This window comes from Ostrinia furnacalis, unplaced genomic scaffold, assembly GCF_004193835.3.
Source record: "Ostrinia furnacalis isolate ACB-3 unplaced genomic scaffold, ASM419383v2 OfSCF7368, whole genome shotgun sequence".
Classification (NCBI taxonomy): domain Eukaryota; kingdom Metazoa; phylum Arthropoda; class Insecta; order Lepidoptera; family Crambidae; genus Ostrinia; species Ostrinia furnacalis.
In genome coordinates this window covers 1-144179 of record NW_021137607.1, presented here as the reverse complement: position 1 = coordinate 144179, position 144179 = coordinate 1, and the positions used below count along the sequence as shown (strand labels likewise).

General features: G+C 35.9%; 5 protein-coding genes across 6 annotated transcripts in view; 1 reads left to right on the top strand and 4 right to left on the bottom strand.

Moving 5' to 3' along the window:
- Nucleotides 1-136, top strand: part of LOC114364285 (uncharacterized) — a 1630-nt gene extending 1494 nt beyond the window's left edge. Inside the window, exon 1 of the mRNA XM_028320384.1 lies at nt 1-136. This exon is cut by the window's left edge and continues 1494 nt beyond it. The gene's annotated coding sequence lies outside the window, so the exon portion shown is untranslated.
- A 1201-nt stretch (nt 137-1337) lies between these two features.
- Nucleotides 1338-6417, bottom strand: CaMKII (Calcium/calmodulin-dependent protein kinase II). The gene is given in 3 exon segments (XM_028320383.1): nt 1338-3578; nt 3581-5194; nt 6285-6417. Coding segments are annotated over 2 exon segments (1584 nt in total). The 5' UTR covers nt 5109-5194; nt 6285-6417; the 3' UTR covers nt 1338-3522.
- A 43255-nt stretch (nt 6418-49672) lies between these two features.
- Nucleotides 49673-81412, bottom strand: Tgi (Tondu-domain-containing Growth Inhibitor). 2 transcript variants are annotated; one of them, XM_028320403.1, is made up of 6 exons: nt 81035-81412; nt 77200-77301; nt 56038-56182; nt 55073-55218; nt 52347-52466; nt 49673-51536 (listed from the first exon to the last, which is right to left on the bottom strand). In XM_028320403.1, the coding sequence occupies exons 2-6, from the start codon at nt 77294-77296 to the stop codon at nt 51085-51087; spliced, it is 960 nt and encodes a 319-aa protein (XP_028176204.1). In that variant the 5' UTR covers nt 77297-77301; nt 81035-81412; the 3' UTR covers nt 49673-51084. The 2 variants fall into 2 exon arrangements, with proteins under 2 accessions (XP_028176204.1, XP_028176203.1); XM_028320402.1 differs by lacking the exons at nt 77200-77301; nt 81035-81412 and adding an exon at nt 57944-58289.
- A 2906-nt stretch (nt 81413-84318) lies between these two features.
- Nucleotides 84319-139753, bottom strand: Stacl (SH3 and cysteine-rich domain-containing protein; the record flags this gene model as incomplete). The annotated part of the gene is made up of 14 exons (XM_028320387.1): nt 84319-87988; nt 88822-88998; nt 89405-89635; nt 90374-90516; nt 92145-92273; nt 95827-95994; nt 97361-97476; nt 103822-103976; nt 124594-124662; nt 128699-128776; nt 131377-131502; nt 131890-132075; nt 134335-134415; nt 139574-139753. Coding segments are annotated over 13 exons (1806 nt in total), but the record flags the coding sequence as incomplete, so codon positions are not given.
- On the bottom strand, nt 114374-117799 carry LOC114364294 (uncharacterized). Its single transcript, XM_028320395.1, has 3 exons — nt 117631-117799; nt 115506-117150; nt 114374-115240 (listed from the first exon to the last, which is right to left on the bottom strand). Exon 2 carries the CDS (start codon nt 117077-117079, stop codon nt 116279-116281), a length of 801 nt encoding a protein of 266 aa, XP_028176196.1. The 5' UTR covers nt 117080-117150; nt 117631-117799; the 3' UTR covers nt 114374-115240; nt 115506-116278.
- Nucleotides 139754-144179: the final 4426 nt, after the last annotated feature.

The following is a 144179-nucleotide window of genomic DNA, read 5'->3' as shown; positions in this document are numbered from 1 at the left end:
AAATACTAAATGATATTTGTAGTGCATTGAAGTATGAATCTATAAAACATACAAAATAACATCAACGGCTTACTCAAGCAAGGGTGCAATATTGATTAATAAATTTTACTAAAAACATTGCATTCTCCCAATACAATAGCCTAATAATAACTTCAATAATAATGCTGTTAATAGATTTACAAACAATACCCTTGCTTATATTATTTAATTTATTATGTAAAATATTAATAATAACACAACTTTATCTAGCTGAATGGTCAAAATTTTACACTATGAAGAATTTTACCAGCAAGATACTACATGAGGAATATATTTAAAATATACAACAGAAATTTCTCATCCTAATTAGTTATGTAATTTATATTTACTTTGAATTATTTTGTTTCCACATTGCACTGCACCCACATTACATGCTTACTTAACACCAGGAAACCATTTGTATCACACACGGTTTATATTTAGCCGCATCGTGCCATTGTCCGACACAATGCTGGACTAAGAACATACCATGTATATTCTAATGGTAACCCAGACTATAAAATATGTAAGTACAATAATTTTCAATGTAAAATAATAATTAAAATTTATAGCATAGTATATTATTTTTTAAGTTAGTAATAAAAAAAGCAGCCAATAGAAAAAGTTGGAATATTTAAAAAGCTCTCCTATATATTATGTAAAAGCCAGTGAGATAAATGCATGCAAACAGGTAAAAGTGCACTATTAACAATTTGCGGAGAGCTATCAGAATTTCAAAGTATGTAACTATTAAAGGTAATTTGAAGCTGGTAAGTTTCCTTTCACAATTATTGATGTTTATTTGGAAAACTGTAAAGGGAAGACAATACACAATACATTAAATTATTTTTATAATGGAGAACTTTAGTGAAAATCTGGAAGGTAGGTAGGTACATGATACATTTTGTGCATCCTGTATTTATCTTTGGGTTAATATTTGGAAATTGGTACCTATCAGTTAAATTTATGATACTGGGTATTCATAAATCGGTATGAACTTTCAACAACAATTTATTTACTAGGAAAAAAAAAATCATAATTACATTATTTAGTTAATAACTGCTCGTAAATATGAAATTTTTGATATTAAGTTAGTTGTGACCATACTGAGATGATTTTTTTTAGATCAATAAAATATTTTAGATGGTTGGTAAGTAAGTAGTTATTAATTAACCATCATAATATTTTTATTAACTATTAATTTTACCATTCAGTTAGGCTCCAATAAAAATTTGAGTTTAGTGGAATAATGGTCCTGTATTGAGATTCTGTATCAGGAATAGGTGTTCTCCTATCAAACACTAGTTTCTATCTATTCCTGTATGATGGCAACAGATAATAAGTAGGAACTAATGAGTTAAATAGGTATGTTATTGGGTTTTTCGTACAAAGCTGGGTATTATGCTTGGTAGTGCTATACAATCTAGAAATATAATTTGTGGACTAGAATTCGTACCTATATCGTGTAGGGACATAAGTTCCTACGTAATACTTAGGTAGATAGGTAGATATTTTCAGGCACTTTCTACCTTTTTACATATATTTCTAGACCAGATTTAGCTCCTTGTATTTTCCCCTAAAATAACGAACTTATCTCTTAGGTAAATACTATTGGCCAATGATAAATTATTCACAGCACATGCGCCTATTTTCAGAGTGTGACAAACAACAATATTTAAATACATGTGTGACATTTAAGTATATAGGTATTTATTATTATTTTATATAATTTAACATTAATCAAGATCCAGTAACAAAAATATTGATAAATAAATAAATTTAAGGGAACTAGATAACGCACGTAAATAAGTTATTTCAAGAAAAAATATTAATATTAGCTCTATAATAGTAGGTATTGAAAGACGACACTTTTAAACATGCAATGTGCAAATCAATATCTATCTATATACACAATGTAAGTTACTATTTATGTATATGTTCAAAATTAATTTAAAAACGTCGATTAAATACTAAATATGCGTAACAATAAAGACTAGAATACATTTTTAGTTTTACAGTTATTGGCACTAAATTCAATGATAATGGCACAACTATGTACTCTGGATACAGTGAAACTATCACTTCAACAATTTACTAATTATGCGATCCATTTTATTAATTACAATTCCAACTCCCTTGATGTTTATTAACGTAAGTTTTGCTAACTATACTAAAATATTTTACAAAATTGTAAAAAACATGGTTAAATGTCATTTATATCTAATTTTACTTCTAGGAAATACTGAAATTACTGCAGACTTACAGTTACAGATCCAATAGAGCACATTTCGTAAGTGAAACTGTGCAAAAAACGCACCTCTTTATACATTAATATCACGGTTGACAAAGCTCCTCATAATGATTAAGTACATTTAATTTGTAGAAAAACGACCTATCAGACCTTTCTCTTGCACAGTTATCACTTAAAACAATTAGCTATATTCTCAACTTTAATGGCATTGATCATGATAATCAGGTACAAAATCAGTAACGTAACTTATCAATTCAAATTGTAAATCAATGCAACTCGACTAACGGACACTAACATATTAGTTAGAATCACGCTAGTCAATTTCAATTAACACTGTTACGGTTATCTCGTAGGATACCTTTGATAAGTTACTTGTGTAAGTAAGAAAGCTAAAAGCGGAACAATCATAACAACATTAAAATCTAAAAATTGACAAAATTGATATCAATCCACTTAAAATGTAATAAAGTTAGGACTCCGCACTAGTTAAAGTTGCTACTAGTGGAAAACAAATCTAACTCAGTTATGTATGATAGTCTAAAGTAGATAAAATGTTAAAATTTAATAATCTACTAGAAAGTTAACTCACCGCAAGATAGACTCATAGTGCCAATAACTGCATGATTTATTAGTTACTTAAACCTTACTAACTAGGTATTTGATAACAAATAGAACACCATTTTTAAGCACGACAAAACATTCATAGTTAAAAATGTAGAGAGACTTACTGAGAAATGTGCTAAGTAATAATTCTAAACCTTGAATTTTTTTTGTTGATTTTATTTACTTATAAAGTAGATTCATTTCTATCAGATCCAATATTGATTGAGATTTCTTATACTGTTGATCAGCAACTTGTCTCGTTATTCGTTGACATCTTCGATCGTGGCCGAGATCAGGATTTTGTACACTAATATAACTAGCACAAAGCATTGGATATTTTTTAATTGTATCACATTTTAGCCACATGGATAAACTTTACTTTGGGAATCAATCTAGAAAACGAACTGTGGTTATATGATGTTGTTCATAATCATGTGGTTATAATAATTTTAGACTTTTTAAGGTATTAACTTAATTTTCAGGGATTATAAAGACGTTCTAATAAAATTCGTGAAATTTTCATAGAATTGGTTAATAAGTATTTTTTTATACCTTTGCCGAAGGATACATTTAAAATGGTCTCCAAATGTGTCTAATGCTTTAAGTCGCGTACATTTGTTGCATTGATGTCGCCATTGCACAAATTTTTCTTAGTGAGACCTTTCTCCTTTGGCTTCAGGGATTTTAAAGGGAGAGGGGCTAGTTAGGAGCGATGGAAATGTATCGCTGTCCACTTGTTGTGGCGTTTGTGCCAAATACGAGTCTCTTGAGACTGATGGGTAGCTCGTCGGCCTTCAGCATCCACACTTTGTGTCACGCATACATACGCTATTACTGCTACGTCTTCGCCGAGAAGATGCACTCTCGGATTTAAAATTGTTGTATTGGTTTTGACGTGAGTCGGAGTGTTGTCAATAAAGAATTTGTGGAACTCTACACCTTCCACTAGATTTCCTAGTGCATCAGGATCAAACGCAGTAACATTAGGATCACACAACTTGGAATATGTATCATAGTCGCCATTATTAATGGCATCAATGAGTACTTCAGTCATTTTAATGACTTCTGCCCGTCGCAGTGAAGCATTGCTGTCGCCGCGAGCTTTTCCGAAAGAATCAGCCTTTGATAAAGCTTCTTCATCGTGTTCCTTAGAAATCACGGTGCACGCTCTATCTACGCCCTTCTTGTCCTTGTCCAAGTCATCATCCTCCAACGTAGTACTGCTATCAGTCGATTCCTTAACCTGCGATCCATCGCCTTTTTTGTTTACCATAGATTTTCCTGAGAAGTTTCGAGTAGCTAACATGGTAGTTAGGATGGCGCCCTTCAGCTTGCGACGAGCATTGAACTTCTTCAAGCAATCCACAGTTTCTTGTCTGTGCATGACGGACGCGACACGCTCGCGGTGGCAGATCCATGGGTGCTTCAATGCTTCCGAAGCCGTAATTCTCTTGCTGGGATTGACAGTCAGCATCTGGTTAATCAGACTTTTTGCTTCAGGCGTTACAGTATCCCATTCAGGCGATGGGTAATCATAAGCTCCAGCTTTAATTTGTCCATAAAGTCGGTGCTGATCTTCATCCCAAAAAGGTGGGTACCCAACCAATAATATATATAAAATCACGCCGCATGCCCAAATGTCTACTGGTTTGCCGTAAGGTTCTTTTTTGAGAACTTCGGGTGAGAGATAACCCGGAGTACCGGCAAAACCAAACCATGCCTGCTGATCACCTTGCACTTCAATAGCTAAGCCGAAATCCGCTAATTTGACAGCAGCACCTTTGGCTTTACTAGCCAGTAAGAGATTCTCAGGCTTTAAATCTCTGTGTACAACTCCATTATGATGGCAGTGATGTACAGACTCCAAAATTTGTTGTATACAGTGAGATGCGTCAGCTTCAGAGTAAAATTCGCGTGCTACAATGTCTTCAAACAATTCACCGCCAGTAACCAAATCGAAGACGAGGTAATGGAAATGTTCTTCTTGGATGGAGTCGTGAAGTCGCACGATGTTGGGGTGCTGCAGTTTTCGACAAATTCTTGCTTCACGTTCCAACTTTTGGAAGTCTCTAGCTGAGAGCTTTTTAGTATTAATTATTTTGGCAGCAAATTCGTAACCAGTCGATTTTTGTACAGCACGTCTTACGATTGAAAACGCTCCCTTTCCTAATTCTTCCTTCAGATCGTAGTTATCCGAGAAACGAGTGCTAACACTTTCACGATTTGGGTTGGCCATGTTGAAACAATTTACTTATGTTATCAGTTCAAATAAGCAACTTACTGTGTTTAAATTTGAGCACAATTTTCCTTTTCTGCCGATATCTGAAACAAAAAAGAAATGCAAAATTAATATAAATTAAAGCTTGAACATAATACTTAATAGCAACGTTCTGCAATATTAAAACTTTTAATAATATACCTAATGTATTAAAAAAAGTAAAAGAATTTATGGTTTCTTTTAAGAAACGGTAGGTAATTAATTATAACGATTTGAATATACATATTCTGTGATGACTTAATTATAAATGACCTTAAAGAAGCCTCACATTTAAGGAAGTTTACAAATAAAAACACATTTATTGGTTAGGTGCCAAATGTTATCGAAATTGTAGGTATCTTTTAAAACGTCCTAAATTAAAACAAATATCGTAATTTATACTACTAATAATTTCATTAAATGATTTTTTAGCTCATATTTTAATTGTAACACATTAATTAAATCACTCGAAAGTGTATTCGCTTTTAATAATATATTAACTGACCAAACAAGAATCCAAAATCAATAATGTGGATTGACTTTGCCCTAGACTACGCTTAGTAAGGGGCATATTATTTGATTGGGGAATTATATAGGTCATGTTTTTACATCGTAGCAAACTACTTTTATTCCCTGACGATATGTTCAAAAAATAGATATTGTCAAGGAGCGCACGAAATTTATCCGAATGGGAATCGTCTGCACTATTTTGGTCACTCACTCTAAATTCAAGTTCTGCATGCTCAATATAAAACGCGTAGATGCCTAGACAATAGTAATAGTGGTCACAAACATAGACTTCTAATATTAACACTACGGCACCGGGATGACATTTCGTTAGCGCAAAATAATCGATACACCATTGTCTCAACACATTCACCAAAATCACGAGAACATTGTAATACACTTCATACAATGACGTATATTCCGAAAAAACACCTTTTATTTTGTATCAATCACAAGAATTTCAATATGTGTAACACTTGTATTTAATTTTATAGATTCGAAATGATCAGTGCGCGACATTTGACGATATTCTTAGCTGTAGAACTCGTACGAACTGCTAGCGACGTATTTTTGCGGAATACTTCTAAACTCATTTTATTGATTTATCAACGGAGGCGATTGCGTGTATTGTAAAAAAATACTATTTACCTATTATGTGCCCATTTTACACAATTTTCAACGAGATGAAAATTAAAAACGAAGGGCTAGGCCCTACACCACACTCTCCTTCTGCTCGGGACACGAGCTTCGGGGTCAAATTCATAGACATTTGTGTGTTGCCATCGCCGCACAGACTCGATACTTTATCTCGACTTCATAAAAATAGCTCCGTTTCACGTTTTTATGTTAACATCCGATGTAAACGACAACGCGGAGATTATTAGTCACGCAATGTCACCACTTAATCGCGTATTTGTTTTAATAAAAGCAAAACATTTCAATTGTATTTTTAGTTGTGTAAATACTGAGCGGTCTGCGTAAAATCGATACGCTAGCGCAGCGCTAAACCAAAGAGAACGTATGTCTTAAATCACGTGTAGCGCCATCTATCTATTGAGAGGAAAAACATTATTTTTACTTGGTGCAAATAAACTTACTGTAAAGTACATGATGAGTTGTAGATAACTCATTATTTGAGAATGATTGAAGGATTCGGTAACGTTATTGTTTTAGTACAAGTAAAAAATAAACTTAAGTTGTTTTTTTATTTAGTTGAATGATGAACAGTTTGTGTCTACTAACTTTTAAACCTTAAATAAGATTAAATATTAGAGAAGTAGTTATTTGCATAAATAATTAGAAGGATGACAAAAAATATGCATTATTTTTTTCTTAAATTGAAGGGGTTTATTGTAATTTAAAAAAAAATTGCTTTCAGGTGATAATTTTGCCAGTGCGAAATTAATTAATAATAATTAAATTACATTTCTGATTATGATTAATAAAATTATACCTCGCAAATATTTTCCTTTCACCTTATTTAAAATAAAATTAGGGTGTTTGCATAAGGAATCAACAAGGTCATGCGTGTAATAGCGAACTGTTGTTTATTTATTTCAAAGGTAGAAAGGAAGGGTTCTTTCTTTTGAAAAAATAATATTGTTATGATGAAACTAGGCCCGCTTTGAACGCCATATTTCCGCAAACAGAAAAGTCTTTAGCAAGTATCAAAAATTTTCGGCGACAAATAAATAAGAAGATTTTTTGTAACTCTTAAACCTTTTGTAGTTACGGGAAATATTGAAGAATGGTTTTGTTCACCAAGAAGGTTTAATTTAATTGCTGTTTCTGAAGATAGATACATTCTAGTTAATTTGCTCGTTTTGACATTAAGACACATATTTGCTGTAACACCGAACGATGACTGGCACAAAATACCCCAAGTCTCTTGGACTGAAATGTACTGTGAAAGGAGTTACATATTCTGGAAACTTGTGTTTTGCCAAGAGGAAAATAATAATAATTTTCTTTTGCTTAAATTACCAGTGTTTTAGTCCTTCATGTAATTCTATTTTACTCTAAGAACATTTTTTGTTGGGACGATATTCACGTTTGGAACCTTTAAAAATACCGCTTTTAATTTCATTTTAGTCAATTTATTGCAGACCACCTCTAAGTTCTTATTAATTTAAAAATAATTTGATAAATAACTTGAGTATTAATAATATTAATATTAGTAGTACGTACCTAGTAATTATAAGTAAGGTTGTGTATTTCAATTCAATGCACAATGCACATAGCAGAAGGCAGATTAATTGAAATGTTGATACAATATCATAAGGCGCAAAATTTTAGGGCACTGAATCACAGTAAACATTTCGTTTCGTTTATTTTTTTATACATTTTCTTCATCATCTTCTTTCTATCATTTACTTGTAATTAAATTGTCCCATTGCAGGGTCATGCCTAACCCAAGCTAAGGAGTGGTTCGCGCAAATTGCGCCATACCATACCTACTTCATGTACTTGTACTGATTTGTGAGGGCTGGGTGAACTAGCCCACCCAGTCCTCACAAATCAGTACAAGTAAAGGGTTTTAGGTTTCAGATTCAGCATGCCACTAAAAAGTGACTCTTAATCTCAAGTAACAAATTAATAAGATTGGACAGATTGCATTGTCCAATTTGTCCATTCATTTCTATTAACCACCCCTGTTTATGATTACGATTTATCACCAAGTAATGTAAATAATGAAAAATTTAAATTAGGTTCCAGATTTTTTGTTAAATTTTTCTGCTAAAATCACCTTATATATAGACTTTCATAAAATTTGCTTGCCAGGGTTTGAAAAGACTTCATAAAAGTTAAATTGTGATTCTCAACAGAAAAAAAAAACGTATCAGCGAGTAAAATCTTAATTAATTTTAAAGTTCGAGTTTATTATTTGTACTATCGTGAGCGGGGCTGTGACAATAGCCCCTGGTACATCTAACGGGCAACGGCCCGGTGAGATGAAAGACCCCTTGTGAACGGCCTAACTCCATGGTTGATTCACAAAAATCAAAACTGGTTCGCATCTTGCGCAAGTGCAGGGGGAACAAACAAGGGCTTTCGGTTCGGGCCCTTCCCAAATTCGCCGGTGCACAATGCACCCTCCGTACCATCCCCACGCGTGTACTCTTATTATTACGCGACTCCGGTTCCTGTCCCCATATTGTTCGTATTATTTTGGTATTCGCTTGACGCGTTGTGAAGTTCGTTCCTGTGTTCAGTTACTTTTCAAAATTTTCCTTACGAAATCCAGGTTAACAAAGTTATTTGTATCGTCCCACGGTAAAGTTGTTGATTGCAAAATTGTGCAAATTATCCGTTGGAAGGTATTCGATTGGCTCCATCGCTGATTCTGTCACCTAATATTGTCAGCGAAGGGAAGTATTAAGGTTTCGAACGCTGCGGTCGTCTCAAGTTGCTTTTCTCATGAGTGGACGTGCGTGTAAAATTATAACTTGAGAATAATATGTGCGGTAGAAGCGTTGGGTGCACAGCGAGCCGCGCGTAGCGCCCGCTCGGCTTTGCAGTGAGCGTGTATATCGATCGCAGACTACCACGTTATCCCTGAAATGCGTTCTGTGTATTCGGTGATCGTTTCAATTTGGCGGGAGTTGGATTTGGGCGACGCCACTTCGTAAGTCGGTTTTCGTATTCGGTAAGTCAATGAACTTTGATGGATTCTCAGCACGATAATGTATTATGTAGTTTTCAATAATCTTGTGTTTGAGTACCCTACTTTTAGCTTCCCTGATATTTTCAACACCATGTAGAGTTAAGAGTCTAACATTATGCGCGTGCGATTTCAATACCTAGTTATAACATATACCGACGTAAGACTTGAGTAAGACCACTGATCCTGGTTGTGTGCATTCGTTTTTTGACGATAGTCAAAAATTAAATACGGAGCTTAAAGCTTCGCTAATACGCTCTTCCGTTGCCTACGACGCCGAGGATCGTAGCGTCGTTAGCGTCGTAGATATCAATTGTAATAATTTTAGCTGCTCTGTTGGGATATACCTTAACAATAACAGTTTCAACAAACGTAGCTTTTTTTTAAACTAAATCAGGCAAGAATTTGTTTTTAAAGCAGATTCCGCATTATTCCTTTAACTCTTATAAATATTAACTTAATCCAACAGTCGAAATGTGCCTTGACTTCTAAATATTTATAACGTAATGTAGAGTCGATTTTATTAAATAATCATTGGGTTTTATTTCAAGTAAAAATCAAAGAACAAGGGTTTTTATTATATTGAAACTTTCTAAATATGTAAAAGCAAATTCAACAATTGATTATAAAAATGATGACCAATCACTTACGGCCACTATCAATCTTGTGAGCTGGTAGAAAAACTATTAGTATCTCGCTTGGCTAATAAAGCGTGAAATAATCGTTAGGCTCCCACTTCCGTCAAAAAAGGTAGGTTATACATACAATACATCAATAAATATTTTATGAATTGGGGTAGGTAATTTCACTAAAAGTTTATATTGACTGAAAATATGACAAACGATATGTACAGAGGGTAGAATAATGTCCATCATCCATCATTTTATATTTACCCAATAGCTATATGAACTTCAACGATGCAAATTGTAGGACAAAACAGTATAAGTAATACGATGTGAATTAGGATTCTTGTTTGTATACCACCTTGCAAATAATTTTTGATAAAAGCTTTTTAAAAGTTCAAATAAAAACTGCTATATATTGTGAATTTCCGGGAGATAGTATACCATTTTTTAACAATGGCATATTTTGTACTTTTTAACAATAACGTATTTTGTATTTTTTTAAAACTTTTAATTAATAAAAAGTAAATCACTTCTGATATTAATAAAGAATTCAGTGCTCAAACACTGTTTATTCATTAAATCATGGAAACTTTCTGTTACATGACGTATATGACTGAAAAAGGGACAAAACAATGTGTCGTTATGGAACAAGGTGATTCGTAGATAATGATAGTGGAACAGTGATTGTGTAAGCCAACCACTAACACCACAAACAAAACGGAAGCTATGCGGCCCCATACGTATGGCAAGCGTGCGGAAGCCACGTGATCGCACGTAACGTAGGACCCGTAGTGACGTCAGTCGAGTCGCCATTTTCTCTTTTTGTACGGATATGGATTATTGTCCGTATTGTCGATTTTGTGACAATCTTAAAAAATGTTTACTGTCGATTTAAGGGCTATAAATGATAAGTTTCATGGTTTCTTATCGACCGTATGGATTACTTATTTACTTATAATTTATCATTTGAACATAACTGGTGTTTATGTTACGCTGACTTATGCTTCTTACTACTATAAAACACTATAAATAATAGATTTTAATTAAACACACCAGTCATAATTAATTCATGAAGTTGTTCGCAACTAAACTTACCATGGCTTTAAAATGAAAATTTAATTTTGCTGTATTTTAAATTACCTTTTGCTTGTGTTGCTACCGTACCGTTTTTTGTCCTTAATTTATCAGACATAATCATATTTATTTCTTCTCGGGGAATATAATACCCATACTGAAATTAAGTACTAGTGGTACTAGTAGGTTTTATTAGCCAAGCACAAGCTGTTTTCCTCCGCGCACTCTATATTGCTCGACTTCGTACGCGTGAAAATCGTTTTGCAGAGTGGGTGGGTGGGTCTGAGTATTCATTCCCGATAACATTGTCCAATCCACTAAGCAATCAAGACCATGGGACTGCATACCTACAATACCTACTACTATACCTACCTACAATATCAAGAACTAGATACTATTATTAAATACATTTTACCCTAAATTTCTCTGTAGGTAATAGGGGTTTTTCCGGGGTAAAAAAATCATAGTTTGCATAAGTCCCCCAGTTAACTTACAAAATAGCCAACATGTATTTTTCACATTATAAAAGAAATGAAAATTGACAGACATAACGCGCGTCAAAGCTCAAAAGTGGCAGCTTGTGACGTGTAGTACATTGCAAAAAGTGTAGCACGACGTGACGTCACGCGGAACTTCAACGCACTATAACTTCGTGATTACTTGTTTGATTGACAAAATAAAAATATACGTGTCCAATATTTTTTGATAATATTATAATTGCCGGCTGAAATATGTTTTAGGAAAGTAACCTAATAGAATAGCGTCTACAAAACACTAATAAGGTTCTATTATGCAATAATAACGTAGCGTATGTATCTACATATTAGGGCAGTAGTAGTTTGGGAAATGATAGCTCCCTACTATTTTGGCATAAGTATAAGAAAAACGTAATTGTTCACTTTGAAGTTCTGGTTGCCGTCACGTTCCGTTTTAGATTAAATTTTGTCGTGAACATTACTCATTATGAAATCTTTTAGATCATAATAGAATCTTGTTAGACTCTTTATTTTATCCAATATTTATTTAAGGCTTCGGTAAATGCAGCGTAATTTACATCAACAAAGGGTGTTTCCGTTGCCAGTTTTTTCATTGAACGGGTTCAAAAAGTTATTATTGTGGTAACAGCAGCATGATTAAAAATGTGTCAAAAATAATTGATAAATGTATTCAATGTTCATGGAATGTTAAAATATAGAATATTTAATGTTGAACTGCTGGCTGACCAGTAGGTAGGTAGGATAGAATGGATATTAGGTTTCATACATTTCTCAATTTCATGAAATTGATATGTGAATAATCCTAACGCCAGGGCTGAATGCTATAGTTATTATTTAAAATGCAGTTGCAAGTAGGTAGGTGCTTGCAAGCGGTAGGAGGCTGGTTGACATCGGACACTAGTTCTCTGGTTACACACAATCCCTGACGAAGGCATGCTACGCAACAACTGATTAAAATTACCTCCTTATTTTATGAACAAGATTTGATTTATCTCTCCCAATAAACCCTTAGATTTGACCACAATATCTCGTTTGTAAAAGAATGTCAGTAAGGATGGGACTAAAATTGAAACTTTTCGTATACGTGATCAAAATCCGAACGCTTTTTATCCAATGAATACGTGACGAAAAAATGTGTTCGCGTATCGTGCGATTCAACGAAGCTGTGGCGGACCGTGCGAACAGATTTGTGTTTGAATTATTCATTTCTTGTTACTGGATGCTGCTTTAGTGGCGTGCTTGTTACGTTTTTCGGACCCACTAGCAATATCTCTGACCATATTCTGTGTCGATATTCATCTTTGATGTGGTAATTAAACACTTTCCATAATATGCATTAAAGAGGTTCAGCTTAGAGCGCTTCATATTTTGAGATGAACGACAAAGGCAAATCGAGATCAAAGCACTGATGTCCTTGATTTCAAGTAGAAGCAAATTCATCTTACCCAGCTTATTATAATGTACGTGACGTAGGTACGAAGCCAGAGATAGGACTGATGTTGCTATAACTAATTCTACCTCATGATTATTAGAAGCTATTCGCGGTGGCGGTTTCCGATTTCCTAAATAAACCCATTAAGTAAACACGAAAATCCGCTTAAATATTATAAACATTAAAAGATATTCGATTTTGAGTTATTCCAGCCATCCGCTGTAAATAATATTCTGCTCTATCATAAAATGTTTTGATGTAAGAGCAGTCGTGAATAATTAGCTTGACGCGCGTTTGTATTAACATACCCTATTAAGTAACTGTTCAAGATAAAGATACCTCTAAGCTTTTTGTATTAATATTTAAGTACAAGTGGGTAATCTTAGTTTAAGTTTAAGNAGTAACTGTTCAAGATAAAGATACCTCTAAGCTTTTTGTATTAATATTTAAGTACAAGTGGGTAATCTTAGTTTCTTGGAAGCTTTTATACCCTAAAGCGTTCTGGCTGTTAATGTTTTACGAGTGCCGAGACTTGTCTCGCTGAGCTCCACGTGAACAACAGAGGTAAAAGTCGAGCCTTCAAAGACTATCTCAAAGACATAAGAAATTAATGTCAATCCTGGCTCAATGAGATTAGATTCCGACGGGGGCCTGCGGGGGGAGAGATCCTGCGGAAAGACTGTTAATACGTTCGCGACTCCCACGCAAACTTTGTCCTGGTCACATCCACATTCACGATGTAATACCAATCGACCTTTAATTAACGTGTTTGCGTCCTCCGCTCACATATGATTTGTTATTATAAAAATTGCTTCGTTTTTTGAGACGAAACTTTGTAAAATTTCAAATCATACAACTTTCCCATCACATATTATACATACGTAGGCACGTAACACGTTGAACATCGTTCCATAGAATACGTAATATACTCGAATTGATCGCTGGTAAAAATAGCTATTCTAACAAAAGAATCTCTACGAATATTACATGAATAGTTTCTATTAAGACCTTTTAGCTACTATTTGCCGAAAAACGATTGTCCTCGGCCTGTCTGTTTTCTGACAACGAAAATATTGTATGAATATGCTTGGAGGCTAACGTAGCTTTTATTTTTTCCGGCAAAGTAAATAAAGACGCATAACAGTGAGGGTCGTGATGAAATTCGCAGTAGCGGCCGTGCGTGCCTTATCTCCCAATGTGGAGGCTTACCTCTTATACCCTTTGTAGTGGCTTCTTGGTTAGAAAATATTGCTGCAATAACCGTGGCAGTTAACGAAAAAAATGCTTATGTATTCATAATTAATGTAAAATGCGCAAACTATTTTAAAATTATTTTAATCGGTATGGTAGATTTTGTGCACGAAAGGCTCAAGTTGACTCACATTACAATTTCACTATTGGGGTAGGTATTTTGGTCTTGTTATCTAATTATAACCATTTTATTGATAGATACCACTCACTACTTATTTAGGTACTAGTAAACTAATGGAGCTTTTCATGGCTCAGAAAAGGTTTTTAATTTAATCAACTAATGTTATGTGATGCTAATGGCAACTCCGTTATCAGATCAACTGTGAAATATGATTACATCGATCCATAATATGAAATGTTACGTCGAGTTTAAATGAATGAAATAAAACATAACCATGCGCGTAATATGATTTTCAAGTGGCAAAGCACTTACCACAACTGGAGAGAAAGGATTACTTAGAGAGAATTGAATCAAGTCTCTTTATACAATATTCCTCGAAGCTTTCGCTTTGCTACGAGATCGTCGTAGCAGCTTTGATTGAAAACGTGTTGTGTTATTATTTGAAGCGGATTATCTTCCAAGGGTTTAATTAATCAAAGGTTTAATTGTTTTCGCTGATTCTAAATAACTACAATCAAAGTAGTAATAGAATTTTTGATAAAGTTGTCATTTGTGTTTGGATGGATGATGTTAAGGCGATTAGAGTCCTCAATGACCTTGGGCATTTGACCTTCAAGCCGCTCGAAACACCCGCGCACCCCGCACGAAAAGTCCGATTTGACACCGATCAAAATTACACGGGCATAGGTAGATACAGAATAGAAGCTCTTTTTTCATGTCATTACTGCCTATTATTTTAAACTTGAATTGATGAACCTTGATGTCGGTGTCATTTAACTCAGGAGTAAAGGTATTTAATAAAAATAACACAATCCATGAACATTTTGTACGGGATATATAATATTTTATTTTTTCGTAAATATTCTAACGTTTTTGTCGGNTTTTCGCCATTTTCTCTGTTACCCGGCCTTAAAGAATTCCTAATCTATTCGTGCAAAAATCTTTTAAATTAACATAGCGGTTTTGGAGGAGTAGGGAATTTAAGTAAAAAATCGATGTCCCGTATTTATTTTTTAAATCCAAAACAAAGAGACGTAGCGAAAATTCAAACGTCACAAATGTAGTCCTTGAACTGTTGTATAACATATATTTTTTTCAACTATTTCTGTCCAGCAGTAAAAAAGAAGTAGGCTTTACAAAATGCCCATTTGACGCGGATTGAGGACTCTAATCGCCTTAAATAAAACACCAGCGCAAAATGAGATTCTAAGTATTTCTCGTCCCGTCACAACGGACTAACTCTATTAATAGCAGATAATAAAGTGATCACAATACTGTTATCAACCTGAATAGGCTTCATTACGTGCGCGTTTCTCCGCACTTCTCTTGTTTAGACTTCATTATAACTGGCAGTTTCTCGCTAGTTGGTTATTTAACATGGAATGTTATTACTGTCTAAAGCCATAAATTATTGAATATAAGTCTCGCGATGGATGGAAGTGGCGCAGACCGCGTGACGCCAGCTCTACCCCCTCTCGCCGTGTCGTCTGCCGCATATTGATGACTACTAAAATATAAGTTACGGCCTTCCCGCGAACGATTCTACTAAATTACCCTTTGCATAATTTGATCCACGTAACCCATTGTTCATTACTTCTTTTATTTACGGATCGATAACGCTCTTTACGACTGGTCAGGTGCAGTAGCCTTAACCATTTATAATTTACAGCGAGCACTTAGCTGTAAAAGTTGAAAGCCATTTTTCAGTTTGCAACGAAACAAAACAATAAAATTTTCAACGTTACCATTGCCAGTTGCCTGCCTTATAAATAGTAAATGAAAACAACAAAATTATTGTAGATAACGTCATTCTGTTTCCACGAGAGCGAGCTTTCAATGTTATCAGCAAAATTATGTTCAGCATGGAAATGTAGGTATATGTTATGAAATCGATAACAATGATTGTAGGTAGGTACTTAACTAAGTTTGTTAGTTTGTGTAGGTGTATACGAATTTCTTCATTGTGTAATATAACGAAAACAGGTAATGTTATTGTAATAATAGAACTGAAACGGCTTCCGAGAAAGGTATGATATACCGTCAGCGCACACTTGAAAGTGGGGTTTAAATTGCGGGAATATATTTTCCTTGTCGGAGTTATATGAGCTATAAATTCATAAGACAGCCACTAGGATAAGTAGCTATCTGCACCCAGCGAAACCTATACACCGCGATAGCAGTACCACCTACCCCCTGGAGGTAATAAAAGTCAAGCAAAAACATCTGACTGTGGGCATATATTTTATACCCATCCACTCATGCCACGTATCAGGCTTTAGAAAAAAATATTTTCGCATTGTGAGTTCACATACAAATAAACCTCCTTTATACACGATTCGAGTTCACTGAACCGAAGTAAATGTTCGCCGTCTTATTACTTTATTCAGTCGTATTTTTCTTTGCTGACGCCTTGTATTGAAAGAGAATATTACCCACCTATCAACGAAATAATTATTGTGTTAGATAGGTAGTTGAAGAATAGTTTTAAGTAAACCTTTTCATGAAAATTTAAATTATAAATATTTTGTACACTTCTAATAATATTATATCAAAGTAAAATAATGTTTTATTTAGTTTTTCTAAGAAAAGTTTCGCCATTTCTGTAACGAACTCTAACATTTGCGGTTTGGTGAAAACTAAGCGGAGCTTTTGCAAGTGGCGGTCTTTAATATTTTTGATTAAATAAACTGTAGTGTATACTTTTTATATTTCTTACCGTGACTTCAGACTTGTTACAAGTTCCACAGAACTGTTTACAAGTAGAGGTCGCTACGCGAGTCGGGTGTTGGTCGATAAAAGTTATATTTAATAATATGAAACAATGCGCCTTTGGCTACGTACCACAATGGAGAAAAAACTAGTAGTCTGATTATTATCACTGTTATCAGTTAGGTACTTACTTAGGTGCTACAAGCTCGCGGCAAATAACACTCCCAGAGTCGTACTTTTCATTTAGTCCTACCCAATTTCAGTAGGTAGTGCGAGTTTAAGCGCATGCACAATATTCACTCTTGGCGGTTGTCCTCTTAATATTTTTTACTATGCAAAAACTAATACAACACCATATCAAGGAAAATCTGAACTGATGGTAGCCGTTTTAGATTTAGATTCTTATTTAATCGGCATCTCTATGGGAGGCTGTGAATCCTCTGCTACTCACTTCCTTCATTGTGTATACTGCTCCGGTTGCGTGAGCAGACTTGATATTACATCCGTAGTGTAGGCAAACATCAAGCGTCCGCAGAGTTCGCGGTTTTAATACCGCGCAGAAGAGACAACATGCTTAATTTTCAGTAATCCAAGTCACTGGCTGGTAGAACGCATGAGAAATACTTTATATTCTAGTAACCCTTATAAATGTAGGGTGTAGATAGGATTGTTACTGTTCTTAACAGCTATCAGTTTGAACTAGGAATTTTCCGATTTTCAGACGCGAATTATTAATGAAAACTGAAGTATCTGTATACTACGGAAGATATGGAACTCACAACAACATTAAATTACTTTACAAAGTAATCCTCCATATAAGCAAACTAATACCTTTTGTAAAGAATTATAATTAGGTATCTGCCTGTCTTGTCAATTATGTATTGTGATTAAGTTATTTAACTCGCTCAATTAGCATTATGATGGGTCCACGAACGTTAATTGAATGTCCACCAATAATTACGTGCTCGTAGTACTTACGTTGCTCATTTAGTTACGTAAATATAGGCTTTTGGTATGTAATTTAAATACATTTATGCTCGAGTGTGCGTCGCTGCGGCATATAATAACGGCAAATACCCGATCCCTTTGCCGATAACTCTCATACCCTACTCCGAAAAAGCTTTCATTGATCGAAAGGAGTTTTGGCTGTAGGTATTTGCAAAAGGCTGTTTACAAACACTTATTTTTTATTATTATGTTATTATATACTTGCGTGTATATTCTATAGTATGCCTTCGAGGCGAGCTAAAAATGTTGTAGACATAAGCACCTTGTGAAAGATAAATTCTTGTGAATCTAGTTCAGCGAAAATTCAAATTTTCCGTAACAGTAAACTGTAATGATATTGGGAATATTCACGATGGTGGGCCTTGTAAAGTTTTTATTTGNAACACTTATTTTTTTATTATTATGTTATACTTGCGTGTATATTCTATAGTATGGCTTCGAGATGAGCTAAAAATGTTGGTAGACATAAGCAAAGCACCTTGTGAAAGATAAATTCCAGTGAATCGAGTTCAGCGAAAATTAAAATTTTCCGTAACAGTAAACTGTAATGATATTGGAAATAGGCACGATGGTGGGCCTTGTAAAGTTTTTATTTGCTATAAACTTAGATTAATAAAGCCTAGATGGATAGTCTTCATACAAACGCTTCGTCAAAAGTGAGGCAAAAATCTTATGTCATTAGTGTCAATTTTGTTGGGGAGTATAGACAGTGAAGGCGATTTTCCGAAAGTAGGGAAATTTTTATTACGTTTTTAATTATTTTATAATTAACAAAAACAAAACGCATCATGTACTTATAGCCTGACCAGGAACATAAAAACCCTGGCATAGAGGCGCGTCAATTGCATTTGATAGTGCAACACTGAGTACAGTCGTACATGTGTTAAATTAATAGGCTAAATTTATGTATCAGGATTCAGGATTACGGGCTAATTTGATATTTTCATAAATTAACGAAAAAAATATTATTAAAGGTAACCTGGTTTAGATAAATTAAATGAAACCATCAATCGAGCTAGTAGGATTTATTTTATTATTCACTAATAATCAAATTCAAAACTTGAATATTCAACTGCAATGTCTGCTCATTAACGCTTCAAACTCGGTACTTCTTTCCCAATTCCATAAAATTCAAAACTTAGAAAGTGCTAAAGCTAATTTTCATAGTGGACTGTACTATACGATAAACATGTCAGTCAATTTGAAAACCTTTGTCGGAAACATTATTCAATGAAAATATTGTCCGAACCGTTAGTATTTCTCTTCGACAAATACATTAACACATTGTGAACCACTTTTCTTTCACGACTATAAAAATATTTTAGCAATTTAATTCACAAAATCAATTGCACACATCCCAACTAATATTATAAATGCGAAAGTAACTCTGTCTGTCTGTCTGTCTGTCTGTCTGTCTGTCNTACCGAACTCTCCCCTACATATTTCTTTGCTAGCTGTTGCTGTACGTATTTAAATTTTGGAAATACACCTTCTTCTCTTCTTCAAACATGTTGTTTCACCATTTATAAGTACAGAANTCTAAGGCTATAAATAATTTCGGTAATACGATAGCAACAAAGTGAAGAACGATACACCTGGCGTAAAACAATAGTTTTCCTACGCAGTTTTGCCCTCATAACTAGTTTTGCAAATCGTAGATTTTTGTGATGGGCCCTTCGAACGAGCCCTGAGGCTGTCAATCTGCGATCTGTAGGTGGACAGTGAATGAGCTCGGCGAATTGAATTCGACGTGATATTGGATTGGGTAATTCGACATCGCTCTGCCCTGGCCACGATCAGTATGGACCCCCGAATTTCGGATAAGAGCCGATAAAACTTTTACTGACTGGCGAAAGTTTTATAGCGAACGAAAAGGGAATTTGCAAATTGAGATCTAGGGATTGGACAATGTCTGAGCAAATGTAGTAGCCTCCAGGGGAAGTTTTTTTCGAAAGTTTGCTTTAAACTCTTTTGAAGCATGGCAATAAGAAGTTACATCGTGGCAACAGAATTATTTATTGCTCACTTTGATTGGTTGGTCTATTGTGAACCAATCAATCAGTAGAGTAGCAATTTAAATCGCGTTAAGGGCCATTCAAAGTCTCGTGCGTATGCGTTTTTCATCGAATGTTCGATATTAAATTTTAATTCTCTTACTGTAATTTTATGCTAGGTCGAGCAACGAGGGTTAATTTGTAAAAGCAATCAATAAGAAATGCAACAGTCGCTAGTGCTAACAAGCTTTTTCATTATAGCTTAAATCCGTATTCCACGCTAGCCCGTATAATAAATATCAGCCTGCTAATAATCATCTCATTATTCTTATTTCATGTAGCTCTACTTGTCTCGTCTGCCACATTAAATTATTCCACAACTTGATTAAAACTGTACGTGGATACAGGCTTTGTGAGCTGGAAGCAAGTTTGATTATAAATTTTACTTGTAAAAGCGAAATATATTAAAGCCACTATTATTAATGTACATTTTCCTTATATGATGCATTGTGTGAAATATGATGAAGTTTTGCGATTGGCGTAGATCTAGGTAAGTACACGGATGAAGACTGTTACTATCTCCCTTTTTCTTTTTCAACTATTTCTACCTGGAATTTAATTAATGTGAGGACAAACTAAAGGATAATAATTAAGGCTATGAGAGCCACATAGACCCAACGCAATTAAACCGTTAGACTAACATCACCTTTATTTACTGATTTTATGTTACTCAAAACTAAAGCTTTCTTAGAATAAACGTGACCCGACTCTATTCCAAGTAATAATTACTTCGTTATGTAGTTATTAATAGTACTTAGTTACCTTACTTTTTATCCTTTAACGGCGAAAAAGCAACTTTGTGACATCATTAAGTTTATTACTTGCGAAATAAGTTGTTTGTTTATCATAATATGATATTATTACTACTCAGAAGAAAATGTAATAAGTAACACTAAATAATATTACACCTAAATAAAAGTAAGTAAAGTATTAGACAAGAAAATACGACAGGCGATTGATTACACTTGTTATTCGTAGCACAAGTTACTAATCAAGTAATTTATGTGAGCGAGCAGTCGAGTCGATTCAATATTTTTCTCATTATCGATAGGTAGCAAACTACGAAGTGAAACTACCAAAGAGTAAATAATGCTACGGTTTATAATAGAAACGTAATTTTCTTCTGCTTGCAAAGAACCAGACTGCAATTTCACTTTTTATTGGGACAAATTTATTCAGTCTAAGGAATGTTTGCCGTGAAACGCTCGGTCAGGGATTTGCTTAAGCTCGATTCCATTTTATACAAAATAGGAGTTACTATATTGCCTTATAAATAAAGTAACATGTTTATTTTGCTAAGATGTAAATTTGGAGTCTGTAGCTAGATATTACTGTTATGGCTTATGAAAACTAGCTTTATTAGACGAGCTGAAATTCCAAGATAATACATATTTCTTTGCTAGCTGTTGCTGTACGTATTTAAATTTTGGAAATACACCTTCTTCTCTTCTTCAAACATGTTGTTTCACCATTTATAAGTACAGAATGTAGAGTCATGCTCTAGCTAGATAGAGTCTAGCTAGTCAGTTTAATGAAAGCTGTAGAATAATCCGGTATAATGTTGCAAAATGCACTAGCTCTACGGTGTGAAATCGAAGCTCTTGCAATTAAAACTAGTCGTTAATAAAACTTTCCTGCAACGCGATAACAAACTGTAACTGGAGAACATTGGCTCTGTTAGTCTGGGGGTAGACTACGAAAACCGATTTGGATATGCGTGTACTATCGGTCTCTTTTGCCCATGCAATTGTTCTAGGCTGAGTAAAGGAGTCGGATATATCGGAATAGTTTTGCAGGGTAGAGAGGTTTTGGCTCTGAGGCGCCTCACCGGCTGGCACCGCGTCTGTATTAAGCCATTTACCTTTATTAGTATTAAATTAGGAGAATAGAAGCGAAGTGCAGCACACCGATAAACTGGGTCAATGGCAAACAGCCGAGAATAGAACCATCGCTTTAGGGATGAGCGCCTTTGTTACCTATTGCCCTTTAGGCTTAAAATGAGGTTGTTAGTTCATCTAGAATGCTGATGTATTAAACTGAAATTTGCATGTTTATGTTCGGAAAATATCTTATTTGCTGCTGAAAAATAAGGTTTGGTCTCAAAAACAATTTGAAATTAACAACAGGTAGTGTCAAAAAACCTAAAAGGTTAACCTAACCTAAATGTATAAAATATAAAAATAAATGTTCTATCTCTAAAGCCTCTCGCGGCCCCGTCCGTATACTATATTTTTAAATCTGGCTTCAATGACGTCATGTGAAGCCTAGACCTAGATACGATAAAAGCCGGGAGGTCCGTACTCATATTTAAATTTAAAATACTTCTTGATCAGCAAACATAAGTTATGAATCCGTTGTATTTCCCTTTCCTTCATTACTTTATTCAGAAATCCTTGTCAAACATAGGCCGATCTTAGTAAATGCTTTGCCTAAATATCGCTAGCACTACGGTCGGGGAGTGCCTAAGTGTAGGTGTTCAAATTAAAGGGGTGTGACGGCGTAGCTGCGTAGCATACTACTCGTACTTTCGGGCTGCGCCGCGTTCTGTCTGGGCCACTTTAAGGCTGGATTGCACCATCTTACTTTAACTTTAACAAACGTCAAAAGTCTGTCAAACTCCATACAAAAAGCACCGGTTATCGTCATAGTTACCATAAAGTTAGGTGGTGCAACTCAGCCTAAGAGCTCCCGAAACAGTGTAATTAAATATAAATTGTTATGTAAATGAAGAGCAAGACCGTTATTAGGTTTAGGGCTCCGCAACAATGAGAAAATTGGACGGGCTCTTGCTTGTTTTTGGTCCCGTATCTTTGCAACCATCTCACGCTTTGTTTCGTCCCGTCTACCGAGCTCTTTTGTGAAATTGCGCTAATTCCATAGACGTCCAGTTTATTGTTATTTATTCCGAGTAACGTAAGACTAGTTTAAACTTTAACCAGCGATGTTTAGTTATTTGAATTTATCGTCTAACGAGACAATGTAATAATCTTTATAGATTTGTTATAATTACTTACATTGTCTAGAATCTAGACAACTCTAGATGCTCCTAAACAGTGCTAAGGGATTATTATAAAACCTTACTTTTACAAAAATATGCAGATTCGATCGAAAATAAGGTCAAACGTAAAACTCGTAAATTTTCCTACTTCGCTACCACATGTGGTAGGTATTAAAACACCCAATTAGCCTATAACAATATATGTTTAGTTTATTATTATAGCAGTTATGTATATGCAATGATTATGTAGGTTCAGTTGGTCAAACTGATACCAAATGTAGATCGGGAAAATTGTGCTAAAAATATAATTACATATTTTTAGCACAATTTTCCCGATCGCAAAAACAACAGAAATAGAAAATTTTAATCGCACAGTGGCTGTTGATAACGTATATTTATGGAAAAAAGTTGAGAATATAAATAACTTTTATTTATATTAACTCGCGGAAAGTTTGCTAGCTCGCGTTGTATGAAAAGACGTGCCTGCTAAATGCGTTAACAGCAATACGGCATTGCTGCTTGGTAACATTCAAGGACACCCCAAGGATCTTTGTGACACTTACCTTATTCTATCAAGGCTAAGTAAAACGATTTGTTAACAATGGATCACGTTTCAAGACACGTCATTTGTTACGGTTACGATTAATTAATTTCTGACTAAACTGATTTTCTGAAACCACTTGTTTTAGTTTTAATTCCATAACTATTCGTATAAGGCTGAACTATCTGACACAATACCCAGCCCATACATATCCGTAAACGGCCAGTGGTTTGGTCAAATTGAAATGAACAACAGCAATTATAAAACTTTAACTAGCAAAGTTGAGAATAACGTCGCTAACAACGGATACTTAGGTGAAATAGCTTTGATAGTTTATATTGTATAAGCAATTAAAAGTTCCAGTAGAGTATTTATAGGAATTTCTCCATTTTTAAACCGTTACTTGGAGGAGATTAAAAAAAATGCTTTTATTTTTTATTCTTCTAAATAATATTATTTACAACAGCAAAATAATATTTTCTACCGACTAAATTTCAAGAAGTAAACAACATACGATTTGATTGTCTACCAATGTGTGTAAATCAATTCGACCGTGATTCTCAATGTTAGAGGAATTTAAAACAATCATAACAATAATCATGCGCACGGAGCAAGCAGAACTAATCAATTCGACGATAACCATAATGTTGATAACAGACGCATACCTACGCATTAAAGATTTTTTTTTAGATCAAGTAGGTACCTAGTTAGTAGGCAGTACGATTATCAATCTAATGGAGTACATTGGATGTCACAAGGATCGAAATAATCATTTAGTAAAATATCATCTTGCTATTCTACAAAATCTTTGCATCTCTCAAAATAAGAGTAGTATGATGTACCTACTTCTTCTGCTAACAATTGAGGTCACAACCCTGGTGCCAGACTTTATGAACCGCCAAAGGAACATCCATTTATTTTCTCAAACAAAATACCCTTTTTTTGAAATATTGGCAATCTCACTCATGTCAGTGTGGTTAGTTGAGTGAGAGAAATGTATGGAGTTAATAATATAGGGTTTTCTTTAGTAGACGTAGTCTGTAGTTTAAGATAAGCCCTATTTACTGAAACAAGGGAAACAAAAACGCTATTGATCCAGAAAATATGAAGGAAGAAAAAATTAGAAGCTGGTTAAGTCAAATCAAACATCAAGGCACTTGTTTTCCTGCTTGATTGCTTGTACCACACTACACGTTCCGTGTCTCAAGATGTCCCATGTCCACTTCAAATCTGTCCTACACAGATGTAATCTCGAGAGATGAGTAGGTATACGGTGTACGACGAGATGTGAGTACGTAATCTAAATATTGATGCGTAGGTGTAATATATTATTGATAAACATATTTTTTAATCAAAAACATGTTCACGAAAAGATCCCTGTAAAATCTAAATTCAGTTTTTGTAGCTTAAAATAACTAACCTAAAATAAAGTCAGCGAGCAATGTGATTCACAATTGCAAATAAAATTAAGTGTCAGTTTTATTTTTATTTGCATTTATATGCGATGTTTGATGTGGAAAGTTCCGAATAGTCGTAAAGCACGAACGCGGTCGAGGTGTGAAAGTTTAACTACATTAAATATTTACAAATTTCCGTCCGGGACTTCAGAGCTTTCGCTCCAATCCGAGTTTGATTTATGCTTCCATTTCAAATACACAGATACCTAATGTCGTCAGGAGAAAATACGATATTGCCCATCGTAAATCGTTCCGTGAATGGAGAATCCTCAGCTAAAAGTTTGAGTAAGTAGCTTAAAAAGTTTTAGGGAAAGAAAAAAATATTTTCAACTTAACGAGAGGGATGCGGTGGAATTTCGATATATCTGGAAGCCAAAGCAGTTTGAGTTACGACAAGAAATGCGATTCCGTTCGTCGTTCACTTTGTGTGAATCGAGATTCTCTTGTCCATTGACTCTCAAATCGGGTCTTATAAAGTCGTGCGCTTTCCTGGCGAGAGTCCTCGATCCCTGTTTTACTACGGTATTATTCGAAGAACGATTGTTCGTTACCGTGTCAGCCTCAAGCAGAGAAATCGTTCCTATTCATGAAAATATAGGGTGACCTATCACATTTCGAAAATTTACAGAAAACATTTCGCCAATTAGCTCCGTATCTCCTTTCAGGACTTTTCTCACTCACTGAATAAATCCTACACACTAACTTAATCTCTTCGTAATTTAAAAAGTGAATGTGGGTTTTATTATAAAAGAGCCTTTTGCGGTTTTCCACGAAAACGCGCTTAACTAACAACGCTCGGTGGCAGAGAGAAGTTATCTATTCAGGCTAATTTAATAGTCTAGTTTTCAAACTACAACCCCGGCTTAAATTACTGCGGGTTGGCTAATTTAGTATTGTGATTGCCTTGAAATAAAGTTTTAGTTATTGTACTAAAGCTGTCTGATAATGATTAACATAACACAGTAAAAATATTTATCTACTAGAATTATTACCAGTCAATTTCAACAATAAAACATGTCCTAGATTAGCCTAGCTTATCAATCAAGTATTTTTTTCATAGGCATGATTTTATTCCTATTATGCTTTATACTCTCCTATTAATCACACAAGTTTTCCGGCCCGTTACCGCTTTTGAAAATAGCAATTTAACTGGCACTAATTAAAATTAACATGTTACGCAAGAGGCAAAACATTTTTGTGATAAAAGCGTCACGCAACTTCATGGGGATCGGCAACCGCGTCATGGCGTAGACACGGTTGTTAACTCATTGCCAACTCAAAGAAAGCAGCCAGTTTTGGAGTTGACTCTGATTTATGACATAGCCAATAAGAGTAACAAATTCAGTCTTATTTAACGATTAGCGTTACCGCTGACTTGTTCAAATCTAAATCAAGTACTTATTATACTTGAGAATCAAACTAAATGCGTTTTCTTGAACTTATCAAATACGAGTATATACGCCCAAGTATACCTACTCCACTACTCCTTTGAAGTAAGGTGACAAGATATAATACCTAGGTAAGGTAGTTGAGCTGTCGCTTTGAAGGTAAAATCCGGCTGTACATTTTTTTGTACTTTTTCACTATAGATTATACTATGTATAGGTAACAATAGGAAAATTTCACGTCATTAGCTCGCCAACTGAATTAGCTAACTGTTGATTGATTTCAAAGTCACTCTACTAATGGCCGATTTGGTTTTCACAGCTAAAATGTGAGTTTGCAGTTGCCTATTGGACAAATGGTGTGAACTATCCAATTCTCTCAAGTGACACGTTTGACCTTTCATAAAGTTGTTAGCTGTCCTCTTCAGCCTACGAGCCAGATTAGAGAACAAGCAAGCTTGTTACACGCCTATTCACCATGCCCGACTAATGCGTGTTATACTCGGGGAATTAGGCAACAAGCACACGCATTACCTACCAACAAAATATGAGCCGCGGATGGAATATTGCTGAAGGTAGAGGTGTTAGAAGTTATTTCCTTGCCTACTTTAGGTGCGAAAAGCTGGATTAGCAGAAAAGTCGCTTACTTACTTTTTCTTTGAATAGTGGCAGACGTAGGAAACGGTATTTTTACAAGCTTTATATTGACTTCACTTGTTAGTATGTGTGGGACAAATCTTGCAACTGAATTTAAGACCAGTTCTCCTCAACCAATTGAGCTGAAATTTGGTATACTTATGTAAGTACGATGACAATGCAATATTATGGTACCATTGAGCTGGTCTGATGATGGAGTCGGGAGGTGGCCATAGGAACTCCTAAACAAAACGGCGGAAACTCATCGAGTTTGGGTTCGTTGGATTTGTCTTTTCGAGCACTTTAGTGTAAGATAATGTCCAGGGTCCTGAGATTAAGATATAACTAAAAAGTGTAAAATAAAATTATAATAAAAATAAACTTTTTTAAAAACAAGCTTTTATTCTGAATTTCGAAAGCTTGTAGCGCAAACAGAGAAAAAGAGGAATAAATTCCATGCGCGATACAAATTTTCGAAATTCAGAATAAAAGCTTGTTTTTAAAAATTTGACAACAATAGACTGACATGCAAGGTGACATGTCAATGAAGTTTTCAGTTACTGTTGCCATTAAAAGAAATTAGTACCATTAGTTTTCCGCAACATGGCGAGGGTTTTTATGTTCCTGGTCAGGCTATACTTATTTATTGAATTAAAAGTACCTACATAATTTCAATAAGATAAATCGACTTAAAAGTCTCGATTTCATAAAAAAGGAAGTTTATTTGTATGGCTAACAATATTGGGAAATAAATTTTCTTGTTACTGGTATCATTCCCGTATTTAATTTTTGAAAGCAAAATACGCGTCGAATTGTAGTACTTAAATGTAACACTGGTCAGTTTCTTTCGTTTTTCTGATGTATTTAGACACCCTTTCACAGCACAAACCGTCATAATTAATAAAAATTCGTCGGACGTGTTTACCAATTTTTCACTTTGACAGTTCATGTGACGTTTACGGGTGAGCCGTTCCAGCTCACTAAAAGCTGTCTCACCTTTCGTGCACTGACTATCTATCTAGGCTTTATTAATCTAAGGCNCAGGGTCCTGAGATTAAGATATAACTAAAAAGTGTAAAATAAAATTATAATAAAAATAAACTTTTTTAAAAACAAGCTTTTATTCTGAATTTCGAAAGCTTGTAGCGCAAACAGAGAAAAAGAGGAATAAATTCCATGCGCGATACAAATTTTCGAAATTCAGAATAAAAGCTTGTTTTTAAAAAAGTTTATTTTTATTATAATTTTTGTATGATTCCTTTGTAAATCATTTTAGATTTAGATAAGATAAGATAAGATAATCATTTATTGTCTTTTCTGTGTAAGTACATTGGTTACATGATTTACATTTAGGTCCCTTTATTTAGAGTTCTGATTTAAAATTAGTTGGCAAACATTTTTGGCTTCTGGGAAGGCATAAGTAGCCTCTACGTTGAGCACACAAAAAAGTACGCAATATTGAAAAAAATATAAAAAATATAATCCTGACCGTTAGCTATTCTACTTATAAAATATAAATGAAGCAAATCACAAAAGCGGGAGGCTCTATTGTTAATACGTGCAGGTACGTGAGTAAATTGAACGTAGTTAGGTACAATTTAAATCATTCACATTATAATACTGTTGACATTTCGAATCATGTGCGTGCGATACTAGGCTTCTAAGCTGTTTTGATAGGCGTGGTGTCGTATCTGCATTAGTCTTACCAACTGTAGGTTTATTTTCAAGTCTGTGTCAGGTGATACTTCTTTAAATTGTTAATTATACCAAAGTCTCTACGCTAAAAACAGGGCAAGCATAACACAACCCTACCACGCTTACAGCTCAATGTGTTGAAATAACAAGTTTGTTGGGAGGCAGTGGAACGTGGGAAGGCTTACCTACATTTGCGGTCTGTCAAAGGCGAAGTTTCTGAAGCCCTTTACATAACTCGGCCACTTGACTCGCCAACTGCTCCAGACGTAATGGGCCTTGTAAATCACCTAAATATTTATTTCCCCGTAATGAGAGGCGGTAAGGATATTTTTGTGTCAAAACACGTGGATGAATTTCATAGGGTATGTCGTCGCCAATGTCGTGTGACGTCACTTACCAAACCTCAACTGTCACAACCACTGTCGTTTCGTGTCGCACGAGGTCTGAGGTTTGTGTGACGTTGCGTGATTAACGATTTGTACTAAAGTATTATGATGTGACAAGTCGTTTAGTAAAATGGTTGCTTACGAGTAGACAATGTGACGTTTTATTTGATTGGAATTAGCGATCGCTTCGCTTCAGCTTAAGTTACATAAAAATGTAGAGTTTGATAGCGTTACTAAAATGTTTTATTACAGTAATTTAATTCTTGCGTTTAACTTTATAGAAACAATTTAGTTCATCAAATTTGTAGTCTATCAAATTCGAGTAAATATTCTTAATTAATCCGCTGTAATTGAAACGATAATCAGGCAATTAACTAATATCAAACACAATGTTTCAAAATTGCTGCTTTTGACTGGTTGATTGCGGTGAATAGTCATTACGTTAGTAATTTAGTTTGGTTTGGGCTGTACCTATATATTCTGAGGTCACACTAACTAAACCGTGGCCAGTTCATTCACTATTTGGCTGGTCAAAAGGACAAAAAACATTTATCAAGGTGTGATATTCAGGAAGTTCAAATATCTTAGTGTCGCGTTGTCGGCGGAAAACGACATGATTGATTATTATGATTAAACAATGTTGCCTTGCCACTTCGGTAATAAAAATAAATAAGAATTAGACGATCCGTTTACTTAGGTTTCTTTAGTCGTGTGACGTGACAAAACGAAGTTGAGGTGATTCGAAAGCCTTTGACGTTTTATGAAAAAGCAATCGTTGGAAAACAGCGGAAATTTTGTGTTTATGTGAATTTATTTAGACACAGCGAATTATCTTTGCATTCGTTGGTCTTCTTTTTCGGTTAGGTCCTACAAAGCTTTGGCAACTGTCGCATAACCACATTTAAAACGTTCAACGGGAGTTGAACTAGTCAGCCGCTGCCTTGCCGCTTGTTTTATCTACCGAATGCCCTAATTTGCTTTTGTTAGCGTTTCTCCTTTCAAGCAACTTGGATACGTAATTGAGAGCTGAATTACTTTCTTTCCCTTGAAAAAAAAAATCGCAATTCCTTTTACAGAGCCGCGTAGCCGGGACGGGCGCGACGATTCAATTTATTATTTCTTCAACCCCATTACGTGCTTTTCCTTTTGAATTTAAAAATAATTCCGTTTACGCTGTTAAATGGCATTTTTTGCATCAAACGTGTCTGATCATAGCGCTACCAATTGATTATAAATACCGACAAACGGAAATATTTATTTACAATGAGATTGAGTAAAGAAAATGGTATTTACGGTATTTATCGTACAAAAATTGATATTGTCAGTCTTTTACTAATTGTTAATTAGGTTTGAATTCGTATTATCCACTGTGATTGCGTATAGATTTACCTATTCCTAGTAGGAATAGGTAAATCTATACGCAATACCATGTCACATTTTACTGTAGGAATTTCCTACAGTAAAATGTGACATGGTACGGATTCGCCAAGTGGAAATAATTACAGAGCACCGTCCAACTGTTTTAATTACCGCTTGCCAGCCGTAGTTATATCGTTGTTGCACGTAGTGCTAACGATAAAATGGCTACTATTAAATGCTCCAATGTTTGTCCGGTAAATGCTGCAGGTTATACACGTAGTACGTGGGTTGGACAGCCGGATTTTGAGCAAAAACGCTCGGAGACCTGTTGTAGCGGCTAAAGCGAACGATCCTAAATAAATAACGTTCCGAGCGAGCTCAGTACGGCGCAATGGACCGGACAAAATATAGCCCTCGGGTGCCGCCTGATTTCCTATCTTGGCTTCGCGATCAATGTTATTCCGGGTACGACCGCGTAATTCCCTAAATATTTACAATCAATCGGAAATGGAGCGCAAATATTCATTATCAGAAATTGTTGTCTACAGACAGCACTGTCGAATATTATTTATCACAAACCATACCGATGTATAAGTACCTCCCATTTGAAAGTTATGTTAACGAATTTAACCCTCATGAAAAAGGTGATTACACATTTTAACCTTCACCACCTAAAAGGATAAAATGTATGTTCATTAGGCTTTTACAGAGCCATAAAGAGAGATATATGTATGTGAAATCACGAAATTACCAAGTTCCTAGCTTATAAAGGGCCTTCATTATAATTTAATACTTGATGTTACAGCAGCTCTGCTTCGATTTTTCTTTCCTCAATTTATCAAGCGATGCTATTGTCGCTTGTACTCAGTTTTTAATCTATACCCTATTCCTGTGTCTATGTGTGTATTTCCGGTCTAAAGAAGAACGNTTTACTAAGTAATGTAGGTATCTACCTCGGAAATATTGTTAGTTGTTTATTGGTTTGAAATTTCCCTAAAGGTACTCTTCCTTTCTTTATCTCTTCAATTTCTTATTTTATCCCTCTACCTAAAGATGTATCAAAAGACTGCTTTGTCACAAACAGGTATATTGTTCGTGTGTTAAAGCAGCCATATTCTCTACTTGAAATGAAATTGCTTTGAAAGGAATAGAGAATTTTTCTCTGAGTTAAGGAAACCAGATTTAAATAAAGAGGGAATGAAATGAAAACAATACTACTTATCTCAACTTTCGCCTGTGGCTCTGCCAGTGTTTGCTTTAGGATATCCAGCAAAATGATCTTATCTTTGTTTTTTCCCCAATGTAATCCAAAATAAACTATTTGTTTGAGTCACCAGGGTTAGGCAATCAGATTGTATCAGCTATTTACAATCAGTTTAGACGATTGTCACAGCACCTATCGTGATCCGAGGGTCTTATCCAATCGGTTTCGATCAGGCCCGAATAGAAGGTCGCTTGCAAACCACCTATCAAATCTGGGACCTTTATGTCAAATAATTTCAGCTCAATAGATGGGCGTGCTACGAAGGGTAATATTGAACGAAACCCAAATGATTCCATTATAATGGCTGAAATTGTACGCGAAAGTGAACCGTGAATTGAAAAGTTTTAGTTTAAACATAACAATAGCTCGCGATGCGACTATACGAAGTTATTCTGTACAAATAATTTGCTTGCATGTGCAAAGGAATCCAACCCTTTCTTTATATGTTTCAGTGGAATATTTACTGGGTCAAACGGTGACCAGCGCGTGTGCCACTCGATAAGGGTGGGCGTACTTCACACGTTTGCACCGGCCATTATACCTCTCGTGTTATGTTTATTTTGTTTACATTGTCCCATTATTCGAGCTTATGTTCCGCTCGTTTGTTCCGAAACTTCCGCGTCGAAAATAGCCATTATTATTCAATGTGTGTCACGTTAAAATCCTCGTCGGGTAGATTAAAGAGGACGACGTTCAATGTATATGATCGAGTCCGCTGCAAAAATTCCGAAGCCAGAAAAATGTCTAGTTCATATGTGCTTGTTCAAGCGGATAATCCGTGAACAAGAGGTCGTCGGACAAATTAGGTATTGCCACGTTTACTTTAGCATTGACTTAGTAGTGCGCACTCGCTAAAATAATATTTTGTATATCTAAAAAGGATTTAGGACGCTATTTGGATCAAATATGTAATTGCTCAATAATGAATAATAAATAAATAAATAAAAAAATAACGGTGTAGTGTTCCACCCATACCTTCTACTTAGTAGATAATAGGTATATTACGTATTTATAGGCAGGTCGATAGCGAGCAGGTGATTTCCATTTTTATGCTTTTGAGTTCAAGGGCTGAGCACGGCGTCTGTCCTTGGGTCTGTCATTCAAGTTTGACCCCGACACCGACCTATCTGTGAAGCCATCATCGTGAAGTTGGAAATGTTACGACGTTCAAGTAATAGGCTCGCTTGGGGAAAAATGTGAAAATGTCAACTAAGATTTAGATCTTGAAGCGAATGTTCCGGAATAATAATATTATTATGATAATGTTTTTCCCTGAATCGTATTAGGTACTACTCATGGACCCCGATGCTGAGGTTAGTTCGAAATTAATTATACGTTTTTTACTTTTTCATGACAAAATATAGTTGTAAATAAATAAGTAATATCCAAGATAAGAAATAATCTTCAACATCACTAGTGTTTGATGTAAGCCGATTATCGGCTGGGGTGACGCTCTATGGTATTAATAAACCAATAGGGAAAATGCATACATTTGTATGATAAAAGGATTTTATAGCGCGGTTAGCCCGATTATTTTGGCACGTATTCATGAACGTTTGTTTTAAAGCAAAAGTCGCATTGCGGAATGTTTTTTAGTTAACGCGTATCATCCTACTGCTAAGCCAAGGTTTGTCCTCAATTTGTCCGCCCATTTCTTTTACTTGAATTTGGCGGTTCATTATACCCACATTTTGATACTTGTGTGTAACTATTTTATGCCTTACATTTTTTCCTACTTCTTTTTACAAAATTGTTTTTGTTTTTGTTGGACGAAACATCGTCATAAACACTATCCGAGTCTACTTCAGTAAACTCCTGAAATTGAATCTTGTTAACGTTATTGACTTATCGGCATATTAAAACGTTTTCAATTTCAGCCGTCTAATTTGCCCTCATTAATTCCCAATCTCTCGTAATATTATCCAATCCTAGCTTATTAAGGTACTTAATTGTTTACGTTGTTTTCCACCACAGTGGTTTTAACTGAATGTTTAACAATTATTACCCTCTAATTTATCATTATATCAATAAAGTAACGTGAATATTGACTTCTATGTTTGCATAGCTTTTCAAAACAATGAATGATTAAGTATATTAAACATAAATATTGTTTTACAGCTCATGGTTTCTGAAAAAGATTGTCAGGGCACATAATTTCAATTTAATTGCTATTTGAAATCCTGTGCCTCTATCTACCACAAATATATTTAAAAAAAAATTTCCAGCCATCTTTCCCGCTCACTCTGAACACTCAAGTGTAATAGGATTTATTAATTTTATGATAATTAGGTATAAGTTAATATAAAGAGTTGCCGCCTACTCTCTCTGTTCAACTCTGACTAAACTTTTCCTGGAAGATTGGCCAAGTTTTTTAAATAAAAACAAATAATGAAAAAGAGATAGCTTGCCTGTTTGCACTGACGAGTCGTCCGGTGGTCGGGTCCAGGTGGCAATTGTCCCCTGTCAACAAGACAGCGTTTAGAGCCATTAATTCGTGATCAGCAAACATCAGCGCCCGACCGCTGCGAACTTTGCTTGGGGCTGCAATTTGTACATTCGGTAGGAAATATTTTGGGGATCCGGTTCAATTCCAGTAGTCAGTCAGTCCTTTTTAACTGAAACTGCTGTTTAAGGCACGTTTTCCACCAAGGAAGAGCAGAGAGGAGAAATCTTTTGAACAACCAATCAGATGTCATTCAGATTTAATGCAATTGACAATAAAATCTGATTGGTTACTCAAAACATCGCAAGGCGGAGTCTGGGCCTTAGTTTCAAATATAAAAACGAAAATAACACACAATAACTGCTAAAGTATCAAAGAGCTTATAAAGAAAGCTCCAGTAAATAACATTATATTAAACGACTTCTATTAGAACGAACGTCAACATGTTTAGCCTGTCAGGAAACTAAGTAGGTACAAGGATTGCGTCTTCAAAGATGAAAGGAAATTCTGATATTAAATTTTCTTGTACCTACTTTATCTCCTTATCAGTCCTATACTTACAGGAAAAGCTATTTGCAATTTTGCATTAGGTTTATTATATCATGGATATAATGCCTATGGTCAATATGGTCATATGCTATGAAAGCGTGACGCGAAACATTGATAGAAACAAAAGTAACTTTAAGAAAAAGCGGAGTAAAAGTTAAATTCTTCAACTGTCAAATTTTAAGTTCAATAGGTAAGGAGGAGTATCTGTGTTAGGCAAGGTTCAAAATTAATAATAAGGATTATTATTATAAAGCGCTTCGCTTTATGTCTTAACGGAATATAGTTTTGATTGCTAATAAAAACTTGTGACATAAACACCGTAGGTCACTAAGTTTTATTGTGAAACTTGTGATAGTTAATTTGGAATTAATTATGCGTAACGATACCAACGTCCAAAGTTTCCCTAATCTAGGATAATCCTAAATCTAGATTCAAAATTCATTCTGTGTACAACTTTGAAACAGATTGTTAGAGCCAGGCTTGTCCTTATGCAATATTTACAAGTGTTCCAAATCCTACGAAGTAAGTTGTTACATTGTAAAATGTAGTGTAGAATGCTCAAAAAATCGTCTGAATCTATGATGTAAACCGTTTGTGTTTTGGCCAAGTAGAAGCCAATTTGTGGCACTGCAACTGCATCGAACTAAATTATATTTTGCTGGCTGGCACCGTGTATCTTTTATTATTGTTACCTACCTACTAGAATTCTGAATTTTTATATTTTTATATTACGAGTATAATGATGTAATTTGGGCTTTAATTTATTTAAATTAGTTTGACTCTACTAAAAAAATACCTAATCGTTTTGTAGCATCTGTGATATTTGCGTAAAACGATTGCTTCAACTTTTGCATGATATCTGGTAAAGTGCCTAATGTATGTATATCTGCTGTATCCCCAGATCTGAGTGTATCAGTTAACTTCTTAATGGTCAATATACTATAGCTACAAACGATGTTCCTTTGTCCTTTCATAACAAAGTTATCCTATTTTGCGAGGCGCTATAAGTGGATGAATGCGAATACAGTCGGGTCACGCAATACTGCGGCACGCTGTTTTTTTTGTTTCACCCACATACTGGACATTTTACTTATCTTTTTGAAATAAAATTTTCTAGATAGCCTTTTGAGAATAACTGGGTTTGGGTAAAACAGTCGTTTAAAAGATACGGCCTAATAGCAAAATTGATGCGGCAATCTTTAGTTTTAAAAATATAAACAGGACAACACCCATTCATATTCCATTTTCCTATGAAAGTAAAGTTAAACCACAGAATAAAGAAGAGGTTGACATTGGTTTATCAAAAATATTTCAATGCAATATCTTTATTGAAATGAAAATGTAAACTTAGAAATCGTAGTCAATTGCGAACGCAAAGTACCTATTTACGAGTCTACAGTCGTGGCTTTGCTACGAACGCTACGACCACAATATCGCTGTCTGTTACAATATTTCACTGTAAATAAAATTATCGTTGACTACGCTGTAACGTCAGAATGTTTGTAAGCCGACTTCGCAAATATTTTAGTACAAAATTTGAACTTTTACATTTAATTTTGTTGGCGGTACGAATAATGAAACAATATTGTGACTGAATTTACTGCGAATAGACAAACCGACATAAGCTGCAAATCCCGAAACTTGTATGTCACATCATGATGTTCAGATACTTAACTGAGAATTTTACTGGATCTTATTTAAATGAAACGATAAAATAAAAAGGTTTCTAAGAAAATTAAATTAAAACAAACAGACACATGACTGAACTTATAAGAAGTCCCTTATTTTCAATAAAACAGATTGACGGTGTCCTAAAGCTAAACAATGGAACGTGTAAGTAAGGATAAATCTTTTGAGATCGGAAATTGTTAATTAAGGGCTAAATTAAAAATTCCGCGCTAAAACAAAAGCAAAGGTGTTTAAAAGATCTTTGAGTTTAAGAGAATTTATTCGCTCTAAAGTTTTTTTTCCTTCGAGTGGGGTAATAATTTAGAAGTATTTTTGAGATATGAACATAGGAAACAAATTGTATCGCCCAGCTAATGTTTAAAATGTTTACACTGTATTTTTAAGCGATGTCTAGTTTATAAATTTGGCTCAGTGATGCAATGCTGAGAGGTTTTAACTTAGTAGTTGTTAAAGTTGTCAATATCATTGAATACCTACCATAACTAGCCAATGAAAGTACCCACAGAATGTTTAAAAACATTCTAAACACTGAATTTAGACGCTGAATATTCGAATTTAATTTGTTTATGACGCTCTTCAACTGATTTGACACTGAACATTTCAAGAGCAAGCCTCTCAACCGAAATAAACATCTCTCACATCTCAAATAATTTAACATCAGTCTGACGCGTGAATAAACGGCATTGACCCATGCTAATAACGAACCAATCTAGACCCGTGAACTAGGTCAACACAGTTTGGCTGGTTATTCAAAGTAGCAACCAATTTGTCAGATTGCCCGTCCTGCACTCCAAATTACCATACGTGACATCTAGCATAACTTATAATCCCTGGCATGAAGCCACAGTCTAAATTCTAATATCCTCATACGCATAATAATGGGAGATAAACGTTGTATCATTATTTATTTTCTACCTCAAAAGGCCTTAGAAGTGGGAAGATCAAAAATGAGGCAGTCCCAGGAATAGCGAATGGATGGCGCCCTTACCGGTTGCGGAGACTAGCTAGAGTACCCACCCAAGCCAGATAATAAAGGATATTTACGGAAGGCCCATTGTTCCCGTCTTGGTCCCCTCTCGACTACCGCTGTGCCGAGTGTCACCTGTTTCGAGTATTTACTCGATTCTTACGAGACACCTATGTCGAATGAAACATAAAATTTTAAAAAGTTACTCTCTAACATAAAGGTTTTTAATATAAGTAGGTACTCGCGGTTCCAATGAAATGGCTTTATTAAGTTATACACGGTTAACTCATTTGATATGAAACTGAGTGTTCCTTTTAGAAATAAAATCTGAGAAGCCGAGTGCTAGACAGTCTTCTTTGAAAACTAATATTCCTACTTGAATCGAGTTTTAAGTTTCTTCGCTGCTACGTGCGACTTTGCACTATATTTTATTCTAATGCTCAAGGGGAGTTATCAAATACAGGTACAGCGAGGCGGTTTGTCGTGAGTTTGTATGCAGAACATGCGAAAATAAAATGTATAAAGTAATATTTGTCATGTAGTTTTTGAACTAAAGGCGATAAGAATTTTCTGTAGTGAATGAAAATAGGCTGTCTCTATTATCTGTAAAATCTAAGTTAAGCGTTATTGAAAAAATCTGTGATTTGGAATTGTTTGAATATCGAATTTCATCGGATCTGCTCTAGGACATCACTACTCGTATTTTCTAAATTTACCGAATCTTCCAGAACACGAATTAAAATTTTAAGTTGCTTTGTCGCAAAGCTTGTACATGGGCATTAAATTGTTCAGCTGAAATGTAACAATTGTTGAGTTTAAATTGACGCCCGTAGGAATTAGACGAAACAATAAAGCCTTATTGACAATCGTTGATCAAGTTTCAGTCAGCCCTTCAAGAGTTTCGAACACGATATTCTATTGTCTTATACTGGATCTGGTAGATGTTAAAGTAATCAAATTATTAATTAAACAATGAAATTGGTAACTGTATTCAATGTTGGATATTACTGTCTCAAAGATCTGAAGGTGATTGGGTGTTTTTAGTCTCTTGGCAGTTTTCTTCGTCTAAACCTTCCTCGAGTATTCCCATCGACTGAAAATTGGGAACTCATTGTAAGTAGCTATTTAGTGACAGCAAATTAATCAAAGTTTTGCCAATGATCCATCTCGTCTTGATCAAACTCAAACGCGAATTGGATCAGATAAATACGAAAACGGAATTTCTCGATTAACGCAGTATATTTTATTTAGTGAGCTAGTGCTTCTAGCTTGTTAACTACGATTAGTTCACTTAGACCATTTAATTACAAAACCTTTAGATCCCTATTACTTTGTACGAAACCGATATTTTCCAGCAGCTACGTTGAGCTAAGTAAGTCTGCCTTCTTCAACCGACTTGACAGGATCTACTAACCTCTGATCATAGTGGCACTGGTAATAATGTTGAAGTGTTTATTCTCCTCTGGCCGTGGAACGGTTGAAATTTCCACCCCCTATATCCCTCTCTTCAGAAATCTTGTGTTCGAGTGAAACAATACACCCACTGTCCCTTCTCGTATACTTTATTAAATAGCTGAACCGTCGACGCGTTCTGTATTACAGCAAGTTTATTGTACTTACATTTCTCTTGCCTTCAATAAACGTCTACGACCACAATCATAACTTTGATTTTGTTATGATGTCTCTGACCTTGCATCATACGAAAGACAAACTGAAAACTTAGAAAACATTATTCTCCAACGCTGCGCAAATGTTTCATTCGAACTTCTTACGTAATAACCAGCAAAATATTATGTTACGTCATCAAACACTTAAAAGGAATCGAAATTGGTAAAACACTTAATAAATTTGCTTAGGCGAATAACTCCGTGCCTCCGAGAATTTAAATTAGTACCTATTTTTAGTCACTGGCGATAAAAAAGAGCGAGAAGTAAATTTAGCGAGGGGAAGGAGTACATTTTATGCCCCCATCTAGGGTTTGATTATTGAAGTGGTAGAGTTGGTCTAGGTAGGTACTTTGCTATAGAGTAGTCCTAATTATGGTGTGCACGATACCAGGTATTCATTAGATAGATTTTAACTTAAAAGGGATTAAGTGTGGCCACAGATATGTGGCAGTTTGACAGACTTTTTATTGAGTAAGGATTTCCTTTTGACTCTTGGCACTGTTTCTTACGCCCCTCAGAATACAAATGGTAATCAAATAGACGGGGTGTGGTAAAGTTCGTATATAGACACACAAGTTGCGTACATATTATTTTCGGGACACTTGACACCTATTTACACGATCCGTTTTATTGTTCGCGAATTCCTCCTTGCTTGCTCTCCCGACCCTCCAGGAAACTGCTGATGTAGAAGCGATTTTAAACTTTACTACTTTCTGTTTATACCAGAAAAAAATCTGCGGAATTTAGATTAAATAATAAATGGTTGGCTGTTTTATGACACGTCATATTTCCTTTCCTATTATTTTTAAAAAGCTTTTGCGATGGCTTTTGTCCTCGTAGTCGTTTCTTTCGACGTAATTTAATAACTTCGCTTTTCGTAGCTCCGAAACCTTTTACTTTTGTATGAAAGCTGAAATATACCGGGTAATATACTCTATACTCTCTATTTTTAACACAGCAGCTTGTTATATTTTCGAAATAATGATTATAGTCAGTCACTAATTGGCAGCAAGTGACGGGCTTTGTTGCTCTAATTACTATTGCAAACGGCTTATAGCAATCACGAGCGCTATTATGTTGACGCTCGCAACAATTAGTCCGTCAATAGATAAACAATGGGAAATTATCTTCATACTTGCGACGAAGGATTTCTAAGTAAAACTACAAGTGTAAAAGTACTCGCCATTCTATTTCCGATGTTATGAAATGAACGAAGAGCGAGTTGAAATTAATTAAAAGTTTTGAAATAACGCCACGTGTATAGACGCTACAACACCAATGGAGGTGCTCAGTAAATTGGTCTTGTGAAAACATTTCGTTAGACGACACTCAGTGGAATCAGGAGTTAATTTCTTCACTGTATAGAGTGTGATGCTTTACAATTTCTATTCATAACGGTAGAGTCGGCGAAACGAGATCTGTACCATCGGATGACAAAGCCTGGCGCCTCGGAGGCACTTCTACAGTGGACTCATTTTATTTACACTTCCAAATGTTTAATGCCACATAAATACGGGTTAATTAATTAAAATGTGTATTGGTAAACAAATAAGTATGGCCCTAGTAATTTGAGTAAATCTGTATTTAATATGATTGATTTAATTTGTAGAGTGAAAAATGTATATCAACAATACCTATGTACTGTATTGATATTTCTGGGACAGTTCAAACTCTATCTTAATCATATTTACCTTACAATACGACATAGACTACATTGTAGGTTTTAAGTTTTGGTCTGATATTTATCGACTTATTGTTAGATTTAATAATAAAAACATGTTTCTACGTTGTAAAACAGATTTAAAATTCTGTTTGTGATAAAATATTACTTTAGGACGGCAAAAATATGGTCTTCAATCATTAACTTCCTAAAACAAACATAATATCAATCAAACATGATCTTATTATCCCATATTCATTAAAGAGGACGTCAATATTGGGGAACCCTTTTCACTTTTTTGACGTTTATCTTTCAAAGAAGCCTTTGCGTGCTTAGCAAAAATTGTTAATTATCTTCGTTTATGATATTGGAAATACTTATATCTGGATACAATTTTGATTTATGAAACATTTATAAATAAAGTTAACAATTATCGAGCAATCATATTATTATGGTCACAAAATGAATAGATTTGTCATCTGCTATCGAAATGAACTATGAAGACTTCTCTCAATTTACTCTAGGAATGTATCAATTGACATGCGGTCACTGTGGATAGACCGTCTTTACCAGCGTAGCGTCGGACTAGACCGTCCCTAGAACGACTGTACCTTTGTTAGAGGAAGTATCCCCTTACAAGCTTTGTTAGACGCAGGCTCCTCACGACAGGATGCACCGGGGTAATTGTCCAGGGGCCCTGGCGCGGAACCACTCTGCCCTTAAATACTTACCATCTGCTATCCAGCATCAGTAGTGTGCCATCTGCCTATACGCATCTCATAGTTCTCAGTGCCAGTGCAGTTCTAATTTGTGCATTTAATTCAACATTTCACTCCATTCAGTGGTTCATTAGAACATTCTTCACGATCTCGACACCTTCTTGAAATTCACTACACGTCTCTAGCGAATTAGTCTCTACTTTTTGCTTCAGACGGGTGGATAGAATTTATTATCAAAGGTCACAACGGTGAAACGTTAGATTACAAAAAAACTAAGTCCAAATAACTCAAATATTATCAAAATAAATGACCTTATAAATTCATTATCTTTCCATGCCATATTTGGGACGGTAATTATAACTTCGAAAATAAGTTAAACTTTTGTGATCAGAAGCTTAATTAGGCCAACATAAACTCGCGGTTGACGAGAAGTATCAGTTGAATTTCAAAGTGATTTTGTTTGTTCGCTACGGCTTATTGTTTCACTTATCTCCAAGGATTCGCGAAACATTCAACATAAATATCTAGCCCATTTTCATGGAGTTTTATTTCCCAAGAGACGTATCAATTTGTTAAAAACCTATTTCACGCGGCGACGCTGCTGATACAGCTAGTAATAATTTAACCGCAACCGGAAAATTTTAGGAAAGCAACTGTAAATAAAATACACTTAAAGCTCAGGACAGAATGTTTCAAATGAAATAGAAACGTTTCAAAATGTTAGCAGCCAAAATTCAATTGATTTTGCGGCTGCGGTGAGCCGAAATTTCAGCTTTTAGTTCATTCCGACCAAAAATATTGTGACTACATTTCAAAAGCACAACACCGGTATAACGAGTTCGGTTAGGTTATATTTGTGAAGAATTTCACGTCACTTACCTCGCAAAATGGTTGTCTCCTAGCAACGTCTTATCAGGTAAAATTACAACTGAATAGACGACCGTCCCCACAACCTCTTATAGACTTACATAGGTATTACTTATGATATTGTTAACTCATTGTGTGGGTCTTTGATAAAAAATACATCGCACAAATACTCCGTACGATTGCTATAATCGATATCTGTTACAAACTAAGTAAGGACTGCGACAACAGCGATTAATCCGTGTGAATTGAATTATGACTTTCCAACAGTATAAAATCGATATTGGTTACAACTCGAAGTGTAGTACTTAGTGGGTATTGTTGTTTATGCTTATGTAGATAGGTACATTACAGACACTTATATTGAGCTAAGCCCTTAGGATTTCGCGTTATTCCTCCCAAAAGGTTAGCGGTATTTTCCTTTTGTCTATCCACACATATTAAATTCCATGTTGCAGGGAAATGGTGTGAGTAGGTAAAAGTCAGTAGGCGAAACGAATTTGTCGGTGAACTTTCAAGGACAAATTTTGCATAATTATCTACGTCCTATATCTTCAACCCGAATACTAGAAAGACTAATGACTCTGTATTTTTTAAAGAACTATTAATAATTTAAATCTAGATTCTGTTTCAAAGTGACCTCGTTTTTATTATTTGCAAATATGCTACAATGTCGTTTGCAATTCAAAAATTTAATTTGCATATAACTACGTGGGTTGGAGTGACTTATTAGTCTAACTAAGCATAAATTCTTAGAAATGCGTGAGCTAATTGTTACTTGTTTCTAAATCCTACCTACTAGCATTTGGTGGTGATGTCGATCTTATTCTAATAAATTACTTGAATATTCAGTAAATAATATTCTGAAGTTTATAGTAGATTGAAATTATTTTAGCGTGTTCGAGGAAATCCATGTTTATTTTCGGAAGCGGGAATGTAGAACCCTTTTCTAATAATTGCGGATTCACCGAATGCCTAAATTTCGTAGGGATTGTTTTAATAAAAGTTCTTAGACCAACACAAAGAAGGTCGGAGTCTTCCTCGTGAATACATAAGGAGGGTTTTAAAGCGGTACCTATCGCCCTTCAGATCACGTTTGCCGTTTGGTATCTNACCCATCTACGAGTTGAACAAACCAATATATCGCGTTGAACAAAGATAATTGAATTAGTCTTTCTAGTGTAGCCAACTGTAAGGCAATCTATTGAAAGCTTTAAGCTAGTAGTAGTCAAATAAGGTTTAATTTAATTTCATTAATATGTTCGTAATTAAAAAATTCTTTGCTAAGGTTTTTGCTCGTGTAAATAGTCAATTAGAAAGCCAAAGGTTTTGAAGAAGTAAATCGTAGTTTTCAATGGAAAAATACTTAGCTACTGTTATTATATTATATTTCGTAATAAGTACGGCTCAAATTCCGCTTCATTAAAAATATTCCACATAACTAGCATTCCATTTTGCATTTGACCGATAAAAATCTACGTAACCCGTGCCATATTTTCTGGTAAGTAATTACCTGTATAACGGCGGGGCGTTAAGCTAGTGCGGCCGCGTGCGCAACCAATATTTCATGAAGTATCAAAGATCGTACCGTTTCATAATCATATTAGGTTACATGATATAATTATTTTCGTATTTAGTTGTGCCGGGCCGCGGTGGGGTGCGTGGGCGTGGGGCGCCGGCGCCCGGGGTGGGCGATCGATAGCCGGACAGGTAACTTAGACGTAAATAATGAAAGCGTTCAGCGCTCGAGCCTCAACCGTGTCAAATGTCAATACCATCAGATACGAAGCCAAGGTGCACCCGGCGATTTCTAGCCGCGTGACCACCGTGGCTTTTCAGCTGAACGTAATTCTCGGATTTGTGGAAACTTCGTTATTAAGATTAATGGCTCTGCCGTTCCTGGATCGGGATTGAGAGTAATCTACATAGATCCGGGCAACGTGATTGTGCCTACAGTTTGTAAAGAAGATGAGACAAATAATGTTACTTGGACGAAAGTAATCTTTGATAATGTCCACGTGGATATCTAATTGGATTCTTGTTCGATTTCTGATCTAATTTTCATGATATTTCTTTACAAAATGATATGCTCTCATTGAAGCATATATGTGAATAAACGAGAAAGCAAATAAACTCCAAAAAATTGCCAAGTACTTGAAAGGAACTTAATGAATCGTTAAATCCAATTCGGAATGCTCTCGAAATTGGATTGCACTTAGAGTATTCGGTGGAGCGCACTCACCTTAGATTTCGGGACTGCCCCTTCATTCTGCCTTCACAGAGAACAGTTTAAAGGCAAATGTACATCGCGATCGTAACAAGTCTCGTAACCTACATTTGCCGCATCCGCCAATGGAAGGAGCTTTGATGTCACTCTGCTGACTCTTTAACTAACTTTTTCCCTAAAACTCGGTCGATACTCGCTACTTTGCCGTATTTACGCCGTTTAAAAGACAGCCTGTAAATATTCTGAATTCACAGTATGACATTCGCGAGGTAAACATTTCGGTTTTGTGCCACAAAAATGGGAGACTATAATCATATTTCGGAGTTTGTGTAGCTTTGTGAGGCAATGCTTAGGTACTGAAATTGTTTGGTTGCGCAACTTACCTACAACTGTTTAGTTTGCTTTACCATTGTTTAAGTTTGGACGGGGAAAATAATTGTTAGCAAACACTAACTAGCTGAAACATAACGACAACCGTGAAACTACTAACTACAAAACCTTCCATTTTTAATTAGACAAATAGCGAGTAATTGTGTTTCGTAATCGGAAGAATGAATTCGTTACTTCCAATTAAACATTCTTAATTACTTAGCAGAATAATTTGAGCATTTGGTTGACCATAACCATGTTTGTGGTTCATTTTTATCGCTTCCTAATTATTTCGCCGCACGACCGGCACTCTATCTATTATTCTATTCGTGATAAAAGGACATCGGGCCGACAAAAATGTGTGGCATTTACATTTACATGTTTGATATTGGACTGATATGATAGTACTGAACTATTGTGTATTTTGTATGGCTCTCCATTAATGTCTTTGTCAAAATTGTAAGAACATTAGCTTAATAACATAGCTAATTGCAAATAACATGCAATATCAAAATATTTAGTATAAAATTGGACTGAAGTACATAGTATTATTATGTATAGTTAATTTTCTTTTGATAGTTCGATAAGTGTTATTGCTTACAGAATTATTTGCGCTTGGAGACAACTTAATTGTATTACGATTCTATAAAATCGAGTAACTTAAGTGCAACTTTAGTTTTGTAACCGAGTTATTATGGGCATAAAGAAAACGTTCGGTTTTAATCTTTAAGAAATAAGCACAAACCCACCTTTTAAACAATTCACGAGCAAATGAAAAATTATGACAATTTTACAGCCACAAAAAATTTTAAGAGCAGTTAAGCTAAGTACGGTAGTATTATAACAAGTCTTATGTAAAACATTTTATGATGGAGTAAAAGTGCTATTCCTGCTTTAATAGTATTGGCTCGTAGAAACTTTTAGCGTTAGGTTACTACTAAGGCGGGATTCGCTGCTTTCCCACGGGATACGTGGAGACGGGTAATACGAGTATGAATAGGCGAGAGGGTTGCCACTTAAGAAATAGAAAAATGACAGCCATTTAAAAGCCGTTATAAGAATAAAGCCCGTTTGGGGATCTAAACAAGAGCAGCGGGATAAAAAACATCATGACATGGCACATTATGTTTGGGATACCTACTTAACGTATCGTAATTATTGTTAACTTTAAGCAAAGATATTTGACTGTATGGAAAGGTTTAAATTGTTTGTAGTCACAACTCAATTCATGAAATAATGATTTGGCTATTCGATAGTAAAATCTCATTAAAGTGTGTCACGAAATTGTTGCTTAACTGACGAGGGTCCATAAGCGAAAATAATAATTACCTACTAAATATTATAAACTGAAACTCTAGGAAGCTAGAGTGAATATTTTACAGCTAAGTGCTAAAACCCAGAAGTTCTTAAGTCAGTTTAAAATGTTTGTTGATACTAAAAATTTTCTCCTTTCAGCTGATAGTACGTACCAACCGCAATAAAATTTGCATTTCGCAGTTCAGGGAACGAAACGGATCCTACTTATGGAAGATTTTTAAAATTTCAGTGCCTAATGCTACACGGTTATGTTCGAGTTAGATGCAATTTCAGATTATAATTTAAAAATCGAAATATTTATGAAATCCAGCCTGAACATCTGGCTACTATAAAAGTAGAATAGAAGAGAATAGAATAGGATACTTATTACATAAGTAGGTATTCTTTCTTGCTAACTATTTAACGCTCTCTTTTTTCCAGGTCGTCCGTCTACACACTGAAACCGCCGACCTGCCGACATGAGTCGTTGACTTTTGACATGTTGTCAATAGTCATAGAAAGTATAAGTCGGCGACATGATTATTTCGAAATAAAGCCTGTCCCCAAGCCGCCGGGCTTTGTGTGAAGTCCTGAAGACATTTCAAGATACAACCTACAACGGCTGAAACCTTCAGATCCATAATTTGACAACTGTATTCGAGTGTGTGGGTAGAGTGATTCAATTCTCTAGCACCATTCGAATTCAGTGCTCGAATTTGGACCATCCACGCGTCAGTTTCACGGGCGAGAGAAGGTGCAAATCGAAGCGATCGTGGTTATTTGTAGTTGATTGAAATTGTGAGTAAACTGTAAATGTATCTTCTTAAATAAGTGTTATATTTAGTTATTTTTAGTTGTTTCTTTATAAAAATGTGTAGTACTTAATATGTTAATGGTGTTTAGATTATTGTGCAACTATGAGTACCTTACCTATTTTAAAGCAATCGAAATGAAAGTCTGTAGTTAAAATTTCTGAACACAAAATAATTTTAAGCAATACTTAATTGAAAGTTTCTGAAAAAATACTGAATACTTTTAAAACGTGCATTCGTGATTAACTTGTAACCATGAATCAGACAAAGCGTAGATTTTAGTTAATATTCTGTCTTACTAGTTTTCGAATTCTGTTCAATAGATAACATTTTGGCGAAGGAAATACAGTCGAATTGTGCAAGGCTGTAACTGACACTGCTAAACCCAGCTTTACTTACTACCTATGTATGTCTATCACCTCTGTAACAACGATGTACCTACGTACGTACTACGTACCTACATAACTATTTTTTTGTACCAAATTTAGTTTTAGTTGAATTTTTTTGTATCAATTTTGATTTCATACCTACGTATCTACCTATATTATGTCAGTACCCCAACGAAGCCAACTTATTTCATAAATGTTTTTTTTATAAAAATATAAGTACCTAAGTAGGTACTTACTTTATATCACTGCTTACGATTTAAATTAAGCTATATTTACAACTAGCTTTCCGCCCGCGGCTTCGCCCGCGTGGAATTTTGTCTGTCACAGAAAAACTTTATCGCGCGCGTCCCTGTTTCAAAAACCGGGATAAAAACTATCCTATGTTCTTTCCCGGGACTCAAACTATCTCTTTGCCAAATTTCAGCAAAATCGGTTGCGAGGTTTAAGCGGGAAAGCGTAACAGACAGACAGACAGACAGACAGACAGACAGACAGACAGAGTTACTTTCGCATTTATAATATTAGTTGGGATTGGGATTTAACTACATATTATACCAGCACAATGTTTTTTTTAGAGAAACGTTTAAAATTTTATGTACGAGGATGAAATTCATACAAGTCAAATAGCATACGATTGAAATCCGAACTCTTCCCTGCACTTCAGTTTCGCAGTCGAAGAGTCCCAGCTCCGTGAAAACTTCTAACTCCGCCGATCGCGTTCGCTTGAGAGGCAAGAGTCAATAAGCATGAACTTATGCCGTATCGCACGAGGGTAGTTGTGATTTTCGCAAAATGTTGAATGTAAGCTGGGGCTCCAGCGCGTGTTTTGACCCATACAATCAACAAAAAATACTTATTTATTTATGTCAACATTCAACAAAATTCTCTTAGTCATGTGAGTGCGACTGACTAGGTACCACGTCTACACCTAAAACAATACGAGCAGAGATGCTCAACTCAAATAGTAGAAAAAATAAGTCAACATAATTTATTACTACGGGTGCAATTATTCATAAATATACATAATATTTCTATATTTAATTTGAGCACGTTTGTATGAAATTGTCATGGTTNGGCCACCCTGTATTTGTCAGTACCCCAACGAAGCCAACTTATTTCATAAATGTTTTTTTTTATAAAAATGTAAGTACCTACTTTATCACTGTTTACGATTTAAATTAAGCTATAATAATATTTACAATTTAACTACATATTATACCAGCACAATGTTTTTTTTAGAGAAACGTTTAAAATTTTATGTACGAGGATGAAATTCATACAAGTCAAATAGTATACGATTGAAATCCGAACTCTTCCCTGCACTTCAGTTTCGCAGTCGAAGAGTCCCAGCTCCGTGAAAACTTCTAACTCCGCCGATCGCGTTCGCTTGAGAGGCAAGAGTCAATAAGCATGAACTTATGCCGTATCGCACGAGGGTAGTTGTGATTATCGCAAAATGTTGAATGTAAGCTGGGGCTCCAGCGCGTGTTTTGACCCATACAATCAACAAAAAATACTTATTCATTTATGTCAACATTCAACAAAATTCTCTTTGTCATGTGAGTGCGACTGACTACCACGTCTACACCTAAAACAATACGAGCAGAGATGCTCAACTCAAATAGTAGAAAAAATTAGTCAACATAATTTATTACTTAAGTTTAAACTAAACGTAGGTATACTACGGGTGTAATATATATCTATATCTATATCTATATATTATATAAAAATGAAACCCGTTTTCCGTTGTCACGACATAACATGAAAACGGCTTGACCGATTTGGCTGATTTTTTTTTTGTAGTTTTCTAATACTCTGTACAAGGTTTTTACGGAAAAAATATAAAGAAAATCTCTACGCTAAGGCGGTACGAAGTTCGCCGGGTCAGCTAGTTATTCATAAATATACATAATATTTCTATATTTAATTTGAGCACGTTTGTATGAAATTGTCATGGTTTCTTTTTTTTAATTGTAGTGTATTTTTAAAAATATCTTAATAAAATATTGCTACATAACTGAAAGAAAAAATATTTACTATTATGTACCTCTGTATTGTGGAAAACCTTGGGGGAGGCCTTTGTCCAGCAGTGGACGTCATTTGGCTGAAACGACGACCTGTGTATTATGCTTATTTGGTAAACAATTATGTTGTTAATGTAATCTGTCTTGTGTAGATTATTATTTCTATTGATGTAAGATGTTTTTAATTTTTAAATAAAACAAAATAAATTCTGAGATTGACGTGTATTTTCTTAACTTCAGAGAAGTTTAATACCTTAACAACTACCTAGAGTGCATAAATAGGAAACATCTATGTACATACAAACAATATTTAAATTGTAGGACATAAAAAGACGTAGAGAGAATAACACATATAATTTGTCATCATTCATTCCCTCGCCGAACAGAAAATATTTAAAAATATATCATTCATTATATTGGGGAGAGTTAATAAATTAATTCGAACATTTCGTTGCTTAACTCATACATAAATATCCTGATGCGAAAGTTCTTGCCTTTCTAGACATTAATTTGAAAAACTCCACCAGATTTTTAAATTTCTGAAACAAAGCTTTAAAACTTAGCAACAACCACTGGTTATCTTAGACCAATGTTAAGTTTGAATCTTTTGAGGGTAGATTGAAGTTTTCTTTCTGGATACTATACATTAACCATACATTATCAGAACAAAATAGTATCATTAATCAATCATTCATTGTTTTTTATTTTGATCTATGGCATTCCATATTAATAATTTGATCTTAATAGAAAATAAACGTTACATTATTGCAGTCTGTCTGTCCTTAGAATAAAGTGATACACAGCGAATATTCATTTACAAAACCCATTTAAATTTTGTAGCTATAAAATAGGAGTAGAGATGTACAAGATAGAAGAGCCATAAGATCCGTTATTATAACAAAAAATAAGGAACCATTTATTAGTCGATTTAAGTACACGATACAAATAAGATGAAAGCAGTAAAATTGTTATAGTTAGTTTCCTGACTAGTTGGCATTCGTGACGTCTATGCTTCTGGGAATAGTTACTGTGAGAACCAGACTTAACAAAAATGCATGGAAATTAAAATTTAACATACTCCTAATATCTGACATCAGCTTCGTTGAGTTTTCGTAATTATTATCATACATATTCAAAGATCCACATCCATCCTACCCACATAATATACACATAGTTTACACAAGGAACATTAAAAATTAGACTTTTAAAGTGTTCACAACATTCCATCTTCCGATCTCCTAAGCGATGACTATTATTTACAATACTTAAACAAAGTTACAGTAACCTATAGTGAATTGTGCAAAAGCGCTTACATTGAGGTAATAACTTACGACGTGTAACTGGTGACTACTAATTGACTATTCATACAACAAAATATAAATTTAAATATCATCTCAAATACATTACCCAAAACCTAAGGTAACAGGATTGTCATGGATTCGGATTAAAAATTAGCGATCGTCGATAATCGACACTTAATTCGTGTCGACAATAAAATATCTGATAGCTTCCTTTATGTTAAACAAGTGGGAATTTATTGATACTGGAGTTAGTATCATGAAAATGCCTCGTAAATTTTACAAGGCAGTAAACCGAACCACGGAGACTTAACTGCGTCATTATATTACGACGCCGCTCCTTGAAATTATTTTCGTCGTTTCTTTTGTTTTGTCAGTTTCGTCTAGCTTCAGTTTGGACGATTGGATCTTCTTCCAGGTGTCGCCTAAGGCTTTGCTGAAGTGGTCGTCGACGACGTTTTTGCCTGTTGCTTGCGTTTTGTCGTTCTCTTTTAGCCTTGAGGTTTGGATCTGTCGCCAGGTGTCGCCGAGGGCTTTCGCGAAGTGGTCATCTACGGAAACACTAGCGTCGTCGACTTCCATGGCGATGATTTTGGTGGGTTTGGGGGGCTCTTCGGGCTTGAATTGTATGGGACTGCTGGCACGGTCCTTGGTATTCGGCTTGGGGCCAGGCTGAACTGCCTCCGTGTTCTTCTTGAACAGATTCATGTAGTCGTCTCCGAGCGAGCGCCTGAAGTGTTCGTCTATGACCGGGTCGCACATTGACATCGAACCTGCAATGAAGACATTTTGAAATTAGTTGTAGTTTTCTTATCTTTCTCTGGAACCTATGTGGTTTACCTGTTTCCTAACTTGTCATTATTATACACTGTAAAATCCTGGTTTTCCTATGGGTTTCCTAAATAAATAAATTAGACTTTTCATTGAAAACTCAAACCTCCTAATCTACGAGTATAAGAGTAAAGTTCTATAACACTGTTAATTAAAACACTGTCTTTGACTCTTGTTAAAATAATACATTCAAATAGGTAGCTTGGGTATAGTAGTCACATTAAGACGTTGCATACAACTGTCGAGAAGTCTTTTATCTTTAAAAATGTTATTTCTATTTAGTTATTTCCTCTTTACGTCGACTCATAGTTTACAACGTCTTTGCAACTTACGTTTATCTTATTTGCAATAAGCGCGGATAATGCATCCTCTACTAGCGTCCCTGAACAGAAAATTTCCAACAACCGAACAATATCTTAGCTATAATAAATAAAATTTACTTGAAGTACTGGCCTTATAAATAATCTCAGAATTGCTATGGAGATGGATATGCTCGGTGTTTCTTTCCGAGATCGAATCAGAAATGAGGAGATCCGTAAACTAACTAAAGTCGCTGATAGCCCCACGGATTAGCAAGCTGAAGTGGCAATGGGCAGGGCACATACTACGCAGAATATGGCAGAATTGACGGCCGATGGGACAGCAAGGTTCTGGAGTGAAGGCCACGTACCGGAAAGCACAGCGTAGGACGTTCACTCATAAGGTTGACCACAACCTCAAATGATGATGATGATAAAATAAGTGAATCTTACCAGGCGGCGCGTCATTGCTCTTGATGACAGATGGCCGGTTGTACGGCGGCGGCGCGGGCCGCGAACGCAGGCGCATGTCTATGGGTGCTTCATGCTTGCCCGGGTACTCTGGTGGTGCACCTGAAAAAAGAGCTTGAATTAGAGATGAAGTTGAGAACACTAAGATCCCAACATAGCTGAAAACCTGCTTGGTCATTATAACCAGATCACTGGTTAACATTATTGAAATACACGATTCTACCTTCATCAAAACCTGCTTGGTCATTATAACCAGATGACTCGCTGTCACTACTGAAATACAGGTTTCCATTCTCATCCCAACTCTTTTCCTTTTTTCAAGAACCCTTTTTTTTCGTTGGGAAAATACATGAATATGTATACCCACCAGCCGCGGGGGTAGCTAGTGGGCTATGTGGGGTTCTCCCTGCCAGAATTCTTCAAGAACCCTAAATCCATCTGCCCGCTTGAATCAGAATCAGAATCAGAATCAGAATCATCATTTATTTGCTATAAATGTGGTACAGGAGATGGATACAGTTAATGGTTAGGTCTCACAATTAGTCATTTCTGACATGCAAATATTAAATTAATTAATTATTAAACATTTCAACAAATTCCATTAAAATATTAGTTGCTTGCTTGAGTAAGTTTCTAAAGTCACACCGAAATTCCATCATTTCATGAGCAACAGAGCAATCTGGAGGGATAAAAGTGTAGCCTAGTTCCTATTAAAGATACCATAGAGCCTCACGTGATTTGTAGCTAAGTAATTTGTAGCTAGAACGCTGTTCCTCGATAAATACGCTAATGAAGTTGTTAAGAAATATTACCAAGTAAATAAAAAGACAAGTTCTGATGGTATTTATAACTTAGTAAGTAACGCAACGAGTTTTCTCCTAATTCCTATCTCAAGCAGAAAGACATTAAGTAATAGAGTCCAAAAACTATTGCTACGTCTAAATTGCCGAAGTTCCAAATGGGTCAGAAGACTGAAACGTTTGAATCAGCTATTAGTAGACGGGAACAAACTACGTTAACATACTTTTAGCAACATTTCGCAGCGGTAGTTAGATAACTCAATTACAAGTTAACTACGGTCAAAGTTAAAAGTTTCCAGTATATTGCGCCCTGGCGGGGACCGTCCGAGAACTATACGGGTGACCGTACTGGAACTATCCTACTCGTACTTTGTAATCAGGTCGAATTAAAGCAAAAACATGGGTCGTTATCACTGAGGATGTGACGTCATTTATGTTAACGCGACAGTTTCATTGTTTGAGAATGTCGATTACAAAATTAAATGTCCAATTCAAAGTACACTACAAAATGAGTCAAGGTTTTCGTAACGCGGAAAAGAAATATAAGTTGGTCACTCGTCAGGGCGAGTGACACAATTTGCTGGAGAACAAATATTTCTTTAGAAAATTAAATGGAAATTGTGTTAAAAATACCCTATTTAATGTGTCAATTTAAGTAACCTACTACAGTTTATTTTAAGTTCAGTTAGAAATATGAATATTGATGCTAGCTATCATAGTGCGTCAAAATAAAGCAGTCCTTGAAATAATTGTGTTATCAATCAAGTTCTGATTGCAGTAATGTAAAAACAATGCTCTATACAAAATCATCGATGTACATACACGAATCGCACAAATGATACGAGAAAACGAAAATAATTGGAACGAAGGAAGGTAAGAAGAACCATGTGGTTTCAACATTACATCTTCATTAAGTATTAAATTCGCAAAAATTATACCTTTTCGGACGACTTAATAATCCACGTAAAATTGAGAAACATGATAACAAAGATAAACCTCCTATGATNCCTATGAAACAAAGTCGGATACTTTCCAGACCGTCATTTATCTTTTCTCGGAAGAAGGATTACCGTGGGCCCGTGGCTCCTTAAAAACCTCGAGAAAATCCAATTACAACACTAAACTCGTTTGTTAAGCGCTCACCGTCTGTTACCCGTTTTAGTATCGTTCCAAGTTAAATGGAAAATGTTTTAATAGTTTTAAAATATACTGCTGCATAACTTTCGGCGAAAATCGTGTTATAATCTTTTGTTGGATAATAACGGTTAAGTTCTGGTTATAAATCCGGCGGTTTTAATAAACTTCAACGTCGTTTTTATAGATTCTAAGAAAACGATCTATTGGGTTTTGAATCGTTCCTGCGAAGGTGAAGCCTTCGCAATTCAGAAAATTATAATAGACCATAAGGGCGCACTTTAAAAGTAAACCTGAATAATAATGTTAGTAATTTACTTATAAATTAGCTAGAAAGTATGTGAAGAAAAAGGATGGCCTTCTTATCTTAAGTTCTAAATTCTGTGAGTAGTAAAAATTATATTGCGACAACTTTAACTTGTTTCAACTTTAAACTGTCTTCCGAGACATTTTACAAATTCATATCCTGCAGTTTTTTGTCAACTTGAGAAAATATTCTTCATAACATATTATTATGAGCTCTATTTCTTCCATATTTTACTATCTACTACTTAGGCTGGGTTGTACCATCTTTCTTTAACTTTAACGAACGTAAAAAAACTGTCAAACTCCATGCAAAAAACACCGGTTATGGTTAAACTTACGGTTAAAGTAAGGTGGTGCAACTCAGAATTAGAGAAAATATTCTTTTTTAATTTCGAATTTTCAGCGGAAGCCATACCTATCAGAAAATGGGTAACAAGTAGGTACATAGTAGAAAAGTGCTGTATCTACCTTTGCCGTTAAGAGCGAGGTTGGCAGGCGCGTCATCCACCTCATCCGAGAGCTCTCCGTCGCTGTGGGGCTGCGCGCGCGCAACGGACGGCGCGCACCGCCTCTCGTTGAACGACTGCGATCGGAGCGCCATCTTGCCGTTTTCTCTGGAAATTTAGTTGTTAGATTAATTTGGGATCACGAAATTTATGCTCAATTTCTCATCCAATTAGAAGGATCAGAAACTGAACCATTTAAGCAGATCAGAGTAAAAAGGTATAGGTTCATGATTTTAATTGTTCTTAGATAAGTTGATAATAGTTCTTTTCTTTTTTTTATTTGATGTTCATAAGTGCCACTTGTGGTCTAAACTAATAATAATATCCTAATCCTAATAATAATATCCTTGGACATTTTTACACTGCGCCTCTAGTCCCAAACTAAGCAAAGCTTGTACTATGGGTACTAGACGACGGGATAAACATACTTATATACTTTTTTTTTTTTGTAAATACATACATATTATACATAGAAAACTGAATAAATATTTTTGATTTTGATTTTTGATTTTCTTAGATAAGGATATTTTATGTCGTAATCATCATCATCATTTCAGCCATAGGACGTCCACTGCTGAACATAGGCCTCCCCCAATGCTTTCCATGTTGATCGATTGATAGGTTGATCGAATGGATATGTATGAGTTATTAAAGAAGTAGAAGACCACTTGAAAGTTTCTCTTATCTTTAAGCAATTTTATGAAAAAACTTTTCTTCATCTTTCTTGGCCAACTTGTATCCAAAAATACTGAGTAAAAATCATAAGCCNCATAACCCTCCTTCTGGCGCAGTCGGGTAAAAAGTTGTTCTTGAAGTTACATGATCGTGTTTTCCCTTTCCTTCACCATCAGAATATTTTCTTTGAACTCTTAATTTGCTTTACAGCTGAAAATCCTCCAAGAAATATAGGGATTTTTTGTCTTTTACCTGGGCCTGTACTCTGGAACCCTGGTAGCCCGTCTCTCCCGCCGCCATTTGCCGGTCATCTCCTTAGGCTGGGGCGTCCTGGGCGCTTCGGGGGAGAGGGTTCGGTCACCCTCTGATTCCCCACTCGACGCCGTGCTTGGGGTCTCTGGAAGTAAAACGTTATTGGTCAGATCTTAAGGATAATAACTTAAGTAAATCTTGACGCCAGGAACAGTTGTTGTGTACTTAAACAACAGATGATTAGGGGGTTTAAACTTTCGTTTTCCATTACATCTGAAACTGCAACAGGATCTAAACTTGACATTTATAATGTACCTATTACATGAGTAGGTGAAAACAGCTTGACGATTTGGATATGTTACATTTATGCAGACTCTGTTTGTGACCTCGTCTCTCCCTAAGTTACAACAGACGATTCATTGGCGTTAGAATAGTTTGCAAGTTTTTACTTTGGGTTAACAATGAAAAGAAATAGCTAGAAACTCAGATTACGTAACCTTGGCGTAAATTGACTTTGATCCCAGTTAGGTACGTAGTATATGTACTTTTGCACAAATCACTTGAACTCAAGATTTCAGAGATAATAACGGCCAGGAATTCTCTTAATTTGCTGATATCATAATCTGATTATATGTTATTATAAACAATAAAACTAACGTTGAAATATACATTTTAAAAATTTCTTAAAAAGCTCTATTTGACACATAATACGAGTAGGTAAGTAAATAAAAGTTAATTATGTTAATAAATAAAAAGTTAGCGTACAAATTATTTCATGCTATTGCATCGGTTCCAATCCTAATTCCAAATCCTAAGATTTACTAGAAAATGAGTTTTATTTTACTAAGTGTTGCTAACCCAAACATGAAATTACCAGAACTAAAACTAAACAATACATCNATTGGTCAGGTCTTAAGGATAATAACTTAAGTAAATCTTGACGCCAGGAACAGTTTTTGTGTACTTAAACAACAGATGATTAGGGGGTTTAAACTTTCGTATTCCATTACATCTGAAACTGCAACAGGATCTAAACTTGACATTTGTAATGTACCTATTACATGAGTAGGTGAAAACAGCTTGACGATTTGGATATGTTACATTTATGCAGACTCTGTTTGTGACCTCGTATCTCCCTAAGTTACAACAGACGATTTTTTGGCGTTAGAATAGTTTGCATGTTTTTACTTTGGGTTAACAATGAAAAGAAATAGCTAGAAACTCAGACACTTAGCCTTGGCGTAAATTGACTTTGATCCCAGTTACGATGTATACTTAGGTACGTTTGCACAATTTAATTGAATTCATGATTTCAGACGTAACAACGTCCAGGAATTATCTTAATTTGCTGATCTCTAAATCTGATTAGTAACAATAATACTATCAACGTCGAAATATAAATAAATTAAAAAAATATCTTAAAAAGCTCTTGTTGAGCCACATAATACGAGTAAATAAAAGTTCGAAGAAGGACTAGAAAAGGAGATTACTAAGTGTAGCTAACCTAGACATAAAACACCAGAACTAAAACTAAACAATTACATAGGTACTTACTTATTTATAACAAGCTTCCCAGAATAGAAATGGTTTCCCAGTAAAAACATGGTACTACGAAATCTTTCAATTACTATACCGGCCAGAGTATATCCTATCCTATTTCAAGAAACTAATTGTTTATTAAAATGTGGATATCAGTTCGTCACCGAATTCCCGCGGAATGTTTTCGATTCGATAACAAAGTCCCTGTAATCGTTGAATTTTAATTAAAATTCTGTCCGCCTTATTTTCGTTAGGCTTCGTCCAATTTAAATTTTCTAAACCAGTAACTGCTTTGAATGTGAAGGAATTGGTTTTCCTTTTTACACCGCACAAAGTAATCAAGTCCCGGAATAATTATTGGAATTACCTTTCGAGGTCGACGATGACGACACCCACGGCTGCCACAGAGGCACGTTAAACTTTGGTGACTGAGGCGGTTCCATGGAGAGGAGTTGCAGACTACTCAAAGAAGTCCGGGCCAGTAGTAACAGATAGTGTGGAAGTTCCATCATCACAGCACGATAACAACATACGACACGAATTGATCGTAAACTAATTCACATTTTAAAACGGCACTGTCGAAGGTTGAAGCAATGTTTACCATAAATTTAAATGAGCACTTTTGTCACAAGAATCAGTCCAAATCGTTCCTAAAGCGGACGGCGCCAGGCTAGCCTATAGACAAGGCATTGGCGTCCCGGCACAGGTAACACTGAAGGCCGACTGAATAAAAAATGAACTGGAAGAGATTACATTGGAATAAATAAATGAGATGAACAAAAAACAAACCGAAAAGGAAAAAGAGCATCACGCTACATCCACGCGGCCGGACGTTGCGGCGCTTCCTTCGAACCTTCGCGGTACAGGGTGCTACCCAAAACAGACGATTTTAGTAAAAACGAAAAAACACAGTGAAGAAACGCAATAAAAACGTAATAAAGATAAAACGAAATAAAGATAAGGAAGGTGTTACAATTACAACAAAATAATATCGAGGAAATCTTTTGAAAACTTCAACAAAGCACAAGTTTGAAATCCTTTTGTTCACTGGAACTCCTTTCGCGGAACAACAAACGACATCGCGAATACGACGAATGATTTCTGCCCTCGATCTGAGCGACACAAAGAAAATGATGACATCATAAAACGGGAAGTGCGAAATCACTAAACACAAAAACGAGACAGTGTAAAATCATTATAATGTAAAGCATTGTGTTAGACCTTAAATATATTTGTGCAGGAAACGAATTTCCTTTTGGAATATACGAACATGTACCCCGTGCATGATACCTAACATTTAAATAATTTTGGTTAAGATCTAAGATCGTAAGCATAGATTGAAATAGAAGGAAACGCATTTTAAATGCACCCTGTATCCAGAATACATCAACCTGTTCGGTCCATTCATGAAAGTGCGTGAGCGCAGGGCGCGGGGATTAATGAACCCCCGCACCCTCCAGCCTTCTTTCGTCTCTACGACCTCCAGATCACTAACTGTCTTCGCTAAATTGAGCTGTGTTTGTATACTGTTAAGGATGCATATTATTTGCCGATAGCGGTAGGTTTTGGTTTGTTGAATATTATGACTTGTTGTATGCGCAAGAGAGTCGTTGTTGGGTTGGGCATGCGTGTCTTAGGTTTAAAATTACGGTGGTTGTATCCTTGGAAGGTTGTGTTTTTATTTTCGTATGAGATGCGGGGTGGGGAGGGGGGAGTGAGCTGTGAGAAGTTGCCGCGCATCCCAGAAAGGCCGTATAAGCATTAGCTTTTTTATTGTCTAATAGAGCGAAGGAAAGGCCCGACAGGTAGTGTTTGGCGCCGCTGCATTAATTACGTCTGAAGGTTCGCCGAATAGAACATGGGTAATTAATAAAACAATTATTGGAATGTTTTCAAAGCTGCCGCTTGAGTGAAAAGGGAGTAAAAATTCGAGAATTTGTGGAGCTGACGCACCGAGCCTCTTTTTCATTACAAAAAATATGTACAAAATTAAGTGGTATTTTAAATAAATATATGCTAATTCTTACAGTGTGAACATTGTTTGTTTTTTGAATTAAGTACCTAGGCATTCTTAAAAACACAATAGTCAAGATTGTTCTAGCAATCACATTTACTTATATTCCATCCGCTACAAGTCCAACAGGCCTCTCATTTCCAGTGCCTAAATCCATTCTTTTGAAGTGTGGTCTGCGGAGACATCTCAAAGGATACAGTTCGGAGCTCAGTATAATTAAACTCTCGGTTGTGTTTTTTGTTTTTCCCCTGGCTCCTTTTATTTTCCGCCGAAGCCATTGAAGCGCGGCGGCATGGGGCCCAATCCCTTGCTACGTTGAGGCTAGATATTGGGGTCTACTTGCAAAACATTTCGATTTAGGACTCTTCCCGTCTCTGTCTTCAGCGAACAGAGATATGAGACGATAGGGTCGATGACGTAATCGATGAGCGCATTTGAGACTTGAGCCTCTAACAGTGATCAGGAAAATCAGGATAATATTTTGGTAAATAAGTAACCCATTTTAGGTTATTTATAGATATGAGAGGTTATGCTATCAAGAAAATAATACTAGTAGTAAAGTCCTACAACGATTGTGTGGTAATTTTTAATAATGAAAAGGTATACCTACCTAAGTTCGTCAGGAACTCTACCACAATGTCAACTGAAAATTGTCTGTAAATGAGATTCTAGTACAACCGAAAACATATTTTTAACGTGGACTTCATTACACTTAACTAATTATTACTGTGCTAATCTACTTGTGCACACAAAGTCACAACTCATCACAAAGCTTCTCTAAAACATAAAAGACGACTCTACTTAACACGTTCTACTTAGATAAATACGGGTATCTTAATGTAATTAAAAATTGGGAGACACTAGAGCATTTAAGTATCAACTTGCCCTAGTTTTATCTCTAAGATTCTAGCACGGAATGATACCTAGAGAGGAACACAGTTTAATCTTCCCCATAATGGAAATGTACCACGCAATGGTAGCCAAGTTAGAATTAGATTAGCTTGAGCACGGACGCAAACAAAAACTAAACCTCTAATGCGATCTAATGATCGCATTAGAGGTTTAGTTGTGATGATAAAAAAGCTGAGGCCATTTTGTATGCTTTTTATTGATGATGTCCCGATAAACCCACTAGCCACTGAGTTACGGACTGGATTTCNTGGATATCAATAAATTAAAGTTGTATAATTTATTAAAATTGTTATTCGCTCGGAGACATAAGCAACAAAAAGGTGAAGTCGAAAGGATATGTGTAATTCGGGGAGCGAACGAAACTCTAAAACTTACCCTAAGGGCTCACATCCTTTTACAAAATGTAGGTATGTTGTGCTATAAGCGAGTATTATATTAAAGATGTTTTAAGCCTGCACGGGCCTTTGAAAGGCGCTTATCTGCACGCATACCAAATTTTTATTTTTATTTATTGTAAGATAAAGTATTGCTCTGCAAACGATCCGAAAGCATGAATCGATTGTAAAGGGAAACGGAAACAAGGTAATGGTATAATTTGTTGTTTTAAAACTTAGCGAAAGTCTTAAATTCATTCATCATCGTTCTTTTATCAACCTTAATTTTGTGTGCTTTATTAAATAACTAGCTTTCCGCCCGCGGCTTCGCCCGCGGCTTCGCCCGCGTGTAATTTTGTCTGTCACAGAAAAACTTTATCGCACGCGTCCCTGTTTCAAAAACCGGGATAAAAACTATCCTATGTTCTTTCCCGGGACTCAAACTATCTCTATGCCAAATTTCATCAAAATCGGTTGCGAGGTTTAAGCGGGAAAGCGTAACAGACAGACAGACAGACAGACAGAGTTACTTTCGCATTTATAATATTAGTTGGGACTAGTTGGGATTACAAAGAAAATTGTGGTTTCTAATCCTATAATGTTATTTCAAATTCAATTACGATATTGATTAAAACAAAATGTCAACATTTTTATCGCTGTAAGCTTATTATGTTCTTAGTATTCTGTGAATTTAATACGCTGAAATTCCACCCCGGGTTCGCTCATAAAAGCTAGTATTACCATCAAATGTGACTGCCCATTGATCCAATGATGAAGCATAACTACCCAACAGCACGCAGCGATGCTTCGAGAATATTCGCGAAGATGCAACCAGCACCTCCGATGCATTCCAATAGAATACTTGACTTGTGCATTTACATACGCGGGAACGGGTTGAGGCGGCTCGTCTGATGCAATCAGACTATAGTATTTGCTGGGAACTGAGCCGATTTTTAAACTCAATAAAATAAATAAACATCAAATAGACATGATTTTAAGATTTTAAAGGGTGAATCAATCAATTTCAGCAATAATAAGGATTCAGCAATAGGTAATATAGGTATATATATAATAATGTACTTTTAATCACACGTCTGTATTAGAAACTAAGCTACTCGTAGTTCAGCGTCGTATTTAGGATAATTATCAACGGTAAGACTGACTGAACTTTAAGCTCCAGAGCGAACGATTGCAAGAATGCCCCCAGAAAAGTTCTGAAGTACAAGAAATCACATGTCTAACAAGCTTTAAGCTTACGAATTCGCCGGGCAATTACAAAATCTGAGTGCGCCATAATAGAGACGGTTTTAGGGCAATTCACTTGGTCGTGANGTCGTGAACCATCAAATCTTGAGCATTTTTCCCTATTATGTTAATATGATTGAGAACAAAATGCGTCACCGTATTGCAGTGGCAATACTGACGGTGCATCGCTCCATTTCCAATATTTACATAAAGTGACTCAAAGGTCTGTCGCCTTTGGTCTTCACAATCTCTTTATGGTAATTTTTGATCTGAATTCCATACAGTAGCCACGCACGACCGTATTCAAATGCAGAAAGCGCATTATATTGCATAATGAATAATGGGTCTGGTCTGGGCTGATGGGTGGTCTATTCCAGGTTAGGTCTATGTTTTCTAGTGCTCCCTTAAGCTGCTGTACTCTTAACTTATGTCCTAGTCGTGTGGCTATGATCTATCTATGCTCTATGATATCCATTATCCATAGTCTATAAGTAAAACGTATTATTTATGCATGAATATACAGATCATATCCAAATCTTGTGTTCTTGAAAACACCAGTATCAGTGTTAGGCTGGAGTGCACCATCTTACTATAACAAACTTCAAGTCTGTCAAACTCTTAACAAAAAACAGCAGTTATGGATTAAAGTATTGGTTTGCAACTCAGCCTTGGTATCCGTTATAAATAGGTGTTGTGTACCCGTTAAATATGAGCAGAAGCTCTTTTTCCAGGAAAATGTAGATAAAGCTTCTGCTGTAATATTTATCTTTCTTTATCTCCAAGCCAAGACATTTCTCGTCTACTTTATATAGCAATCGAGTAAAATACCTATTCCTCATCTAGTTAATATAACAATCGAGCAAACCTCATTCCAGTTTCGAATTCAAGGGCCAGATTCTACCAGTAGCCGCATCCGTGTCCGCGGGCAGAGGACGCGCGGGCGCAGCAGAGACGCGCCCTACAGGCACGCATTACCGACACGAACGGTAGCCGGTGCCCGCGCATTTGCATAACTGATTTGTTTTTTATCTCGTACATATGCATATAAATTATAAGACGAAGCACATTAGAATATTTCTTTAGATGCACCCACAAGGTTGCGATTGATGCAGGCTGCTACCAATCGTCCAAATAGAAATCATAGGGGAGGCATATGTTAAGCAATGAACGTTCTGTGGCTGAAATGAAGATGAGGATGACCCAGAAGAGTAGGTACTGTAGTTCACAAAGTTAGAGCTTTACTAGAGGTAGCTCTACCAAACGAAATGAATAAGACCTCGACTGCAATTGTAGAGCAATTGGTATTTTTAAATTGGTAGGAATTCACAATGAAACTGAAGTCTGCAATTTAGTTGCAGCCTCAACAACGCATTCTTTCACGAATGCCCAAGATGATTATTACTTTACTCGAATGGAGATTGAAAATGGGCCACATTAACACATTTAGCGCTTAGACCTCACAGAGTTTTGACAAAAATACTATAAGGTAGGTACTTAGATAGCGTGTATATCAACGTTTGATAAGTTTTCCGGGAAATAATCCTATAATTAATATCAAAGGAACCTAGCGTGAACCACTACTATCTCCTTGCCATTAATGGCTTAAGTAATTTGTTAACCTGTCCGTTACATCCTAGCAGATTGGAGAACAAAAGACGGTGGCACTCGCGGAACATTTGAATTAGGCCATTCATAACGCCAAATTCAAACAATATCGTAACGATTGTGTGCGATTGTTTCCTCATGGCAACATCAAACGGTGTTTGAAAATCGAACGTTGATCGAGCTGCGTATTGGCACGGTAATACTATCTATACAGTATTCCAACTCGGCCATATTTTTGAAATAAATGTCAACAGCCCCGCGGTACGTCACGGTATGACAACATGCGATAGGGCTGCCCACCTACAGTACCCATTCTAATTACATCTGTCTACTTAGAATTTCTATCTAGTTTTGTGATTGTAATTTTTTTTTATTTATACAAACAAAATACTTTGTGAATGGAATAGGATAAAAATGCGTGTTGTTTTGTGTTAGTAGATTTAATTTAAAAAAATAAACTAAAATAATTTTGAATCTACTAATCATAATGAGTACTTAATGACCTGTTACTTTAATTTCAGGCGGATGAAGTCGTGGGCAAAAGCTGGTTTAATACAATATAATTTTTATTTCAAATCAAACTGACTGAAAATGACCATTTTTGACTGTCAATAACTTGTTTTTGACAAATTTGACCGTAAATGACGGTAGTCAAATTCAATCACCTTAGTCATTTTCAACACTAGCTAGGCCATCGACGTCCGTTCGGCACGTTCGCGACACCCCTAACCCTAACTTTTGGATTTCGACCGCGTCCCGAGATTTGAAATTCGAAGGAAAGCTCGCGTTTCGTCGGTTTATATGAAGTTATAATACTGTATGATATTATTACCGTGGTATTGGCAAACATCAGTGCAGTTTACATAACAGCGGCGTCGGTGCCTGCTGCTGCGGAAGGCGGATGTTTGAGCGAAAGTGAGGGAAGCGCCACCCAAACATTCCGCATTCCGATGCACCGGGACGGTTGGGTAAGCTGGCGTTGCATATTGGCTAGTAGTTAGTTAGTACAGTTGAGTTCATGTGTGTTGGGGACAGTATTTATTTTATACACTTAAGTAAGTAGAGTCTTAAGAGAAGAGAACAATATTTAAGAATTAGAGATAGAGAATTCATACTTCACACTGGACGCAGGCCGCTACCAACCGGGCAACATGGAAAGCATTTGGGGGAGGCCTATGTTCAGCAGTGGACGTCCTATGGCTGAGATGATGATGATGATGATAATGAATTAATACTTTGATCAGGAGCAGTGAAAGATTTCGAAGCATTTGTTAACTGGCGTTTGATGCATTCTGTATCAGCATCATCATCAGTACCTCTAGTAGGAAAAACTTTCGAGTTCGTTTCGTTGCGTATTCAAAGTGTCATCGAAAAATTTTGTATGAAAAATTAAACAGCGCCCCCTATATTATAGCCGCCCTAGGGGGCGCTGTTTAATTTTTCATACAAAATTTTTCGATGACACTTTGAATACGCAACGAAACGAACTCGAAAGTTTTTCCTACTAGAGGTACTGAACCCTCTAATTTACCAGAGGCACATGGATTTGACCTACACCCCCCAAGCTGGCCAGACGGGTTATGCATTCTGCATGAATTGTACGAAATGAAACCATGACAATTACATGTTTAATGAAAGTATTGATAAATTCCACTTGGATTTCATCATAGATTAAATTACTTTCACAAAAAGGTTTATAAGTTATGACAAATCTTTCAAAATGTATCCCTGAAAGATATTTTATTTACATTTCTCAAATTAGTCTATTACCTAAACAAAGTAAGGTTTCAATTGGAATTAATTAGGAAGGCCGTGAAGGGATTCGGCATCAAAGGAGGTTTAATTAAATGTTAATTTCTCAATTTGCGGGAAACGCCACGTTGACGCTACGGTAGTTAAAGAACAGTACCTCTAGTACGAAAAACTTTCGAGTTCGTTTCGTTGCGTATTCAAAGTGTCATCGAAAAATTTGGTATGAAAAATTAAACAGCGCCCCCTAGGGCGGCTATAATATAGGGNCATAGAATTAGGTACATACTACAACGCACGCCAGCGTCCTGACGGGCGCGCGCTGACACTCGACTGATATAATACCCGCCGGCGGGGCGCTTCGCTGTAGGTAATTATCGGATGTACCGCGCGGAGTGAGCCAGGCCTGGTATTGGCAAACATCAGTGCAGTTTACATAACAGCGGCGTCGGTGCCTGCTGCTGCGGAAGGCGGATGTTTGAGCGAAAGTGAGGGAAGCGCCACCCAAACATTCCGCATTCCGATGCACCGGGACGGTTGGGTAAGCTGGCGTTGCATATTGGCTAGTAGTTAGTTAGTACAGTTGAGTTCATGTGTGTTGGGGACAGTATTTATTTTATACACTTAAGTAAGTAGAGTCTTAAGAGAAGAGAACAATATTTAAGAATTAGAGATAGAGAATTCATACTTCACACTGGACGCAGGCCGCTACCAACCGGGCAGTACCTCTAGTAGGAAAAACTTTCGAGTTCGTTTCGTTGCGTATTCAAAGTGTCATCGAAAAATTTTGTATGAAAAATTAAACAGCGCCCCCTAGGGCGGCTATAATATAGGGGGCGCTGTTTAATTTTTCATACAAAATTTTTCGATGACACTTTGAATACGCAACGAAACGAACTCGAAAGTTTTTCGTACTAGAGGTACTGAAGGCGAAGTAAATTACGCAATAATTTAGTTACCTTACATCTATGCATGAGCAAAAATGAATATTTATCATGTAATATTAAGTTAAGTAATAGATAGGTAGGAGGCCTAATGAGGGTTTTCGCGATTGAAAAATCCGCCAGATGACAATACGTAGACGCGAGGTCCAAATGCTGCATGATTGGTTATTTTTGACATGACATTGACAGATATGTCAAAATCCACCAATCACGCAGCATTTGGACCCGCGTCTACGTATTGCCATCTGGCGGATTTTTCTTATTGATTGCAAAAAAATAATACCTACTTAGATACGTATCTGAATTCTATGGATGTGTATAAAAAGTACCTATATTTTCAGTATTTGAAATACTGAAAATATACTTTTTATACACATAGACATGATATCTTTTTACAAAAGTTAGACCCATTTCAATAAATATAAACCACACAAAAAGTTGATAAATAAAAAAAGTTACAAAAGCAAAGCTTGAATCTCAATACTGACATCACCAAAACCTTTCTGTTACCGACATCTATCGGATGATTGTGAAACAAGTCAGAAGTAGCGCCACCTGGACTAAAAATACGACACTTTAACGTAACTTTCTTCAGATGGAGCCACAGTACTTAGGTAGGTAAAAAGTTTTAAAGAGAGTATATTTTTTGAGTAGATGTCGCTGTTCACGAATTTTCATAAAGTTTTGCAGAGCTTAATATTTCCAGTGGCTTTTTTTGTCCTTTCTACAACAATAAATTGACACTATTGTAAGTACATACATAAAAAAAGCTTAATGATGACTAAAAATTTACCTAAGTACATAACTTTATATTTTTCAAGAACTTCAGTCCTTGTGTGTGGATTTTAAATTATACCTTTTATTGGTACCTACCTACCTATATCATATTGGGAAACCAGTTAAAAATAAAATCTATAAAATTACTTAGAAAGATGAAATTTCAATGAGGATGATTTTTTCAATGCTGTAAAAATACTTTTAAAACCGGAACAAATCCAGTACAGCATCAGAATCTTTCTTTTTGGTTTATTTCTACCGTTTTAATAAAATTAGTGTTAACCGACTTTCCTAAACTAAATTAAATTAATTAATTTTGGAAATAGGAAGCCTAAAAAACTACGCTTGAATTATTGTACATTCCTAAGCATGACACAATAGAAAAGTCACATTCCAAACCAAACAGAATTCCATTCACTGAGCGTGTCTTAGAAAATACCGAATCACGTTATGTGGCTAGTTAAAATTAATAACACACCAACCCCTAGCTATCACGGACCGTGACGGACTCAAACCGCTGCGCTCAGTTGCGCTGCGCCCGCGCATCGCCATCGCCGTGACCTTCCACGCAGATGATCGTGATAATAATTAATCACGAGGCTTGAAAATAATTGGTGTCTAAGTAGTTCACGGCATTGATGATACCTGAACCTGATTTAGGTTTAACAAGATTTTTTCAGCATTTGATTAATTAGTTGTACCTACTTGGCTGAATAGAGAAAAATAAGTTTATAAGGAAGAATACTATGAAAGAATAGACCTGAAGGTTTACAAAGGGTAGAAAGAAATTGGATTTCTTTTTATCTTTTATCTCATAGAATTGTAATATTAATTGCTGTATAATAAGTAATTGGAAAAATTAAAAAATCTATTGCAATAGTCCATGGAAAATTAAGCATTAAATCTAAATTAAATGCTTTTCAATAATGTTTGTAACATTACTAAATGTAGAAAACAACAGTTATCAATAAAAACATGTGTCTGTTTTGGACATGATATTTCCGTAAACAACTGAAACTACTAAAATACAGAATTGTGAGGAAACATAATAAGTAAATGATATTCGATACTAACTTTTAATTTAAGTTTAATTTAACAGCTGATATAACACCTCAACATACTACTTTTTTTTTCGAGAAAATCTTAATTGAGTATGTCGTGTGAAAGATAAAGACTTCTTATGAATCCCTTCATTGCCTCTTAAACGATTAACGGCACGCAAGTTGGAATAGGTACTCAAGAAAAAGGGAATATTTTTAAGAAAAACACGATTTTGAAGACATCAAAAGCTCATCAAAATATTTAAAAAAAAAACAGGAACAAAAAAAAACAAGGATCAAAATTTAGGATAGTAACTAACTGAGTACTAAAATTATTTGCAAAAAAAATCGAATTGATCTTTTTGAATAGGTAGCTACCGACCTTAACGTTACATAACGCAACATAGCTACACGTACTAAAACTCTGCGTTTGTACGTTGTAGCCCTGACATGCTTCGCTGACGCGCAACTCAACTAAGGAGATCCCTTATGAGGCAGTGGCAGCCCAATCAATCGGCAACTCGACGTCTAAAACACTGGACAACGCACGCGCATGGAATCCAATCAAAATATAAACCAAAGATAATAATCGTGACGCATGTACCAATAAAACTGGCTGCTTTACTTATCACAAATAAAAACTTTCGACTATTGTATGATGCAGGGAGACGACTAGTTTACTAAATGACTTGTTTCAACAGCATTGCATCACTTGCGTGGACAACGCCTGGATTCCTTATGCCGATGGGAATTTTGTAACCAAACTTTGAAGGTTTGAAACCTCGTGGCGTAAACATTTGTCCAAAGATACGACTTCACGTGAGGTCAAGTGAAAAATCAAACGTGTTCACAGCTATTAACATTCTTTACTTATTAATAAGTACCGGCACTGAGCGTTCAAAGTCATGTCGTAGGAATTACGGAACGAATTGTAAATAGATACTTGGTGATGCATTTTAAAACAATTTTAACAGTAAAACCCCGGATAGTTTTATAATGAGTGACAGTTTGGAAAGTAGATGCTAGCTGAGGTTCAGTCAGTGACCACAAAAACATGCATGCACAATCTGAATATAACCATCAATGAAATAGTGACTCTTGAATCTCTTTATTATATCTATCTGAAAGCTTTTTATTGTTAGAGAAATCTCTGCTACCAATACCAACTAGTGTCAATCACACTTTAGGAATTTCTTGATTTCTAGCGGTGTTAATTGTAAAATATGTAATTAAGTATAAATGTGTGAATCGCGTGCTTATTTGTTGTTGTACGCATTGCGTTCCGGAGATGCCTATCTCCGCCGAGCTCCGTCTGAGGAGCGAGGAATGCGACCGCAAGCGCATGTTTCAACCATTAACATTTCCGCGCTTATTATGTTGACCGCCAAATTGCGCGAAATAGCGCGATGCTCTTTTGTCTCGATGTGATCACTTCATACCAGACGTTGGTGAGATTAAAAATCTCTACGAAAAGTTACCAAAAGGCATTGGAAATAAGGAAGCGTTAATAATATTCCTAAATCCTCACCTAATTTCGTCTCTTCTGAATATAATGTTTCAGACATGAAACTTTGTAGTCCGATATAAGGTTTCCTTTTGGTCAAAGAAACCAGACAAATGCCTTCAAGAGCAAGGACACCTCTAGGTGCTCTGGTTTTATAGCATGCCTTTTTAATACTTGCAAAGGTAGTAGACGACATTGTGGGAGCTGTATCGTCACTAATTTTGCATAATCGATTTTTTAATTAATCAGTTTCATTGTTCAAGGTTTATTAACGTCGTTATAGCTTATTATCGTTAGTACGTGGTTGTTACTGTTCCCAATATAATTGTCAAGGAAAAAACTTCCAATTGTTTAAGATTTCAATTTAAAAACACTAATAGCATTACTCATTTAGCTGCAGATGAGTTGGTAAGAATTTTTGAAATTACTACGTCTTGAAGAAGTTTCTTATTACCAATCAATTATGGTAATAAGAAACTTCTTACAATGTAGTAAAGTGACGGTGAGATGGTGATATTTCTCATATTATCTCACGCCAACCACCTAAAATGGCAGTGGGCATATTTAATTTTTAGCCGATGAGTTTTCGATTGTCTTGGAAATTCATAAATTAATGCACACAATTTCTGCATTAAGCGAGATCGAATTCGCGACTCTAGCATACTAGTTCCAGCATGTGAATACCAGGCCAAGCTGCCGAATGGATTGAAGTTCAAATCAGTGACCTTAATTTAATGAAAATAATGTTCCCTTTTTACTACGAGTTCCAGTCTGCTGTCACAATCAGAATTGTGAACAGGTAGCTGTCGCCGGCAGCCCTAGTTACGCACCCTCGCAGATCGAAACAATACTCGAGCGGCCCGAATAGCTCGTATAGCTGCACTCTCGCTTCGTTGCCAACGAAATGGAATCCGCGGTCATTAGAAATTCTACTCTACGTGATGACTTCATTGCTATCGGATTCCTTCGGCGCATGCGCGAGGTGTCACTTGGACATGCGAGCATAGTTGCTATCACCTGACCGATCGATGGCGATGGAATTCGATGATGGGAGCTTACTTCTTCAGTGATCACGCACTTGTTGTAAATTTTTCTTTACACGCTAACCTGCTTTCAGCAAACATGAATATTATGCTGTGTAAATTTCGTAACGTAAGTACCAATTGTACTCGCAATCGAATAGGTATTTATTATGAATTAGCAATACGCATTTTTAAATAATGATGATGGATTGTTTTAGCAATCACCACCAATGATCTAGGACCAATATTTTTATTTTAAATAAACAGACTTTACTTTATTCATGTTATAAAATTACCATACTCTTAAAAGATTATACAAAAAAACTTCTAGCTAAATAAAAAAAATCTAATTTTGAAGATTATAGTTTGATTTAGGTGCAAATAATTGGGAAACTAATATAAATCTGAAAATGTAGAGAATGTAAAGTAATAAAAATAAAAAGTGAAACAATTTAAATAGAAATACATAGTCTACACGACTGCAGAATCCTAAAGAATTACTTCGAAGTTCTGCGAACGTTTTTATCTGGTCATGTTTTATGTGCATTCCTGTTACATCTTGTACGTTTTAATTAAAAGCATATGGTTTAGCTTGGCATGTGTCTTCTTTATCTATACTTGTTGGTGTGGAATCGCATTAATTTCATTCAATGTAGAGTTCTTGTTGTAACATCGCTATTATCCTTTCAAAATATTTGGGAAAATTAGTGTTATCATCTACAAGTCATAAAATTTACTTGAATTTTAGCAGAAGCAGACTAACCTCTATATTTATTGGTCTAGTTAAAAAATTTCCTTTACCTTATAGGAATAGTAGTTCAAAAGCCATTGGGATTTGTCATTTAGTAACAAATTGGCCCGCTATAGACTGTACAATTGCAAGTATGTACAAATTGTTGCAAAATCGCTCCTGTTACTACTGCTAAGATGCCAGAGCATGTCATCTGCACATGATGAGAGACAGTCTTGTGAAGGCAGAACTTAACCCAAATAAACTGCACGGAGCATTTTAGTGTCGGGGATAATTTAGTGCTTGTTTATTACGAGGATGTTCAACATGCAGAATTGACTTGTATGCTTGTACGTTCGAGTTATGGCGCTGAAAATAATATTCTGAAAACAATACTGATCAACTGTTACATACCTAAGAGCGGTCGTAACTGGAGTCAGCACACCAACCTACATTCTGGCATTCTTTTAGAAACCGTAACACGCCGCCTCTACGTTCCGGATACAGATGCGCACGCCATATTCGCCCTAATAACAAACGCAATAAAACCGATTTCGATTCGTCACGGTCGTTAGAATTTCAAGCATTGCATTGGTAGAGAGCTGTAAATCGACTGCGTACTCTGTCTGATTGATACGATAAGTTGATAACTGCTGATATGAGTAACACTACTAACATTACACGTCCGATGTTTCCATGGAGCTTTTTCTGAACGTTGCTTTTGGTTACATTTGTTACATTANCTACATAGAATTCAGTCGCTTTTAAAATATTTATCGTCAATGATAAGGTAGCTTGAAGGAAAATCCTTCGGCACAGACCTAGTTAAATCAATGTTAACGGTGTTACCTTATCAATAACGTTAGTGTACAAACATGTACTCAGTAGGTATTTCCTCTAGGTGTGTACGAGAATACATTTTTGTTCGAACACGTTACTTGTTTATGACGATGTTTTCCTCGGCGCGAAGCATTTACGGAGATTTCGAAATGTTCGTATGATTTATTTTTCTGGACTCCATTTGCTTAACTAGCGAGTAATGTTTATTTAGTAGGCGGTGAATCATGTAAGTACCCATTTGTTATTGTGTCCAGATTCGTCGTGAAGGCAAATTGATGAGATTAGTTCAACTGGATTGCTCGCTTGTTTCAGAAAAAGGTTTTCGTTAGCAGTTAGCTAGTAGTTTTATTCGTCTTTAAGGGAATTGATTGACTGTTTCAAAATATCAACAATCTGATACGCTCCTGTCTCTTCAAGATCAGGAAAATCTCCATAATTTGCTGTTTCATTAGCATTAGAGGGATATCAGGCCTTACTACATTCTCTGCTAGCCGTATGATAAACTGGCATGGCTTGATTGTCCAAGTCTTAGACGAGGAACTTCAGACAGGCCCTGCATCTCTGATCCTAACGGCTGCGACCACGTTTTGCCCAAAATGGGGGGGCAGCCCTAAAAAATTGGTAAAGAGCATANTTATTGCTTTACAAATTTGATAATGATAACACAGCCAAAAAATATTTCACCTAGTTACCTACCTATATCAATGAATAATTTGTAATATTATTTGTACCTATGATTTACCAATGGCATTATAATAAACACGATACAATAATTAATTATAGTCTTTCAATTAAAGAAACTTTCAATATTAAATCAATCCATAATTTATTTATCTCGTTAGGTTCATTCATTCATTCATTTACATAACTATCGATAAAAATTTACGATCTTTTCCCAGCACTAAATGTCATTATTTGACAATTGTCAAACCTCTCCCCCCGCAAAAAGTGGTTGATCGTGTTTCCTTAGAAATCTTGTAGGTTTCGTGTCCAGTGGTTTATTCGTCCAAGGCGGTGAATCATGTAAGTACCCATTTGTTATTGTGTCCAGATTCGTCGTGAAGGCAAATTGATGAGATTAGTTCAACTGGATTGCTCGCTTGTTTCAGAAAAAGGTTTTCGTTAGCAGTTAGCTAGTAGTTTTATTCGTCTTTAAGGGAATTGATTGACTGTTTCAAAATATCAACAATCTGACAAGCTCCTGTCTCTTCAAGATCAAGAAAATCTCCTCAATTTGTTGTTTCATTGGCATTAGAGGGATATCGGGCCTTAATACATTATCTGCTATCCGTATGATAAATCTGGCATGGCTTGATTGTCCAAGCCTTAGACGAGGAACTTCAGCCAGGCCCTGCATCTCTGATCTTGACGGTTGCGGCCACGTTTTGCTCGAAATGGGAGGGCAGCCCTACAAAATTGGTAGTGGCTTCGGGCCGCGCTAGAGAGCAGTGCCAGTGGTCCGACCAAATTCCTGAACGCTTTCTCCGTGCTGTGTCAGGCCGCACGCACGCGCACGCGCACGAAAGTGAGCGCCGGCGCTTCGTGCGGCCGCGCCGCTGTCATCGCATTGCATAATTACCCGCGGTCCAACCATTGTTTGTAAACAGTCAACGAGAACATTACTGAACAAATTGCGTGATCGTATTTTGATTAGATACGCATACCACCACAGATAATTATCTACATGAATTTATTTTTTCGGTTTGTCCACAGCGCATAAATGCGTTCGTAAGACGCGACTCAGATGACATGTTTATTGCATACAAGTATGCAAATCTGCGAATTAATGCCAACCTTTCCCTAATGCACGTTCACTTTCGGTTTGAATAAAATGTTCAGATTACAACAGATTTTGCACATTGCAGAGCAAAAGTGAATGATGATTATGTATAATTGCTGTAGCAAAATTAAACGTTCTCTACTAGGCTACGACTCACGTCTGAAACAATATTTTGAAGACAGCTAGCTAATGGGTAATTTAAAGTAAAGAAAAACTCTACATTTTCTGATTCGATGTTTTACTTATAGAACAGAACAGTAGTAGTAGTAGAGTCAGAGCAGAACAAACTTTAGGCTCTTTTTGGGTTGTTTATTATGACGGACGAGTCTACGGTTGTTATTATAAAATGACATTCGCTCGACAAAGAACCTAGGCTCGGGCGTCGACTCAGCCTTTGATTCATCCAAATATTGGAAATCACGAGCTTGATCTTGAGCTTGAGTTTCAATACATTTTTGAGTGTAGTTTCATAATACATAAGGCCTGTTTACACTGTCACGCGGCTGCCAGGGTGCGAGCCGGATAAACCTCGGATTGTGGGTCGGCGAAATTCGCACGGGACGTGTTTCACTTCTTCGCTATATTATCGCTCAGAAAGCTCTGCTTTCCCATCGACACTTAAATCCATTGTCGCAGCGGACTATGGAGAAAGGCACTAACGTGTAACTATGAGTTCATCATAATTACGGCGAGATCGTTAATGATAATTATGCTTTAAATCTTCTAAATTCAGCTATAATGGTCTGTGTCTTCAGAATTATTACTAACTAGCAGTTGCCCGCGGATTCCCTCTTACATAAAATCTTACAGTATTAGCAAATTCATTTCTCTATTTTTAATACTTATTCATATGTAGCTATTTGTCTGGTCTTTTAACTCTGTCTAAAAAAAATTAGCTTTACCTTTTTAATTTGTCCTACCAAATGTAGATATCGAGATTTGATTTTGTATTTGAAAAGTCGACTCATTTATCGAATAGCGCGAATAGATATACATCACCCGGACATTCTCAGTCGAGTGCGCTACAAAAAAGATAAAACAATGAGCGTGACGGTCATATTATAACCAGACGACGAAGTGGGAACCGCGCTCGAATCGTCAATAGTGCTTTGATCGCGAAACCAGTCGTCCAACGAAAACGCAACAATGGTATCCTTTGTGGCGGATTTAGAGAGGGTCACTCCGGTTCGCTAAATCCGTTGCTACACAAGGTTGGTTTCGACATAATTATTATTATGTACCTCGAAGAGAGACCGTTTGTTGTAAGAGACGAAAGCAATGAGGCTTTGTAAATATTTCCATTTTCTTAGAAATATCGCAATAGCCTGGTGAAACAGATAGTTGCAAGGAACAATTTAAAAAGATGAAAAAATTTTGGATGCAGACTTCGGTTGCAGGCATGTCCGGGTTCTAGGCTCGAAAATCTGAGGTTTTCACGCGTCTTGCCCTGGTTGCCAACTTTTAGAGATGACAACCCTAATTGGGATAAATAACCTTCACACCAAAACAAAAATCTGATATTTGAAAGTGGAACATCAACATGTAGCAATTGCAACCAAATTGGTAAATGTGAAGTCCTGCGATCGTCACTTGTTTTTATTAAATACTGTACCGCGTATTAATGAAAACAAGTGACGATAGGATCGCAAAATGAAAAAGGCTCGTGCCAATATTGACGTCGAAGCATTAGTAGAGGCGTAAACTGATCCAGTCGTTCGGTCGGATGACGTCGGAACAATGTCAGCTGGAGTAGGAATGCGACCCGCCTACAAGGCCGCGTTCGAGCGAGCTCGGAAGCCTGACGACTCGACGAGCCATTATCAATACTGATTAATTGCTATGGTACGATTATTGAAGTAACATCAACGTTTAATAGCTACAACAAATCTATTAAAACTGTGCTCAAGGGGAATACAACGTTTGATGGTGTTCGTAATTGCTTATAAAAAGCGTATTGTTCTAGAATTATTATGTATGTACTTAACGAAACAGGTATTTTTGCAAATCATTTCGCAAACAACATCAAAATATGCCTGGATTTTTGCATAAATAATGTAGAGTGTCTAAAACATGATTTTTCGCTTGAAAAATTCGACTACCGCATGGCCTCAATGTAGCAGTCAACCGTCAAGCAAAAGGTCGTGAGTTCGAGTCCCACCTATGGCAGTAATTTATTTTACAGTAAAAAATCATTCTCTACCAATGACATGAACACAGTCATGTTTCAATGGGATTTCTACCAGTTAAGTTGTAGAGTTGTCGCATAATCGATCACGGATCGATTACTAATCGATATTGCCAAATAACGATTTATCGATTAACAATTCGATTAATCGATTTTATTGATTACCATCATTACTATCATTTGATTGTTAATTCAATTCCTTATTTTCAGCAATATAATCGATTATTGCAATCGAATAATCGATTATGATTTATTCGGTATACATACTTACTAAATCGATAGAATCGATAGTAAGATATGATACAATACTCTCAATATGATCGATAAAAGCAATTTAATTGGCCTAATACTATTTTTATCACCCTAATGTGATGTGAAATACTATGTAAACTTTGCATATTCAACGACCTCTATCGCCGTATCCCCGCGTATTTCAGGATTGTTGTCATACTATGAAATGAAGTACTAGTATTAAGCTTTAATTTAGTATACTTTTTGTTTCTGTTGGTTCAACGCCCAATATGCCCATCATCCTTTTGGGGTTAGCCAAAACAGAGTAGACCCCAGTGATTTTTTATTAACACGCATAAGAAGAGCTACCATCTAAATTAGTTCAATATAAACAGGGTATAAAATGTGCAATGTGCATGCCTTCCTTATCGTGCTAGCTAGCTGTGAATGCATGAATCTATTTCAATAAATTACCTTTATTGTAATAACAATGCACAATTCCTAAAAGCTATTACCTAGCTGATGATTTATCGGTAACATTAAGAACGTAATTTGCCTATTATGTATTATGATAACATCAACATTGCTTTCTACAATATGAGTGTGATCAATTAAAATTGTTGAGATTCCTTGAAAGTAAATGTGTGTGTGTAAAATAAAGATATATTTACCGAAGCTGTCTGAATCGCTGGCAGGGTAGGCAGGGCAAGGCTGCACCATTGTGGCAGCTCTTGAGAGAACATCCAGGGCTGATTCAACTTTCTCCATGTTCCCTGAAATTAAAATGGATCTTCAAAATTTTCGGTTATAAGTTTTAAAACGGTCTTATTAAGAACTGTCTTGTAAATTCTATCGGTGTGTTACGTTACGTTATTGAATAGTTCCAACGCTAGTCAACGCGAAAAACATGCGAGGGCATACCATAAACAATGATAATTAGGTTGAGACTGGACGAAGTCTGCGTCCACGTCTGAGAAAAAATATTTGGCTCGCTCGCAGACCGGAGCAATATGGCATGCAAATACCGATTCGGCGGAAATTCCTCATAATATCGTAAACGGCTAGACGGTGGACAGACGCGAGCCAAGCCGGGCGGGAATCGCGTAAATAACGTGGACTCAGATGATCAAACAAAAGAGTTGAGAAACGCGTGTCACCCGCATACCGGGGCGGGAACGCAGCCAACGGACCACGTTATGGGAGATGGGATGATGTGCGAAATGTATTTCAGCTCAATTAGAGAAAATTCGCAGAAGTAACGAAAGGTGGAGTAAGCGACGAAATTCCACGTTTCGGCAAACGTTAAGAAGAAGAGTGCCTAAATGAACAAAAGCTTTTGCTCTCCTTAAGTTCAGCAATGGACTACAACTGACTGATATTATGATATCAGGAATAATAATCTATGTATATCTTGCAATTTTCCAACGGCACAAACAATGTCTCTGTATTGTACTCGAATAATATCACATCTCCCCAATTATTAATTTATTCCTGTGACAGAAACTGAATAAAGAACGCGACCAATTAAATGTAGGTATTTAATTTCCAAACTACGATTAATATTTCCTAAACAATTATTAATGTACGTTAATTATGAAATCATTATTTTCATTAAGCATCGCATACTCCACGCTTTCTCAAGCAGATTTTAGATAACGTTGCGAATAGCGCGAATGTTTTTTGTTGGATAACGCAGACCAAATATTGTGATAATAATAAACGAGATTCGCATACCTAGTTAAATCGACATTGCTGGCGAAATATTTCTGTGACGGTCACGCCAATACAAACACCGACAACAATGTTATTGCTTAATTAACTGAATATGCGCCGATACGTTGTGGCATTCGAAAAGATAATACGCATACATTAGCTAATGATACTAAAATATAAGCGGCTATTATGTGCATTCCGTGCATAGCAGACGAAATAATAAACAAACGATGATCATAAGTGTTAATAATGGACGTGAAATTCCTGGTGCGTTTGAGGTAATGACGTTACTTTCAAATGTGGAGAGACAAGATGTTCTCACAGTATAAGAAAAAGGGTTGGGCAAACAAAACGCGGGTTTGACGAGTGATGCGGTGACTGGACTGGTTAATGATGAGGAATTCGGTACATCAACTACAATAGAATTTTTCTGGCCGGAGGCGGAGTCACGAGAGGCGATGGTATGCCGGCCGTAGGTACGGAATGGATCATTCGACACATAGTTAGATGGTCACGAAGCTATTCAATGGAACGTTATAGAGGAATTTCACATGTAGGTTGCCTTATTCCAATAAATGTTGGGAACGATAAATTCGAGTTTTTAGGAATTTTAAACAAAAAATATTATTCATATAGATAGGTATTTTACTCAATTATTTATAATATTCTATATTAAGATGGAATTTGATTAGTAAATTTGATGTTTACATATTTATATTTATTACCTACTATTAATTAAATGATATACCGCCAATCGACATAAGAGTACAAATTCAAGAGAAATATTATTAATCGTTTTCAAAAATTCATGTCATGATTTAAACAAATAAAATCCTCATTATTTGAGACTGAGAAACTTTTACACAAGTTGAAGTAAAACAAAAACTCTTATCACCTGCCAGTCTTCAACGAAAACCACATGGTGGTGGAACCTTGACATTCCGTGTGTTAAAAATAATAATCTATTTTAGTTAATTGGCCGTTTAGTTTCAAATTGAGCCTAACGGGTCAATGTTAAGGTTGGAATTCGGGTAAAATGTTTTGTTGGGTAGCCCGCATTTAGGGTGCCGTGTAGACTGGCGCTACCCCTGCTGTGAGTCTTGTAAGCAGCGCACGTGTCCGAGGGCACAGAAGGGGAGCATGGGGCAGCAGATGTTTGAAGTTTGTAGGGTTGCCTGAATTGTTTGGGCGAGTTTGGAACCGGCTTGCATTATGTAAAGGGAGCAGAGACTAAAGTTCTCTACGGATTCCCTGTAGCTGTATTTTGAATTGCGTATCAAAGAGGGAATTGTGAGCTCTGAACGTTTAGGTCCATATAACTACGAATTTGCAAAAATTGCGTGTTGATAATATCGATGACGCGTTAACGCAAGATAATGATGTAATCCAAAACCAGACTCATCTTGTTTATCAACAATTCGGTAAAAGCAATAGAAACGTAATTCAGTGCGGAGCGAAATTAGTGTTTTTGCGAATTTTCGATCGCATTTGAATAATTAATTGATTTTCATTGCTGTGGAGGAAACAACCATTATCTAAATGTACCTACACTATTGGTTAGTTTTGAAGAAACTACTTAAATTTTCCTCAATTAAAATGGCTTTAAACTGAATAAACGTTAACTAATTTTTTTTTTGGGATAATGTAGAGCCACATTGGGTATCTTACACTCGCATATATCTTAATGCGTGTACAATCGCCAGCATATCAACATATCAAAAGACGCAGGTAAAGTTCTTCTGAAAGATATCTCTCACAATTTATAGTTACATTGAGCTGCTAGTAGTTAATTGTAACTACTTTTTACGTATTGTGGGTAATTATCATTTAATTCAGCTTAACCTGTGGCTTAACGGACATTACTGATGTCCATTAGCAATTTGCATGTGCAGATGCCAGATAGTAAGTAGGTAGGCGAGGATAGTCAGACAATCAATTAAATTAAGGTAACGTGACATGAACACAGAACTAATAACTAATAGTCCCAGGTATTTGATACAAAAAACGCAACAGTGCACAGTGGTGTGAATTTCCAATCAGTCAAAAAGACGAAAAAGGACATTGGTTACATAAGTGCGATCAACATTCAGTTCGCGTTTCCACCTGGATGGATGTCGAGATAAAGACGCGTCCACGTGACAGGCGAAATTCCACGCGAGCGAAACCGCGTGCAGCTGCTAGCTTTTTATTGCAACCTAAATCGAAGAATGCGTCTGTGTTCGCTTCAGCGGGTGACCCACAATGCCGAAATGGTGGTTTGTCACTTTTGTCAGACAGAGAGTCTCAAGTGCTGTCGACTGCTCGCCGATCGTTCGGGGTCACATTGGCTAAATAATCGGGCGGTGTTTATCGTGCTTATCACCGCGCTTGCGCCCGCGTCTGCCCGCGCTCGCATTCCAAATATTTCGACCGCGAAGTCTGCGAACCATGCTCGCCTCCCATCCGTATAGCGGATTTTTTGCGAGCAACCGGTGTACACCCGCACTTATTACATAGCAATTTTATGTACCTACAGATGATGGAGTCATTGGCAGTGCCGATCTCAGTCAAATACAATACAATAGACGACTTACATTCGCAGTTCGTCCACTTATTATAACTATGTAGCTATTATGTAGGTAGGTAGGTACCTGGTGTTTATAAGAATTGTGCATTGTGCATGCGTATCGTATCAACAGTAAGTACTTGTACATTATTAATTAAACAAATGACTTTTTATTTAATAAGTACCTTTGATAGTATGTAAGTCCCATAATAAAATAAATATAAGTTACAAGAATCAAAACAACTTACTGTATTGGGTTTCCCACGATGATACACACAACTGTACAGCAAATTATAAATATTTTCACAGCTAATAAGTTTCCAACAAATACAAAATCGTAGATCTAGTCCAAACCAATTGTCCAAGTTACTGAAACTTCATAACAATCTCAAAACCGGCGAATAACAAAAATCAATAGTTAACAAGATCGCAATAACACCGTTTACGATGGTTGTAACAACACGACTGGCAGCTGTACGTACTGCGGTGCGAAAAAACGTACCGACTTCTACCGTTTATTATCCATTGTCCGTCAAATACACTGTTTTATTTGTTGTTATTTCATAAAATCCAACTATCGCGCCACGACTCTGTTGACGAAATAGTCGCGTTTGACATTTGAGCCGAGCCCACAGCGATTGGAATCCGCGGAATGTCAAATATTTTCAGTAGCTCCATCTATGTGAGGGAATGTGAAGCGAGCGAGAGGCGGCACACTGGAGCGTGGCACGTAGCCTTCTACGGCTTTAATTTGGTTTTATACCTATTTTTATTTATGATTTTTTTTAAATTGTTTTTATTTGAGTAAATAAGCGAAATGAATAGTAATATTTAATGATAAAGCAGATAAAGTATGAAATAAGAAAGTGCGGCGCGCGTTCGCGAATTCATTGGAATGCGTCCAGTTATGGCCGCCTCCGACGTCACCGCGCAGGCGCGATGGTTGGTTGTCTGGTAGGGTTATCGACACACGGCGGGTAGGGTCAGCACAACCTGCGCATGTAGCGTGACAGAATCTGCTCCGCTTCGTAACTTGCATTATTTAAATGCGGTGCCCAAATTCAATTAGAAATAACTCGGGAGCAAAGGTCGAGGGAAACTTCTTGCTTTAAGTACTACGAAATGTAACTTATGAATTAATTATGTCGTACGAAACAAAAAAAGGTTTCTTATTTGTTCTACGAACCTACAAAATTACAACAACAAAATAACTTAAATTATGTCGAGGCCTTTTCCTCCTAAGCACAACCTTATATTATTGACAATCAAGATAGCTACGCGCAGGTACGACCCTGTTTTTACGAAAAAAAAACATTAAAAAATATTTTCTGCAACAAAGACACACATCGTACATAGCCTACCCTGAATACCCCTCGGCCTCAATGCTTAAATATGCAGCAAAACAAATTGTAAAAAATAAGTACAAAGTTTTATAGAATCAATATTTACGAACCGCTGCCGCCATCTGACAAAGATTCGGAGTACTAAAAAGTCCCCTTACTTGCTGTGACGAAGCTCATCACTTGCTTTTTTACGAATAAAAATGCCCATGTTTTTGGGATGTCGAAACACTGTGCGTGCTGTGTATTTGATCGTAGAGCAAATAAACAAAATAACAATTTATCTGAATCTTTAATCTATCACAAAGATATTATATTCAATGAAAATTATAAACTAACTGACTCTACTACCCAAAAAAACCTCTTCGTGAATGGAATGGAATCTTTACGTTATGTCAAAGTAATTAAAATTAATTACAGAAATGAAACTAGCATATTTATTGACACATTCTTTATTTTATTCTAACACAACATTCTTAAATCTCGGAAATAAATAAATGCATTGTCAACGAAATTTAAGCGACATACACTTTAATAACGAACATCCATTTCACTATTATAAGGCTAATTAATTTCTTGCAATTTCTTGCTAAGCCTAATTTGGTGATTTTTTTCAGTGTAATAAATAGCTCATCGGATAATTCGTGGTTAGCATTTTACGTATATTTTTCTACAATTTCAGGAATGTGGCCACTGTGTAATTTAAAAAAATATAAAAACGATAGAGACGCGAAGTGAATGACCGTTTTTTAGACATTTTTAGCAATTAATTTGAGTTATTAAAAACGCGCCGTCATTTTTTTCAATTATGTAGAGTCATGCTGATGAGCGCTATAAGCGCCTAGTATATTAATTGCGGCAAATTAACTACGCGTCTTGTGCGAATTCAACAAGTACTGTACAAAATCTGCCCACAATTTTTTCGTAAGCGTAGCAATTGTTTTTCAGTCGGTATTCATGATGAAATTAGGTAAAGTATCATAAATGTTAAAGGAGACCTCTCTTTGTATAAGAACAATGTGCAGTATTTAGTGGGGTCAAGCAGTTAAGTCTCAGGACTTAAATTATTCAAATAAAATGGCACACACATTTCGTGATCTTACTTTTAGACAATGTAATTAAAATTTTACTGCGTGTTTTTCGAGTAAACCCGAAACTCTAGGAGATATCTTTTCCAGAGACGGCAATTCAAGTTTTTGTAACATATCCGTGAGTTTAAAAATAAATACTACAACATTCAATTTATTTCACGAAAGTAAATTGCACAGTGGTTCACAATACCAGAACCAGAAAAAATACATTCAAAACATTTTATAATAAACTTGGGATAATCATACAGTGTCTTTTATTTTATCATTACTTACTAAAATATCCATTTAGATATAAACATCTCACTTGGGAATCGTTTCGCAGGTATCTCTAATATCTATCACAATAATATTAGGTAATAATTTGGTTCCATGTTTCGTAAGTGATTTATATTATATATTTTTAAATAGATAAAATTAAACGACTGATAAGGGTGGAATATGCTAGACAAAGTACTTTCTTTTTCACTAGTGTGTGTATTCTTAAACATATCTATGTAGAGGAACATTTGGTGCTTTTTATCTTCAATCGAATCGAAGGCTATCGTACGCCTATCTATTATTCTATTTTGTGATTGGTGCTTTAAGTTATTATGCCGATTTTATTTCATATCTGTCTTTTTCGGTCCTTCAGAAAGTCTTTCTCATAATACCGTTACCAAATCTTGCAGAGTCTTGAAAATAAGTTTGAAAGAAATCATAACTTTCACATTAGTGTTGTTCATCATCATGGGGATGTTGCCTGGGTCAAAAAGCAAGAGTTTTAATTAGTCCGTCAGTTAACTTATCAAAAAATACACTACACGTATTTTTCACTTTTTCAAACTAAAGAAAATTTAAAGAGATAAAGCGCCCCAAAGTTCTTAAGAAGAGGCCCGTGACGTCAACGCTTGCTTAAAAATGCCGCACGTTGTGACGTCTTGCGCAACTTCAACGCACCATAACTATGTAATTATTTGTTAGATTGACAAATAAAAATATATTTGTCCAATATTTTTTGATATTAAACATTACGGACTAAAAAAATTTTTTTAGGCAACTAGCCTTAAACTGTTTCATTTTGTATTTCTTCATTCTTTATATTAAACTCTACTTGTGTTCGTTATTTAACTCTAAAACTATTCCACCCAGAAATAATTTTAATACACATTTGTTACAACTAAAACTAATTTTAATTTCAAATAAAGTCAAGCTTGAAACCTAGACATTGCAACCTACGAACAATGGTTACCTATTATATTATTCAGTATGTACCCACTTTAGGTGAGTAGGACTCACAAAAGATGCTGTGCATATCCACGAAAATATCTTTTGTCAATAACAGCTAATTTATGCAGCTGTTAAATACATATTTCATATGTTTATACTTGTGCCTGCAATCTTAAATTATTAAAAAAAGAGATAAAAAATACCTATAAGTATTATTTAATTGTTGTTATTACTTAGATTGTAGGTACTTATATTGTTGGAATGTTCGTCTAATTATCAAGCAAACTTTTTTCTATCGGGTAAAAAGGAATAATTATGATAAAATTAGATGGCAAATCATAAAGTTAAAATACATTTTATGTTAACTCATTAATTAGTGAAATAGATAAATAGTAAATAGGTACATAATAAATTCGTCATCTTGCAACAGCTTGCAGATTATTATTTTGGAGGGAGACTCTTAACTTAATTAATACTCGAATACAAATATTTAAATCAGTCAAAAGTAAATGCAAGTTATCACAATAATTTCAGTTAAATAATACAATGTAGTTATTATACATTAATATGGGGAATAGATAAATGACCAAATTTCGAGAAGCGGTATAGCCTTATTTTAAAAATAAGATCACCGTCTGGCCATGTAGCATATGCATAAAGTGATTTATTAAACAAAATTAAGATTGCAGGCACCTCTACTCCATTAACTCCATAGGATCATAAGGTGACATCCAATATCCATATTAACTAGATCCCTATCTACAGTTACTTAGAATAACGCCTTACCTACATGCTGTTATCTTACTTTAAAGTGTACTGTGTATAATAATATTTTATAAATATTATGCAATAATACCTTCATAATCATACTTAAAACTTCAAGGGGACGGTATAATGCATTAACTAAATACGGTTATATAATTTTGATTCAGATGTAGAGCAGAAGTAGACGAAAATATAAAATTAATTGCACATAAAGTCACTAAGGCCCGTATCATGAAACAATTCTCAAGTATGAAAGCTTGAGTTTGGATCGAATTTAAGCTTTGTTTTATAATACGAGCGCAGATATAGGAAAATAGGTTATAGTTATGTACCATCTCTATCTACAATTTTAAGTATGTAACTAATCGTGACGAATCTCGTAGCTAAGTAACTGTGTTGTCATAAAATATGAATTTCAAAGAATAATAGTTAAGTACGCTAGATACACCTTGCTAAGTAAATAAAATAATTTTAAGACGATACTCTACCTATTAATAATAAGGTTGTATGATGCTGATTTTAAATAGGTACATTAATAACCTGCACAAGTTTCTAAAGTAACCTAAGTATGCTTCATTAGGTACTTTATCCGGGATTCTTCTAAGAAACNTAAGAAATCTGTAAGATTTTCGCCTGCATCAATATAGGCAATTCTTTGCCTTTAAAATACCAAGCAAGCTTTTCGCTGGCATTTAGGTATATCGAGTCGAACTCAACTACCCAGAGTACAAACCCCTAGATAGACATTAGGCGAATTTAAGGGTTCCATACCACAACAATAAAAAATATTTTATATCGATGAAACTATAACCATACTGCTCAAAAGATGGCTCTATGATGGTAGAAGGAGGAAGAATGAAGCGAAGTATGTACGGAACCCTTAGTCCGGGAGTTCGATTCGCACTTGACCGTTTTTCCTTATAAGTTTAACATTTTTATGGAACCATAATAGCTTTAAATTTTGCCGAACTGGCATAGCATCCCTGTGACTTGTAGCGATCTTATTTAAGTACACAATATTCTTGTATTTTTTCAAAAATTTCATATACACTGCTTTCATTATTCTTACAATAAAATCTTAGACAAAGTCGACAACAACGATGTAAAGTTTCGGTACAATCTTTATCAATATTTTTCACATGAGTGCTTGTCTACGTTAAAATGGCACGGTTGTCTATTTTTTAATTAGGTACACGATGTCGTTAATATTCATATTATTTATTTTAGATTAGGTCAAATATAAAGGGAAGTATAAAATATCGACAATAAGTTTCAATTTTAGGACATAGGTACATAAGTAGGAATATTTTTTATTTCTGAATTAAGATAAAAGCTATTGAAGTATTAAATAATAATCCTTGCACAAATATCGATAAAACACCTTAGATTACTGCTTCTGTTAAAAATTATGAATGCAGTAACAATAATTTTAATTTCTTCAAAGCCTAAAAGGGCTCTAGAACGAATATAGGGGCATAATATATTTATAGGTAACTAGTTTCTATTTAATATTAATAAAATAATGTATTTATTACCGATTCGACAAGATAGGTTAGACAACCAAGTTGTGGTTATTTATACATAATCGATTCGAAAAGATAGGTTATACAACCAAATTGTGGTGGTTATTTATACATAATAATTATTTTTCATGTGACGAACTATGCAATCAAATAAAATAAATATTTTCTCAAGCTATCTGGGATTAGATCCTATTCTATGCTAAATATAAAGGCTACGGGGTATTTTATATGTTTTCCTAGCTTAACGTATTCGTTCCTCTTCCTGATAAATAAGTAAAAAAAATACGAACAAAAATATATGCTGCCTTCCTTTAAAATTATAATAATAATATAATTTATAGTATAAGACGAATATATATTTCCAAAAACTTTAATGCAACATAAATAGATCTCTCCGAAAACTCTTCAAAATTCGTTCAATAACGCTTAACTAATTACACTATAATTTTATATCACAAATTAATAACAGAATGATATGTTGCAAATTTTACATATATTATACGATAAATTATACATGTTATATGTATAATAAATATTATAATAAGTTTCTTATACATAAAATTGGGATTGTAGCTAAATATAGGCCGATTTGGCAAGAGGCAAATCATTACTAAACTATGGGCGGATCCGATCAAGCGAGGAAAAAAATTAGATGTATAATAATTGATCAGTTTGAATATTAGATAGATAGCCAATAATGATTGGTCAGTATCACCAAACAGCAGCCTTCATCTTCCTTAAATCTAAATCGTCGATAGAGCCGATAATCCCAACTCCCAAGTCTACGCTCAACCATGTACTCATCAAAGTAAATTGAAATCTGAAATGTAAGTACAAGGATCCGCCCTCGCGATTGAACTCCTTTGACAGTCGGAAAATAATTACAAAAAGAATTGCCTGACAAAAAGCAGCGGACGATCTCGCGACATCAGAGGCCGTCGGTCTCTGTATTCCTCCTCCTGGGCCACTCCTGCGCAAGGCATCATCCTCAGAGGTCTGGTGGATGATGATGCGCCACATCGCCTGCACTGGGTCCTCCTAACATCTAACGGCCGTCGCCACCACCAGACCCCTTCTGAATTGGAGTCGCGCCTAGTTTCTGGTCGCCACCACCCTTCGGCTGAATCGTACCCTGAAGTTGATGCCTCGTAAGTTTGCTTGCTCGTCCACGTCTTGTCCGACCAGGAGGTGTCGCTGTCGCAAGGAGTAACTGGTGCGCTACGGGTCGGTTTCGGTTCGTATAAAGTGTTCCTGTCTTCAGTGAGCGAGCCGCGTTTCTAGAATGAATAATGATAGTCTGATTTAAAAGCTGAAATAACGGCTTTTGGGACACTTTCAGTTGGTTTTTGTTTTTAATTAACCTGTGTTTGGTAAATTGTTGACAGTAGATACTTACTTCTTCGAATAAAATCAATATGATAAAATTAATAAATTGCTTTAGTAACTCAATCTACTCGTGCTATTTAAAATCTTTATTAGGGCTTGGAAGATAATCAAAATGGAATTTGAGTGTCCATTTTATTAACAACTGTCGAAAGTACTAATTAATAGACTTAGGCTGAGTTGCACCAACTAACTTTAACCGTAACAATAACGATACATTAACCGGCGCTTTTTGTATGGAGTTTGACAGATTTTTGACGTTTGTTAAAGTCAAAGTAAGATGGTGCAACCCAGCCATAGACTGCATCCAATATTGACCGATGATTTCTTAATGAACCTATAAATAATAAATCAATATTGTGTGACGCGGTGAAATGAACTCTGCACCTGTCAAGGGCATCAGTCAATCAAACACAGACTTTATACCATCGATATTCAATTCAAGATCAGCAAAGGGATAGGAGTTAGATCAATTTTAAGTTTTCTTGCACTGTTTATTTCCAGCGCTTTCCTACTAACTGTCACAGAGCATTGGTAAGGTTAAATTTAGAGAAAGCGCAGCGTGCGACGTCAACCCACAAGGTGGACCGACGACCTCATAGGTAAAGACGCTGGATGCAGGCCGTTACCAACCTGTCAATATGGAAATCATTTGGGGAGGCCAATGTTATGTATATCCTGTGGCTCAAATCAAAATGATGATGATGATAATTATGCTGACCATTACCTTCAGTATGTCGAAGTGAGGCAGCTTGAAGCGTCACACCTCCTGCAAGAACTTCACCGGACACACACCCTGGCGGTTGTCGCCGGAGCGGATCATCACCATGCCGTCCACCTCATCACCGACCTGGATCACGATTTGGTCGCGGAGCAGCATCAATCCGTTGTCACCATCTGACACCTGAAATGAGAATTTGCGACCATGAACTCAATAGTAGGTATACAGATTAATGAGAACATGTATGACAGAAAAGGCAAACTAGGAATTGTGAACTGCTGAAGACTTTGCTAAAGGGTTAGGAAAGGGTTAACATTTTTTTTTAAAAAGAGCCTGTCATCAAAGACAATCATTTTGTAGCATCGCAGTGACGAGTTTTCGCTATGACGTGCATCGTAGTAGCATCGCATTAGAGTGCCTGTGCATCGCCGCTCGCGGTAAAGTAGTTAACACCATTCGGAACACACATTAACAAAAACAATTGACGATATGCAAACCCCTAGTCAAAATGATTTAAAATTGTTATTAACTACATATTAAAATAGGTATTTATTTTTAGTTGTTAACTTATGTATTTAATTAAAATTACCTGCAAATTATGGGTGACTTGCAACGGGCGTTCGCCAGCTTGGAGTTTAGTGCAGTACTTGGATGGGAAGTATCCGATCTTGCCCAGGCATTTGCCCTTCCACCAGTCGGGGTCTGAGGTGTCGATGACGGTGACCTTGTACCCTGCCTTCAGATCGAGCTCGTCGGCGTGGCGAGACTTGAAGTTGTACAGGATCACGTACAGATTCGTGGGCAAGAGCCGTTGGTGCTTCTGAAAAATATTATTAAAAAAAGTTTTCAAATGTTTATTATGTTCAGGTAAGAGCTACGCTGCAGACTGCAATAGTTGTTGACTGAAGTTTGGAACTCTTTTAATAGAAATACCTATCAGTGGGGGAGGGACAACACTCAACAGTGTCTGATACATTCTGTGCCTAAATCCTCTTACATACCTACAGGTCTTTCACTATACTAACTTTCTTGTTTAGGTATTTAAATTAATCCTTGTTTAACAACTTTCAAGCTTGTTGCTTTCACTATTTCAAATACTTTAACCGCCACTATTTGCTTATGATTGCTTGGCTTTGAAAAACTAACTTGAATTGAAGTCTCTAGGATTGTAATTGCTGGTACAATTGAATATTAGTTTGCTCGAGAGTTTTATAATTTCATCAAGTTTTAACTTAATATTGAATTCTTCAAACGAGAGCGACTTATGTTGGATCTTTGAGCTATGACTTTTTGTTTCCTTTGTACTAGATTAGGAAGCTACGAATTTTTCAATTTGATGTCGAGTTAAGTCCGAGGGAATACATGATAAATTAGGGGCAGATTTATATTTGATCAGTTAAAGTTACAAATTACACAATATTTTTCGGACAATTTCATGTTACCATCGTTGTAATAGTAAAGGAGAAAAAATACTTGGTTCCATTTTTGACTCTTTCTTTTTCATTACATTATGTGTCAATTTCATTGGCTTGGCAGATAAAATTGTAAGTATACTCACACTTGGCTGCTTCACAGGTGAAGGACAGGGGCTCGCGCTGTTAGACGACAGGCTCTTATCAGGCTCGTCTGGTAGCTCAACACTGCTCATGCGACCGCCCCGGGCGCTCAGCAGCCTCCTGCTATGCACCGGCGAAGATGGCGCTGCACATACCAACCGCCCTCAACCACTCGCCAGAACGTTCGAAACAATTGACAGTGCTAGTCAATCATTCCGAAACAGTCATTTGTTACACTCAACAACCGTGCGCACGACATACATTTGTGATAGTGTTACGAGAACATACAAATCACATCTCAAAGTTGAAAAGATGAATGAAATGAATTTTATTAGTTTAGTCTTTGCAGTTTAGTTAGGGATAGTTTGTTAGCTAAGGATCAGAATTGCTTTATGTTATTTAAGCTAATATTGAGGTTTACACAATTGGATAACTTTTGCTTGTTGAGAGTAGAGTCAAGTTTTGGAGAGAAAGACATTCTTGTTTTTCATTTCTTTCATCTTTAATGAATACAGAAAACATGTATACGAGTGCATCATTCATTTTTTTCTGTATTCGATAATGTTAAACACCAACAAGAGTTCATACAAGACTTTAGTAGTGTGTGTGTGCTCTGATTAGAAAAACAAGGCCATAAAACTTGAGTATCTTATTAGATTACAGCTACTTATCTAGTAGGTAAATACCGCAGACAAACATGCTGTATCGTGGAATCGATAGGCCCTTCATATAAGTGAACCTTGCGTACGTATCGTATCTCCAGTAATATAAACAACTCGTTAATAAAACCCCGAAAGCACTGTTATATTCTACGGCGATACAAAAATAATCTATTATTACAAGCATCATTATCGGCGGTATCGAATTCATTAATTTATATCAACGTACATGAACGGGTGTATTTATGAATCGTGTGGTTATTAACTCTATTTAAAGAACCATGCCTCATGCAAAGTGCTCTGCATTTACCTAGAAAGACAAGAAAACAAAAACATAAATGCATGCCACAAAAACACAAAAACAACGTAAAACATAAACAGGCTAACAACTCGGTTCAAAATAGGGATGAATTTGATAAAAATGGTAATAGCCAATGTGATTTTGGTGATAAAATCGACAAATGTAAGGACTTCAAAATTTTCAAGTTGTAAACCAGTTGTTTCATAGGACCTGCTTACTCACATACAACGTCAAGAAGGACACAAACCGAAAAAACAATATCAACAATAAAGTTTTAACGTGTCGCCATATAAATCTTCGAAAGCGGACCACAAAAGAGACTTAAAACGAAACACAACGAGTTAAACCTATTCTATAACACACAAGCTAAGCCAAGGGACGGATTGGAGGGTGAACATCGCTTGTGCTCACAACATTGCTCGACATAAATTTACCAGAGTCCAAAAAACCAAATGCGATGGAGATAATACTCTCATTAGTCCCTCAAATGAGAGTGATGCCAGAACCGAAGTTGAAGGGGCAGTTAAAAGGCGATTGTGTTTTTGACAAAAGACAATCAGCGATTCCGTTAGTGTGAAGCAGTGAATCTTCAACCATACCAACGCGTGCAGATCGCCATCGCCGGCGCAATCATAGGCCAATGACAGGTCGCGCGACCCATGACAGTCCGCGCGACCTGTCATTGGCCTATGATCGTGTCGGCGACGGTGATCTGCACGCGTCGGTGTGGTTGAAGTTTTAAACGAGAATTGGAGCAGTGATAAGCCAGAGGTTGTTTGGACCCGGTTGTGTTGTTACTGGCGATATTCGTACAGAGTACTCGGCTGCCCTGCGAGGGCGCTTGGTTGGCCGGGCGGCGCCGCAGTTCCCCGCACTCCGGCGAGTCCAGCGACAGGCTCTTCATCCTAAGGTTCAACTTTTGTCGTCTCGGTGAGTGCGGCGCTACAACATTCGATCATGAGCATCACTAACTTACCTGACGCAATTTGCAGCCCTAAGTGTTAATGAATCAAGTCTATGTGCATGAAAATGATTCCAATTACTTTAGGGCACACACTGAAAACGAAATTATATCACCAATCGTGTGAAATGATCTGATGATGCGACTGATTAGACTAGGTTGATAATTTCTTTTTCAGAACCAAATTAATTGATTATTAAATTAGATAACTTATGTACTTATTTGTATTCTCAAAATTCACACAAAATGTTTTAATGTTGTTGTGTATGTATAAAAAATATTATAATGTAAGTATATTCACACATGAAAACCTTATGCACGATAATAATTAAAATTAAGTACTAATAGAACGATTGCATGTAATTTGTTTAATTAATATTGTGAATAGGGCTTTCATTTTCAGTATCTTTGTACAAACTACAAACAGGCAAACCATTAATAAGAATAAAAATAAATCCAGTTAAAAGTGCTCAAGCGTTGCAAATAAAATTTATTAAAAAAAGATTGGAAAATATCATAAACACCTAAGAAGAATAGTGGAGGCAGATTTTACTGAGCTACTGAACCGTCTACAGCGTATGCTACAAGAGTGAAGGCTTTTGAATAATGTTGTTGTCAGTGACTACGTTTTAACAAGTCTATTTAAATCAGATGCAGCCCGTCATCAGCAGCGTTCGTTGGGTACACTAAAAGAAAGGTGACATTTATGAATGAGATATCATAACAAATTGTCCTCGATGCAATGAACATCTCAATAACATAACTTCTACGGGGATTCGATTAGATACGGTGTCTTTTGGTACCAGGTAAGGGACTGGTGCGGTCTGCCTGTCTCAACATTTGGGCACTCTTCGAGTTCTTCATCGACCCTGTGTGGACAAGTAAACAGGAACGAGTCTATTATTACTTTTATCACTTCTCTACTGAAGCCAGACGCGGGCGACCCTGTGGACTAAGTAAAGAAAACAAAACTGTGAGGCGGTTGAAGAAAGCGAAATGAAATAAAAGGTTAGTCTTTGAAAATAGCCTCGAAATACAATTTACGTGTTTTGTATGTGACGTATATGCTCGGCGTTAGTCAGGCTTTTCGGAAAGTTGTGAATCAATCGTGAGGAAAGCGAAGTACTGGAATTCGAGTTGTAAATGTGATTAGACTGGGAATACGGCTGCAAGTGAAAAAGGCGTTTATATTTCTTGTATAATTGTGTAGTTAATTGGTCGATCAAAAACATGCGCTCATTAAAACCGCATCAAGCCATGCACCACTTACGCCCAAACTTCTGACTGCTGAAAGGTCGCTTCCGTATAAAATTGAGAAAACTGTGCAACTCGAGGGTAAACCAGAAAAAAAGAAAGCTTATTTCGGACTTTTATTGTAACAGTAACAATATACATATCACAGTACGCGGGGCGCATCGGGGTGATTATAATATACACGTCTGAGAGGCGGCTGTCGACGACTAGCCGATACCGCGCTGAGTCAGTGCTCTGCCTACAAGGCGATAAGATTAATTGTTTCAATTCCCTGAGGTGGAGTGTTGCTAATCATTTTTTCTTCCGAACGCTGGCCGTGGACTTGAGAATTGATGGCGGAGGGTCACCGTTTTCGTTAACAAAACATAGGGGCTGCCCGAAAGGTCGCGTCGTCGTCATCTCCGACTCTGCAAAGACAACGAGGCAACAAAACAAAATAAATAAAAAACAAAATTAACACAAGTCATAACAAAAACATAAAATAAAAGGATAACATTCGATTGGGGATGAAACTTTGTAATGTTCGTCGAAGCCTATCACATGAGGTGACAAACCCTGTGAAAGGACAAAATCAAGCATCTAAGGTGTATTGGCCGAGCTTCGTCTAGTTAAGTCCTATGTCTAATCTAACACTGCAATCGCGAAATAAAAAATAATGGAAATAAAAATGTATACTGAACACACAACGAAAACGAGGCACCGAACCCAGGAAGAAGACGGGACAAACAAAGCTTTTTTAATTCACAGCCTGTGAGATTGAGTGGGCTTTGCGCTACGGCAGCCGTGGGCGCGTACTTTCCGGCAGCGAAATGGACCGGTGCTGCGGCGAGCCACGGCGTGACCGCGAGCCCCACATGGACAAACTCTTGACTCCGGCGAAGAGTCGCCGCCGCACTCCGCCGTCGGGCCGCGTCGCCCCCGCCCCGCCTATTGACAAGCACCGCTCAGTACCGACCGCACCCCGCCCCCGCCCTGCGCCCGCGACATTACCAAAGGCGTGCAAAACAACTCGACACTACTGAAAACGAGTGATCTGAGTGAAGCTGCCGCACGGCCGTCGCCGGCGCGCGGATGCTGACTCCCGCGCTCGTCCCACCGTGCATCCTGAAGCATTCTTCGCGCTCGTGAACGACAGTTCTTCTATTACTGGCAACGTTACAGGGTTGTGGAAAATTAAGGTATTAGCTTAGATTAGTTAAGGGACGAGCTGTCTACCAAAGACTTGTCGCGCCAATGGAATGTGTCAGTTGGGGCCGGTAGGGCGAGTGAGAGATCCGCAGCTGGCGACGGCCGGCGGCCTACGGCGCGACTCGAGCGGATAAGCGAGCGAGCTCGGGTGCGGCGCCACACCTGAGCTAGAGGAGACGGGCTGAGGCGCGACGGCCAGCCCGCCGGTCGGGCGCGCCGGCGAGCGCGGGGGCGGCGCCTCCTCCGGCGCCGACACGCGCACTACCGGACCCCCGCGCGATTCCCCGCCGCCCGGCTTCGCTATTTCGTTGGCCCGCTTCAGAACTTGGTAGGTCTGATCCACTTCCTCCTCTGAGCATCAAATGCGGTTAGGTAAACGCCACTATACTCGGGTCACATGGTACACGACTGTTATTATGTGCGCGAGTCAGGGTAAGGATGTGTTTGTTAGTTAGTGCCCCATTCCTGCGAGTCGATCTCGCGGGTCTGTGAAGAGTTAATGTTATCGAATGTTGGACTAATGAGGGTTCACTTCGGATTGACTAATACTGTACCCTCGTCATAGAAGTTATCGAAATCATCATCGAACTCGACCGATCCTTTGAAAGAGATCTTGGTGAGTCTCTGTCCCGGCAGCCAGCCGTCTTCGACCCCTGGACACGTGAAGTTAGCTTCTGAGTGTGTTCTTTTAGCTGTTGCTTGTCTATGCATAATGTGTGTCGTAGTAAATTATTCCTTGCAAACTAGTGAGAGAGCCGTGTTCATGTTTGTAATCAATGATGTAGATTTCACTGCGTGTCAGTTGGAAAAGCCAATTGTAAAATAAATGCTTAACAATTTAGCCTGCTGAACTGAGTAATACTATAACCTCTATTTATAAGTTACGTCTTATCAACTCTAAATATCTAATTTTGATAAACACAATTACCAAGAAGAAACTTACCACAACTTCTGTTGGCATGGTCTATCATCAAGTTTGTTAATTTGGATTAATAAGATCAGATAAAGACTTCTACAAAAGTTGTAAATATTGTATGGTTGTTAAGTTGGTATTAAGTTCACAATGTTGTTCAAGTTTTGTGGAAGACTTACTTTCATCATCGAAGGCGGTCTCCTGGACCCTGTGAGACTCAATTTCGGAGGTGCTCTTCTGCCTGCGGAGCAGCCGGGATTTGGTCTGGCATTTGCCGACTTGTGGCATGCAGTCTGTGTGCACATTCATCTTGCAGAGTCGACATCTAAGCCCTTGTCTGGTATGACCTGTGAGCCAAATAAGATACTAGTTAATAAAGAGCAATCATCACGCACGCTACTGTGGTACTCCGGGTCTATTGAATTTGAAATAAACTTAAATAATAAGCAAACTGCTCTCTTATTATGTAGGTAGAGACTGGATAAAAAAGGTCATGATGGCATTAAGTTTGCCGTTTGAACCATACATAATAATATTTTGTACGATAAAGTTTTGCTATGTAGGTAAGTAACTAAGTATTTAAAACGTAACATTTACTTCTTTTATCTTGAATAATATAGACTTGTAACATTTACTAAAAGTATTTTTGCTTAAATTAAGAATGTTGAAGCAAAATTAAGACTTTTCATTAATATGTAGAAACTAAAACAAAACTAGCAATCTTATCTAAAACTAAAACAATCTAATCCCGAACAAACTTTTCTACTTCACACAGTTTTTCTTCTCAGCCTTAATTATATTAATGAAATTATTAAGTTCGCGTCGAGTGTTTCGTGCGGCCGCATTGTCCCCTGACCCGAAACATTCGGAACCGTGGATTATCGGAATTCGGGGTTCAACGGCATGAGACNTTGAAATTCACCCAGACAAAGGTTTGTCGTGCGAATATGCCAACAGTCGGGGTTATATTTTGTCGACTACACAAAACCAATTTTTTCCACCAATAAGAACTTGACACAAAAAGCCCTGGAAACAATCCAAATTCCAGAGGCAGAAAGCGGTGAACCTAAGAAAACATTTGTACATATTGCTTATTGACACATTACTTGAACCCGTTGTTGAAGTTCTTCGCTTACAGGAAACAAAATAAAACCAAAGTAAAACTAATTTGAAACACGCCAGCGTTGTTTCAATACAATTTAATTTAATGGAAAATTCGCAGACTGGTAATGGAGAAATAGTAGCTGAATTGGCTCGACAAACGAGCGAATGCGAAGGCATTTTAGCCATTATACCTAGTTATTGTCATTCGATTTCAGCCGGCACGTACCAGGCACTGAGGTGGTAAACCCAGTTCTAGGGTTAGAAACCTTTTTGTTTTGTTCGCTTTTAAAGAAAATACAGCTAGCAAAAGTAGTCTCTATTTCGATTATTATAAGCACAAACTACTCTTCAGTAACAAGAAAATCCGATTGGATTGAAACATTGAAACAAAATGTAAACTTTGAAGGATCATCCACAGACTAGAGTTCAAAAATAGAGCTATTTTTTTTTAAGTTTACAAGTTGTAGTCGACAGCATATCAAACTAGGTAGGTAGGTATAGTTACGTTTACGTTTACTTTAGTAGAAACATCGCCCTTATTACCACCATATAAGATAGGTCATGTCATAATGTCTAGCTTGATGTGCTGTCGCTCATACTTTGTCTTACCTCTAAGCACTTGCGAACAAACATCGCACGGGGTAATTTTCTTGTAGGTGTACTCTTGGAAGTTATGTGCTTCCGAATCTCCTCCGCGCATGGCCTCCCTGGCCGCTCCATTTCTCCTAAAACCATACATTTATTTACACCTCTTCCAAGATTGTCTGTCATGCTTTGCTGATACAGCAATTTGTAGAAACCAGTTTAATCAAGTAATAGTTGTACGCAAATCATTAGCATAGTTGAACAATCAATTCCAAGCAGATTGCGTATGGTGTAGTAGGTCATTTATCACCATGTAGGTACTCTACGGACTGTCACAAGCAGGGTAATACATATCACAGATATTGATCGATGACATTCAAGGTCAGGGGAGGAACGTGGATCTATCTGCGGTGTTGCGGTAATCATCCCCCCAACTGGCACAACACCTAATGACCCCGCTGATAATGGTACAAAATTGCTCGAGCTTTAACAAAACAAAATTACTTATAATTTAATATTAATAGCTCTGATTTAAGTGGATACAGTAACCGACAGTAAAACGTAAACAACATCGATTCGGTCAATACTAACAGAGGCGTAACTAAGATTTGTTGCTTTCGATAGCGGGGTCTTCTTTTCGTAAACAAAGGTTTAATTAAGGCAACAACACTACACCTCCATGAGATTGTGGTGGGTAGGTATATGATCAGACGCCCGCAAGATGAAGATTATGATCATAGATAGAGCAAGCCACACTCTCTCGAGCTAGAGAACATCTTGACCTAGACGTAGACTAGGTATAGTCGGTATGGACGGTGAATAAAAAATTAAGTAGAAGGTAAACACGCGAGAACCAATAACGAATGAAACGTCCAGCTCCAGTCGTCCCTTAATAAAAAACTAATCAATTAATAAATTACGTTAGCCTAATTTATTTAAAGGTGTGGTGTGAGGACGCGGAAACATTTTCCTAGTTACGCCTGTGATAGTAAACCATGCTAGATACAGATAAGCGTTAAAGCATTTTGTAACCGAGATAGTAACTAAGCTCCTTTTAAATAGTTTGAGTAGTGCGTTGCTGTAGGAAAGGCTCTACAAAAAGCAGTGTAATACGTAGAGCAGTCTCCACACTGATTTTCAAACATGCTAAGGGTACTACATGGAAGTATGAGTAGAAGAGTTCGTCAAGAAGGAGGGTTCACATTTACCAAAGGCGTATACCTACAGGGCACAGTTACCTCATGGCCATTACCGTCGACACCGCGTGGTACATTTGATTTTTTCTTTATTGATGCAAGAAGAGAGAAACATCAAAATGAACATGACATGATGAGATCAGTGATCATTGTTTATCAAACAATGAATTTGCACGAACCTGTGATGGTCCTGCATCCAGTTTTTGATTCCAGTCAGTAAAGTTTGATATTCAAATTATTAATTAGTAATTGTTAGTTCTCTGAAATTCCCAAATTCTACTTCCATTTCTGAACAACTTATCATCCATCTGGTGACGAGCAGAAGTGGCAGAAGAAACAGTCTCCTTTTTCAGCTATTTGTCTATTGCAGGAAGAATATTTTGATGCACTCTACTCATACTTACCTACTACCAAAGTTTTTCTTTTCACAAGTAGGTATATTCATAATCTGATTTGAACTAATGCACAGACAGTTCAAAACAAAAGAATCTTAGAGAGTGATTCTCCAAATGTCAATTTACTGACTGGAATTAAAAACTAGAGCTTGTCTGTTGGTGTGACGCTGTTAATTGTATTTAACATTGCAAAGGTCATCACAGATTACTGATTAATAGGTGTAAGTAGTTCACAAATGTATGTCAATAATGGATTAATTAAGTATTATTGCTGGTGAATAACTTACACCTTAAAAGCAAAAACGAATTCTATTTTACATTAGAATGAGATTTGAACAAAAATTAAAAGCGTCGAATAATATTAAATGAAGAAATTTGAGTCAGTAATCATTTAGGGTTTATTTTAACTTTATTAATACAATTTAATAATGTGTTTATCTATACATTTGTCTATAATTTCAGAAAAGATCTGTTTAATGACTTAATTTGATTTCAAAGCCTTGAAGGTTACTAGAACGTCCTTTTGATTCGACTATTCACCCTATTTATAATCTGGAACTGTATTCATATTTCCAGAGATAAAAAAGTGTCAAATTATTACTTATGCGCCTTTCAGTCTCATTGAATTCTGAACAAGCACTGAATTTCCAACTACTGTGTGCATCTCGTTATCTGGAGTCTATTATTTACGAAGAGCGCTTCAGTTCTCGGATTTGAATACAGTTCTTGTATTATATTATTATGAAAGAAAGTTTCCTCCGGCTGCTTTAGGTCAAGAAGTTTTTGGCACGGACTTCACAATGTATCTTACTGAAAATTTTCGAAGCATTGTAACTAATGTAAAAGTGCCTACAATTTAAATGCATAAATCTTTTCAAGCATCTTTTAACAAGCTTTTTTTTAACAAGTGACAAGTTGTTTTTTTTAACTATTAGCTGAAAATACTTGGATAATTGCGTTATTTAGTAGGTGAGTGACGTGCCTAATCAAGCCAAATCATTATGTACCCAAAGAAGGTATTAAAACCTTACGCACCGACCTAACAAGATCAAACTGTCGCGAACCTAATATTAATTGTATGTTCACTTTAATAAGTAAGATTACCAATAGGACATACGCTGAAAGCCTTATTAGTGCAGGTATTTGCTCGTTAATCCCATTTGTCACCGTAATCTAAAGTCGCATAATGTTCTTATGTAATTACTAAGGTTGGAATATCTGGATGATTATTCCTGAATGTAATTGGAGATTGTTAAATGTAGCTCTGTTTTCTTCAAATAGGTTTAATTTATTCAATGATCTATTGAAGCAAACGTTAAATAAACTGAATGAATTTTTAATAGTTTCGTACCAAATATATTATGTCCACTGTCCTTTCCTGTTCCTTTACCTTCATTTCATATGGGATACCCTATCCTTTTATAGTTTAGCAGTGGTTTTTAAACTATTGTAGATAAATGTATTGATTGCTCAGTGGACATCCTCACGAAAGTTCTACAGATATCTTACAAAATGTCCAACAATAAAGACTATGTAATGCCTTTAATTTTATAGGTTTGTCAATACGGCGAAGGCGTAGTTGATGTTTTGAAAGCTGAGCGTTAGTTTTCTGTCCCAAGAGCATTGTAGATTTCTTTTAGATTTTCCTCTATCCTTTAATTCCTTGATAAATGTTTTTTCTTGAAATCTTTTAAGTAAACACGTGCGTCAAGACGATATCGTCTCAGTATACTTACTCGTGAATAAAATAAGCTTTAAAAGTTATCTCTAATCATAAAATTCTCGTGTCACAGTCTCACAGTGTTTGTAACAAAATTCCTCCACAATGGCTTGGACCGATTCTTGTGAAATTTTGTGTGTACCTACTATTCAGTTGGTCTGAGAATAGGACGCAAACTATTTTCCATACCCTTAGGTATAAAACAACTTCTGCTGGGTCAGCAGTAATACAAAATAAAAGTTACCTAATTTAAGTAGTGAGTGAAGTAGTGGTTCGCATCTATGAGGTTATTGCCTAAATGTATGAACCTATACCACCTTGTTCAATCAAGGGTAACAAGCGTTGTTACATGTAGGTATCACGAGTTGTTACATGTATCACAACGACTGGCTATACGATACGAAGCCTAACAATGAGTTAACCCCAAAGTGTAATCAGTCGTAAAAGCAATCAAAAAATATCTTGCCATTACAAATTCCGTTTTCGTAATTTGTAAGACTGATAATAAACAAGTTGATACCCAGTACTGCTTATTAAGACAACCTGATTTTTGTTTGAAATCGTTTCTAAGAAATGTTTTTCGACTTAAACATAATAAATAGCTGAATTCGAAATACAGGTAAGTTCTTAAACTCATTAGCATATTATAATACACAAGTTACCTACTTGTTACACATACATTAAGTAGATACAGGTAAGGCATCGTATTATTATGTAGAAATTCATCAGGCACGTTTATAACTTTCACCTAGTACCTAGTCCTTTAACTGATCGATACTACAGAAAAGGTCTACTTCAAAACACATACATAAGTCGAACAAAACAATGCTTAAGAGTAGGCGCACACCGTTGATTTTTAGTTGGCCGATAGTTGTGCCCGATTTCAAATTGTATGAAGAATCGGCCAAATCGAATCGGCTTAGTGTGCGCACTCCTATACATGCCCATATTGATCAACTACCCGACTAAACTATCGGCCGACGAAAAATCAACGGTGCAGCGGTGTGCGCCTACTCTTAAACTCCATCCAATTTAGATATCGCCCATATTCACAAACATTAATATGAGGTCTCACAGTGCGCGTGGACGCACAGGATGACACACCAACCAATCACAGAGCTCTATTCAACGCTATGGGTTCAATTTGCTGCTTCACTTAAGCAAGCATCGTTTGTGAATACGGGCGTACTTATGTCTTGTGATTTTTTATAGATTATTATTAAAATGCTAGAAGTTTTGAGCTTCATAATGTTCGTTAGATTGTAAAATATGTCGCATGCACGATCCCTGATAAAAGCTATCTGCCTACAGGTTAAATTGTTAACGAGAAAAGCAATTGAGTTAAATCTGACAGGTTTTAACGTTAAACTGGATATTTGGTGCAAATGCCCTCGCCGCGGCGGCGTTCTTCCGCTCCGTGGTTTATATGTCAAGGCCCACGCAAACACCGTGATGCCCGTTGCCAGGATGTAATGACGTTGCAGTGCAACAGTGTTGTCAATTAACGGTCGATATTTATGTATCACAATGGATAGAACTGCCCCATTTAAAAAAAAATGTGTTTCAAATTAGTTCTTAGAAACGACTGGCTCGAAACTATTCAGCTTGAAATCAATATTTCCTGAGATAAGCATAAAAAAAAACTTAGGTATTTACAGGATAAAAGCTTTTTCAGGAAACATTAAATAAAATTACCTCACAGATAATGGCCTAAACCTGATATCATTGGTAGTTCAATCAAGCTACGATTTAAAAGAAAACAAACAAATTACTGAAGGTATACGAAATTGCTTAAATCTCAGAGTTTCTTTGAGCATCAGATTACGGCCTATTATTTTTGCTCAGCGATTTTCTTTTTGGCAATAACTAATTCTAACATCAACTATCTTGTACAATACTTGGTTAATCCTACTTCAAAATGTTAAGTTACAAACGACAGCTGGCAAAAGTTTAAGTCGTATTTTATCTACATTTTGATGCGATGTCGTGCAAATACTCGTAGTAGGTATAATACAAAGTAACGTTTTAAAATGGCTTGCTGGCTGACTTTAATTTATTGTGTTGTTAACTTGCAACGACTTGGACTCGAATAAAAACATTGCTACTGAAATCGTGAGGTGAATGAATCGTTAAAGAATGTACGAGCACTTTTTATCGAGACAATAAATCAATGAAACATAACTTGTGAGAGATTAACATAAATAAATATCTCCAGCAAATAGTTCATAACATAATTGCAAATAGTTTATTTTGTGGCATTGTAGGAACCTACATAGGTACTTATTTTTTGGAGAATTTTAGGTTCAACGTTTTTTCAATCTATCAAGAAACATAAGATTTAAAACTTTATGCCTTTTCTATCAGCCAGCCTTATAAAAGTGTGACACTTATCTAAAAGCTGTCAAGGTTATTCAAGACAACTTTGTTGTTGTAAACACAGTACACACACAACATATAATATTCATCAGGAAAAAGGTTGCCGCGAAATAAGGTTAGCCTATAAAACGTGCTTCGGAAACTGCACAGCCGGCTTTAAACTTAGTTTCAGCTGGGAAAGTGCAGTCGACTTACCCTAAATACATACCTATGAAACTTAAGTTTATAAGTTTCAAAATACCGGGTGTAGTAAGGGAAGAGAAGACAACTCTATTTCTTTTTTGGAATTCAAATTTTCCTCTCTTTATTATTGACGATTTGCTTGTCTAATTGAATTTACTTTTGCATTCATCCGTTATAATATGTAGTTATTTAGGGTACCTAGTTACTTATACTTTTAAAATTCTCCACAAAGCAAATGTTGGTTATTAATAAAAAAACCCATCATCGCGAATTTAATTAGCACACCAAATCACTTTGGCACTACACGATGTGTTTCATAACGGTGAAACTGAATTGAAACGCAAACAGACAGTTCATATTCATGCAGTTACTTAACTGAAACTTTTATTTCTTTAGCAACCGGGCTTAAACTCAGACTTTTGAGTAACCTTCAAGCTTTGTTCGATTAGCGTCAAGTTCATTGTTGAGTCACACGTTTCCAGCGATAAATCACTACAATTCATTTCAATAATAGCTTTTGAATAAAGTTGCATTAATTGATGTGGAATGGATTAAAAGGTTGACTCTATTTCTTCATTGATAACGGTTGTTGTGGGGGTTGTACGATGTACGTACTTGTCTGGTGGGGCGGCGTGGGGTGGGGGGGCGCTGGGCGGTTTCAGGCTACGGAATGCCTTCAGCCACTTATTCTTCATGCTACCAGCAGATGATGACGAAAGCTTGCGATCAACTGCAGCACCGCTATCTGCTTTCGCTGCAAACAGCTCTCTCTGTGAAAGAAAAGAGATGGATTTCAGTTTNTTTCAGTTGCATTTATAGAGAATCATCTTAGACTATTCTGAAAAATTAGAATCCTGAAATACCTAAGTTCAAAAGAAAAAGTTCTATCACTGCCACGTCCATGACATTATCCAATAAGTATGTATTAGGTTGGCTTAAAGAGACATCAACAAAGTATAAATCTACCCTTGCTACGAAAGGAATTTGGGGTTCGATTCCAGAATCCAGCTCAAAATATTTCTGCAATCCACGTTACAGGAATTAAGACTCCGCATAAGGATTATCTCCATCCGAGTTATTCGCGTAAAATAAACAGATAAAAGAAAAAATGTGTTCTTAAAAATCGTTTATGTAAAATCTGACGTAGGTACGACTAACGCTACTGTCTTCGAAGAATCGTAATGTAATTAAATGAATATCATTCTTACGAGTGTAGAACCCAAAGCGAGTGTTCTATTCTACGAATACGTTGGGGAAGTCATCACTGTCGCATCTCGGATGTTTTATTCGCAATAAAGTCCGTCCGAATCTCTACATTGTACTAGAATTAATCAAATTAATTTGGAATTCTTATTTAACTGTGCTAATTAAACATTTTATCATCCTCGTTGAACTTTAACGTGATTTTGATTCCAAGTAAACTTGGCCAAAGTTATAAAAAAACAATCACCTTTTATTGAACGCTGTAGAAACAATTTATTAAACCCAAATTCAGGGTAGGAAAACGAATTAAGCAATGAGCAATAAAGTATTAGGTATTTATTGTATTATAAAGAAATGGGAAAATATCGACACGAAAGATACGAAAGGTGAAAGGTTTTCTTTCCTTACGTTATTTTATTATCTCCTACTTACTTGTTTTTTTATTTATTGGAGATTTGCTGCCAAGATTTATTGAGAAGAAATAAAAGGTTGACGTTGGTTAGCTCGTCTACAAATTAGTTTTGTTCTCGGCCTTCAACTAGTTACTAAGAAGGAACTTTACTAGAAAACAGTATCAGCCAAAAACATTTCAATCTATTAGGTACGTTGGGATTTATTTACCTTTATTCATTCAGCAAACAATGTATATCCATGCATATTAATTTGAGATAAACTAGAATATTTTTGTTTACGTTTGCCGCCAGTTGAAGTAAGCAAACATTTGTTCAATAGATGAGAATCGAATCAACTGTGAATAATAGGGGTTGGAATACTTAATACCGTGGCTTAGTACCTGACTAATAAAATTGTTATTAGACACACTTATGACGTTTTAGTGTCCGTGCCATTATCACGGACGACCTAACAAAGGTCGTAGTTACCTACTTAGGGTGTCACAAAATACTTGCAACTATGAATGATTTTATAGACAGTCTGAAAAACACTGAGATTTCAAGGAAACAGACGTTTGCCAAATGATTGACGATTAAAAAGAAGTTGAAGCTGGCTTTAAATGTAATTTCTCTATAATCCAACACAAAAGGTACAAAATCTACACTTCTGATAGAGATACCTAGCGCCTCTAGNGCCTCTATCATCTAAAATTACCATGAACAAATTATACGCCAATTACACTCTTATTGTAGAACGGGCACATTATTTAAATAAAAAACTGAAGATCCTAAAGCGATAATAGTGTGACAAGCGTAATCACCATGAAATTAGAGAGAAGAAGGGCTCGGGCCAAATTGCTTGATAAGGTGTGAAAATCTAAGAGCACCTTGTCACTCCTAATATAGTCAAAATCGTACTTAAGCGGTAGTGACAGCATAGAAATCGTTTAGTTCCATTCTAATTTGCAACTTAATTTAGCTGAGACATCCCTTACAATGTAGATTAATAACATTATTGTACAGATGCTGTACCTACTTGGAATGAGTCTGTCTGTAACAGTTGTGAACCCAAGTGTCCTAATTATTTTAATATTGAAACTGTATTAACTAGATATTTACATTTAATTGGTAAGTAAATTAAACAAAAACGGTCATTCATGAATGTTATTTTGTCTAAAACACGATAAATATAATCGAGAATTTGTACCCAGAATCTACGTAGACATAAATAATAATCTAATATTTTTAGTCAAATTCAAGTTTCATTATCGAAGAAATACGAAAACATTCTTTATATCGCTACTTAAGTATTCATTAGACGTATTATTTACAAGTGGGTAAATCATTATGTATAAAGCGAACAAAATGCTAACAAAAACATGAAAGACGATTTAAATATTCCGAACGACGTGTCTTCAAGATACATGATAGCGTCGCACGATTTTTCAAGCTTACCCTGAGCAAAGAGAAAATAAAATGATAAACTTATTTTATTCACATTATGGATGGAATGGAAGTTAACTTCGATAATATGCGTACTTAGTTATAAAAAAAACATGATTTAATTTTTCACACCTTAGAGCACTTCAACACTCAATTTTCAGCCAATAACCTAGGTAGGTACCTACTAAATTTTCAGCTAACCTACCTACTTAGATCCTTTTTAATTTTCTTTCAGCAAGTTAAAAGATGATGACGGCCTCTAAAGTAGGTAAACACTAATAAAGTGCTATTGCTACAAAAATGTAAAGCTTGATGTGCTATCGACTGTACCATAGCGTTTAGTATTGTTGATAAAATCAAATCGAGCCACAGATTACTTACCTAATAGCTAAATAATCAGAGCCCTGTCAGGGCAAATAATGGTTTCGTGTTGTTACTCGTGTGTTTTGGGTATTTCTAATCAATTATGAAGGTCGGCCAAGGTTTCGTTTCACGCAAATGAAACCAAGATAAATTACTAACCTGCGTAGAGACATCGGTGCTATGACTTTCGTAGAAAATTAGTACCAAAAGGTTTTTTACTAACGGCGGCAAATTAAGGTAAGCACTATGGCGTGGTGGGACGTCCACCCACAAGGTGGACCGACGATATCGTATTTAAAGGTAGCAGGAAGGCTCTGGACGCAGGCCACTACCAACCGGGTAATATGGAAAGCATTGGGGGAGGCTTAATTATATACAGCAGTGGACGTCTTATGGCTGAGATGATGATGATGATGATGACAATGGCATATTATTTTGTTTTTTTTTATTTTTTATTCTTTATTTGATTTGGGGCTTTTATCCATTTGGATATGTCAGCCCCATTGTATCTTCACTTACAAACAACATAATAATATTATACTTAACTTAGAAACAAGTCAAAATAGGTACTATTTAGGTAGATACTTACCTAAATTTATAAAAGGAGTCACTGTTCTGTTAAATTTATTAAATTGCAAAGTTTTCTAGCAGTCTCCGACCTTGGCTCTGATAGAATACTTTGCACCAATCCTACATCTTGGGTATTTAATCGAAGCTCTTGAAACAGTGATTCCCTTTATATTATTTTGTTGTAATAGCTGTTATTTTGCACAAAAAATGTAGAGTCTAATGTGCTATCGACTGTGGGTTACTATCACCGTGAAGTTCAAGGTTTGTTCAGTAATGATAAAATACTTTTATTACAAAATAAGTTTTGTTGCTCACATTATTTCAGGAGTCGATTTTTGTACTTTGAAATACCTACCTAAAAGCATAAACTTATGACTCTTCACACTTATAAACCTAACTAATTCACAGTTTTAATAAAGCCAGATTCAGAGTAAACTAAGTTAGTAGTAAGAATAATTGATACAAATCCTACTACTTTACATAAATCCTAAAGATCATTACTTATAGTCTTAAAGATAATGAATTTAAGAACACAGTTTAATATTTTTTATTTGCTTAAAGAAAATCGAAAGCTCGTCGGCAATAAGATAGATTAAAAATTATACTGCAGGCTATTCGGAGTAAAAAATCACAATCAAGGTTGATTTGGTCCATGATAATATTTATCTAACTACCATTATCATTATTATTGGTTACTTATTATTATCAGCCCAGTAGTAATAAGTAAGCAATACCTAATGATAATAACCACTTTGGTTACTATGCTTAAAATAGACACAAAAATAATAAAAGTAAGTAGTGTTTGAAGTCTCACAAAATATTGACCTTGCAGCAGTAAGGGCGGCCATTATGGTCAATCATTAGAAAGTTTTCAATGCTATTTATTAATGTTGTTGTCACATTTATTTTCTTTTGATATACAGTCAAAAGTACACCTAGTAGGTGCATGGTTAAGAAAAAAGAGAAAATAAATAATTAATGGAGTTGATTCCATATATCAGGCAGGATTCCATGTTTGAAATTAAATTTTTATGTTGTTTTGTTCTCAATTTGGATTGGTTACTTTATTTGTTTGCCGATAGGTGGCATCACATGTTCGAGTTTAGAATTTGTAGATCGCGGTGTCTTATGTCAGTTTGCAGTTTAGTGATTCAGGATGTAGAGTATACCGATATCGATCTTCTGAACTTAACAGACACAAGCACATACAGTAGTTCTCACATAGAATCTCGAATATAAAGAATATCGTTTCGCTGAGCCAGGCGCTTGGAGACTGTAAGATGCAAATTAAGTCATTTACATGCCTTTCGTTCGACAAACCTTTCGTAACTTTCGGGAAACTTCAAATTTTTATTTTCCCTATAAAGAGCTCTGAAGGTAGGCATCTCACGGTAAAAAATAATTTGGTTGTTATTGAAATAGCTTCCTAACTTCCGAGTAACGAAATTTAATCAACTCGGTAACGAAACCGTGAACTTGACAGTCCATGAATATAATTTTGTAAACAAAACAATCAAAGCCAGTGAACCATTCAAATAGTGGTTGCTAAATGGTTATAATAACGGCTGAATATCTGAATTTTAAGTACTTAATCGAAATAAAGTTGGGTTGTTTTCTGGTTTATATTCAAAACTCAAATTAGGTCAATATTATGAAACGTTGCTTGTCAGCAATATTAAGATCAGCTGTTAGAAAATTAGACTTTTGTTAAAACGACAAGACAGCAGTACCTACTTACTTTCATAGATTAATGTTGTACCTACCAGTGACAAAACCATATTATGAGGCATTTGTAGCAATTAATACTTTTTAGATAATAAAAATCAACTCAGGGGCAATCTATCCACTAAACTTATCAAAATATCCGACAACAGTGACAGAGTTTCTTGCGCTTATAGAAAAAGCTTGAAGAGTCCTGAAAAAAATACCAGCAAACACGTGTTATAAAACAAAAACGAATTGACTAGACAAGTATTTACTATTACTATTGCTAAGCCAAATTAATTATTCCTTCAAATATTTATTAATATAATAGAACTGGTCATGAAAACCTTGAATCAATATTTTACGAAGTTTACAGTGTTCACACACACATAAATTATTTCGACTGTGTAATTTCGACCCGTAAATTAGAGGTTACGAAGTTCTGACAAGAATTTGATCTTATTGTTATTTTAAAATCACCGAACTTGACACTGTTTTGAAAGTCAATAGACATTATTGGGCTAAGTACTAACGATGTAACTTGCAATACAAATTACAACATAACTTTTCCTTTGCCTCTAAAGAACCTAATATTTGACAGAAATCTTATCAAATCAAATACTATGTAGTTCGTGACCCCCAAAAAGTGGCTACAAGTTGACCACACAACCTTATTTCAGTTGTAACAAAGAGGTGTTGCGAAGTTTCTAGCTACCTACTTTGGCTGTCACGAACTAAGTATTGGACGCTGACTTATAGCTATGTTGTTCATATTTCTCGTGCAGACCTCATTCCATCGCACGATAAAGGTAAAATCAAACGGGCGGTGTAGTCACGTGTAGCGCAATCGAAGCGTACCGCTTAGGGCCTAACCAACCGTTCGCGTGAGCTTTTACTCGGATTTTTCACGTTAGCATTTTTGTTCAGGCACGTACAGATTACAGCCAGATTTATAACTATTTACGTTTGTACGCTGAGTTTCATTCGTGTAAGTATTTATTTACCTAAAGCAACTACTTAAGTAATTCAAAGGTGTTAAGTTTGCTCAAAAAGTTGTTGTCAGCGCATAATTTTCAGCTGCATTTTTATGAAATAACACCAACAATTCATATGAGTAAGTACCTTTAAACGTTTTACTGAACAAAATGAATCTTTGACTATCCCTATCGGTCAATAAACTTTGAAACGTCTTTGATGACAACGGTCTATGACGGTCAAAATTAAATGTTAATTTTCATATTGTCGTGTTTTCAGTGTTAAGTTTCATTTCAGAATACAAGACTGAGGGTCATACTCGTATTCTGAAATCTGAAATTTCATGAATCAAGGTGTTAATTGTTCGTCGCGCAAGTAGGTAATTACAGAACCGTTATTTCCCATTAAACGCTGTTTTTCAGGCAATTGCTCATTTTCACATCGCTTTCTAGTCCTAGTTTGATATCGATAACCTACTCATACGTTAATATTAAGACTACTTTGTATACCTAACTTAGACGATAGATTCAGTATTTTTAATGTGCACAGTTTTCCACTTTTTTACGGTCAGCATTTTAACACCGCCAAAATACAAATCCAGATTCGTGACAAGGCCAAATAAAAGAAGACCACACCGTTGCTTATCGCGAGGATGGACGCCAGGCGTTATCAAAGCATTATCTTCTCCTTGGCCATCTATGGAACTATTATTTTCGTAGACTCTTTAAGATAAGGTGCTTTCTGTTAACAGATCCTGGTGGTTAATTGCCTTAATCTTAAGTTATGGACCCTTATCGCTGTACGAAGTTTTCATTGTAAATAGGTACCTATTCCTATTTTAATAATATAGGGTTAAGGGATAGTTTAGCAATAATGGTAGGTAGGTAGGCACTGTTTTGAAGTTAAAATTACATCATGGACAGGAAAACTACATAGATTATTTTCCAAATAAAAACTTTCATCTTCATTTAAACAAATTGCAAATCTAACAAGGTAATATTACGCAGGCTACGCACTATAAATGACTCTACTAGCATTACTGTAGGATATTCCAGACTGATTTATTTTGGAATCTTGGAAAATGAACGCAGAATTATATGACGGACGGACCATTTTCGCCAAAATTCATGAATTTGTCAGAAAATAAAAACGCTTTCCTTGTGCAAAGGTTAAGTAATAGTTAACCAACCAGTAAATTCAGCAGCTCGTTTCTTTGCCACGCGGACACGCTTTTATTTTCAAATTAATATTTTGTTTTCAGTCTTTTTTAACTAAGTTTAATATAAGTTCCTAAAAACTAATTTACGTGGACGATAAAATATTTCATGATGTAGTATTATAAGATGTTTATTTTCGAGTTAAACGCCCCTTTTACACTTCATGTATTCTTGCGCCAAATACATACTTAATGTAAAATGTGTAACCATTAATGAATATTCAATTAAGCAAGTAAGCAAGCACTTATCATATTCGTAGGTAGGTATTTGAGATGGTAAATACTTATTATGGATTGTAAGAGTTAATTAAGATTCTAATTCAATTCTTGCACAGGTTCATAGGATTCAAAAGGTTCTAAAGAGGTTCCAATCCAATTAATTATGAATACTTTATTTAAGTACGGTACTTTTTAGTCAAGGTAAGTAGGTATAATTTAAACCTTTTCAACTGATCGCACAAAGACACTTCATAGCCTACTGAGACAGGTAAATGATTGAAGTTTAATGTTGGTAGAAAATACGAGTAAGTAGGTAGAGTCCTCAATCACCAAAACAACCAAAGAAAATGCACTAGGTATAGTTTCTTTGCAAACCAGAAAGTGATGACATCCACATAATTCATCACTCACCACGTCATAAAAAATATCTACCCGTAGGTGGAAAAAATTTGAACAACTCTCTTGCACTTTTCATGCACTTGCATAGTTCATACAGAATTTACAGTTTACCAATCAATTTTTGCAATTAAGTAAACTTTATGAAAGAGTAGAAAACTTACATCATTAAAATAAGCTTGTTCCAGTTTCTGCCTTGTTTTATTCGCTTTGCTGTACTCGGGGAGGCTTGACTGGCGACGTACGCGCATCCTCTGTTCCCTTTCCATAGTCATCAGGTCAGATTTCTGAGACAACACTAAATAGTGCAACCGGTGTACTATATCCATCTTGTATTTTCTTCGAACACGTAAAAAACACGGTACAAAAGTATCAAAAACAAAGGAGTAACGAAAACCAGCGTAAAAAGTTTCGAAAAAACAAAAGAACGTAAAAAGTTTGCTTCTTTTTTGAAAGTTATGTAATTTTTTTTCGTTCGCGAGAGGTTTGTGTGCCAGCGTTCGCGCGTCCCGCCCCGTATCTCTGGGCGGGCGAGGCGTGACTGCCGTAGGGCGCCGGATGTGGCGTGGCGGCGCCTCTCGCCGGTCGCTCGGCAACCGTTTGCAAACAACACGCAACTCTAACCATTAACACGTTTAGACAATTTCTTTTAGATAGAAGGCACGTAGACGTCTAAGGTATTCAGCGAATTTCTGAGTAAGAGCTGTAGAATGTGTAACTAAGAAGCTTTTTATTTAATTCTCATTTTTATTAATTGAACTTATATTATTTTTATAGCTTGAGATTCTTTTAAAATAGGTAAGTACTTCTTCTTCTTCTTCTTTTCAGCCAAATGACGTCCACTGCTGGACAAAGGCCTCCCCCAAGGTTTTCCACAATGAACGGTCCTGCGCTGCCCGCATCCAGGCTCTTCCCGCGACCTTTACCAGATCGTCGGTCCACCTAAATAGGTAAGTACATTAAATTATAATAATTAACTGATCTGTAAAATACTATGACTTCGGAATTCGTATGTTACCTACGTAATTAAATGCTCAATGCTCATGTTCATCACAAACGTTTTTCCTAAGCGGAATTCGAACCCGCAACCGCACCTGGCATTGTAGTCCGGTAGGCGAACTATCAGCCTAGCAGCTATTGAATTTGATATCACACAAAAGAGAACTGACGGCCGATGGGGCAGAAAGGTTCTGGAATGGAGGCCGCGTACCGGAAAACGCAGCGTGGGGCGACCACCTACAAGGTGGACCGACGACATCGTAAAGGTAGCAGGGAAGCGCTGGACGCAGGCCGCTACCAATCGATCAACATGGAAAGCATTGGGGGAGGCCTATGTTCAGCAGTGGACGTCCTGTGGCTGAAATGATGATCACACAAATTATGCAGTCACAAAATTCTAAACCAAATAATAAAATACTCTGCTAACCTACTTCCATTTGTTTTGTTTTTCTATGGAGTTAAGTTACGTGGTAAGTTTTGTAGGGCAGAAAATGTAATCAGATTTGAAACTATAGGTTTGATATTTGATGTCAGTGGTCGTATTCAAGAATGTTCATTCACAAGAAACAAATACTTAGGTAGGTATGGTAAAACATACATACACTCGAAAAACATAACCCCCCNGGCCCTGCTTCTGGCGCAGTCGGGTAAAAACTTTGGCGTCCGTCCCTAACCTACTGTTGCAGTCCCATAAGAAATAATTTATTTCACACAAAGGTCATTCCGCATTTCTTGGCAAATCCTCCAGTTGTGCTCGCCAGTAAGGGAACCGGAGGCAAATCGACCTTGCACCACTCAACTTCCTATGCACAAAGGTCTTGTTTATTTTAGCGCAATGCGTTCCCTTCATTATGGTCATCATAGCATAGGTAGGTACTTTAAAGACCTACTTACTGTAGAGCCATGTAAACAAATGATATGGGGTGGAGAATAGTATTATGGGGCTATCCCCCTTATAGTTCTACAACTAGTCACAGAAAGTCGACTCAGTTAATTGGTTTATCTTGTCGGGTAGAGCCAGCTGAGATAAGTTAATTTTTTAACAACTATTCTTAGCTCCAGTGTTTGGTGGACAGATTAACAACTTCTTGCAAACTGGGAGAGAATGCCACATGGCAATAAGTTCTCTTTTTGTGCAATATTGTACGTATTAGTTATGAAATAAAATAAATAAATACATGTAGGTATTGTGAAAAAGGCATAATATGAATCGTACAGTAATATGTAAGAGTCCCCTTCTTTGCCGACTTGAGAATATGCCTGTATTTACGAGTTATGCTATATGGCTTGGCATTTTGTTATACCCGACACAGGGTTCCAGATCAGACTGGAATTCTTTCTGAATTTCTCAAGTGCCTGCTCCCAGACAACGGTCCTAAACGCTGAGTGGCAATATTTTTTAGTAGCAACAATCAAATAAATTAGGTAAAATAATGTACAAAAATTATAATAAAATACAAACATCGTTATTCGGAATCGGATCTTTGTCTAGTAAATTGTGTCTGCAGAAAAATAGCTTGAATAATATTTCGTCTGTCTGTAAGTAGATAAGATCTGCTGTTATGTTACTAACTAAAAACCTAGTTTTTAGTTTAAAAACGAAGTTTATATCGAGTAAGATTTAAATTACTATCAAATAAAAGAAAAAAATATTTTTAAATATTTTATTAGTAAGGCAGGAACACGCCTTCATACTATCTCAATATAAATAAATCTGTGTCAAAGATAGGTTGAAGACAAAAATATAGTCAAGTTTGAAAACCACAATATTTGAGCTATAACAAGAAAGTGTGTAAACATGTAAACGTTTTATTTCATTAACAACAATAAATTGCTTTAAAGATTTTCTAATTACATATTCACATACATAACTACATAATATACCCATTAATATTGTGCACAATTGTTGACATAATAATATTAGAAAAAGAAACAGCAAACAAAAGTAATACTTATAGATAATAACAGGCGATCACACTAGGGTATAACAGCATTGAGTTAAGATTATTAAAAAAAGCTTGTAATAAACTGTATTAAATAAATGACAAAAAGTCGTAACGTAACTCAACTGTAGACAATAAAGTTATAGCTCTCCTAATTATTCTATTCAATTCGTTGTAACGAAAAATATTAAGAAAACAAGCAATTCATTGCAACAAGAATTATTTTATTATGATCAAGGAAATAGGCAAGTTAAGAAAACTCTAAAATAAATCTAAAGTAGATTGTCTACCATCTGCATTGTAAATGTGCATTAACAAAATATGTACTTTAAAAATATGTACGTGATTTCACCACACAATAAAATGTAGGTACTATGAGGCTTGAACTATAAATTAATTTATTTTTACAACTAGGCTCAAAATTTAACTCAATCTCAAGTTATAGATTAAAGTCTGTGATAAACAAAAATTTTTTCTGAAAAGAGAGCTATTAATATGATGCCTTGAATAAGTTTGATATTAACATTACAATACTTGAACGCATTTTCATTCTAATTAAAGAATAACATCATAGTTATCTCCATAAAGGAGCCATTCCCTTTTATTATTACACTAGCTTTCCGCCCGCGGCTTCGCCCGCGTGGATTTTTGTCTGTCACAGAAAAACTTTATCGCGCGCGTCCCTGTTTCAAAAACCGGGATAAAAACTATCCTATGTTCTTTCCCGGGACTCAAACTATCTCTATGCCAAATTTCATCAAAATCGGTTGCGAGGTTTAAGCGGGAAAGCGTAACAGACAGACAGACAGACAGACAGACAGACAGACAGACAGACAGACAGACAGAGTTACTTTCGCATTTATAATATTAGTTGGGATTGGGTACACAAATGCTTAGCTATCATATGATAGTACAATCAGTACAATAGTTATTAATAATTGTTGATTTTATGTTAAGATCTCTAACACCTGAATAAATCAACACAGATTGATATGTACTTAAATAATTACTAAGCAACAATGGACACCAAAGAAAAAAATATTTAACATTCCATACAAATCTTAATATATTACATCTAAAATTACAGCACCATTTTTATAGCTTTTTACCATACATTTCATTTGCTATAAAATTAGTGAATTTAACTATTTTATTTATGTATATTTATTCGGTACTAAGTCCACTTGAAGCGTTTTCAAGTCTTTTTAATAGATTTTATTATATTTATTATACTTGATAGTAACATAGCCTATCTATGCAATATGCATGGTCAAAATATTGTGAAATAATCATACAGTTAGTACCATAAAATATGTAAAGCTACATCCACCGAACAATAATTTCATAGAGATATTTTCGTGGACCTTTTTAAGTTCTTTAAAATATTTTAATCAATTATAACATGTCCATGTAAAATGTTATGAATGTATAACATAACTTGCTAAATAACTAACTGGTAACAAACAGATTCACCAAAATCATAACAATGTAACAGTTTGATTTCAATTTAGTTCAAAACATGCATATTTTATCAATTGGGGCAAAGTACAAATCAGATTTATTCAATAGAATAGTACCCAGAAAACAAGGTTATTTACAAATAAGCCCTACTATTAATGTACTTAAACATAGATGTGAACACAAACACATTATGCTTCTGCTATTTTTGATTTGACATTTAACTTCCCGAGCTGGCCCAACATTAGTACTGTGTTTATCAAATTTTCAGAGTAGATGCGTTGGTTGGTTTCCATTCTCCGTAGTTTTTGTACAACATACTTTGAAAAGAATTCGAGTTCATTCTCATTACCTTGACCTCTAGCATCATAATCATCAGAGCTACGTTTGCGTTTACCTTTTGGACTTGTTTGGATGGTAGAAATTTTATTTTTGCGCTTAGATACCTCATCATCAGTGTTGTTACTGTTCACAAAAGCTGAATTAAGATCTTCTCCCAAGTCGTTTGCTTCTTCTTCATTCAGGTGTATAGTCAAATCATCAGGCACTGTAACCATCGGTACATGGTTGTCTGAAAACAGCGGTGAAGGCAGAAAAGACACACGTTTCTTAACTTTGACACCAGAATTTTTAGGTTTGCTCAATGTAGCCTCTTCTGAAACTGCTGCTACTGTATGTCTTCGGTTAACTTTTTCCTTATTGGCTTCAACATTATGGAGACGGCTTCCTGTTTGTTTATTGCTCCAGAAGTTTACTTTGATTTTTGGTTTTGGTTTAGGTTTCTGCTCAACTTTAGGTTTATTATGAAGTACTGTGGGGAATTTGTAACGTACATCATTGTCATCATTCAAAACTTTTTCTTGTTTCTTTTGTGTGTTTGGTGATTTATTGAGCTTATTAAAATAAACAGTGTTTATTTTGTATCTGACATTGTCATCATCGGATTGATACCCATTCTTCCTAGTGGACGATTTTTCTGACACAGTCTTCATCTCATAAAAATAGAAAAATCTTGATCAATTAAATATTTATTATTTTGTTGCTAGGTATCACTTCTGGTCACCTGAAAAAGTACAGAAAATTATGATTCTTCTATATTATTTCATGTTTCTGCTGCCTAAAGTTTTACTCAGAGCGACTGACTATTAACCTACTACGTTTCCCGCCTAAACATCGTTAAAGGAAAATCGACATTAAAGAAAGGAAAACTGACTCAAAACAGTAATAACAAATTCAAGTTTAATTTCTGATACTATTCCTGTGGTATTTTGTCGTTTGTAATGTATACCGATCGTCATTAGCCCTAAAAATAACAAGATAATACAATTTGAGGTTATGTTTTTTACGGAATAAAAACATTATTATTTTACAAATAATTACCATTTCTCGTCTTCAATAATAACGATAATGCTCTAATGACCGTTTCTACGCTTGATAACGAGTCATCAAGCCAACATTTTAACGAGAATGGCGATTCATTACGCTTTCATTATTCAAGCTCATTGTAGTTATATAACATTAAATTTATTAATACAAAACTTACCTTCGTGAACTTTCATTATTATATGGTCAGTATTTATTCATAAATCACTTCACAGTCAAACAAAAATAAATAAATCCACGACTACAAACACGACACGCACCATTCAGTTTCCATGACGCAAAGTAGTTTGAAGTTTGTCCGCACTCTGCAAGTGGCGCTAGGCGTGCAGGCAGCGCTGTAACAGCACAGTGTGTTGAAGAGACGCGGCGGGAAAACTGCTTACGGGTGCGTTCACGGTATCCGCAAAAAATAGTTTTCAATATTTTACCGTAATTTTCAGAATATCTCATTGCGGTTGTTTATCTTCTAAATTATAGCATTAAAGATTATGATACTTAATTATGTTACTTTTAGTGGTTTTGATTGACTATAATCAGAAAAACCTTTTCCATTAATGGACAACACGCATAAGTTGTAATATTAAGTTAAATTATGACTTAATTTAAAGTTTAGATCACACACATTACACTAGTTTTTATTTCACCTCAATCCATCCAGTATTACCGAAGATAGAGCCTCGAGAAGTTTACGGACTTTTTAAAATTTTCAAAAATTTCCAATATTCGCGCGTGACGTCACAACATGATTTTGCAGCCCCCGCACGTTAACCCATTTACCACTTTTTGTCTTTTTCCAACTAAAATAAAATTTTACCTAACTGACAACTGTTGTTAGTTGTCATCGTTCAATCACATTTCAAACTATGCGCTATAAAAGTAACCATTATTATGCCACCTATTGCCAATTTTGTGCACTATGAAGCCATTTTTACATTTATGCACTTAAATATAAATTTTCTGGAAAAATAACCAAGTTTGTGTCGCTGTGCTTAATAACGAGTAAATAGTCCAGTTATTTGTTAATTTTACTTAAAAAGTTTTCNATTTTGAAGTAGTATGACCATATTGAGGATATATCTGGGACTTTCTGTGGGACCTTACTTATCTAATTTTGCATAATGTTTTCTACGGCCGTTTACTGTAATCAATCCATAACCAAATCCGTCTGTCAACTGCCAAATTAAAATCTGTTTTCTATCAAATATCCACAGTTTTCGATGCCTTTACACTTTCTTAATGTTGTAATTCATCTTAAAACAAAAACATCGAAAACCTTTTTTCATAATCATATTAAGTGCACTTTATCAAGACACACTGTTTAAACGTAAATCAGTCTTTGTCGTCCTGAGAAAAATAAATAAAAGGTTACCCTACTTAGAAAGAGAGAGCCTGCCCACAGAGAGCGAGATAGTGATACATAGGTTGTGCTTCAAGTAGGTATTCTAAGTCTGGCCTCCATTTTTATCTTTAGCTTCATGGAAGAGACGCGGCGGGAAAACTGCTTACGGGTGCGTTCACGGTATCCGCAAAAAATAGTTTTCAATATTTTACCATAATTTTCAGAATATCTCATTGCGGTTGTTTATCTTCTAAATTTATAGCAATAAGATACTTAATTATGTTACTTTTAGTGGTTTTGATTGACTATAATCAGAAAAACCTTTTCCATTGATTGTCCTCTTCAGATTTAATTATGTAGTCTCGTCACGACATGGTATGTAGACTAAGGCTGGGTTGCACCATCTTACTTTAACTTTGACAAACGTCAAAAATTTGTCAAACTCCATACAAAAAGCACCGGTTATCGTTAGAGTTACGGTCAAAGTTAGGTGGTGCAACTCAGCCGCCCAAATAGCACCTGCACGAATAGCACTTGGCCTATTCCACTTATAGCACCTATCGATATGTTGGGAAGGTGCTCTAAGTGGAATTAAATTTATTTTCACGACGTATTCCACTTAGAGCACCCAACCTAGCAACCTAGTACCTACTGTCACTAATATTACCAACGGTGCTAAAAGTAAAAAGCGGTCTAAAGCCCATCTTTAAGTTGTATGAAGTAAACAGATACCTGGAAGATTGTCTTTTTGTTTACTTTGCACGTTCATGCACACGCGAGGAGCTTAGCGCGGGTGGGACGTGAAGCGTGTAGGCGGACGAATCAAACTTATGACACCAACGTGTACAGCACGTCAACGTAAACACTGTAGTATCTTACGCAGTTGCCATAGGGTCGACTTTGCAACGAAAATGTATAGTCTGATGTGCTGTCGATCGTACTTATGTATCTACACGTTGTTCGTTGTCGTCATGCGTTACACGAGGATTTCGTTTACCGAGTACATACTACTTACATACAGGCGCAAAACCCTATTTTGTGAAAAAGCAAGGTACCGATCGATAGAAGTTAATTAATGTAGGTACATATTTAAGTATGTGGTTCAGTCTGAAACAGACGATGTGGTGGAAAATAATGTCATGAATTAACTAACTACCACCTATGTACTCATAGCTGGGCATTAACTCGTTAATCCGTTAATCGTTAATTAACGAAGTTAACATTTCTATTAACGGATTAACATTTAAGTTAACTTTAAAAATTGTTAACGGACTCGTTAACTTCCGTTAAATAATCCTAGGTCCGTTAATCGTTAATCCAGTACCTACTATTTACCAAAAAGATAGACGTAGAAGAAGACGCGTTCAGTACCTCTAGTAGGAAAAACTTTCGAGTTCGTTTCGTTGCGTATTCAAAGTGTCATCGAAAAATTTTGTATGAAAAATTAAACAGCGCCCCCTATATTATAGCCGCCCTAGGGGCGGCTATAATATAGGGACTAGTACGTTCGGGCTTCCAGAACTTCCAGAACCCAAAACAACAGTTTTTGTAACCAGATCACTAACGAAACGATATAAAAAATGATATTTTTTATTTATTTATTTATTTATTTATTTATTTACAAGCTTTATATTTTTGACTTCACTTGTTAGTATGTGTGCACGTGTGGGACAAATCTTGCAACTGAATTTATGACCAGTTTTCCTCAACCGATTGAGCTGAAAGAAGAACGGTCATCTGTGACCCAGGCCCGACAGAAACGAGACATACCTCAGTTTTTTTGTCATGTCTTATTTAGTTAAATTATAAATATTTTTTATATTCGAAATCTATGTATAACACCAAAATATTACCCTTTGTTTTTGTTTAGGCGTTATACAAAAAATAATACAAAATGCCTATTTATCACCAAAATTGGTAAATGTATGTACCTAAATGTCTATTTATTTATTTATTTTAGGAATTACAAACAAATGTGTTACAGAAATTAACTTATCTATTATACTAGACTTATGTATTATTTATGTGGTAACACATCCCACTACGTAATCCACATATTGATATATGAAACCATGTAATACATTACAGCTGCTATGGAATGTATCTAGGTGACCTGGAGATACAGCCGGATTATACAGGGTGGAAACGATAAGTGATCTAACTCGATTATTTCTAAACTATACAAGATATCGAAAAACTAGTTACTGATTCTGAAAGTGCTTCACAAGCTCTTTCAAATGGTACCAATAATAGGTTACAGATTATGGAAGCTGGTAACATTGAATTTTTGGATTTTGTAACTTCTCGTTTCCACCCTGTATAATCCAGCTGTATCTCCAGGTCACCTAGATACATTCCATAGCAGCTGTAATAAACATTTAGGTACATACATTTACCAATTTTGGTGATAAATAGGCATTTTGTATTAGTTTTTGTATAACGCCTGAACAAAAACAAAGGGTAATATTTTGGTGTTATACATAGATTTCGGATATAAAAAATATATATAATTTAGTTAACTAATTAAGACATGACAAAAAAATTGAGGTAGGTATGTCTCGTTTCTGTCGGGTCTGGATTTTTTTTTTGTATGGGGCGTGACCGTTCTTCTTTGGTATACTTATGTAAGTACGATGACAATGCAATGTTATGGTACCATTGAGCTGGTCTGATGCTGGAGTCAGGAGGTGGCCATAGGAACTCCTAAATGAAACGGCAGAATCGCATCGAATTTGGGTTCGTAGGATTTGTCTTTTCGAGCACTTTAGTACTAGATAATGTCCAGGGTCCTAATGATGGAGTCAGGAGGTGGTCATAGGAATTCCTAAACGAAACGGTGGAAACTCATCGAGTTTCGGTTTGTTAGATTTTTCTTTTCGAGCACTTTGGTGCTAAATTGTATTGTAATTGAACCAAGGCTCTGAAATTGAGATACTAATAATAAAAAGTGTAAAATAAAATTATAATATTGAAAAACTTTTTTAAAAACAAGCAGTTGTACTATAACGAAAAAAGTTATTGTACTTATGCAAACATAAAAGAGGAATAAATTCCATGCGGGATACAAGCTTTCGAAATGATTTGAACCTTGCACACATTTTTTTTTTCGTTTTATTATCATGTGTTAACGGATTAACGATTAACGTTAACTTGCGTTAAATCTTGCGAAATATAACGTTTTAACGTTTAACGAAGTTAATTTTTTTATTAACGGTTTAACGATTAACGAAGTTAACTATTTGATTAACGGTGCCCAGCTATGTATGTACTTAATTTCCTATTCACCATTGCTTTTGGCATATTTTTTTTTGTTTGTTTGTTATTTATAGCGTATAGACCCTGCTAATTAGTTTGGTATAATTGACTATGCCTATTTTAAAAGCCTAGCTTGCACTGATTTACGGCTTCATGCTTGAATTTGACTTCTTTGTTCTACTGAGTGTCAAGCAATGCTATTTCTGGAACACACTTTACCATGTTGTTCTCTCTGAGACCGTTGAATTGGGCTGAATTGGGCCTCTATTTGCGAGATTTTCTCGAGATTTTGAGTCTCCATTATTTTTCTTCATTCTTCATTAATTTATGCTATGTATAAGATAAGTATAATTTACTTACATGTAGTCATTCAACTTTGAGTTCTATGGTGGCGAACTTATCTAAAGGCTAACTGATGACTTCTAAAGCCTGGGGATGATCGATGATACATATTATGGGTATTATTAATATGATTACGTTAAGAGGGTTAAAGATAATCTAATTTAATAATTGTAAATACTGTTGATATTTTAGAACAATCAAACGAACAAAACATTTTTAAATGGACTCTCTATCCCGTAGATTTATAAACGCATCGATTCTGCCAATTTAAAAAGGCACGTCCTTGCTTTAGAGATAAGCAATGTTATGACAAATAATTTCTCATTTAAATGTTTGTTGGATTTTAATATGATGGATGATGTGGGAATGAAATTAAACCAACAGTCGTAACTCGTACCTAATGATAAAACGAATAGCACCGCTTTGCTCGCCCGTGTTATGTAAATCGGCTATTAGTCGGTGTTTAATAAGTTAAATAATTTGTCATTAATTATTCCATCTTTTATTACTATGAACTTACTTAATATACTTTTATGAACTCAAATCGATACGAGTAATAATAGATTTTTAATTACATACTTAAATATAAAACACATTCCATTAATTTACAATTTTACTTAGATTTAATGAAGTTACCGAGAATGTAATTTTTTTTGCCTTTAATGAGATATTTTTCTGGTATTTTGAGATTTTACTCGTTCTGTCTATTTTGGAACAATGTAGTTACTAATATTATTTCATAAAATATTATATTATTAAAATCTCATTACATTGCAATGTAAAGCATTGGTAAAATTGATATTTTAAAAATATTATAAAAATTATAATTATTTTGTATGAAAAAGTTCATAATTACTTTTTAATGCGTAAATTTAGAGTGCGTACGTTTTATTTCCTTCATTATAAAACATCTTGGTGCTGAGAATTAGGCAGCTTTAGAACAGAGGTGACGTAACAGCCTTACGTTTCCCTAAATAAAAATAACAAAGAAGACGTCATGTAGATAATATGAAGTTATCAATGTGAAACACATCAAGTTCGATAAAAAAATAAAACCCAGTGTGCAAACACTCTTAAATAACTTGTACAAGTGTATAATCAGCTTACAGAATAAGTACTTACCATATGATTCTTCATAGAAATCCAGCCCATCTTGGCACGGAATCTCAGTTTGCGTTTGTTGTCCGTGGTTACTAAATCGCGATTTACCGGGGCCGACAAAGGACGGATACTGTTTCGAAATCGTTAATTTAACGTTATTAATTTGTTTTTATTCGTATTAATATAGATAAGATAGTCCGTAGGTTATGTCGGTCCACGAGATCTCATCTCAGACTGAGGGGTCGGCGGGAGGCTGTGCGCAATGCGACACTGCTCATATGAAAACATTAAGGTCTATTGCTCGACTATTGCCATTTGAATTTTAGGAAATGGTAAGTACATACTATTTTTACAGCATTACATTAAAGTGGGTAATAGGAATTGACCTAAAATTTATGTTATATTGGAAATTATTTAAGTAATTTTAATCTCTTGCTTGCGCTCTTTTATGAAACAAATGACTGCAGGTTTTGCACAAAGGAATGGAAAGGACAGTTTCTAAGTAAAATGTTTATGTAATTTTTATATGCATTATCCTGTAAACAAGGCAATGCAGCTATGGCGGGAAAAATGAAACTATTGATTAATCCGTAAAGGCTAAAATCGCATGTGCAGAAATGCCCGGAACAGATGAGACCCCAGGCGTGCGCACTGTGCGGGGTGGTTCATTCAGACAGGTGACCGTGGCAACGAAAATTGTTTACAAGCTGTATTGAGTTCAAGATGCAATCAATTTCATATTCATTTGTTATCATTTGTATGAATTTTAAAATTTTACATTAATTTCACAATTTTGTTTGTAATCTATTCACTTAAATCTCTGCAGACCATTTAAAAAGAAAATCTTGTATAATTATACCGATTAGCGTAGATTAATATTAGTGGTTAATACATATAATTTTGTAACCTTATAATGTCGTGTCTTAACTATCTGCTCACAGCTTCTCAGGATGATTCTTCCAAACGATCGCTTTTGGTGATAAGACCGCCCATAATAAGACGTAGGATAGGTACTTAATAAAATATATCTCTAGTTTTTTCATTGGCGACAAGTGTCCCAAAATTAAATCTAGATTCTAGACTTACTTGAGCTCTCACTGCAGCTAGATGCAACTGCGTCGCCCTGTAGTCATACTTCTTGATTGATATCTCTTCCTGCGACAAAATAAACATTGTTAATTACCTATTATTTTATAGTTATTAAAGTAACACAGCATTAATAAATTGTTTGATTGAAAACTAGGTAAGTACTAATGTGCCATTTGGTTGTGGAAGAAAATTAATTAGGTAGGTCCTAACTACTATGTTATACGAGTTTAACAGCTGAAAATAAAACTTGCTTTCTAACATCAACACTATTATAAGAAATGACAACTTTTATGAGAACATAAAATAATATCTTTCATGTTGTAGGTACCTACCTACTACATTTATGACACATCGTGATATAAATTTCAGTCGTAAAGGAAAATTCTTTGTATCCTTTTCGTCATTTTATACCTCTACGTAAGTACATGCTTGCTACTTGCAACGATTTAAGTCTGGCAATATTTCAATATTTTAGTCCAAAAGTAATTAAATAAAAAAAAAGATTTTATTTTCCAGTGTGTCATAGGGTGACATCTAGCGGAGTTTTTACGAACTTCAACGCATCGAGGGCGTTCGAATTTGCCCCGAGGGTTCTCGAGGGCGCTTGGTCTTTCTTGGCGTTCGTTCATTATTTGATTCAAAGTTCTCCCACTAGAGGTCACTGCTCAGAAGTTTTAGAAAAGTTACTTCATAGGTAGTTCGTAGGTAGGTACCTATTCAAAATTTATTTGAATAAGGGCTAATTTTTCAATCGCCGGATAACATTTAACTGAAGAATAACTTTGGCACATTGACATTTTCAGTATGGATAGTTTATTAATTTGACGATTGAAAATCAACCCTGATAAACCTAAGGAAGTTTTTACTTTCATCATCATCATCATCATCATTTCAGCCATAGGACGTCCACTGCTGAACATAGGCCTCCTCCAATGCTCTCCATGTTGATCGATTGGTAGCGGACTAGAGGCCTGCGTCCAGCGCTTCCCTGCCACCTTTACGATATGTCGTCGGTCCACCTTGTAGGTGGACATCCCACGCTGCGTTTTCCGGTAGGTACGCGGCCTCCATTCCAGAACCTTTCTGCCCCACCGGCCGTCAGTTCTGCGTACTATGTGCCCTGCCCATTGCCACTTCAGCTTGCTAATCCGTCGGGCTGTGTCAGCGACTTTAGTTCGTTTACGGATCTCCTCATTTCTGATTCGATCTCGCAAAGAAACACCAAGCATAGCCCTCTCCATAGCACGCTGTGCAACTTTGAGATTCTGTATATAAGGCCTATAGTGAGAGGCCACGTTTCCGAGTCATAAGTTATCACTGGTAACATACATTGGTTGTACACTCTAGTCTTCAGGCACTGAGGTATTTTGGACGAAAGGCCAGAAGTTTTTACTTTAATTACAATTTATTCTCATATTTCATAGAATCAAAGTAATAATATAGGTTTCCACAAATTGTTTCGAAGCATGTTGTATTCGTTTATGAAAGATTCCTTTCTCGATTTCGACATGGTCACTTATTAACCAGCTCAAACTCAATCTCCAGTCCCTTTCTATTCATAACTAATTAGTTTTTAGAGTTCAATTAATCTGATGCTCATTTAATAATTGTTATAAGAGAACTCCATACATCGACCGGGTGTAATTGATCTGTCAATACACCGACTGCACTGCGACTAACAGGTAATTATAGGTCGGAATCGAAAACTACCTAGCTAGGAACTACCTAATTACCTGCAAGGTGACATGAAAATTACTTATTAACAAATTATGAAAATAAAGTAATATAATATAATTTGTTGCTTTATTTACTATTTTTTTGGAAAATCGTGTCCTAAACTATCAATTGGACATCTGTTCTTCAGTGCCGTAACTAGCCTTTTATGCGCCCGGTGCGAGCTTTCAAAACTGCGCCCTTGAATAATGCTTGGTCTGGTCATTTCTGCGCCCCTCCAGGGTCTGCGCCCTGTGCCTGGGCACCGCTGGCACCGCCCTAGTTACGGCACTGCTGTTCTTACAAACTTTTGCGTTTTAATATTGGAGATTCATTATTGCATTCCTCGATCTGCATTTTCCGTTATTATGCTTTATTTTATCACTACTCACAATAAAAGTTTGTCGTACAAAAATTCAGGTTAGCATGAAATCTCTGAATGGCCGCCCGAGTCGAGGGTGCTTCGCTGTGGTTTGCCCGCCCCGTCAGCATAATATTAAGTACACTTTGACATTTCAATGTTTGCAGGGAATTGAAACGGGTCCCGAATTCCTTTGAATACCGTGTGTAGAGGATTTCCATTAAAAGGTGCTTTAAAAAAATAATATCATTACCTTGATTTTCTTTAATGTACCTATCTATTATCATAAAAAACTCATAAAACGTAACTTCACCGAAATTGTGTGTTTATTTACTACCTATATTGCCGAGTCACCAGCTATTAACATTTTTTNTACATGTTTAAATAATAGAGATATTCTCAAAGTCTAAAAAATAGTGAAATTTGCGTTATCTTGTAACAAAAAGCAATTTCATCATATTTCATAATATTAATTAGTATTTTCTGGTAATCAATATCTTATATCATTAGTTATTCATAACTAGTCTTCTAAGGTACAAATTAGCTCATTCTTAACAAAATAGAGCAATGTGATTTTGGCAAAATTTCGTCATTTTTACGTTTTCGCACGTATATTTTCTTTCACCAGCGATGGTTGACTCACTAGTGGCGTGCAAAGGGTAGCAGAGTTCATTTACTCCAGCTACTGAGACGTTCAACAGCACACGGCTACAGGATAAATAACTGTACACAAAAATATGAAGCACGGGGTCAAATTGACCCCTCCACATCCTCGCCGGGTTAATGTTTTAGTAATTAAAATTTACTAATGGTATTTTTTTTGGTATTGTATCACTTTACTTTGTAACTAATCACAAAACAAAATAATACTTGTACAATCGACCTGACTGTCAAATTCCGGAAGAGAACTTACTTACTAACTACTTTGTTACATACTGACCGGGGGTTTCCCGTCATGTTGTTGTGGCTATAGTGTTTGGAGACACACACGTGTGTGAATTTAAAAAACGTAGGTATTCGTATTTGTAATTATTATTTCACCGAATACGAATATTCGGTAAATGACTAATATTCGGCGAATACGAATATTCGTATTCGTTGCATCACTACTTTCTATCCATAACTAATTTGTTTTTAGAATTCAATATTAATCTGATGCTCACATAATTGTTCTAAGAGAAGTCCATAGACCGGTGTAATTGATCTGTCAATACATCGACTGCACTGCGACTAACAGGTAATTATAGGTCGGAAACTACCTAACTAGGAACTAATTACCTGCAAGGTGACATGAAAATTAATTATTTACAGAACATGTAAATAAAGTAATATAATTTGTTTCTTTATTTACTTTTTTTTTTTGGAAAATCGTGTCTTAAAATGTTGGACATCCGTTCTCACAAACTTTTGTGTTTTAATATTGGAGATTTGACACGTCATCGCTTCTTCACATCTATAAGAGGTATAGTTTAATTTACGAGATCTTACGTACTTAATTTTAAATAATATCCTTTTCCTTCACTAATAAGTTTTGTAATTGTTATACATTATTGCGTTCCTCGATCTGCCTTTTCCGTTATTAATGCTTTATTTTATCACTACTCTCGTACTCTCACAATAAAAGTTTGTCGTACAAAAATTCAGGTTAGCATGAAATCTCTGAATGGCCGCCCGAGTCGAGGGTGCTTCGCTGTGGTTTGCCCGCCCCGTCAGCATAATTTTAAGTACACTTTGACATTTCAATGTTTGCAGGGAATTGAAACGGGCCCCGAATTCCTTTGAATACCGTGTGTAGAGGATTTCCATTAAAAGGTGCTGTTTTAAAAAAAATATTCATTACCTTGGTTTTCTTTAATGTATCTATTATCATAAAAAACTCATAAAACGTAACTTCACCGAAATTGTGTGTTTATTTACTACCTATATTGCCGAGTCACCAGCTATTAACATTTTTTTAAATTCAAGTAATTTTCTTTTTTGTATACCTATTTATGTAATTGCATTTTTATAATTTACTAGTTTACTTACTTGAATCTCGTTCACTTTGCTATAGATGTTGCTTTCGAGGCCTCGATTCTGATGACGTATGAGCACGTCGAGTCCATCCTGTGAAAATATTTTTATTGTAAAATATTCATCATTATATAATTATAATATTACATTACATTACATTATGAACATCATAACATACGAGTTAGTATGTCTAGAACTCAACAGACTCGAATACGATTCTAGGAAATCTCCGTTTTACTGTATAAGAAACATGAACATAAAATACAATGCTACACTGCTGAAAAGTTTTCTGAGGTATTTTAAAATTGAATCTAGTTTAATTAAGTACAATAAAACTACATAACATAAAACGGTATTGCAACATCCAACAAAATGAGATGTTTGTTCCCGTAAATTATTACTTTAGTTGCGTGTTAAATATTCCTTTGAGTACACTGCAGGGAACTTTAAAGGTAATGGGAATGACGAGGGTTCACAACTGAACCGGTTATTAAAATACCGGGTGTACAAGAAACAGAGCAGTCCTTGAAACTACTACGTAATCGGATACTATTTGAGAAGTTGGAACCAATACTATGTCATATAGAGCAACTTTGAAAGCTGCGGTTTGTCCAAGGAAAGGTGACCCTTTTGTTTAAGGAACTTATGAGTTATTTTTAGAGGTACAGACTACTACGATCAATCAAGCTATAAATTTTTGTAGTTAAGTCACCCTTATTTCTGCCATATTGTTTATGTTGTTGTGCTGTCGTTTGCACCTTTGAGTTAAGTAGGGCGTGGCAGTGCACGCCATTTGCATATTCTAAATTAAAGAGAGAGTCATGGTTTTATGCTTCTTCTCTTTTATACTAAAACTTACTTGTTGCTTGTCCATTACAAATAAGACAACGTTCAAAGAATTCAATAAAGAGTTTTCCGTTTTGTACTCGAGTAAGTAGCTAACACATGCTTTGTGATTTGACCCCATGTTCTGTAAGGCGAATAACTCTATATTCAAACCTGTTCCATGATTATATTACAAAGGTACTTCTTTTTCTTTGCAGGGCGAAAAAATAATGACAAAATGCGACGTCTGAAATAACTTAGAGGAATCTCTCTTCAATCCAAAACGTAATAAAAAGGCTTGTATCGCGAAAACTTTGACTCCGCTCTATTACATTTTCACAAGATTAATACGAATCACATCTTATTGTAGTTTAATAGAGATTATTCGGGGAAGTAATAAGCAGAAAGCCAACTGGCTGATTTAATACTTATATTTGAGTAGGAAGTCGTCATAGAGATGTATAAGGGCTTTATGTATGGGTAGGTACTTCAATCATAATAAGTAGGTAAGGGGAATTCATTGAAAGGACCAGCCATTCACCAAAGCTAATGTTTTGATTAAGGAACATCGCATTAACTTTGTAGTAATTAAAAGCACTTATAAGAACATGTTATAAATTTTTCTGCTTACTTAAATTTCTCAAAAATATACGAGTAGCTAGGCGAAATTAGTGTCCGATTTATGTTTTCATGCCTAATAAAAAATAATAATGAAAACATTGGGAGATTTATATTTTTGAAGAAATAATTGTGGTTTTTAAACTAATTTAAATACTCTACGAAGAACAACTAGCTGGCATTAGTTAGTTCGAAAAAATGTCTTAGTTTAAACTAAGTTACTACCTACTTCTGTAAGTTACTTTACTAGTAGCACTTGGATAGCATCATGAATAGTAGGAAGCATTGCTTTGCCAACGACACTTGTGCGATAAGCGATTCAACACTTAGATACCTAGCTTGTGAACGTTGACTAATGGTCACATCTGATATATCCAGCCAGATGCATATGTAGCTGATGTATGTACAGACAACAGCACATAAGCACTGTGGTATCTTATGTACCTACTTATGTTTTTCTGATTAATTTCGTTGCAGGTCCAATGATAATTTTACTTTCTCCCGGGACAAACTTGACCTTTACTGGTTGGACCTTCATTGGCGGTCAAGCTGTAGATCCTGGCTACGCAGGAGTTCCAGCGGAGGGAATGAGAGGTGGGCATAGTCCCGTTATGTAACTTATGAATAATCGTACAGCCAACATTTTTAAAGCATCCGTTGATTGCAAAATGAACTTAGTGTCGAGATCAGTAGGACAGTCACTATCTGTGTTTAGTTAGATTATTAATAGAGAGTCAATAACAATGCCGTTGAAATAAAAGAAGCAGAATGAGACGGTAAAATCTGCTGATAATTTGTTCTCTTTGATCGAATGAAAGGCTGAAGTACATGTTGGAACTATGGACGCATAAGAGTGCATTGCATTACTAATCGTCTTAGGTCCGGTTCCCACCAAGGCGGAGCGGAGCGGAGACGAGAGGAGATGTGCGGCGATGCTGGCAAGATATTTCCACCAAAGCGGAGCGGAGAAGAGCGGATGGTGGAAACCGAGCCTTATGGGCGCCCTCGTTCATGTAATGCTCTGACACGAGCGTCCCCGAAAGAGAAGAAGTACCTAAATATGATCAATCCATCGTGCAAATCTAGGTCCATTTAAAAATCGATTCGGTTGTTGTTGGTGAAGAAAACCAGGTCTTTCCTATGTGGTTGAAGAAAAAGGATTATAGGTAGATTGTTTGTAAAATACTTAGTCCTAAAGACCTCTGTTTCATTTCATCAGTAAAAATAATTTACCAGTTAGGTACTCATACCTGTAGCTGCTTTATTTGCAGCTCAAGATCCTGTGCATCCTTCCTCAGTTGTTCGTAGTTCAGCCGCGCCTGTCCACCCATCCGGTCCAGTAGCATTTCTCCTCGAAGGACTGGTGGCATACTTTCCTATAGGACAGAGAACAAATAATATATTTTTATGTCTAATCTACAATATCTATAAAAGTCACTGACTCACTCACTCACTCATCACTAAATCTCAGAAACTAGGAAGGTTTAAGGCAGGTTCCTTTTAGAACGTAGGTGCTCACTAAGACGGGATTTTGCGAAATTCATTCCCTTATTAGAGAGTAAAACGGGATTCACGCGTACGAAGTCGCGGGCGGCCGTTAGAGTTGAATATACAATTTACACGCACTGCATGTAGATTTAGAGTTTGCATAATAATATACTGAATCTGATTGACCTCTTGATTTTTTTTCATAGAGGTCACTTAAACATTAGAGATTGATGGTGAAAACGGGCATAAATCCAACAAGATAAAGGTATAATTACCGCAGGCACATCCAGTGGTGGGTCCTCCGGCTCGGGCGGGTAGGGCGGCAAGAAGGCGCGCTTGGGCGGCCGCATGGGCGGCTGTGACGTCAGCAGCGTGCGCGCAAGGTGCGCCAGATCAGCTGTGCTTGACACCGCGCGCGCTTGCGCACACAGCGACTCGTATCGACGGAGCTGGTGGTTGGTCTGTGTACAAATACAAAAATATAAGATACAGCTTGATCAACAAACAATGGATATGGATAACCCTGTACATAGTCCTGTATTCCCGTTGTCCACCTTATTATGGGGACAACGGGAAGTAATATTGATTATTTTATTGAATTCCTTTTGTCCCCATGATGGGAACAAAAATCGTGGGGACAACAGGAATACATGTAAATAGTAATATAACGTACCCAACGCTCGTAGTAGGCATTCATATAATACATATATAGCATTGTCACCTATAAATTTTATTAACTCATAATGAATTAAGATCCTATCTCTGCTGTCAGTCTGTGCTGTAATTCTAGGATTACTAATGTTTGGCCAAAAAACGTTTCCCAAATTATCACATCGCAAACAACGTTTCGCAAACTTTCATTTGGCAAATTTTTATTTGGCAAAACAACTTATTGCAAATTTTTAATTCGTAAATGTCGTTTTTGGCATATTATTGTTTACCAAATTATTGTTTGGCAAAGTATGTTTTGCCAAATGTTTCATTTGGCAAAAATATTTCACGATAAACAATTTACAAAATAATTTGATTGGTGCATAGAATGGTATACAAATAAGCTTGTGGTTATTTTTTTTTAGTGGGTAGTTAATATAATTTTTTTTCCAAATTAATTTTCATATTTCATTATTTTTATCGAAATTTCCAAATGATTCATTAACAATAAAGGTGATTCTAGCGCGGCACATGATTTACTTGCGAAAAGTACAGTTGCTAAAAGTTCATTTGGGAAATGAAACTTTGGCGATAAGTGGTTTGCGAAGTGAAATTTGGCGAAAAGTAATTTGGCCAAACGGAAGGATACCGTAATTCTATGTATTACCACACACTGTATTTACACAGTAGGCGGTCTGTATCATATCCACGCAAATACACGACATGGGTTTTGAATGTCGATTGAGAGAGACCATTTAGTAACCGCTCATGGGAATACGCAATATGTCAGCTGCAATCACAATCGATAGTTTCCATTTATTTCGAGTCTGCGGGTTACTCCAAAAAACATCCGAAATTTCGAATACTGCCATCCCTCTCACGCAAAGCGAGATTGCAGCATGAGTGACGGTGACAGATAAGTAGGTAGACCCAAAACTACGTAAAACAGCATTTCGAGGTAGAACTCCAGATGTCAGTGTATCAAAACTTAAATACGAATCGTGTTACACGAACAACACTATCTAGTTCAGAACTTAAAGTTTATCTGGCAGGTAAACTAAACTGAAAGTTAGATCATAAACTGGACTTTAGCAGTAGACTTCAATATTCTTGCACTGTTATGTGGATTGAGTTTGAAAATATTTGAAAAAGGTTATTATTATGTATTTTTTGAATGGACTAGTTATTAACTCAAGGATGGAGAAAACGAACCTACGCTACTATTTTGAAAAGAAGGCTTTAAAAAGCATTATTATGCGAAAAGTTTTTAAGGTAAAAATCCTTATTTAAATACGAGCCTCATTTGGAGATTAATACATCTTATCTAGAAATGTGTAGAATACATAAATAAATTGTGATCTGTGCTAAAATATCGCATTAAATCTGGGTTAAAGTGGAAAATGTTGATTCTCTAATGATAGTAATTATTTTTGGGTTACTTATTATTTTAATCTTGGGCGCCTTCATTAAATGTATGGCCCCGGGTAAGGTCAGTCACGCGGATGATATAATACTTTCGTTTACCTCGCTGTTTTTCAAACTTTCGGAAAAAGCTTAAATGCTTAATTTTTCTTTCTTCTTCTTCTTTTCAGCCAAATGACGTCCACTGCTGGACAAAGGTATCTGTAAAGGTATCGATCTGGTAAAGGTCGCGGGAAGAGCCTGGATGCGGGCAGCGCAGGACCGTTCATTGTGGAAAACCTTGGGGGAGGCCTTTGTCCAGCAGTGGACGTCATTTGGCTGAAATTTTTGTTTATTGCAACATAATGTTATCTTTCTTATTTGATAGGTAGGTACTTACCTACTATATTTGTCTTCCTAGACACTGTAGCGGACCAAATTATTAAATTTACAAAATGTCAAAACTTATTTAACTCTTTCAGTAAATTAAAACATAAATCAAACTAAAAAAAAAGAGAAACCTTGTAGTCCAGGAGTCAAAGTTCTATTTATGCGGTCAGTTTAATGCAGCAAAAATTACAGCGGTTTGGACGGCGCGACTCTTATCAATTTGGGGGCGATTATCGCCCACAACAGAGTAGGATTAAAGTTGACAACCTGTGGCTTACCTTTTCCGTGATAATTTCGCCGTCCTGACAAATGGCCTCGCTGACGGCCGTCGTAACGTCCGCCAGTATCTCTTCCAGCTCCTGGAAAGAAAACAAAACATTTTCATTCATTTTCACGAACCACCGCTCTGTTATCCCGGTTTACGGCTTTCTTTGCATGCGCCAAAGCGGTTATTTTTAAGTTAAGTTATTTGCGTTTACAAGGAATGTTGTGAACACCTTATTTGTATTTTATCTTTGGTTTGACGTTTACCTAATATTGTAAAAAGTCTGTCTTCGATTATTTTGTGAAAATCTATAAACCTTGTACGAGTACATCTCTATCATCAATTCTGATTTTTAATACCTATTTAAGTACATACATTGAATCCAGTTTCTCTTCAAGCTTAGTTTCAGCATTCAAATATTATACTACTCGTGTATACCGACCATCTTATTTATTTATGTGTATGGACATTGGACATCAAGTTAAAAACCAATCGGTGCGGTTTTGCGGTGTCACTCTGATTTGTAGACTCTACATGTAAGTATTCATTTGTTTTCATAATAGTCCATAGAAACTTGTTATTTAGTAGTAAGTACTTATACTGCAAAGGAAATGTAATTGACTGAAGAATGGAATTAAATTAATGCGACAATAGGTCTCCTGTCAGCTGCAAACGCTCACAAGTCAGTTTAATTAAAATCTGAGCTGCTTTCAATCTAAGTTCGAGCTGAATCTTCGTGGAGAGTGGGATATATTCAGGGCTCTTGAAATTAAACGGTTTTCATCTCGCTTCTGTTACTAATTCTGAATACTATTGTTTTAATTTTGTTATATTAAAACGCGAAGTCAGACTAAGAAACCAACATTTCATTGAGAACACAAAAAAGCGTCGTCAATGTGGGCATAATTTACTTTATTTCTTTATTTATAGCACTTAATAAAATGAATTAATAAATCGGAACGAAAATTTCATCCCTAAAATCTATGCGTAAGTAATTAAAGTACATACAATCTGTATGTAGATTAGATGTGATGCAGAGGCTAATGTCCATATCACGGCCCATATTCACAAACGATGCTTGCTTAAGTGAAGCATCAAATTGAACGCACAGCGTTAAATAGAGCTCTGTGATTGGTTCATGTGTCACCCTGTGTGTCCACGCGCACTGTGAGACCTCATAGTAATGTTTGTGAATACGGGCGTGTTAGGTACTTTCTGTATTTTTTGGACAAAGTCGCGAGCAAAAGCTAGTTCAAAAAATAAATAACTACCTACGTAAAAAGTGAAATAATGTTTCTGTAAAAATCTTAACGGTAAACATAAACATAAAGTTTCAACATAAAAATTAAGCACCAACAGTCTACAAGAGATTTTGTTTGTTCGTAACTTGGAAACAAAATAATGATTCCTGTTTTTTTGCGGGAACACCCCAGCGATTTATCGGGGGGCAGAGGTTACGCGATATGTCAAGCTCAATACGCTCGGGAGTCTTTCGATTTCGTTTTCGGGATTTTTATTTGCCCCTTCGGTGTTTTACGCAACCTCCGAAGTAGGGAATGCGATTTGGGGGAATGAGTATTGTCTTGGAGAAAGTCTAATTGAAGAAGCCGTGCAAGTATAAAATATTAGGGCACTATTGTTCCCATTTCTAAGCATTTTTAAAGTAACTTTCAGATGTGCGTAGGTATCGCTTAATTAATATAAGCCCGTTTTCACTACCAATCCCTCATTTTTAAGTGACACATATGAAAACAAAATTCCTGTTATGTGTTACCATGGATGGAGGTCACATAAAAATTAGGGATTGATGGTGAAAACGGGGATATGTTTCAAATGTTATGTTATGTCAAAACTTTTTGCCATCGTTCGTCATCAAGATAACTAACAAATAAATGTAGATGACACCTACTTCAATAGGATGTTACTGTATTATCTATCACTATTAAAGGAATACCTTTACTTTGATAGGTCCTAGTTCAAAATGATCTCTTAACAACCCTATTGTTTTGCCAGTCCAGTCTTGCTATCCCGAAGTTTCCCGCTGGGAGTGTTCAGTGAAAGCCAGTTCCCAGATTCCAGTTCCTACACAGGTGGTTTTACTCGGCAGCGTTTGAATCAGTGAATCAGACCAGCTCTTAATCGGATTAGTAGTGCTTCAGAACTCGCGTACATCCAACTTGGAGGTGGTACGCCGATAATTTGTTACTAATTCAATTATGTATAATTATTGCAAATCAAGTGAGTATTCACAAGAGCTGTAATTGATCCAATTAACGGAACTTCAAAGCATTCCTAGTCCCGAGAAGATGTTATTCTATTGGAAACAAAATTAAGTCTAGCACCGTGGTACGGGAGGGTATTTTTGTAACGACAAACGTCAGCGAGATTCAATTGACATTAATGTAATTATTGACCCTGAGTTGTCTGACATTAGTTTTTATAAATGTGAACTATATTTTGTTAATGAATGTAAANTGTCCATTACAGTAATAATTTTGCATGCCTAAAGGTGGAAGATGGAGATACCTACTTGAAAAATTGTAACACCTACTGATGTAAACCCATTTTCGCAAAATAAATGATTTGATTTGATTTGATTTGAGATTTCAGATCTACCTACTTCAGAATATGCTTTGTCACGTCATTATGTCAATATCACCCCTCTCATGTCATTCTCATACCTCATAGGCGCTAGACCTATATGTATTAACTAGCGGCCGCCCGCGACTTCGTACGCGTAGATCCCGTTTTACCCCCTTAGGGGTGGAGTTTCGTAAAATCCTTTCTTAGCGGATGCCTACGTCATACGTCTACCTGCATGCCAAATTTCAGCCCGATCCGTCGAGTGGTTTGGGCTGTGTTGATAGATTACTATGTCAGTCAGTCAGTCACCTTTGAGTTTTATAATAGATTTATTTATGGTTGGAGTAGTCTGCTGCAGTGTGATCGACCTCTAGATGTTATTACTTAAAAGGGCAATCTCGATGAATGCGTTTTATTTTTAAAAGCGATCTCTAAATTTATTAATCAACTAGATTACAAACTGTCGTTTAGAAAATTGCTTTTCCATGTCAAAGGCCGGAGTTAACTATCATTTTAGCCAATATCAAGTCCAATCAGTTATACGAGCACAGTCTATTTATTATTCGTTCCCAGTACAAAGTAGATTTGACAGTCAGGAAGTTGCCTCTTGCGATGGAGGGCCTACATCTACATTTGTCAGTGACCACAGCCCATGTCCGAAACAGATATCATGTGTGATAGCTTTAGTTTGAACGTATTATACTGTGAACAAAAGATCCCGGAAATTTATTTATTTATTTAAAACTTATATGCACATAGAACGGTGTACATAAGGCGGACTTAATGCCTTTCGGCATTTTCTACCAGTCAACCTTAGGGCCAAACTGAGAATAAAGTAGGCGGTATAGAATTATTACGAATTTAGAAAAAAAAACATAAATAACATATGAATACATACATAGACACAAACATATATTTAATAATAGGATGGATGACAAAGGGAGGGAAAAAAAGTGAAGAAAAAAAAAGGGAAAAAAAAGGAGGTTGAACAGAAATCATGAAGATGAAACACTAGCGAGAAAATGTTTGCGCACATGAAATTGATTTCTAACTTGACTTTTTTTCCATTCATTGTTGTTCTGAGGGCTTGGTGTGAGTTTATATAGGTACCTACCTACATCAAACGTCACTAGCGAGCGCGTTAAAAATGTATGAAAATTTTAGTTCTTGAAAGTTTCCGCTAGGGGCGCTGTACACACCGACTTTTAGTTGGAGGCCAACTAAAAGTCGGTGGTCTGCGCCTAGGCTTAATGCCACTTTTTTACGTAATCACTAGTGAAGACGTTTGATGTAAACACACACTAAGCCCTCTAACATTAAAAACAACGAATATTTTCAAGGTTTCACTGAGCCTAATATATTAGTTTTAGAACTTTTGTCCTTGTCTTTGAATAGATTTGAAAACAGAACGGATTACTTAAGGACACCTTATAAAAGCAAATTGGGTACCTAAGGTTGGTAGAGCGATGGTAAATAACTAACAATGAGGTCTTAGTTGAAATTTCAGCCCTGTGAATTAACAGGAACCGCTAGTTTTGTATCAAATATCATCTCACCTGTAATAATAGTACGTACCTATGGTAGGGTGTTGTATGTTTCAAAACTATACTTTACATCTAATAATGGACTTAGTTGAGAGAAAAAAAGATAAAGGAAAGAAGTTGTCGGCCGTTTGGTGTAGTGGTTCAGAACGTGCTACTATGCCAAGAGGTCCCGGGTTCGATTCCCGGTCGGGCAGAAATTGAAATGATGAATTTTAATTTCTGTGACGGGTCTGGGTGTTACTATGTATAATATGTATGTATTTAAAAAAAAAGTATATAAGTAGTATATCCGTTAAGCTAGCACCCATAACACAAGCATTAAGTTGCTTACTTTGGGGCTAGCTGGCGATGTGTGAAATTGTCCAAAGATTTATTTATTATTTATTAATTTTACTAGCATATAAAGTTTTTACAGGGTGGAAATGATAAGTATATCACTCGATTATTTCTAAACATCTACTAAATGTATGGAAGCTGGAAACATAGAATTTTCGGATAGATCTAGTTTATTCTGTAAGATATTTATTAATACCGTTTGATAGAGCTTGTGAAGCACTTTCAGAATCTATGTAGTATCTAATTTAGTACCTATGTAGTTTTGCTTTTGCTTTGATTTTCAAAAAGCTGTGGCCCGGTGTCGCCACAGTAAACAATTTTGCTCATCTGGAAAACTATTGGCCCATCCTTGCCCTAGTCCTATACAGGGTGTTAGGTAAATGGGTATATGAGCCGACACTAGCCCATGTTAACATGGGCATATAAATGGTATGGTGAAGTCAGAAATTTGATATCATCATTTTATGTTTTTTAATTTTCATACAAAAAAAATTTCATCAAATCCGATTTGTATGAAAATTAAAATAATTAAAATGAAGATATCAATTTTCTGACTTCACNAATGGTATGGTGAAGTCAGAAATTTGATATCATCATTTTATGTTTTTTAATTTTCATACAAAAAAAATTTCATCAAATCCGATTTGTATGAAAATTAAAATAATTAAAATGAAGATATCAATTTTCTGACTTCACCATACCATTTATATGCCCATGTTAACATGGGCTAGTGTCGGCTCATATACCCATTTACCTAACACTTTGTATAGTTTCATAATACCATCTCACCTGTAATATAGTGGGCAGCGTGTGCTTGTGGTACTGGTCGAGCATTGCGTTCGTAGCGGTCAGTTGCTGAACGTAGCTGTTGTGGGAGTCGTAGTACGTAGCTAAAGCGGCCGGGCTTGGGCTGGTGCAGTAGTTCAGGAATGCCGTGCGGTAGTCTTGACGACTCTGCAAAGTAGGATTAATTGTTTTAAAATAGAATTTGAAAATAATAAAGTTTGTAATAATTAATTAGATTAAGGGCTCCTGGCTATGGCAGCAAATCCGGTTTATGAACACTCTTGGATGCCTAATGCGCGGAATGCATGGAGTTTTCATACATATTAAATACCGATTGGCTGCGGCAGCCAGGCTGCCTAGTGCGCGGGAGGTCTAATATTCAAGTTTTTCATTTATTTATCTTATTTTAATGGTCACATTAACCTCTCGTACTAATCTAAATATGCTTGTGCTATGAGTGGGTTCACTACTCAGTCCACTATAATCGAGCATGGCAAGAACAGTAGGCTTTTATAAAATTTTAACAATCATTCAGATGAATCTCCTAAAAAATCTATCCAAATACTTACTCGTATTATAGACTTTTGTCCTATCTAGTTTTGATATTTTTTCAAGTTTTTATATCCTGCCTAGTTTCTTATTCTTATTCTTAGTTATCTAATTATACATTAAGCAACAGACACATCAGCTGTTGTGGAGAGGATCATCCATTATCTTTGGACGACAGCGACTTTTTGTCACGGGCGTTACTAGGCGCAGGCTAATGAGCTTATTCGTCTTAAGTCTTAAGACAAGACTCTGGTTGAGGCAGTTTCTTATTGGGGCATCTTTTTGCAGCACATATTTTAGTCAAAATAACAAATTATTTTTAATACAAATTATTTCGTAAATAACAAGGAGGTACGTGTAATTAGGCTTCTATAATGTCCTTATATGATACTTTTTACGTTATTTATCTCCCTCTGTAATTTTTTGACAAGTAAGTATTTTTTTAAGGCTTAGGATTTATACACCACTTTGGTTTCTCTGTTAATGGTTGACTGGTTGAGAATGCTCATTAACAAAGTGTAGTCAAAGAGTAAAAGGATAAGTAACTTTGTTTTTAATAAAATATATCAGAATACGTTCTTCTTTCCGTGTCGACAACAAACCAACACAGTGTCATCCCAAAACTCCGCTACAAGAGTGACGTTGAACTCAGAATATGTTGATACTTTTTTTTATATTATTACAGTTTTTTTTATAAGTATGTATTGTTGTATTTCACGCACATACTCTACTTAAGGGTAGTAAAGTTCGTTTCCTAAATCCACTCAAATAAAAAGCACACTTTGCACCTGTGCTCTGCACTAAAAGCCCAGTGACAATGAAGTTACGCCATCGGGCCGTCACTAACCATGTCATATTTCCAATTTCCAATGATATTAGGCAAAAGCGTGTTAGTACAGTTCACGCCAATATTCTTTCCATACTGAACGATCCACCATGTCCTGCTGATATAGGTGTACGAATGCGCTTAATAATTAGTTGCAATATGAAACTAATTATTTATCACATATTATGTACAAACAAATTAAATAATTACAGTAGATTTAAAACCAATATTCAAGGTATACGTAGGTAGATTCTCTTGAAATTCCCTGAGAACCCTATCAGTTTACAATAAACATAATGGTCGAAAAATGGTCCCTTTATTTTTCGAAATAGTGTCGCCATATCGTTTTTTTTATCAGTACAGTAACTAGTCTTCAGATAGCTCTTATACTCGCAGTTACTTAGTTCATTCGTTATCCCATAGGGCATGGTAAATTAGGAAAAGCCTATTTTTTCAGTTCAACAATTTCCACCCGATTTTCTCAAGTTTTGCGCAAAAGAGCTTGAATATTTCCCCAACAATATGAAAGTTTCTGATTATGCTCATTGGAATAACAAGCCTGCATCGAAAACTCGTCTTGCATAGAGCGGATTAATCACGATTACAGCGAGTAAGTAGACGTAATATCGGATACCTAATTTGTTCGTTGCGGAAGGAAGTAAGAGGGTTTTGTAATTTGCGGATATATTCACCAGATAGTTTCCCTGATGGAAGACTTTGTTACCGAGTTCGGTTTACATTCAAGTACCTAGTTTGTTTGCATTTCAAGTACGTATTCAGCAAAAATAATTGGTGCATGATGTTGAACTAAGTATGAGTTAGTAAAATGCTGAGAGGCTATTGTTTGAAACTTTCATGGTCACTTTATATCGGAAACTCAAAATTAAGGTACACGGTAGCAATCCCGTCAGTAATAATAATTATGCTGAGAGTCTGACATCGACTCAAATTCTTGAATAATATTAATTTTAAAACCAATATCAATAAATGAGTTTTTAATGACTATGTGTATTCACAAGGAAGTTTCTCAAAAGAAGTCCTATGCTTTGATATTGTCACATTTACATTTTATATTTTTACTGAATTATTTGGACATAATTATGAACTAGTAAAACGACGTTCGCGGTCATTTGCCAATACTTCGTTAAACAAACATAACTAAGTTTTAAAAGTATGTATTTAATTAAATGCTATTGAATCTAAAACCAATAGGTAGGTACAAGTAAGTTTTTGAAACTAAATAGAGTCAAATATTGGTAGATATTAAACAAGGCACATCCATCTACATACATAACTTAGATGGTTAAACTTAGATCGGCCAGCATTGTCTCCTCAGCTTGTTTAATATCGACAGCGCCAGCTGACGGCAACAAACGGAACTAATCATGTGCCACAACCCGGTCTTGTTGGCCGAACATCAATTCATGTAGGGTTACCGGGATAGAGTTGTAGCATCGTGCATGATCCGACGAGATTAATACGAAGATTGTGGCGTCAGATTACTTGTAGAGTTACAAACATGTAGCAAGTTTATTTATTGTTATGAAGCAGTGGTAGGGTTAAAGTATTACTAGGACGTGTAAGAGAGCTTTTTAAAATAAATTTTTAAAATACCTATGAAATTGTTGTTCATGTGTTTAGTGTTAAGCCATATTATATTTAGCTCTACAGGGTGTTAGGTAAATGGGTGTATGAGCCGACACTAGCCCATGTTAACATTTGCATATAAATGGTATGGTGAAGTCAGAAAATTTATATCATCATTTTAATAATTTTAATTTTCATATTTGTATGAAAATTAATGATTTTATACATTTTATTTTGAATGAACAAATTTCTGACTTCACCATACCATTTTTAAGCTTAAGAGTAGGCGCACACCGTTGATTTTTAGTTGGCCGATAGTTGTGCCCGATTTTAAATGTATGAAGAATCGGCCAAATCGAATCGGCGTAGTGTGCGCACTCCCATACATGCCCATACTGATCAACTGCCCGACTTCAAAGTCAAAGTCAAAGTCAAAAGTCAAAGTCAAAGTCAAAGTCAAAAAACGGTGTGCGCCTACTCTAAGTTAACATGGGCTAGTGTCGGCTCATTTATACCTACTCATTTACCTAACACCCTGTATAACGCTTGTGGTCGATAGTACTTTAAGAGGTCTTTAAGATCCAGAGATCTTGAGGATATATTCGATTGATTCGATTCCTAGATATAACTTAGCTTTTGAAATCAATATAGGTTAAATTATCGACCTTATAGATAGGAGATATGATTCTGTGTTTGAAGCGGTAGCATATAGGTAATATGTAAAGCTACCCGCGTAGACCCGCAGGCAACGTCTGTATTCTCTATGGCAGCTGATATCAGTGTTGTGACGAGTTTGGTGTAGGTAATGTTTATTGAATATCAGTAATGTTTGCGTGTGGAATAGAATTAATATTGAGTATTGAAACATTCTTATGGCTAATTATTTTGAAGATTTCTACTAGGGTGTTAAAGTGTTAAATTAGAAAATAACGTTAACCAGTTCTACGCCCAGGCGACTAATATTTCTTAAAAACGTACCAAGGGACTGCAATAGATATTTTGAGTTGCAAAATATTTGTCGTAGTACCATACCACTCCAAATTTTTCGAACGATCGAATCGTTCACATTCCGTGAAGTTCTGGGAAATTTTCTTAGCGCATTCGGTACAGACACCTAGACACTTGTCTGCGCTTCCGCGTTTAGATGAAATACAAATTGAGGCTACAATTTTTCAGTAGGTTATACTATACTACGACGTTGGTTGCATTTAACTTCATGGCTATAATTATTATAAATAAATAAGAAGATATTAAGCTTTTTCAACGTAATGCAAACAAAAACCTATTGTCAATGATAAAAATAATTAAAACGCATAATTACCCTCAGCAAAAGTACCGAAAGATGTTTAAAGCCTCTCAAAGTCAAAGTCAACGTAGACAATAGGATCTGCGTTCAGAAGAAGCGCGTCAACATCTTCACCGCTTAAGAAAATGAGTGAGAGATCTTTGAAGTCACGCTTTGGTTTTAAATTAGACCAACATCATAATGCGGTGCATTTTTTAAAATATAAATTTTGTGGAGAAAAGGACATTGTCAGAAACCGCCTAAAAAACCGCCCAAAAACATTAACCCATCATAATTATTTTCTATTTTTTTTAATACATTAAGAACCCTTTCATTCTAATGGACACTTAAGCATTGAAAAA

Coding starts and splice junctions, on each gene's coding strand:
- Tgi (XM_028320402.1), bottom strand. CDS start 58,088: ATGATGGAACTTCCACACTATCTGTTACTACTGGCCCGGACTTCTTTG. Junction 56,183..57,943: donor GTCATCGTCGACCTCGAAAG/GTAATTCCAATA, acceptor TTTTACTTCCAG/AGACCCCAAGCACGGCGTCG. Junction 51,537..52,346: donor GAGCAATGACGCGCCGCCTG/GTAAGATTCACT, acceptor TCTTCATTGCAG/GTTCGATGTCAATGTGCGAC.
- LOC114364294 (XM_028320395.1), bottom strand. CDS start 117,079: ATGAAGACTGTGTCAGAAAAATCGTCCACTAGGAAGAATGGGTATCAA.